A 123,295-nucleotide genomic window follows, 5' to 3' on the forward strand; every position below is an offset into this window, starting at 1 on the left:
AAAGATGCGCATAACATTTATAACATTCTTTCATGTAAAATACTCCTGATCGCACAGCAAATAGATAGCTTTTCACAGTTTTTAGCATCAAGAAAGAGCAATAAGATAGCGTTGTCATAACAACGATATGTTATCTGCCATGTTACCGCTGAATTGGCCCTATATTGTTATACATGGGTGAGGATAATATTCTAGTTCTTATACTCACGGGAAAACAAACCATAGTTCATAGATGATTTATTTTGATTGGGCGAGTTTCAGAATGCTTACTTCATCTGTAATTTCAGCTAATTGTATTTGGTTAAGCAAAATATAAAAATAGTTTTAAATGATGCAATAGAGCAATTGAATTATGACACTAAAAACGTGCCCATCTATATATAATATCGCCGTTTTATTTTTTGTCGCAATATTACGCAGTATGTATCTAATTTTATAAACACAACAGTCTATTCTTGTAGGATATTACATATCACCTCTCAACTGTCGTCGTCGGGCGTTGCAAACGTCGGCAATGGCGCGTGATGGATTACTAAGAAAATAGCTTGTTTGCTCTGTAACGTCTTCGTGTCGTTCGAAACTAAGAGATGTTCCCTTCAATTTTCAGGGTGCACGCGGTCAACGAACTGAAAAGTTCCAGAAACACCGATCGAAGGAGTGCGGGTCACCCGCACGCACGGCCGCGGTCTCATGACAGGCGCTGGACACTGCTCTCACCCGCCGGTGTGCTTGGAGTTGCATTCACGGGTGCAATCCCAGCTCTATTGTTGTTGCGACTGTGCGTTTTACATAATCGTGCTATAACTAGTGGTGCATGGCATCGTGCCAAGGCAAATTGCTGAAACTTCCCGTACCAAAAATTAAAATTTTTAACTAGCTGTAAGTGGAATTCTGTCTTAAGGCAATTAGGGCATCGTGCCTTAAGGCAAATTGCTGAAACTTCCCGTACCAAATATTATTATTTTTCTAAAAACAAATAACATTTTTGAAAAAAATTTACTTCGAAAAAATTAGATTTTTGAGAAACTAAGAATTTGACAGAAAATTACTTTTTTTGAAAAAAAAAAATTCTTTATTTTGACATATTTTGGAAAATCTGAACTTTTTTTCAAAGCAATCGTACTGCTTTAACTGCATAGAGACAAAATGTCAAAGCGCGTAAGCGCTGCGTTGCCGGCTAACGAATAAACATTGGTACGGAGCTCATAGGAATGCAAACAAAATTTATACTTATTGTTAAAATCTCTATAAAATATCTGATAATTTAATGTGCACATGTCTAATGATCATTTTTGACCGCCAAATGGCATTTTTTTTTTACTTTTTTTACTAGATCTCCGAAACTGCTAAACCTGCCTTTATGAAAATTTGATCAGTTCATCTTGTTCATACAAATAAAATGTTTTTTGAATTATTCAAATCGGACGCTCCGTTCTCTTAAAAACTGAGTTACCGTTTTTTGCACTTTTTGCCATATCTTCGGAACGGCTAGACCTGCCTTTGTCAAAAACTAATCAGCGTCTTATCAATACAAATCGAATGTTTTTTGAATAATTCAAATCGCTTCATCCGTGTTCCCGAAATCGTCGACGACACACACATGCACACACACACATACATCCATTTTTCCTGAGGTATGCCAAAATGTTCAGAATGTTTTGAAACGTAAAGATATATAAAACTTTTCATTTTCCATTTTTTGCGATTACTATAATTTGCCCTACGAGAAGTTAAAATTTTTTTTTACTTAAATATTTTGGAAATCTTGACCTTTTCTTAAAGCAATACCACTGTTTTAGACACTAGATATCAAAGCGCGTAAGCGGCGTGTCGCAGTCTAACGGATAAATCTTGGTACGGAACCCATAGAAATATAAACATAAAAAATTTGTACTTATTATTAGAACCTCCATAAAATATTTGATAATTTTCAACCGCACAATGACACTGCTTTTTACTTTTTTTATTGGATCTCCGGATACGCTGGACGTGCCTTCCCAAAAATTTCACCCCTTGTTCATTTTGTCAATGCAAGTTAAATGTTTTCTGAATCATTTAAATCAGACGCTCTGTTCTCTCAAAAACTAAAATACCATTTTTGGAACTTTTTGCTCCGTATCTTTGAAACGGCTAGACCTGCATTTGCCAAAAGCTAATCAGCACGTCTCCTTATCAATATTAATCGAATGCTTTTGTATCATTCAAATTGGTTGATCCATGTTTTCTAAATGGTCGACGAAAAATTGTACATGCACGCACATACATCCTTTTTTTTCTAAGGCATACCAAAATGTTCCGAAACCTCTGAAACGTACAGATATATAAATAATTTCATTTTTGACTTTCATGCGATTACTATAACTTACCCTACGGGAAATTAAAAATGCCATTTGGCGGTCAAACATTATCATTACGTATGCACATCAAATTATCAGAGGTTTCATAAAAAATTTAATAGTAAGTACAAATTTTCTTTGTATTAGGTTGTCAAATATCTCCCTTCCGCTTTTTTGCTCTTTATTCAAAAAGGCGGACGGGAGATATTTGACAACCTTATATTTTCATGGGTTTCGTACCAATGTTTGTCCGTTACAATGCGACGCGAAAACAAGTTCAAAATTTTCAAAAAATTTCAGAATAAAAAAAAAATCAAATTTTCTAAAAAAAAAGTCAAGTTCCCGATATCGTCGACGAAAATTTGTATCCGAACACACACACATACATCCATTTTTTCTAAGGTATGCCAAAATGTTCGGAAACCTTTGAAACGTAAAGATATATAAAAAATTTCATTTTCGATTTTTTTGCGATTACTATAGCTTGCCTTACGGGAAGTTAATTAAGTTAAAAAAAGCAATTACAATTTATCAGAGATCAGAACCAACGGGATGTGCTGAGAAGGCTTCATAGATGGCTCGCAATCGTTACGCGTAAGCTCGCGTTTCGTTGCATTCCGAGTGGTTTTAAGTATATATAACGATTAATCCGAAATTTCTTTTAGGGGTCTGGCGCTTCTTGGGAACAGAGTTAGGTAATGGTGGCAATGGAGCTCGATCTCGTAGAAACCCGTCCCGGGAGGGTTCTCGTAGAAAGAGTCGTTCATATGTCCGTCTGAGCCAATTCTAGAAATGACGCGTTTAGCGTCGCCCTTAGAGATATGTCAGAGCCGTCTTAACGTGCTTTCTGCATATAAGTCGGTGGCATTCGTTCTCAAAAATACCACAGAAGCAACGTTGACCCCTATATTTTTTTACTTTTTTTTCTATATTTTCAAGTAGAATTATTAGTAGAAATAACCACTGCTACAGACTTAGAGATATTCTTGTTAATTTTAAAGGGATTTACGACATAATAGCTAAAACTAGCAAACAATATAAATTTTATAGGTGCATTTTTTTCGAGATAATACTGTATATGACCATGATCTGGTATTCCGTCACAACTATTTATAAGCAAAGTTATAATGACTCAATAACTATTCATTGCATTTATTTTTTGCAAAATTTCTTTTTTTAAATATATTTTATTTGCCATATTTATTGTACGTAATTTAAAAATGACATTACATCTTATAAAACAATTAATAAACGATATATTAAGGTCTTGTAAACTAATATATATCTTTTTCCTCTACTTTCAAATATTGTTGTTAAAAAATTAATAACTTCACTAACTTCCCGTAGAGCAACTTATTGCAATTGTCCCAAAATCGAAAATGAAAATGTTTGCATCTTCACGTTTTGGAAGTTTCTGAACATTTTAGCATACCACAGAAAAAATGGATGTGTGTGTTTGTTTATGTGTGAATACAAACTTTTGTCGACGAATTCGGGCGTACGGATCAACCGATTTAAATGACTCAAAAAGTAATCGATTCCTATTACAGGAAGACGTACTGATTAGTTTTTAGCAAAGACAGGTCCAGTTACGGAGATATAGAACAGAAAATACAGAAAATAGAAAATAAGTTTTTGAGAAGAAAGAGCATGAAATTGGAATGATTCAAAAAACACTTCGAATATTTTATTACGGTACGGGAAGTTCCGGCAATTTGTCTATACCACAACTAGTTTGTTTTTGAGATATCAGAGGTGAACCTTTTTACCCACAGACCGTTAAGCCCCGTTCTACCCTAAGTAATTTCTGAAATTATTTTATAACTTGATCTCGCCCGTAGGTAAGCGGTTAAGAGCGACAGGACTTGTTAGGTCCCGGGTTCGATACCCACTTCGAGCAGCCTGTTGTCAGGCAGCAGTGACAACGATTTTCACTTGGAAATATAGATAGCAATATGTTTCCATGTGAAAATAGCACTTGCCCGGCATTGCTGCACTAATAAAAGGTCAGCCCTATTAGATTCTAATAACAAAAATTATCAAATATGGATGGATTAACCATTGGGTTACCATCTAAAAATACGAAGTGAGGAGAAGTTTCAGCCCAAACAACAAATAGGACGTAAGGTTCTGATTGCTGTTAAAAATATAATAACAAAAAAAAAATGTATATGACCGAAGCCTGCATTATATCGGCTACAGACTACAGTCGACCGAATGACCGGACAATTCAAATTTTTAAATCATTCACAAGCGAGTAACTCTTCCAACTGGCGTTTTTCTATTATGCATCGACAACAAATCGATGGACGCGACCTGCGTTCTCGATGTTGCTTTATGCATCGCCGCGATTTATTACCGACCGTATTGAGTTCGATGTTTTTATTTGCCGCTCGGTTGTTTTGCACCGTTCGCTTTATACGCTGTGACCGATCTTCTACAATGCTCTAAATGTTTACAAATAATTCCACTTCGAGTCAAATGTGTGAACATTCCTGTTTTGCATACATTGATTTACGTAAACATACACATACTCTTATATATAAAATTCTTCTGTACGGATGTATGAATATTTCTCATAAACGATTATTCGGATTTTGATCTTTTTTTGAAGTTTGTTAAGGAAAATTTTAAGGATTTAACCCTTTCGACTCGGATGCCGCCGCTCCGGCGGCATAGTCATTTTACCGTTGCGCTCGGATGCCGCCGCTCCGGCGGCATGATATGTTTTACCGTTAAGCTCGGATGCCGCCGCTCCGGCGGCAAATCGTGTCGGCGACGACTCGTCGCAAACTAAACTTACATTTAATTTTTTTTATTTTTTAAAAATTAATTTACTATTACATTCATTAATTGATTGATTTATTAATTTTATAAATAAATATATAACAAAATTAATTTATTAGCTCATGATCCCCATAATTCTAATAAAGATCTGTGAAGAAATGATTTTTTAAACAATATAGAGTGCAACATTTTCTATTTTATTATCATAATAACTATATAAAAGCAATATAACCACATTTTGAAAAAAATCCGATACAAAAAAAAATTCCGAGTTAAGAGATAAGTATAGCACTATAATATTCCGAGCGCAGCGTACCGACTGGCAGTCCGACTCCCGAGTCGAAAGTGTTAAATGATTATAAAACTATAGTAATATTGTAGAAATAAATGGAAAAAATTGCAAAAAAACAACATATCATTGTTTGACATTGAAAACATTTTGACAGAACTGACACCTGCCAGAAATGTCATTTTACTTGAAATTTAATTTAGTTTAGAGCCTAGACATTATTAAAATATAATATAATCATGATTATAAATAAGAGCAAGTGGGGCGCATGGCATCGTGCCTTAAGGCAAATTGCTGGAACTTTTCGTACCAAAAATTACTATTTTTTTTAAAAGGATTAACATTTTTGACAAAATTTCACTTTGAAAAAATTAGATTTTTGAGAAACTATAAATTTGACAAAAAATTACTTTTTTTTGAAAAAAAAAAGTTTTTAGATAAAGATGTTTTTTTTATTCTGACATATTTTGGAAATTCAGAACTTTTTTTCAAAGCAATCGTAAGCGCCGCGTCGCCGTCTAACGGATTAACATTGGTACGGAATCCATAGGAATGTAAACAAAATTAATACTTACTGTTAAAATCTCTATAAAATATCTGATAATTTGATGTGCATATGTCTAATGATCATTTTTCACCGTGGCAAATTTTTTTTTTTTTACTTTTTTCACTAGATCTTCAAACCGCTAGACCTGCCTTCATGAAAATTTGATCAATCCTTCATCTCGTTAATACAAGTAAAATGTTTTTTTAAATTATTCAAATCGGACGCTCCGTTCTCTTAAAAACTGAGTTACCGTTTTTGGCACTTTTTGCCCCATATCTTTGGAACGGCTAGACCTGCCTACGCCAAAAACTAATCAGAACGTCTCCTTATCAATACGAATCGAATGTTTTTTGAATTATTCAAATCGCTTAATCCGTGTTCCTGAAATCGTCGACGAAAATTTGTATCCGCACATACACATACCATTGTATTCTATGGGTTCCGTACCAACGCTTATCCGTTAAACGGCGGCGCGGCACTTACGCGCTTTGACATTTCGTCTCTATGCAGTTCAAGCAGTACGATTGCTTTGAAAAAAAGTTCAGAATTTCCAAAATATGTCAAAATAAAGAATTCATTTTTTTTTTTAAAAATTGTGTTTTCAAAAAAAAATTTTTATTTCACGGTTTCTCAAAAATCTAATTTTCTGAAGTAATTTTTTTTCAAAAACGTTAATCGTTTTTAAAAAAATAATAATTTTTAGTACGGGAAGTTCCAGCAATTTGCCTTAAGGCACGATGCCCTAATTGCCTTAAGACAGAATTCGACTTACAGCTAGTTCTTTTGACATTTATGCGTTTTCTAGGCTAGGATTTCTATCCAAAACGCCTGACTGCACAGCAACCACATAAGACTTTGACAGTTTTTAGTACCATTTCATATGAAAACTGCTAGATCTATTTTATGACAGAATCGGCTCCTACGTTTCCTTTTCTAGCTAGCCAACAGAAGATTTACAAACGTACCTGATTCAAAAGTGAAGTTTCGGACAGCCACGCGTTGCCAGAAGTATATTCTCCCGGGGCGACTACCACAACATCAACGGCCCTCGGCCTGAGCTCTCGGCGCAGACATGATGCCAACGCCTCCAGAGCGGCCATACCAGCACAGTGGACACCTCGTACAGGTGCGGATACACGTGCTAAGCCTGAAGTCACGAATACGACCCGGCCCCGTGCTTTGCGTATCAATGGTAGCATTGCTTGAGTCAAACGAGTGGTACCTGAAAAAAATAGTAATAAGATTCATCTGCAAGGAAGTTTCAGCAATGTGCCTTAAGGTTAAGGCACGATGCAATGATTCACAGTGAAGCAATTTGAAAATGGACTTACCTAGACTTTAATCCTACCTTCGCTTTATGTTATACAAATATCGCCAGATATCGGTGGCAAATTTTGAAAAAAAATACAAACTAGCTGTAATTGAAATTCTGTCTTAAGGCAATTAAGGCATCGTGCCTTAAGGCAAATTGCTGAAACTTCCCGTACCAAATATTATTATTTTTTTCAAAAACGATTAACATTTTTGAAAAAAATTTATTTCGAAAAAATTAGATTTTCGACAAACTAGGAATTTGACAAAAAATTACTTTTTTGAAAAAAAAAATTTTTTGAAAAAAAATGTTTTCTTTATTTTGACATATTTTGGAAATTCTGAACTTTTTTTCAAAGCAATCGTACTGCTTTAACTGCATACAGACGAAATATCAAAGCGCGTAAGCGCCGCGTCGCCGTCTAATGGATAAGCATTGGTACGGAATCCATAGGAATGCAAACAAAATTTATACTCATTGTTAAAATCTCTATAAAATATCTGATAATTTGATGTGCATATGTCTAATGATCATTTTTGATCACCAAATGGTTCATTTTTTGTTGCTTTTTACTCCATATCTATAAAGCCATTGAACCTGCCTTTCCAAAAATTTGAACGGTTCTTCATTTAGTCAAAACAAATAAAATATTTTTTGAATTATCGGCTCCGTTCTCTTAAAAACTGAGTTACCGTTTTTGGTACTTTTTGCCCCGTATCTTCGGAACCGCTAGACCTGCCTTCGCCAAAACTAATCAGCACGTCTCCTTATCAATACGAATCGAATGTTTTTTGAATTATTCAAATCGCTTCATCCGTGTTCCCGAAATCGTCGACGAAAATTTGTATCCGCACACACATACACACCCGCACACACATACACGCCCGCACACACATACACACACACACATACATCCATTTTTTCTAAGGTATGCCAAAATATTCAGAAACCTCTGAAACGTAAAGATATATAAAAATTTTCATTTTCGATTTATTTGCGATTACTATAACTTACCCTACGGAAAGTTAATTATATTAAATTTTAGTTCCTCGTTATTTATTAAAAAAATTAGCTTAAGATATTTTCAAAATAACATCTTCTCAAAACATTTACATTACAGCAAAACAATTCAACAAGTTTACTCAAAAAGAGGTTGGAAACCACTGATTTATAGTAATTCTAATGAAGGATAGTACGAAGTATATAATTAATGTATAATAATACCAATTACTATTTGTAATATATTTTGTCACAATAATATTTGTTATAGTTTTACCAATCACTTACTTCGTCGAAGTTAAATTTAAAAATAACTAGTGCATGGCATTGTGCCTTAAGGCAAATTGTTGTAGGTTAATTTTCTGAAAAACTTAAAAATAAAAAAAAAGTTATTTTGAGAATTTTGAAAATTTGAAGAATTTTTAGTTTTTTAAAATGTTTAAGAAATACGACATTTTTGAATCTTTTGAAACTCATTTAAATTGGTTGATCCCTACTGTCGGAAATGTCGAAGGCAATTGCTTGGAGTATATAAGTGAACTTTAAACATTATAAATCTTACGGTATGCAAATAAATAGAAGCAAAATCAGTTTTATTAAAATCTTTATAAAGTATCTGATAATTTGATGTGCATAAGTCTAATGATCATTTTTGGCCGCCAAATGGCATTTTTTCAAACATCTATGTTCTAAATCTCTAAAACCGCTGGATTTGAATTGCCAAAAATATAACTAATTCTTCTATCCGTCAATATGAGCAAAATGTTTTTTGAATTATAATATTCACAACAAAAGTATATTTTTATGTTGGTTGTTTTTATGTTTTAAGCCCTTTTATTTAGTTTATGATGCCTGAATATTTTTAAGTATACGTTATTAAATTGTTTCATAAGATGTATTATTATTTTTAACAGTTTTTTTATATAATCTCATAACTAAACCTTTATAATGGCAAATGTGTAAACAGAGAACTAATAAAAAAAGTAAAATTAGGTTAAAAAAAACAATTACCAATTATCAGAAATCAGAACCAACGGGTCCTATGTGCTGAGAAGGCTTCATAAATGGCTCCCAATCGTTACGGGTAAGCTCGCGTTTTGTTACATTCCGAGTGTTTTTAAGTATATATAACGATTAATCCGAATTTTATGTTAGGGGTCTGGCGCTTCTTGGGAAAGATGTCAGGTAATGGTGGCGATGGGTAACTCTTCCTTGTAGTAATCCTTCCCGGGGGGGTTCGCGTAGGAAGAGTCACCCTATGTCCGCCTGAACCGATTCTAACAATGACGCCGTTTCGCGAACGGCGTCGCCCTTAGAGATTTGCCGAAACTGGCTTAACCTGCAATTTGCATGTTAGTATAGTGGGGCGTTCTCACAAATACCACAGAAGCAACGTTGACCCTTTTTGGTGAACTTTGTACTATCAAAGCTTAGTAGTTCACTATTTTTTTTTCTATATTTTCATGTAGGATTGTTGTCTACTGCTACAGACTTTGAGATATTCTTGTTAATTTTAAAAGGATTTTACGAAATAATAGCTAAAACTAGCAACCAATATAAATATTATGGGCAATTTTTTCAGAGATAACACTGTATATGACCATGATCTAGCATTTTGTCACAAATATTTACCAGCAAAGTTAGTATGCATAAGTCTGATGATCATTTTTGGCCGCCAAGTGGCATTTTTTCAAACATCTATTTTCTTTAAAATCACTGGATTTGCCTTCCCAAAAATATAACAAATTCTTTCATCCGTCAATACGAGCAAAATGTTTTTTAAATTATTCAAAAACTAACTTGTCATTTTTTGCACTTTTTGTCCTTTACCTTTGAAATGGCCGGACCTGCATATGACAAAAACTAATGAGTACGTCTCCCTATCAAGACAAATCAAAAGTTTTTTGTATCATTCAAATAGGGTGATCGTTGCTCTCAAAATAGTGGACGAAAATTTGTGTATATACACACACACACCCACACACACACACTTACACATATACATCAATTTTTACTAATCGTAAGGTATGCCAAAATGTTCAGGAGATTCTGAAACGTGAAAATATTTTTAAAAAAATATTTTCAATCTTTGAGCGAATACTATAGCTTGCCCAACAGGAAGTTATTAATATATTGAAAAATTCTAAAACCAATTTTAGAATATCTAATCTGCAGAGAGTATCGTGTATTTGAAACAAAATTATATTAGTTAAAGGTATCCACTTAATTCATATATAACATGAAATAACATAAGTTTAAAACTAGTAAAAACAGGTATTGACGTTGTTGCAATAAAATATCTAGTTAGATGTTCTAGATCTTCTAGAAAACACATTCATAATGATGTTTCTACGTCTGCTATAAAAATTATAGTTATGTGTATCTGTAACAAAATAGCTATAAATTCAACTTTATTTTACATCCCTATGTAGGTATTAATGCAAAATCTTCTGAAATATATCATCGCCCACCGAGGTCACGCGGGCCTACGCAGACATAAATTATCCGCGGGTAGACATCGTCTCAAGGAGGATATTTTAACGTTGCCCTTTTAAAACTGCATTGATGTTGACATGCTATCAAACAATGTTTTTCTGCATAACGAACGCATCGCTCCTCGGAGCTACTTAATAAATCAAATAAATTTCAAACTACGATCATTTATCATGCAGGAAAAATGCAGTTTTCAAAACATTTGCGGAAAGGAATTATGGAGTCATCTCGGAACGATATGATGAAATAGGGAGTGAAAGATAACTCGGATTCGTACCTAAAAGGTTGACGTCCATGGACCGCCTGACAACCGAGAAAGGAACCCATTCGAGTTCGCCCATTGCGCACCAAGCGGCGGCATTCACCACGGCGTGGAGGCCACTCGCACCATCCGGTAGATGTTCCACTATGTATAAAGATGCGGACAGAATCTGACAAAAAAATAATATTATGTTCAAATATTTTATAATGTAATAATGTAATAATAATGTTAGGGGTGCCCATTAATCACGTGAGGTTTTTAGGGGGAGGGGGGGTCTAACAAAAAATCACGAAATATCACGTGGGGGAAGGAGGGGTATAGTAAGATATCACGTGTATTTATTTTTTAAATGATTTTTTTTTAAATTCAAACAGTTTAATTTTTTTTTAATTCTACAGTTTTATCACGTAACTAAAAACACACGTGATGTTTGGATGGGGGAGGGGGGGTAATTTTGAATATCGCCATGTATGACCAAGGGGAAAGGGGGGGTCCGAAAATCCTTAAAAACTCGCTCACGTGAATAATGGACGCCCCCTTAATATATTTTAATAATGTAAACTAATGGTGCATGGCATCGTGCCTTAAAGCAAATTGCTGGAACTTTCCATACCGAAAACTAAATTATTAAAAAAAACTTAGATTTTTGAGAAATTTTTGAAAATATTTGACTTTTTTGAAAAATTTTAATTTTTTTATAGTTTGATTTATTTAGTATTTTGATCTTTTTTCAAATTTTCAACTTTTTTTAGGCAAACGCGCTGCATAGCTGATTTGATGTCGAAATATGAAAGCGCGTAAGCGCCGCTTAGTCGTTTGATGTGTGAATATTGGTACGGAACCCATATAAATGTACACAAAACTTGTACTTATTATAATCTTTATAAAATATTTGATAATACGATGTACATATGTCTAATGTTCATTCTTGACCGCCAAATGGCATTATTTTTTACTTTTTTTATTGAATCTTCGGAGACGCTGGACCTGCTTTTACAAAAATTTTACCAGTTGTTCATTTTGTCAATTCAAGTAAAATGTTTTATTTAAATCGAACGCTCCGTTATCTTAAAAACTGATTTACCATTTAACCATAACCCTGCCTTTGCCAAAAACTAATCAGCACGTTTCCTTATCAGTAGGAATCGAATGTTTTTTGAATTATTCAAATCGGTTGATCCTAGTTTGCAAAATCGTCAAAAATTTGTATCCGCACATACACACATATATCAATTTTTTTAAAGGTATACCAAAATGTTCAGAAACCTTTCAAACATAAAATTATATAAAAATTTTCATTTTCGATTTTTGCGATTACTACAACTTGCCCTACGGGAAGTTAAAAAGTAGTTATTCCGACTCTGCTGATAAATATGACAAAATACCAGATCAAGGTTATTAACAATGATTTATCTGCAAAAAATGCCCCCATGAAATATATATTTTGCATTGGTTGAATAATGTTAGCTTTTATTTTGTAAAATTTCTTTAAAATTAAAATAAGACATTGAAACTGTTTGCCCCCTTGCCGTTCCAAATCACTCCGCCTATAGGGTAAAAAGGACCAGGTTACAAATTTTTTAAAAACAGCAAAAAAAATTTTACAATTCATTAGCTGGGAGTTTTACTTAATATAGTCAGATTGTTGTTTATTTGGTATGTGTTATTTTTGCAATATAATTAGTTTAGTTTTCAAAATATAATATTGGACCTTTGTGCCCCGCCCTACCCTATATATATATATATATATATATATATATATATTTATATATATTTATATATATACATGTCTGTGTGGAAGTAGATGTTAATGGTAATGTCTTTATAAAAACAAAGGGTTGAGGGCTAATGTGTTTTTGTCCATAGTTTGCCTCGAGATGTCTACTTTAATAACGATTTCAACGATCACGCTTGAACCTCATGCACCCTTCCGAGCATCTGAAAACTTTATATACACATTGTGTTTACTTAAACTTTTTGTAAGCCATAAAATAAATTCTTCCAGTTTATATAAACGCATCGCATATTTTTTACCGGATATAGGAAACTTCTGAAGAAATAAATTAAAAATGCCGCAAACACGTGTTCCTTTCAAAAACTGCTTACAGAACTTAAGGAAAATAAATATATACGTGACATTAACGTGTATATACTTGGCACCGCGATGGTGGAAATTGGCAAAACTGATATGACCTGATTTTTTGACGATTTTTTTGCTGTCGATTGGTGCAAACTAAAATTTTTTTGCTCTTTCCGTTCTCGAGATAAATGGGTGGGGCCAAATTCGGTGCTAACTATATATATAGTCAGCACCGACCCCTTTAAAAATGCAAAAAAATTAAAATTTCTTTTTCCTATCGTTATCAGTAATTTTTTTGCTGTCGAATGGTGCAATTAATTTTTGGAAAAGTTTTACCCATCATACATTTTCACGCATAGGAAAATTCCCATTTTTGCCAATTTCAAAAAATTGACAAATTTGAAAATGCCCAATTTTTTTGCTCGCTTACTTAAATATAAAACAAAAAAATTTTTTCCAAAAAATTCATTTTTTCACCCCCTTTTCAGGGGGGTTGCCAATTTTTTCGGGTGGCCACAGGTCACTTTTTCAAAAATTTAAAAATTGTTTCGGAATCTGTGATTTTTTTGCTCTGCGATACAAAAAAGAAAAATTAAAAAAAATAAGTTTTAATTTTGATTTTTTTCGTAGTATGAAAACAAATTGCAATCCGCTTTAAATATGCTTATTTTTTTCCAACAAAATCATCAACAATACCTTTACAAAAATGTGTTCGACAGGAATTAATAGTTTCATACAATTTTTATATAAATTTGTTAAAATGTAACAGGAATCGCGGTGCATATATATAGCCGTCTCACTCGCTCAATGGCGTATAGCTTTCTCACTCGCTCAGCTTCGAGAGACCCAGTGCGTAGACGTAGAGACTCTCTACGCCGTAGAGTCTCTCGGCGGCGGGTGGCCAAAGAGGCATTATTTATTTACTGAAATTACTGAAATATTGTTGACTAATTGATTCATTAAGTCTGTTTTGGGGGTAAGTAAATAAATTGAAAAGCATCGTATACTACGTAGTACTTATGGAAGCAAACTATTCGTTTTTATGCTACGAAAAAAATCAAAATTAAAATTTATTTTTTTGAATTTTTCTTTTTTGTATCGCAGAGCAGAAAACAATTTTTAAAATTTTGAAAAAGTGACCTGTGGACACCCAAAAAAATTGGCAACCTCTCTGAAAAGGGGTGAAAAAATGAATTTTTTGGAAATTTTTTGTTTGTTTTATATTTAAGTAAGCGAGCAAAAAAATTGGGCATTTTCAAATTTGTCAATTTTTTGAAATTGGCAAAAATGGGAATTTTCCTATGCGTGAAAATGTATGATGGGTAAAACTTTTCCAAAAATTAATTGCACCATTCGACAGCAAAAAAATTACTGATAACGATAGGAAAAAGAAATTTTAATTTTTTTGCATTTTTAAAGGGGTCGGTGCTGACTATATATATAGTTAGCACCGAATTTGGCCCCACCCATTTATCTCGAGAACGGAAAGAGCAAAAAAATTTTAGTTTGCACCAATCGACAGCAAAAAAATCGTCAAAAAATCAGGTCATATCAGTTTTGCCAATTTCCACCATCGCGGTGCCAAGTATATACACGTGTGACATTATCTGCTGTACAATAACAATATAAGTAATGCGATAAAAATTTTATCGGTTTCTCGAATATATAAATTTTTAAATCTATTGGAAGTTTTTTTTTTAATTTTGCATATTGGTTTAGTTACTGTTTTTGCACAGTATATTTTTAACAATTTTCAATATGTAATTTGTTTTTCAGTTTGTCCATTAGTAATACATTTGGCCATTTTAAGTAGCTTTTAATGGGTAAATTTAATAACTAACCGAGTGGTAAAACTACTTCCACCACTTACCTTTTCTGATACCTGGTTACCTAGTAAAAAAATACCTGATACATTTCGTTTTATAATTTATCGTTTAATGTAGTCTGGGGTTGAAATCATTGTTTGAATTCTATAAGATCTGCAGAGGTGAAAAGATTTATAAATTAGCCAGAAAAGATTATTTTTACTTGAATAGATACATCGTAATTATTTTTCTGCTCGTGTATTTATTCAAGATCTTTTTATAATTCTTTATAATAAATTTCAAATAAATGTGCAAAGTACTTAGTGGGAAATTGTCTGTGTGCAAGTATTGTTTAAATGTAAATTTTATATTCATTGTATATAATAGCTCTAAATATTTCACATACATGTCACGTTCACATTGCATATAAAGTAATAATTTATCATTGATGTATAATATAGGGTCAAACAAGGTTAAAAAAATCAACCAAATAATTAAACTGCATCGCATTGATTGAATGAAAAAATAAAATAGTGTTTTTTCCCCGTTTATAGGGTACAAAATATCAGTTTTTTTCTAATAGCAAAAAAATCAAATTTCTACAATGATGAAAGCAGGGTGTTATACTGAACATAGTCAGATAGTTGTTTGTTGGATATGTGTTATTTGTTACATGTTATACAATTGGACCTTTGTGCCCCGCCCTACCCTACATAGTCGGTGTAGGTTTACGTTATAATGAATATGAAATCTCATAACTTTAACTTAACACATAGAGTTGAAAGTTTAGTTATTGAGTAAGTTTAATTCCATCTGAGTAATTACTATCTGATGCCGAAATTATGCGAACGCAAAACATCTTAAATTAGCAATTTACGTTCTCTTTACCTTCCTTAATTAGCAATTATGCATAATCCGATTATGTAAAGCAATTTTCATCGATATAAAATATAATCTCAATTTAATTCTATATTCATTACTCATAATGAGTAATTAAAACTTTCATTAAAATATGACTGATGGCAATTACATTATAATTTAATAGTATATAATTAATTAGCTTATGATATTTGGTTTCAATATATTTGATGCTTTACTTTGATTTATATTAAACAAGTTAATAAAGTGTAAAATGTATACATAATCCTTAATTGAGATTTAGCTATTTAGATTAAATATTAAACTATTTCTTTCGAAAATATCATTTTTATGCTTTTACTAAAATTAATCTATACGAATTCCAATTGAATTCTTTATACCATATTTATAATATCTGTAATTGTATTAGTTAAGTAACTTGTTTAACACATTTATTTTATTTATTTCATAAATTTTTATTTTATTTAGGTGCAGACGTCAACTATAATCAGTAGCTGCCTATAAAACACCACGGAACGTATGTGCGCTCTTTATTTTAAAAATAAAGATATAGCTATCATTGAAAATGATTTTCAATTGATATTTTTGAAACACATTTATAATATTTGTAATTGTATAAATCAAATTAATTTGTTCAACATATTTCATTACTTATATTTCATGTTTTAAAAATGTATTTTATTTACGTGCAGACGTCAACTGTAATCAGTAGCTACCTACAAACACCACGGAACGTACATATGCTTCGGCTAAGATTTTGATTTTTTGATTGACAAAATTTCAAACTTTAATGCATTTTTATAATTCAACAGCTTATCGTAGGCCTATTACATTTTAATATAATATATAATTTCAAACAACAAACTCTATCGTTATACAAAGTTTCCTTAAAATCGTTCAATTTTTTTTTCAAAATCTAATTACGAAAAATATGTATATATATATATATATATATACATATATATCTATACATATTGGTACTTTGTGTGCATGTGGTTGTGAGTTCAAGCCCCCGCTTTGGCGACTGCATCGGGCAGCAGCGATGTCCACTTTCACCAAAATATGGAACAAAAATTTGTTTTCGATTGAAAATAAACCCATTTTTGGGCATTACGGTGTAAAATGGCAATGAAAAATCTCTAACACTATTCTTTCCTGAATTGAGTTGAAGTTTAACTCAACTCACGGATCTGCCCTAGGGCAGTGCCACCCATTAAATATGTATATATATATATATATATATATATATATATATATATATATATATCTTGACAAAAACTTTACGCAATTTCATTTAGATTATAAATAAGAACATGCAGCAGGTGAATTGAAAGTTTCGGTATATAAATTATAAGAACTCCATGGCAAGTTTCTAATTTGGCAAGTATTTCTTCGAATAAACAACATGGTCCTTTTCAGAATATATTTCTGTTTTTAATAGAATTTCTAAATATATTTAAAAGTTTTGCTCATTCTCTTCTGATTTCCAATATTTTTAACTTACTCTCAATAAAGTGAACTCGGTATCATTTGTTTTCTTACTGGTATATTATGAAAAATGTAGTGGTGGCTTATGTTTATATAAATACCTGTATACATGTGTTTTTAGCCCAGTTTCAATGGCATAATTCATAATAAATGAGAAGCGCAGGATTAATTAAAACTGCCTGATTAGTATCAATTTTATGAACAAAGTTGAAAGCTTTAAACAAATGCAATGCAAAAGCTAGATCAAAAGGATAATACAGACATTGCAGATCACAGAAAGTTTAATGTTTTACTGAGATAATTAAAATAGTTTGTCAAATCACGAGCATATTGTTCAAAAAAAAATTCTATATAGTTTTTCAAATGATTTAAAAATTGTTGTATTTTTTATCAAATATTTACATCAATAATAACTGTCATTTGGCAGCCTTGACCATGAACAATAAAAATAATTTAATATATTTTAATAATTCTTAATAAATAAATTTCCATATTGGTGACCTCGACTTGAAAGGGGAGTAATGTGGCAAAAAATCGATATCGAATTTAATTACTTATTTGATCGCAAAGTAAATAAGCAAAAATTTATTCAGGACATTTTCAGGACAGAATTATTATATTATAATGATCTACAATTGTGTGAGTTTGAAGGATTTTATCAACCCGAATACTGATTAAAATAATGCTAACATTTTTTTATTTAGTAAAGCTTTTCCCAAAAAAAAAATGTTAGCTTGAAACATTGATAAAATATTATAATAATAGGATAAATAATAATATGAATATATATATAAGAAATAAATATATTTACGTTTCCAAGTTTTCTCAAAATTTTGGCATACCTTAAAAGAAATTGATGTATCTATGTGTGTGTAGTATATATGTGAAGTGTATGTTTTGGTACAACTTTTCGTCGACGATTTCGAGAGCACGGATTAACCGATAAAAATGATTCAAAAAACATTCGATTCCTATTGGTTCGAAGACTGGCAGGTTCAGAAGTTTAGAAGATTAAGCGAGTGAAGAACGATTTAATAAGCATTTGACTTGCATTAATGGAGTCAAGAAATTTTTCGAAAAACATTTTTGAAAAGGCTGGTTCAGCAATTTCAGATGAATAATTGTTATTAATTCCATCATTAATAATTTTTTATTGATTATTGGCTATTTTTATTCCTCTAATGTAACGGTACGGAAAATTCCAATAATTTGCCTCAATGTACGATATATTAGTTTTTTTTTAATAACTAGATGAGTGCCTGTATAAAAACTTTTTTGTTTACTATTATATTACTTTTATCATCTGATACTAATGCATATATCTATGTGTGTGTGTGTGTTGAGTGGGTGGGTCTATAAGATCAATTATTATCTAGATTCTTCAAGGTTAAATTATCTTCCCACGCGGTCATCTACACACCAAATACTACGTAATCGGAGTTTTTGCCGGTCTACTTCTAGAGATAGAGACAATATATCGATAATAAATAGAACAAATTACCAGAGCGCCCATAAAAACGTATTTGGACAAATCTGATTGTACTGCGAATTTAAAAAAATAGACTTACAATCTTTTATTAATATTACCTATACTATTATTTTTAAAGTTTTTTCTTAATAATAGCAAGGAACACATTATAATATACTATACATACAGTTTAGGGGAACTAGAAGCTTATTGTAACAGGGGTAAGTAGTAGAAGGATTTTTTCAATAGAATCTTAAATAATATTAAAATATTTCTTTGTATAAATTGGACATGTAAACACCTCCCACCACCGCATCATATTGTCATAACTACTGTACCGTAGAACGACGCAGTATACAAGAGTGTGCAGCTACATCATTTATAAAATTAGCATACCATTTTCTTGGAAAATTCTTTTGATAATTTTTTTAATGTTTTATCAATTTGAGCATGCAGTTTGCTAACTTTAGTGTGGTACTATTGAATATTATTTCCCATTCCTTGTTACCATTATTATTTGCTCTGACGAACGTTTCGTCTGTGCGTAATATAATGTGGCTCTATAGCCACCGAATTCCCGATTGAATGCAAATTGCATACATTTGAATAGTTCAAACCATAATATTATCACCTATCAGTTACCAATTCGAGATGTCAACAACAGGCCTATTTGTGGTGGGTAAACCAAACTTATTGAAACAGGATAACATGAAACATTATTAGAGATAGAAACCAAAAATGATTAAAGAAAATGTTATTACGTACTTTTTTATAGTTCATTGGACCGCTAAAATTTGTCAAAACGCTTGTTTCAAAATAAATTTGCATAAAAATATTTTAAATTTTTAGCAAACCAAAATTGATGCCAAAAAAGCTTATCAAATATGTTCTTTTCATTACTTTGTAAAAACAGGCAAAAACTCATTTTCAAACTAGATTAAAATAATTTAAAACGCAGACGGCAATCAATATCAAGCGCATAAAACGGTTGAAAGGCACAATCATCTCAATGAGCTCACTCCAGAAGTAATTTTCAATTCCAATATCCTATGAAATTAAAATGTATTTTCATAACAATGTAGATGAAATGAGACATTTCAAACCAGCTTTGAAGAAGTTACTTTGTATAAAATTCATATAATCTAGAAATAGCACTAAAATCCCAAAATCGAAAATTTTTGAGATGTTGTAACTATTATTAGGCGTAATTAATATCTGATCATTCAAACTAGTTATCATCATTTTATTTGTTATATTTTTTTATTCAAATATAATAAGCAATGTCATTTACGCGTATAGTTAGCGATTTTGAGTTATAGCTCATAATTCCAAATTTTACGCTTCTTTTTAGAAAAGTAGCGAAAGGCAGCGCATAAAGGTCCAAATATCAAACTAACAAATATCTAACTATGGTCAGTAAAATTCTATGTTTCTTTGCTATGTTTCAAAAATTTGTGACCTGGTTGTTTTTACCCAATAGGTGGAATAAAAATAGCAACATATATTATAAAATAAAATATACTTACATAATAATTAATATTTCAAATTATATTCAGGTATTGTAAACTAAACAACCGTGATCAAAAACGAGAAAGACTAGCAACGAAATAAAATATTTTTGTTATAAAATTGATAATGAGGCCGTTTATCTCGTAATAGCGATGTCGCCTGATTTAAGGCGATGGCTGGTTACACGTCTTTTACCCTCTACTTTCAAATATTGTTGTTAAAAATTTTCTAAGTTTACTTGTTTTCAAGATAATGGACTTTTAAAACCTTCTATACCCTATACGAATAAGCAAAATATAAATCATAAAATTATATCATCATTGATTCATAAAGCAAGTTAGATTCAAGGTAACTTTGTTAACAAATATTTTTTACTTTGCTTATTATTCGATAATATTTAATTAGACAGTGTATAAGACTTGTTAAGTGAACAAATATTATGATTTTGATTATAAATCCAAAAACAAAGAAGTTTTGTTTAACTTGCCTATATCAATTAAATAATGGTGAAATAATAATAGACGTAAATTCTGAAACTGCGATAATTATTAACTTCCCGTAGGGTTATTATTGTATATATTGAAAACGCAAAAAAATCAAAAATCAAATTTCTTATAAATCATTACGTTTCAAAGCCTCCTGAACATTATGGAATAACTTATAAAAATGAATGTATGTGTCTATGTATGTGCGGATACAAATTTTCGTCGACGATTTCGAGGACACGGATCAAACGATTTGAATGATTCGAAAAACATTAATTCTATTAATGGGAAGATGAGCTGATTAGTGTTTTTGGCAAAGGCAGGTCCAGCCGTTTCGAAGATACTGAGCAAGAAGTGCAAAAAAATGGCAATTCAGTTTTTTGAGAGAATGAAGCGGCTAATATGAACGATTCAAAAAACTTTAGTGCATTGGCGGAATTGAAAATTGACTGAATTTTTGAGAAAAACAAAAAGTTTTTAAAAATGCCATTTGGCGGTGAAAATGATCATTAGACATATGCACATCAAATTATCAGATATTTTATAGAGATTTCAATAATAACTACAACATTTGTTTTCATTTATAAGGGTTTAGTACCAAGATTCATAATGTTTGAAGTACACCTAGTTCAAACAAATGTCCTCGACATTTTTGACAATATAAATCAACCGACTTGAATGGGTTTTAAAATTTCAAATTATGGTACGGGAACCATACCATAATTGGCTTTAAGGCACGATAGTACCAGCAATTGGCCTTAAGGCACGATGCCATCACTAGTTTAAAATGAATGGTTATATTGCAATTTTTAATTTATCTAATGATCACGATAATTTGTACGAATTTTAAATAAGCCGAAAATACCCGAAAAATATCGTAAAAATCTCATTTTATAATAAATGTTAAGATGTCTATATACATTCAAATGCTAAATTAGCGTTCAATAATTACTTGAGTTTCTGACGTCGTATCTAGCTGCAACGTGTGCAGGCGGCCTGAGCAGACTTCCTTTAGTAAATCAGCGTCTGCATTACCAGCACGACTGCGAAATCCGGCAAAAACCGTAAATCCAAGTTCATCCAGGCGCTGGGCCAGCGTCCAGCCTATAGCACCATCACAACCGGTCACCAGCACGGCTTTGCCGGCCGCGCTCACCTAGAAAGAAGATTAATATTGAAATGTTCTTTATAATAAAATTATATTTTTAAATATATATATATATATATATATATATATATATATATATATATGGCTGGTCTTTAATATGGTTGTTTTTGAATTTCCTTGTTACCAAAGGCTGAATTGCTTCCAAATTGTTCAAAAAAATTCTCTGAAAGTTTTAGATTTCAATATTAACTTCAAAATCACTTAAAAATCACTCTTATAAGGAAAAACCGTACTAAAAAAATATTATAAAAAGTCCTTTTTCTCAGATGTTAATATGATGAATTTCAAACACATTGAACAAAAAATAAATATTCATATATTTAATATCAAGCACATTTAATAAATTATGAGAATATGAATTTATTTCAATAATAAAACAAATTTAAAAAAACCTTAAATATTGCATTTTTTATAGATAAACATTAAAATTTGAAATTCATTCAAGTCGATTGCTATAAATAAGACTTGACATTCTATTTTTGTTTTGGTTTATCAAACAAACTAGCTTATACACACATAAAATTTAGTTTTGATCATAAAACCGGGAGTTCCCATTTTATGTACATATTTCCATCACAATCAAGCGCAATATCAAAAAGAAAATAAAGTATACAGTTAAGTAAAAAAAAAAAATCTAATAATAATTACAATTGAGTAAAAATAAATCTATAGAAAATAAGTAATTAAAGAAACTAATGTAGTAAAAAAAAGACAATTATTCAGATATTCAAAAAAATATATATTGAGTAAAGTCTATATAATGAAAGCATGTATTATTTCATAATTAATATTTTTAATGAAAAAATTATTTCATCTTACACAAGATTTTCTCAAATATACTGGATTTTAAGCAATTTGATAGCATTGTAAAGTTTACGATCACCTAGGGCCCAATTCTTGGATGAAATAGAATTTTTTTTTTTTTTTTTTTTTATTTATTGTTTGAACAGCAATCAGAACTCCTATATGTTCTATAAGCTGTTGGTTAACGACTTAATACTACTTTTTTATTTCATGAGAGGCAATCCATCGATTAACCATTCTCTTATGTGTGGGATATTTTTGATATTAGCTCTTACGTCTAATAGTTGCATATGATTGGATGTTGCAGCTATGTCCACGAAGGACGATTTCCACTTGGAATTATATTGTGATCTATAATCCCAAGTGGAAATTTGACATCAAGCTGCCTGATGTCGGGCTACGGCGGTAGCGGGAATCGATCCAGCGAGCCTGGAACTAGTGGCTGCTAGTCCACGCTCTAACCGATATCGCCACCGCCGGCCCAAATAGAAATGATAATGCAATGTTAATGAACCTGTAATCGTATGAGTTGGTAGTCACAAATTGTCTAAAAGCTATTTATTTGCTATGCGATCAGGAGTTTAAAACATAAAACCTAACTTCACGCATGTGTTATTCAAAACATCAGAAAGTTGCACTTTTGATAACATTGTTATTTGACAATTGTGACATACACCCGTAATATAGCATTACAATAACATTAACTATTTTATCCGAGAATTGGCTCCATATAATGAAAGCAAGTATTGACATCTATATGAAAAAAAAATTAAAAAAACTGTATTGGATTGAAAAATTTACGATCACTTAATTTGCAAATATGGAATGCTAGTAAATTGAAGAGTTATAGATCTAAAAAGTGAATAGTATAAAAAACTCATAAATATACTAGATTTTAAAAACCTGATAGATAGAAGAAAAATTGGTCACAGTAAAATTTACGATCACTTAATTTGCGAATATGAAATGGTAGTAAATTGTAGAGATCTACATCAAAAACGTCAATATTCTTTAACAAATATTTGAAGTATAAAAGTTTGATTGCTGAATTACTTGTTTTATAGTATGTATTAGTTACATGCCAAATATAAAATAATGTGTCCATAATCTCTATAAACAATCAAGTAATTAGCAAAAACATATATTATATTATTTTCAAAGTCTTTATTGCAATTTAAGAGCTTTCAGCATTATGGTAAGATTTAGGGACCGATTCTACCACATAACAGACAAATGTTATGGCAAGGCCATTTTACGCTCCAACTTCCATATTAAATTATACTGAATATTGTCAAAATGTCATGTATTTGCTATGCATTCAGGCGTTTTACACATAAACTGCAACGTCACTCGTATGTTATCAGAAACACACTGTTATCTAACATCGTTTTTTGACATTTGTGCGGTTTCTATCTGACAACCTGAGAAAATCGCCTAACTACACAGCAACCACATAACTTTTGTCAATATTTAGAACGAATTTGTATGGAAAGTTCTTCATAACATAGCCTTGCCATAACATTGGTCTGTTATGCGGCAGAATCGGTCCCTTAGGTAATTTAGGTACTTGCTGAAATCGTACTAACATAATTGGGCTGTAATTAATACAGTTTACTTGAAAAAAATATTTTTATATTACAATTTTTATTGTCAAGTTTATGATCACTTCATTTTTGAATGTGAAATAAAAACTTTCTTAAAAATCAGAAAATGCATTACTAGTTCATACAGTTCTATTTGATTTTGTTCAAATTATAACAGTGCAATTAAATTTATTTAGTTTCTTCATTTATTTATTCTATTTCATTAACGTTGTCAACATTAAAACCCTGAAGACTGAATCATTTACCAAAGTCCATTGTGCTTAAAAAATCAATTGAGCCCATAATCGTTGTAAATAACATATTAGTGAAAGAAAAGCTTTAAAAAACTTTTCTCCTTCAATTTACCAGATCTGTGTGGACTATTTTATAATTTACAACTCAAGAGACTCAAAATGCCCCAAGTGCGTGCGCAGTATTACGTAATTGTACGCCTGGGGATTTAAGATTCTCTAATCTCTGAGATCATAAATGCATGAGTTCAAAGTTCCTAAAACAATATTACCACGACTGCCGACTTCGAAATTCATATACGGCTTGTTAAATTTTTTCACTTGCTCTTATGTAATATTATTTTTAAGATTAGTGGATCACACAGATAAATTTAGATTAGACTACAGCGGGGCTTAAATGTTTGCAGTTAAAAAGGTTCACCATCAATATCTCTAACATAAGTGAAGTTACGAATTTTTTAACAACAATATTTGAAAGTAGAGAGAAAAAGATGTATAACCAGTCATCACCTTGATTTTCACGACGTTGTTAAAAAATGTTTGAAAATCCATAACAAAAGTCCATTTCCTTTCGCTGTTAGTTTTTTAGGTTGTGAGAACTGTTGTTTAGTTTTCAAAATCTTAATATAATTTTTATGTATACATTATTTAATCATTTAATAAGATGTAATGTTAATTTTAAGTTAGATTCAACGGTTTTTTTATATAACCTTTATAAAAGCATATACGTGCGTGGGGTAAAAAGGACCAACTGAAACTACACTTGTTTTAGAGATATCTAAAATAAGTGTAGTGTATCTAAATTTAAAATTAGTAAATAAGTTAAAAAACAATTTTGCAAGTGATAAATTAAATAAATAGTTATTCCAAATCTGCTCCTAAACATTTCTGACAAAATACCAGATCAAGGTTATATACAGCGTTATAAAGTTGCATTAGTTGAATAATGTAGCTATTATTTTATAAAATTCTTTTAAAATTAAAAATAGGACGACGGACCTGTTTGCCCCCAAGCCGTCTCATTTTATCCCGCCGCATATGGGGTCAAAAGGACCAGGTGACAATTTTTTGAAAAACAGCAAAAAAAACACATTTCGACAATATTTAACTGAGAGTTTAACTAAACCTAGTAAAATATTTGTTTTTTCAAAATGTGTGATGTGTGTTTCGATATATAAATGCTCAAAATCAAATTGGACTTTTGTGCCCCGCCCTACCCTATTCGTTTTGATTAATAATGATATATATAACTGTTTGAATTGTAGAGATGCCAGAGTAATTAACAATTTAATTAAACTATTACAAACCAATTAACAATTTAATTAAACAATCGAATCAGTTTGTACTATAGTGTCTTGTACATATAGAAAATGCAAAAATCATTTATAATTTATATCCTAAATCTACATCAAGCATCCGCATTTTCAATTAAACCAAAAAAAATAAATATATATATATATATATATATATATATATAAAATAAACGAATTATAATCCTTTTTTTCAATTCCAGTGATTCAATAATAAATGCATATTCCTTTATTAGATTACTATCGCGTTCTCATTAATTTTCGATTAATATTCATAATGAAACGAATTATTTATTGAAAATTGTGTTTTATGATAAAATATATAGGTAGATATCACATTGTAATTTATCCACAAAGGCGATCGTGCTTTATATTTTCCTATGAACGATTTACGTTTAATTGCATGCAATCACTACAATTTAACTGAATTAAATTGTAGGAAATGTAAATGTCTAGTAAAAAGCGTTTTGAACTTGTTCACTGAAGGTTATAACAAAGTAATATATTAATCCTAGATGGGCCAAATTTTTGTTTTAAAAAAAAAATTAGTTGAAACAGAAAATCAGCCAATATATGCAACTGGAAAACAAAAAAATCATTTTGAATCATTTTTTTGGTATAAATGAATTGAAGTCACAGCGACCCATAATATTCACACTTCTATGTATGAAAATGTTATTTCAGATTGAAAAGCCTAGCAAAAGTCATAGATATTGATATTGGTGGTCTTGACAACGTTAATGAAAGTTCACATTCCAAAAAATACTGTAAATACTGTACTACTATATATAATAGTATTTATACAATTAGTTCACTTAATGGTAGGTATTTAGAATTTTACGAAATTATTGAAATATTAGAATTGAAATTGAAATAGTACCTACCACCTGTCTCGATTTTATCAGGAAAAATCATTTGTTTTCCATATTTTGTAGAATGTATAATAATTCTATTAAGATCAAACAAATATAAAGTGCTAAATTGCATATCAATTTTAGTAAATTTCACAAAAATATAGCATGAAAATAAAAATTCCTAATTTTTTATGAACATAGAAAAACCTAATATCTGAAACGTATATACGTTGTCTTAAGTAATCCTCAAGATGTAATACTCCTATGTTGTTGGCATCTTGCAAGTATGTTGAACAACTAGGAATTTTAAAAGCAAATTAAAAGAACTTATATATAATTAAGGTCATATCATATTTTTTTATTTCAAATCTGGGACAAAGACTTGCAGCGTTGGTGGTAGTTAAGTTAGATTACTTTTTAATAATAATTATGCATAACAAATATTATTTAAACATATGATAACAATTAATTTTTTTAATTAATTCAAGTTTTTTAATAAGACTTTGTACTTAGTAATGTACAAAACTTCATAATTAGTTTTATTTATAATTATCTAATAAAAAGTAAGTCATATCGCTTTTTATACAATTTTAATACTGTTTTTTCAATTAAAATTTTATAAAAATATTTTTGTTGAAATATATATATATAATTTATATCGAAAATAAGGGGCCTTTTATTTATCACGTGGGCTTAAAAGGGGGAGAGGAGTTTGACAAAAAATTACAAAATATGACGTAAAGTCTAGTAAGATATCAATGTGTATTTATTTTTTACCTGAGTTTAATAGAAAATTTAATATTTAAGAAACAAACAAAAGTTTTACTATGTTTTTTATTAAGATGATCATATTTTTTAAAGTCCGAGACGCTAACCCGGAATGGGAAGAAAGGGTTAAATAAGTGCTGTGTATCTTAAATATGATATTTTATGACTGATTTAAATTTTTTGTTAACTATAATGTTTTATTTTGATCAGAATAAATGACTCTTAGTAGGACTTTATTATTCTATAATATGCTATATTATATCATATTTCTTTCTTCATAATTAACTAGTAAAAATTAGCACTTGTGCAAGGCATTCAAAAAGTTCGTTTTCATCATTTTTGATAATTTTTGTAAAATTGAAAATTAAAGTACAAAATTAATAATGAGTGAGGGACTATTTTCATCGGCTTTTGGAATTTTGCATTCGGCAATTTTCTCTTTTATAACGTATTGTTTCATATAAGCATACTCATTGTATATATCATTATCACATATTTGATGGATTGTTGTAACTTTATTATCAAGAAATCCGGGATAATCCGGAACAAAAGAACTAAATCCGGGACAAATATTGCTTTCAAAAAAATCCGGAACACAAAGTTAAAATTCGGGACTGTCCCGGCCATACCGGGACGTATGGTCATGTACTTAAAATACACGTTATATTGTCTGGGTGAGGAGGTGATTAATTTTAAACATCACCACCACCAAGGAGAAGGGAGGGGTTCAAAAATCCTTAAAAATTAAAAATCGATTATATAATTAATGAACGGCTACTAAGAACTTTTTTGAAATTACGGAACAAAAAACCTGAATCCGAGACGATAAATCTAAAACCTGAACAAATATGTTAGGTTTTTGAAACAATCCGATACGCAAGGTAGTAATCCGGGATCGTCCTGGTCAATCAGAAGCGTTAATATGATTTAAATATAAATTTTACAATTTGAGGACAGATATCTTAAATGGTGTTTTACACCGTAAATATTTTGATTACAATAATAAACTATAAAATATGGCCGAGATATGTAAGCGCAGCCTAAGTAATCTTAGAGATGTGAAATTTCCGTTCCGCGCTCTAAGCGCTGCGACTCGATCAAGCCGATACGGAAACTCGGAGCGTTTAATCTATGATAAGATTTATCGGCTAATAAATTTCCACATTACCTTAAGGTTGTGATAGAATAGTATGGCGCCCATGGTGCTCACGGTGAACCAAATGAACAGAGTGAATGTCGATACTTGAGAAATGCGAAGAACATTCAATATCGTAGACAGGAGCACGGCTGCTGCGTGACAGAAGATAATTGGCAACAGACATCTGTCGATCATGTCCCATGGCAACTCTTGCTGGGCCGGCTTGTCGCCCTTGGCGCCTTTGCTGATCGAACCCCGCTTCATGGACGGAATCCTCTGGGGAAAACAATATCGGATATAAAGATTAAGATAAAGATTATCGCAGACATGTTACATATTTACTTGACGGTTTACTTATTTCATTCCAATGCGGAGAAAATCGATGAGAAATGAACGAGAAAAAGTCAATGAACTAGCATCTCTTTTGAATGCATTCATATACATTTTGTGCAATCAAAAATATATATATATATATATATATATATATATATATATATATATTAGATGACCCAACAAACGTTGTCCTGTACCCACGTCTACAATTCAGAAGTTCCCAATATTTCAATATCCTATCCTATACTTTTTAATACCCTATTTGATGCCCTGTCTTTGTGATTGTCATTTATGGTCTCAGCATAAGCAGTATAACAAATTCAGAAAAAATATTATACAATTTGCGGTAAAAAAGAACAATATCAGACTTGATTTTACCACACTGCATAATTGGTTCAATAATTTAGTCTATAATTTTCATAATCTCGAACGATATATAAGTTGCTTTTTGGCAATTATAATTTCTAGAGTACATTTTTTTATTAATAAGTTAATAAACATTATTGCTAAAGTTCAAATCTTAGGTGAATTAATTTGTAAAATCTAGTTCATATGAGCACTCTTCAATCTAAGATGAACTCTCTAAATATTCCATATCCAATGCCTAACAAATGAATTTTTGGCACATGAAACAAAATTCTAAATTATTTTTTTAATAAGTAGAAATATTTTTTTGTATTGTTAAATAATTTAGTAAAGTAAACCAAAATGCGACATGCATAAGATTAAACAAATAATGTTTTATAAATTTTGGATTTATTGCCTTATTTATTAAAATGAATTATATAATTTCATTAGCCGAACATATACTGTTGACTGTATCTTATATTATTTGAATTTCTGGCGCATCTTAGCTGTTTTTTGGCAATAATAATGTAGACATTGCGTTGTTCTTGTATATTATATTCTAATATCATCTAGGCTCATGATTCCAGCTATATTCAAATTTCAAGAGAATTGACATTATAGCAGATGGCAGTTCAAATGTTTTCAATGTCAAACAATGATAAGTGGTTTTTCGTAATTTTTGCCATTTATTTCCATAATATTACTATAGTTTCATCGTTTATTAAATTTTAAAAATTTCCTTTGACAAATTCTAAAAAGAATTATCAAAATCCGAAAAACCGTTTAGGAGAAGTATCAAATCATACACCCGTACAGAAAAATTTTATATATAAGATATGTATTATTTAATGGATAGGTCCTGGACTTTTCAATAAATTGATATATGTGTAACAATAAGTTTTTTGTAATTACAGACAGTTATCAAATCGAACAAAGTCAAAAAATTGTCAAATATTTGTGAGCAAATATAGGGAACTGAAAGCCGAAGCACAGACCAAGATGTATAAAAGCAGAAGATTTAAAAGTGAAATACATAAAAAATATATGTAAAAATGATTTATGATAATAAAATGGAAATGGTAGAAATTAATAAGGGAGAGAAAGGGAATCATTGATTCATGGTGCTTTTGAGCAGACTACCATTTATTATTATTGTTATTATTATTATTATCATTATATATATATATATATATATATATATATATATATAGTTTTTTGCAGTGTGGACGGTTTCCTCATATAAAGCAAAATAACGTTGCAATCATTCTAACATTTCGTATGAGTTTGATTTATTGTATTTCGTCGTCAGTTGGATCCCTAAAAGAACAATTATATTGTGAAGACCAAAACAATTATATCATAACAAATATAACATATCAAACTAACAACTATCTGACTATGTCCAGTGAAAATCTCAGCTAATTCATCATTGTAGAAATGTGTTTTTTTTTTCGCTGTTTTACAAAAAAATGTAACCTGGTCCTTTTTACTTCATAGAGTAAATTGGAATAACCAGGAAAAAAAACAAGTCCAATGTTTTATTTTAATTTATTTATTTGAGGGTTTTTTGCAAAATAATATATTATTTAACAAATGCAAAATATAAATTTCATTAAATTATTATTCATAACATTCCTAAACAAAATAAAATAGTACATTTTAAATTCAAAATTGAATTAATTAAAAATCCCAAATTAGAGAGATTGGATAAGTACTTGTTGCTTGAAATTATAAATATTTATTTAACAATTGTAAGACTGGGAAAGTTCTTCACATAGACATATATTGATAGATCGCATATTTATATAAACATGTCATACTTTTGTAATCAAGTTCTATTTTGTTATGTTTTGTAAATTTGCTTATAGTAATATCTAATATATGTCTAAAGTTCCGTTATAGTGTAAACTGTGATATCATGCTAACAATTTCTCGAAGCTCGTGTTCGAGCTTAAAATTATACTCTAACCAACTTGTTATTATTCTACTGCAATATAGAGGAAATTTCAAGTAGAATTTTGTTAATAAGGGTTATTTACAAATAGCCCGCACTTACAATGTGCCCTGCATCATTATATAAAGTCACACTTTTTATCAATGACATTTTTTCGTATTATTATTAATAAAAATTATTCTGTTTTTACTAATTTTATCCACAAAAGTTATATGTATGTTTTCAGGATTCATGGTCATGTACTTTTACATTGTAAGTTAAAGTTTAGGAACGGTATCTTTTTGAGTTTAGGTGAAAAATGACTATCATAAAGTTTCTTCCTGGTACTCTGAATAAAGTCTGCTGAATGTATCATCCACAAGAATTATACTTTCTCTATGGCAATATGAAAGCAAAATTTCATAAAGTGAAAATACGAAAAATATAGTAGGTACACCTATTATGCATATATAGGATCGCGTTTGGGATTTGATAACTTTTCTTATTATTTATTCATTTATATAATAATTATTTTATTATTTATTCATTTATTATTTAATTTATTTACTATAAACTTATTTATATTTAGCAATTATTTTTGAATATAAGTATGTAGTTTGTTTCATGAAAATTTGTGTTTATATATATTGCATTTTTTTTTGTTTTACAAATTATTAAGTATAGATACTTTACAATACAAAGTCATAATGAAGGAGTTTATTCTGTTAAAAAAATTATTTAATTTTTATTCTGTTTAAAAAAAGAAATGATATTTTCGATCAACAACCCCTGTGTTCTCACATCATACAACAAAAATGAAGCCATAAAACGTAAAAGTAAGTTATAATAATTTTGATGTCTTTATAGGCCGTTTATGCGGTCATTTTATCGTGAATATGGTATCTATAAAATCTGATAAAATGATATTATGGGGGCCGCGTAATGTTCGAGAAGGTACATAAAACTTTTGCACGGAGAAAAGATTTTTTTACAGAAGACTTCAATATATAGAATACTAAAAGTATTTACAGATAAGCATACTTGATGTTATCTATAGAACTTCCGTTTATGAGGCCAATGATGTCCTATTATTATCATAATGAGTAACACAATTTTTTAGTGTTGAGTGCTACTTTAGATATTTGATTTAAGGAAAGAAATTTTAAAATGTATAAGTATGATGAGATAATTATTATGCACATTTAGATTCGATAAGTTAACAATAAATGCGCAATAATATTTACTCTAGGTAATTAATGTCGTCATTTTAAAGGATAGGGTAACTAGAGGCTTGTTGTAACAGTGCTTTTTCAATTAATATATATTGAGATCTAATGAATATATTTCTATGAAATGAAATATAAAATATTCCTCAATCAAATCAAGCAAAAATAATTCCATATCTATTGTTCATTATTTTACAATTAATTATTTTTTAGAAAAAGTACAGTGTTACAACTTACTTAAAATATATGTTTTTGAAATTAAAATTGAATAGATAAACAATTATCGGTTAATTTGCAAAATATTATTTTGTACTATGATTATTATTGTATTCGTCAAATATATAATCGTCATAGTCATATACTATTTGAATGTCAAAATAAATAGATTTATAGAGATAAAAAAAATATCTTTCTACAATCAAAAGTTCACCATTATGATCGACAAGCGATGTAAAGTAAATTAATATTAAATAAACAATGAATCGATCATAAAATGCATATTTAATCATTTTATTTCAGTAATAAATATTCGTAATATCGTAGAAACGTATATCAAATAAATATGAAAATAATATCAAAGCACGAACTGAAATACATTTGAAAATACAGAATAATGATTTTGCATTGTTATGAGATTCTTCCTATCTAGAAGAGATTCAAGGCAAATTAAATTTGCTTTTTATTATATGAAAACAAATATATAATTTCTTGAGTCTTTTATTGGATTTATATAAAAATATATTTAATATAAAAATTGTTTGTGAATGTTTTACGCGAACTGCACTAAAATGCTACATACATGCTTTTATGACTTAACATTTTATAATATAACGACCGACATAAATTGTCATACAATGTAGAACAAACTGATTTAATTTTTATTTATTCCGCAAATTTATATTTTAATATTTTATGTGATTAAAAAAAAAATTTAATTTTTATATTATGAAAAAATATTATGCGTTGAAATTAAGTTTGCCAGATGATAAAGGATGGTAATTGTTGGATATTTAAATTTAGAATCTTAAAAATTCAAATCAAACAAATATTAGTTACATTACTTTCACTTAACTGTAATATTTCATGTAACATAAGATCTTTACATTAAAAAATAGTTTAATATGGACTTGAATAAATAATGCATTATCTATGTTATTGTTACGTTTGTGAATTAAAAAACTAATTGAAATGCAGTTTTGTGGAATATCTAGATTCTAGAAGAACAATAAAATAAGCAAATATTTCAAAATAATTGGATGTTTTTGTAAAAGAGGTAAATATGTCTCGATGGAAAAGCTTTGATAATATAAAGAAAACGTGAAAAAATATTGTCGTTTCATATATTTTTACAGGGTGTCCCAGAACTCAACATCAAGCCGAAACGGGGTGATAGTGTTGACCTTAACTGTCCAGAAACAAATTAAGAAAAAAAATATCTCACGTTGTTTGGAAATTTTTAGCTTTTAAGTGCAACCTAGAGCTTTGATATAAATGTGATTATTTTGGTTAATTTTTATTACTTTTTTATTACTTTTTTATTTCAAAGAATATTGAGACAATTGCCCCCAGTTTCCAATAACTAAATCTTTTTGTTGATTTTGTTGAACTATGAATTTAAAATTTTTAAAATCACTTTGATAGTCTCTTCCTTAAAAAAAATATACTAAAGTGTGTTGGCAAGTTTCATCAAAGGTTGGCACATTTAATAAGGATTGTAAAATGGTAAAATATTTGATAAATTTATAATTGAAAACAAAAAACTAGTAAAAAAATAAAAACTGAAAAATGGTTCCTAATTGCTAAGGCGCTCAAATGTTTTTGTTTCGCATATGCTCTTGGTAGATTCCTAACTTTTCTACAATATGATGAGAAATAGATGGTGAATAAGGCAAAGCAAATACTGACGTCACTTTTACCAAAATCAACAAAAATTAGTAAAATTAATAAAATAACGAATAATCTTGACCTTGTGTAATTTAGGTTTATTGGAATAAATATCAGATAGAAAAATATCCCTTACCCCAAAGGGTCCCGGGTTAACTTGACCAATAATAATAAATGTTGAAATTGTTTCCCATCTGCACCAATACATGCCTTAGATCATCTTAATAAGATATATCCATATTGTCCATATCCCCAAGAGTTGATCTCTAGACTTGTCGTTGAGTTCTGGGACACCCTGTCCAATATTCGTTATATATCTGTCTGTACGCAAAAATAACAATGCATTGAAAACGAGACAAATTTTCTTTCATCACATGACTGAATCAACTGAGAATAAAAATTTAGACTTGAATCTCTAAATTTTTATTCTCAGGTGATTCATTTGATGAAAAAAATCGTCTCGTTTTCAATGCATTGTTATCTTTGCGTACAGACAGATTTATGACGAATATTGGACATGGTGTCCCAGAATTCAACGTCAAGTCTAGAGATGAGCACTTAGGGAAATGGATAATAAATAGATTAAGATGATTTATTAAGATAACTTATTGGTGCAGATGGGAAACAATTATAATAATTTTAAGTATTTTTCTAACTGACTTTTATTCCAATAAACATTGAAAGTTTTAATATAAAATGAATCCCGATTTATTGATTTTGAAACTAGAATTCATTTAATAATGATGTGCAGATTTACAGATATTATATTTGTAAACGTCAGTAATAAATGTTTAAAAGATAAATAATAGATTTTATTGCTTCTCACACGTGATAAATATTATCTTTAAAATTTCAAATAAAATTCTATCTTCGACTGCATAATAAATATGAAGACCTAAATACTATTGCAACAAAGTAAGCGCTTTTGTCGTTGTACCGCAGCATAATTTTACAATATCTCGAAACTGTACGATTGACAAGTTTTACAAACTAGTAACATTTGCATAATATACACTATTCTACATCACTTATTGGGTTATTAATTTTAAAAGTACGTGACTAGGTGGAACAAATGTTTTGCAAAGCTCTACGTTACTTTATATCAAAGTACTTTCGTTGCCTGGTCGATGCTAACGTGCCAATATGCATGGTAAAAATGGAACTTATGAGATGTAAAGGAATAAAATGAGGTAAAAATATAAGAAATAAAACTTGTATGTAATAACAAGTTAAAAGATTGAAACCCGAACTCCTTGTAATCTAATATCATGCTTTTTCACTTGAAAATAAATATCAAAAATACATTTCCGTTGAAAGGCAAGTATGAAGAATAAATTTTCAATAGGGCTCTCGCAATAAGCTTTCATGATTTTGTTGAAAGTTTAACTCATCAAGGAGGATCTTCTTTGGTTAAAGAGCACGTCATTTATTATTAAATAATAGACTCATTTTTAGGAAGGCAGGTCCAACGATTTCGGAGATACAAAAAAAGGTTAAAAAAAATTGCCATTTGGTGTTCAAAATTGACTATCTCTCGCAATAAGCTTTCATGATTCTAGTGAAAGTTTAACTCATCACGTGAACCTTCTTTCGTTAAAGAACAGGTCATTTGTTATTAATTAATTGACTGATTTTTAAGATGGCAATTTCAGCGGTTTCGGAGATTCAAAAAAAAGGTTAAAAAAATGCCATTTGGTGGTCAAAAATGGCAATCTCTCGCAATGAGCTTTCATAATTCTAGTGTAAGTTTAACTCAACACGAGGACCTTTCTTGATTAGAGAACACGTCATTTATTATTAAATAATTGACTAATTTTTAAAAAGGCAGGTCTAGCAGTTTTGAAGATACAAAAATAAATTCAAAAAAATGGCATTTGGCGGTCAAAATTGACTATCTCTCGCAATAAGCTTTCATGATTCTAGTGAAAGTTTAACTCATCCCATCCATCAGGAAGGCAGGTTTAGCAGTTTTGGAGATACAGAAGAAGAAGTTCAAGAACATGCCATTTGGCCGTCAAAAATTAACAACAAATTATCAAATATTTTAATAATAACTACAGATTTTATTTCCAATTTTATGGAATCCGTAGCAAAATTTATTATGTTCAAAGTTTACTTATTATATTGTTGAAACAAATGTCTTCGACATTTTCTACAGTATGGATCAACCGACTTGAATGATTCAAAAAACATTCGGTTCGTACTGACGGCGAGATGTACTGCTTAATTTTTTCAAAAGGCGTATCCAGTATTTTTGAAAAAAACGGACCAAAGATTGGATCATCCGATTGCATTGATTCAGTAATATTTTGATTTTAATTTCTATGAATTCCATTATAAGATTTATAATGTCCAAAGTTCACTTATATTGTTCAAATAAATGTCCATTTTTTACAGTATGAATGATTTTTTTACAGTATGACATGAATTTTTCAAGAAACATTCGCTTCGTACTGACGGCGAGATATACTGGTTAATTTCTGCTATAGGCAGGTTCAGTCTGTTTAAAATTATGGAGCAAAGACTGCAAAAATTGGTCATGCAGTTTATGAGAAAACGGCTCATCCGATTACATTGATTCAAAAAACATTTTACTTGTGTTGATGACGTGAAGAAATTTAATAAAAAATTGAATTTTGCAAAAAATCAAATTTTTACAAAACAAATCAAACAAATTCAAAATTTAAAAAATAAAATCGCAGGATTTGAAAGTTTTCAAAAATTAATAAGCACTTACAGTATTTATAATCATTTGAAATAATTGTTATTATTCATTGTTCAGTTCTTATTGATTACTGATTGAATTTATTCATTGAATATTTAATTACGATACGAGATGTTCCAACTATTTGCCTTAAGACACAATTCCATGCACTACTAGTTTAATACACAATTCTGAACAGAATATATCCATATGTACCTAGAGATGAGCAAATTTTAGCAGAAATCGGCAAGCCATACCTTTACCAAAACTTATTTTCAATAAGAAAAATCTTAAAATAAATACACCATGACTATGTATTCAAAACCTTTCATTTTTTTCAACGATATATGACCACGTTTTTCTTTTCGAAGGAAATTGATCACCGTAATAATACTCACTAGGTGCTACGCTAGATAAGAAATAGCGCAATGTATTCCAGAGAAAAGGGTTAACAAAACATCACAAATTCGTTTAGGTCACAGCACCTGTATTTGAACTAACTCAGAATTCGATTCGGAAAGCTGGCCGAGCGCACGGGGATTACGCAATTGCGAGATGCACTACACAAGTGCATTCGTGTTCTCGATCTGCATCACGCGGCCTCATATTTAACAAAGTGTTGCTAGTTTTGTTGTCTTGCAAGTCCGCTGACCCGGAAAAGTTATTACGATTCTCGTAATGCACGAACGGCGTAGAATCGATTCACAGCCCGATCATTACCTTAATAGGTCCACCGACGGGCATCGCGCTCCAATGGATTAATTCAATGCGGCCAATTAATCTAATGAATTCTGTCGATGGCGTTTAACTGGAAAGCATTCGACAGGAGGGCGCAGCAACACAAACTACATCGTCCAGAGTCGTCGGATCGGAATGAGAAGCGCGTTTCGAACAATTTTTATACTAGTCGACAAAATTCACGAATGTGAAACGCGGATTACACTGATCGGAGACACAGTTCCCGGCATCGGAGCCCGAATCCTCGGCCGGCGGCCAGCTAGGCGCGTTCGCTATATATAACACGCTTTTGGGTGAGTAATGCACGCATGCAGAACTCGAACGGGACGAAAATAAATCGCTTGACGGTTGACCCACTGACAAATGATCTGTCGATTTTTTTCAAGATCAAATTCTATCATCTGCACTTCATTAAGATTAAATTCGATTGAGTGTAATTTTTATAGCGATACTATTTTAAAATAGAGGAATAATTATGGTCTATCAGACATCACCTTAAATTGGACGTCATAGCAATTATAGGAGATAAACGGCTACATTGTCAAAATTTTAATGAAAGAATTTTTATTGTTGTTTGTTGTTTTTGTTTTTAAGCACGATTGTTAAGCTTACCTATGATATCTGAATATATTTTTTAAGTATACGTTATTTATTTATTTTATAAGATATATGGTTATTTTTAAGAAAAATTAGAATTTTTATATAACCTCTAGAATAGCTTACATGCAGTTGCTATAGAAAGGACCATCTAAACCATAATTTCCCAAACTTGTTTGTGCCGTGGACCCCATGCAATATTTTTTGTTTTGTTATGGACCCCCTATATTAAAGTGACCACACGTATCAGTGTCGCCGGAACAGTCACGGATTTCCATCTAGTGATCCGAGGATATATGTATGTTGGTACTAATTGGTATTAAAACAGATTGTAGGTTTACAAAAATGAATAATTCGATTTTGATGAAACTTGACATACATTATTACTACACTATACTAAATATTTGACAAAAAATTTAAGTTGGAACATTCAATAATTTTTGAGATATGCGAGGTTGATGGGTTGCAGGCTCCGCTCTCAATACTATTATTGAAACAGATTGTACGTTTTCCAAAATGAATAATTCGATTTTGATGAAACTTGACATACATTATTACTACACTATACTAAATATTTGACAAAAAATTTAAGTTGGAACATTCAATAGTTTTTGAGATATGCGAGGTTGATGGGTTGCAGGCTCCGCTCTCAATACTATTATTGAAACAGATTGTACGTTTTCAAAAATGAATAATTCGATTTTTATGAAACTTGACATACATTGTTACTACACTATAATAAATATTTGACAAAAACTTAAAGTTGGAACATTCAATAGTTTTTGAGATATGCGAGGTTGATGGGCGGCTGGCTCCGCTCTCAATACTAGTATTGAAACAGATTACACGTTTTCAAAAATACATATTTCGATTTTGATGAAACTTGACACACATTTTGACTACACTATACTAAATATTTGATAAAAATTTAAAGTTGAAACATTCAATAGTTTTTGAGATATGCGAGGTTGATGGGTGGCTGGCTCCGCTCTCAATACTAGTATTGAAACAGATTACACGTTTTCAAAAATGCATATATCGATTTTGATAAAACTTGATACACATTGTTATTATACTTTACCAAAAATGTGGTCAAGATTTAAAGTTGGAACATTCAATAGTTTCTGAGATATGCGAGGTTGATTAGTGGTAAGCTCCGCTCTCAATACTAGTATTGAAACAGATTACACGTTTTCAAAAATGCATAATTCAATTTTGATGAACTTGACATATATTGTTGAACACACTGATCTAAACCGTTTACACTGGCGAGGTATAAACAATAAGAAACTAGTGGTCTCAGAATGCTTTTTGATTCGCCATTTTTTACACTTTTTGATCCTTATCTCTAAAATGGCTAAATCGGTTTTGAACAAAATCTAATCACCATGTCTTCTCATCACTATGAATTGAATGTTTTGAATCATTCAAATCGGATGCTCTGTTCTCTCAAGAACTTAATTTCCATTTTCTGCACTCTTTGATCTGTATCTCGGAAACGGCTGGACCGACCTTCCCCAAATACTAATTAGCACTAATCCCCATGAGAAGAAATCGAATGATTTTTGAATAATTCAAATCGGTTGAGCGGTTTCCAAAAACTCCCGAAAACCGTCGACAAAAAATTGTCACATACATACATACACACGCACACACATCAATTTTTTCTAATGTAAGATATGCCACAATGCTCAGGAACCTTTGAAATGACAGTTATTCCAAGTCTGATGATGAATTCTTCTGGCAAATTTCCTTAGGAAAATTGTATCCAGTAAGATCTTTATAAAAAATGTTTCTCTAAAATATGTATTTAAAACAAATGTATTTATCACGTTTGTTGTGATTGTATATCAATAAACTATGAGTCTGATTACAAGAAATTAAATAGAAATAACTACCAAAGCAAAATTTATGAAGTAGTAAGTAGGAGTTGATTATTTGTTAATTATGTTTAAAAATATATATTTAGTTTGTGATTTTTGATTTTGTTGATAAAAGTAATGATTAAAGTGCATCGCATGATTAAATAATGTTACTATTATTCTATGAAACCTTTTTAAAATTGAAAACAAAATGGCAGTTTTTACCACGTTTATGTATGGGGATAAGGTGCCAAATTTTGTTATTTTTAAAAAAAAACAGCAAAAAACATATTTTTACAATGATGAATCAGCTGAAATTATAGCACATAGCCAGATAGTTGTATGTTTGTTGTGCAATATTTGTTATGACATAATTGGATTGGTTTTCACAATATATTTATCAAAGTCAAATTGGTCCTTTGTGCCATGCCCTACCCTATTTAAATTTTATATACATATTTACCAATTGAAAGTTGCAAACGCATCCACGCCAGCACTTTGATAGGAATAACAATATTGATCAAGTGAAAAAATTATTATTGAGAATATATCCATTTGTAAACTCATATAAATTAGACAGCCCCTAGAGTAAAATAAGGTATTCGACTTATACAACAATAAATAGACGTGAGAAACTTGACATATTTAACAAAGCCAAACTATTTTTCACGCAAAAAGGTAATAAAAGCTTTTGTACGGAGTCATGAAAAGGAACGCAACTAAATAATTTATATATACATATATATATATATATATATATATATATATATATATATATATATAAATATGAGTCAAAATCTTCAAGAAATACACCAAATAAAAATTGTAGAAATTTATAAAATCTATATTATTTCTATACGTTTCGACAGATTATCTTATCTGTCCCATTTTCAAGGACAGATTTGAAGAAAAACAGAATATAAAATAACTAAACTATCAAAAAGATTATAAATAATTTTATAATGAGTTTGTGTGTATTGCACATGTAAGTATGTATGAATGAACGTACAAGATTACTGCTAAATAATTCTACTTTTTATTTAGGACATTTATTATTTATTATTGTCGTAAATTAAGCATGTAGACGTGAGCAGATTTAGCTGCAAATCTGTGACAGTTACATCATAATCTATTAGTAAAATAATCATATGCGTACGAAACCTTGACGGTTAATTATAAATCAGATACAAAAATAACGCAAAAGAAATGCCGAATTTCAAAACACCGATGTTATGAAAAAGTTTATATGAAAATGATATATTGAAATCAAATAATTTTATAATAGTAGGTATATCAAAAACAAGTAAAGTTAAATATTGTTTAGCTAAAATATTTGAAAGTAGAGGGAAAATGATACATAACCAGCCATTACCCTGATTCCTACAATGACGCTATCGGGAGTATTTTCATTTTTTGGTTGTGAGCACTGTTGTTTAGTTTAAGAGACCTTAATATAATTTTTAAGTCTACTTTATTTAATTGTATTATGAAATTCATTGATATTTTTAAGTTAAATTTAACAGTTTCTTTCATATGACCTCTATACAAGCTTACAAGTGGGTGGGGTAAAAAGGACCTGCTAAACCTTTACCCCGGCAAGGAAGAAAACAAATAAAATAGTAAATAAAAAGTATATTAAGATAAAAAAAATAATTTTACTAGAGATTTATTAAATAAAAAGTTATTTAAACTCTGCTGATGAATATTTCTGACAAAATACCAGATCAATGTAATATGCGATGATATCTCTATAAAAAATTTACCCTTGAAATTTATATTCTGCATTGGTTGAATAATGCAGATAGTATTTCGTAAAATCCCTTTAAAATTAAAAATAATATGTTGGACCTGTTTGTCCCCTAGCCGTTCCATTTTATTTACCTATGGGGTGAAAAGGACCAGGTGACACATTTTCGAAGAAAGCAAAAAAAACACATTTCTACAATGAAAAATTAGCTGGAAATTTTACTGGTCATAGTCAGATAGTTGCTTGTTTGATATGTGTTATTTATTTTTATATAATTGAATTGGTTTTAACAATATAATTGCTCAAAGTCAAATTGAAACTTTGTGCTCTAATGCTAATTAAAACAGAAATGAATATACAAAAACTGATGTACTTAATATTAATTAATATATTAATTAATTATATATTCATTAACCTTAAAATTAAAATTATTTGTATGTATTATGAAATCAACTATTATATTATTAATTTATATTTTTATTAAAAATTACAAATATTGGTAAATTTTACACAAATAAAATTTAATACACGTTTCATATTTCAACTTCTTAAGTTTCATAGCATCACGCAATACAACAAATAATAATAGTAATTTTCAGTTTCGCAAAATGAATTTTATCCACTTTCTTGAAAATTTAATTTTAACAATGAATTTTATGTACGTGAGAAAACTATACATCGTATTTCCGATTAGAGAATTAAGTAATTTGTCGGTCGTATATTTCCCCCGGGCGTAAAGCTTTTCCTGCGTGCCGTGTTTCATAAAATATAAATATGTAAAAAAGTCACGTATTTCAGTTCGAAGCCCGTTCACAGGTAATAACGTTATAAACTATTCATATAGACGCTAAAGAGTAATAAAACGTTGAATTGTGACTTCAATCGTGAAAACCCTGCCAAAAACACGTACGTTGGGCCCTGTTCGCATAAAGAAATCGAAAAATGCAAGAAGTAGACTAATTGTAAATAACATTTTGCATTAAGGTAATTCGCATTAACTTCCTGAAATGTATACTTAATCAATTTAATCAATAAGAATTAAAATTTAGCTATTTATAATGAATATTTAACATTTTATTTTGAAAACCAAATTTTCGCTCTCGATAAAAAAATAATCGATTCGATATCCAGTCGATGTCTTTCAAACGCGCTTATAATATCTGTAAATGTATCTGTAAATGTACATTAAATTAATTTGTTGAACACATTTTATTTCATCCATATCGTATTTTATTTAAGTGTGGACGTCAACTGTAATCAGTAGATTCCTACGAAACACCAAACAACGTGCATATGCTTCGACACAGATTAGAATCACTCAAGCGCACATTAAATTCAGATTTTTTACTTTATAATAGTAATCAAAACTAATTTAATTTCACTGAAGTTGACTTATTAGTAACTTATTAGTGTTTTTTTCATTGATTTTATATACTTTGTATCCTATACAAAATATCGATGAAAACATGACTCTATATATATATATTATTAATCGGCCCAAAACTCCATGATTTCAAAAATATTGTATTTCCATTGTACCTGAGTATTTTAATTTGCTTGAAAAGTACATTTTATGCCCTTAACCCTGCTTAATGCCCTTAACGAGATAAATAAAAACCATAATCATTCAAGTTAATCCTTAACCATTTCAATACGCTCTAAAAAAAACGTGGCTCCATTTTAAAACGCTTCTATTCGAATTTTTGGATTTGATATTGTTCTAATAACTGTGTATATTTGTGTGATCATGTTTACAATTGGTGATTTGTATATTTGAGTTTTTATAACTGGTGATTAAATAAATTTGTTTATTAAAATTAGATTTTGAAATATCTTGTTTTTGAAAATATTTACGTCGTAGCGAAAAATGTGAGAGAAAATTGAAATTGAACAAAAAATTCAAACGCTATCTAAAATTAGTCAGTATTGGAAATTTTTGGCTTCATATATTTTATGTAGGATATATAACAAATTCATAATAATTATTATTTATTATAATATTTAACCAGATAGATGTAATAATAAAATTTAAAAAAATGTAACCCCAAGGTTCGAACTAGCGCATATCAGTCTTCGACTCCTACAGAAAATACGATAAGCGCTCGAATACCTTGACATACTATTAATTAAGCAGAGATATAGCGCATAGCGCATTTTTAGCAACTTTAATTAATTTTCATAATTAAACCACTTTCCATAGGCCTATAATATTTTATCGGGTTCGGTTTGACAATCAACTCTATCACCATGCAAAGTTTCATTGAAATCCCAGACGAGTAAACCTGAGGGTTCCCTTGTAAGTACGATTTTCACTGATACGGCCCCATCATAAGAAATTGCCAAAGACCACAAACGATATAGTGACGCCACTGCTTATGTATGAAAGCTAAACAAATTAAATATTTAATTGTTTTATATTTTTTGCAACTTTATTTAATTTTTATAATTAAACCACTTCCCATAGGCCTATAATATTTTATCGGATTCGGTTTGACTATCAACTTTATCACCATGCAAAGTTTCATTAAAATCCCAGACGAGTAAACCTGAGGTTTCCCTTGTAAGTACGATTTTCACTGATACGGCCCCATCGTAAGAAATGGCCAAAGGCCACGAACGATATAGTGACGCCACTGCTTATGTATGAAAGCTAAACCAATTAAATATTTAATTGTTTTTTTCTTGCAACTTTAATTATTTTTTATAATTAAACCACTTCCCATAGGCCTATAATATTTTATCGGGTTTGGTTTGACTATCAACTCTATCACCATGCAAAGTTTCATTAAAATCCCAGACGAGTAAACCTGAGGGTTCCCTTGTAAGTACGATTTTCACTGATAGGGATCATAAGAAATTGCCAAAGACTACGAACAATGTAGTGACGCCACTGCTTATGTATAAAAGCTAAACCAATTAAATATTTAATTGTTTTTTATTTTTTCCAACTTTAATTAATTTTTACAATTAAACCACTTTCCATAGGCCTATAATATTTTATCGGGTTTGGTTTGACTATCAACTCTATCACCATGCAAAGTTTCATTAAAATCCCAGACGAGTGAACCTGAGGGTTTCCTTGTAAGTACGATTTTCACTGATAGGGATTATAAGAAATTGCCAAAGACCACGAACGATGTAGTGACGCCACTGCTTATGTATGAAAGCTAAACCAATTAAATTTTTAATTGTTTTATATTTTTTTGCAACTTTAATTAATTTTTATAATTAAACCACTTTCCATAGGCCTATAATATTTTATCGGGTTTGGTTTGACTATCAACTCTATCATCATGCAAAGTTTCATTAAAATCCCAGACGAGTAAACCTGAGGTTTTTCTTGTAAGTGCGATTTTCACTGATACGGCCCCATCATAAGAAATGGCCAAAGGCCACGAACGATATAGTGACGCCACTGCTTATGTATGAAAGCTAAACCAATTAAATATTTAATTGTTTTATATTTTTTTCAACTTTAATTAATTTTTATAATGAAACCACTTCCCATGGGCCTATAATATTTTATCGGGTTCGGTTTGACTATCAACTCTATCGCAATGGAAAGTTTCATTAAAATCCCAAACGAGTAAACCTGAGGGTTCCCTTGTAAGTACGATTTTCACTGATAGGGATTATAAGAAATTGCCAAAGACCACGAACGATGTAGTGACGCCACTGCTTATGTATGAAAGCTAAACCAATTAAATATTTAACAGTGAATATAAATAACAATATTAAATTAAATCATTTTATTTAATAAATAATAAAATTTTGTATTTTATTTATTAACATTAATAATTAACTAGATAGACATTAGTTAAATAAAACAATACATATATATGTGTATATAATAGCAATCTTGGGGCTAGTTGTTACATACAAGATTTATATACAGATTCGAGTGAAGAAGATTGGGTGAAAAGTATATTTTGTAAGATAGAGACACATGTAAAATGTGTTTTAGTAGAGACTAAATTTTTTATTTATATTCTGTAGTTGATACACTATATATTTTATTTGTATTTTTTAGGAGTATAGCTAATTAGGATTAGGAGCATATTAATTTTCTTAAAAATAAGCAACGAATAAATTTTCAGAGGTTTTATTGCCATGTTTTGTCGTTACTACTTGCCCCGGTAGATGTTACAATTACCCCCAAATCTGGTGTAAGTTGTAAGATTGGACTTTCTAAAAAATAATTAATTGTAAAATTATGAAGAATAGTTATCAAATTGTTTTTACTTGACTTCTTAGAGTAATAGTTGAAGCATCTATATGGCTTTATTCTGTAAAAATATAATTAGTGGATCTCATAATATATTAATTCTTTAAAAAAAACTTTTAAAACAAGCTCCTGGTTTCCCTAATGAACGAAATAGAATAGAAAAAGCATAACAAATTTAGAAAAATGATTTTATAAGAAACAATTGTGATTTTTGAAACTTCAGCTTTGGCGTCACAACTTTGGACGAAAAATACTCAAGATTTTTATTTATTGTGGTCATTGGCGTTACTTTCTTTTATTTTATTTTATATAATTCATACATACTGTATCTCAGCCAGACAATCATTCTGATAGGAAAGATCACAGCAATCTTATAACAAAAACAAATTCTTCATTTTTTCTAACAAACTTACATTATGATCGTAGATAATATAAGGAAGAACCTAATAATTTTGGTTTCTGATTTAATTTTTCACTTTAGTTTTGAACTTACAAAGGCACTATGTACAAGATTTCAGGAACACAAAAAATATCATTAAATTACAAAGTCTTTGAAAATTTGGAAGACAATTGCTTAAATTTATCATTTAAACCAAATTCATCCATACGCCTTGGAAATGATGTGTACTTTTCAAAGTAGTAATACATATATAATGAAATAAATGATTCCTAAAATTCTAGCATACCGTAAAAATAATAAAATTGGAATAAATTATAATACATAATTATGTGACCCACAACTCGAACATTTGTTCGATGTGTATCTCGCGACAACCTCTTCCTGAGAACTTCTAACATTTGGCATGGCCAATAACATGGTATCACAAAATAAAATCTAGACCGATTTTGAAAATAATAACGTATTTACATTATAATTTTAATATGCTTTTAATTGTGAGATTAAATATTTAAATATTTAATGTTATGGACATAGATTTTAGAACATGATTCACATTTACCATTAGCATGCTAGTTATGCATAATATTAATTAATAATCCAATTGGTAAATAACAGAAATGAACATGCGAACAACAATATCAATAACGGATTAAATCAGAAATAAACACGTGAACTATTATTTCAACGGATTATTATAACATTTGTAACATTTGCAAGCGGTTCATGAATAAATATTTGAAAAATCATTGCAGTAATGTATTGTTTGAATAACAAATATGATATTTAAATTGAAACTAAAAGCGTTATTGATGTGCAAACAAATTATGCCAGGTGAAATATAAAATCGGATCAATTGTTATTCGAACCAAGTAAGGTAAGGCGGGGTACAAAGGACCAATTTGACTTTGAGCAATTATATTGTGAAAGGCAAACCAATTATATCACAACAAATAATACATATCAAACAAACAACTATTTGACAATGTTCAATGAAACTCCCAGCTGATTCATCACCGTAGAAATGTGTTTTTTGCTGTTTTTCAAAAATTTATCATCTGGTCCTTTTTACCTCAAAGGAGGGGTAAAATAAGGCAACCTGGGGGCAAACAGGTTCAATGTTTTATTTTTAAAATAAAAGGGTTTTTATGAAATAAAAAATAAAGGCTACATTATTTAACCCAACGGAAATATAAAATTCATGGGTACATTTTTTAAATAAATATCACTGTATATAACCTTGATCTAGAATTTTGTCAGTTGGAGTAACTATTTATTCAATTTATCTCTTGTAAAATTTCATTTTCAATTTAATTTATTTTTTTATTCACAATTTTTATTGTTCACACTTTTGTCAGTGTAAAGGTTTAGTTGGTCTTTTTTACCCCAACCACATGTACGCTATTATAGAGATTATATAAAATAATATGTTGAATCTAACTCAAAATTATAAAATAATTATATATACAATACATCTTATAAAACAATTGAATAAAATATACTTAAAAAGTTTCGTAAAGTAAACAACAGCGCTCACAACCAAAAAACTAACAACGAATGAAAATACTTTTGTTATAGATTTTTAAATATTGCCGTTTATGTCCTAATAGCGATGAATCATTACACAACTTTTTTCCTCTACTTTCAAATATTGTTGAAAAATTTCTAACTTTACTTTTTAACTTTCCGTAGGGTAAGTTACTGTAATAATCCAAAAATCAAAATTGAACATTTTTTGCATATCTTCACGTTTTGATGGTTTCTGAACATTTTGAAGGTGTGTGTGTGAGTGTGTGTATGTATGGATACAGTTTTTCGTCCACGTTTTCGGACGCAAGGATCAACCGATTTGAATGGTTAGAAAAAACATTCGATTCCTATTGATAGGGAGATGTGCTGATTAGTTTTTGTCAAAGGCAGGTCCAACCGTTTCGGAGATACAGGACAAAGAGTGCAAAAAATAGAAATCGAGTTCGTGAGAGAACGGAGTTTCCAATTTGAATGTAGTAAACATTCAATTTGTAATGGTGGGAAGAAGTGGTGATTAGTTTTTGGCAAAGGTAGGTTTAGCCGTTTCGGAGATATGAATGTAAATGTGCAAAAAATGGCAGTTTTTGAGAGAACTAAACATCCGATTTGAATGATTCAAAAAACTTTCTGCTTGTGTTGACGAAACAATTACTTTTGGGGATTTTTTTTTTAATTTCAAAATTGAAAGACAAAAATTTTCAAAAAAAATTTTGTTTGCATATCGAAAATAATTCGGATTTTAATTTTAATTCTGGCTAAAGTTCTAAAGCTCACTCATATACTCTAAACAAATTTAACTTTGCAATTCAGTTCATATGATTCTTATAATTATTGGACAATGTGTCAGTATTTATAAAAATTTATTTCAAAACATTTAATATTCCTTAAATATTGAGTTACGGTAAGGAAAGTTCCAGCAATTTGCCTTAAGGTACAATGCCATACACTACTAGTTTTTTGATATATTGGCGGTGGACCTTTTTACCCGCGAAACTTCAAGCCCCGCTCTACCCTACATAAAATTGAAAAAATGAGGATGCAAATGCAAGCGCAAATATACAGAACGTATTTAACGCTATATGGAATAAAAATTTATTAACGACGTAGGCAAATTAAAAATTGATATCGTGATGTTTTATTTATTTAATATAAGTAAATAATGATAAAACGAAAATCTATTTCTGTACTCTAATAAAAATAAAAAAAATATATTACCAATGTTAAAAACAGCTATTCATTTCTTATAGTTGCTGCTACAAATTAGTTTCTAACGAAATGGTACAATAAATAAAAATCGCAACAAAATGAGCAAGCCGAGGAGAGTTCGCCTTGTAGCAACTGGTGCTGTTGGTCCGTCACGATCTCACGGATAATGTGTTCGATGGCTTGGGAAGAGGCGGACGGACGTGAGATGCCCTAGGGCTATTTCACATATGTACGGCATTTGAGAGAAGATCTAGTGTTCTATTTATTGAAAAAATTGAGACAATAATAGATTGCTTTTGTAATCAGAATTCATATTATTGCTTATTACCGGTATGGGTAAAAAATTATATAACTATCACTGCTCTAAAACATCATAAAATTGCATATTTTAGAGCAATCTATCTTTTACAATTGTCATTTCATAAAAAAATATGAATTGTATATGTGGCGCGAAGCTTAATGATACTTAAAAAAGTCCACTACCATTTTCTCAAAACCAAGTAAATTTAAAAAAAAAATATTAACCAGCCATCGCCTTAAATGAATTTGACTACCACGAGATAAACGGCCAAGTATTTTTTTCCGGTGTTAGTCTTTTTCTCATTGAGCACGGTTGTTTAGTTAACGATGCCTGAATATAATTTTTAAGTATACTTTGTTTTTTTAAGTTAGTATTAACAGTTTTTTTTATAAAAGCTTATATGTAGTTGGGGTAAGAATAACCGTCTGAATCTTTACACTGGCGAGATGTAAACGGCAAGAAAATACTAAATAAAAATGTAAAATTAGATCAACTAAGAAATTTTACGAAATACATTTAAAATTAATAGTTATTCCAACTCTCATGATGAATTTCTCTGAAAAAGTTCCATACGAAGGTAGTATGCAGTGTGATGTTTATAAAAAAATGTCCCCCTGAAAATGTATTTCGAAGAAAAGATGCATTCACTTTGTTTGTAATTATTGTATTTCAGGAAACTGAGTCTGATATAATTAAACAACAAAATATCTACCAAAGCAAAATTTATGATAGTAGTAAGAGTTTTTTTTATTATCTCTTTTATTTACAACTGTCCAGTTAAGGACATTTAATAAATTTGAGGAATTTTCAATAGTCGTCAGTAGTAAGAGTTGACAAAGTTGTTTATTTATAATGTTTGAAAATATATATTTAGATTATGATCAACCAATTAAACTGTTTCCCATTAATTAAATAATGTAGCTATTATTCCATAAAACCCCTTCAAAATTTAAAATAAAATTGTTTTTATTTTTGCCCCCTGGCCGTCACTTTTTATTCTGTTTATGGAGTAAAAAGAACCAGGTGACAAATTTTATCAAAAAATTTAAAAAATATAGTTCCGATTTTGGGAACACGGATCAGTTAATTTGAATAATTCAAAAAACATTCGAAGCGTATTAATGGGGAGACGTGGGGATTAGTTCTTGGCAAAGGCAGGTTCAACAATTTCGGAGATTTATTACAAAAAGTAAAATAATGCCATTTGGCAGTGAAAAATAATCATTAGACATATGCACATCAAATTATAAGATATTTTATAGATATTTTATTGTTAAGTACAAATTTCTTTTATTTTTCTATGGGTTGAAAAATTTCAAAATTTTCAAAAAAATTCAAAATATAAAAAAATCCTAATTGTGTAATTAGTTTTTTTTTCAATAGTTTCGAAATTCTCAAAAATCTAATTTTTCATCCTAAATTTTAAAAAATTAAGTAAAAAGCATAGTTTCGATTTTTAGAACTCGGATCAATTGATTTGAATAATTCAAAAAACATTCGATTTGTATTAATGGGGAGACGTGGGGATTAGTTTGTGCAACGATTTTGGAGATTCATTAAAAAGAGTAAAAAAATGCCGTTTGGCAGTAAAAAATGATCATTAGACATATTTGATATTTTACCTCTAAAACAGCTATGCAGCGCAATTTATTGGAAAAGTTTTAAAAAATTTTAAAAGTTTTTTTTTCAACGTTTCGAAATTTTCAAACATCTATTTTTTTTCAAAGTTTTAAGCATTTTAAAGCTATTTTAAAAATTTAAATTTTTGGTTCGAAAAGTTCTAGCAATTTGCCTTAAGGCCATGCACCACTAGTTTAGGTCTGCACAAAACCGTCGTTCATGCATGAATATTTTATCCTAATTAAATTTAAATTCTAAAAAATGTATTTTAAAATAATAAAAACTGTGTAAAGCGTACTATATAAAATGTATTCAATCCGAACTCGTGTGCAAAACGCTAAATTCGGGACACAAAGCTCCCTGCATCCCAGGTAAAGAGTGCTGTTCTGTGCGTGTATTGTTCGCGCGACGAAGATAGAAGCAGAAGAGATTTCACTATACAAGATACATTGATCTTCTGGTCCCTCGAACGTACAATCGGCATTGGCTAAGATCTCTCACAACTATCCAATAGTCTCTTTGGGATGAGAGACCCGTAGCAGGTATCTTTCGTTCGTCAACAGGAAGAATTTCGGTTACCACCACTCGGAAGACTGCTTTGAAACCAAACCAACTTGTCGACTATCTCGAACTGGCGGTACGGACGCAGTCACGCGGCGTGCACACGCGTACGAGGTCCTGTCTCGGCCCAGACTCAAAAGATTTAATTTAGTGAGTGTATTTGACACAATTGAAAGTTTTTGAGTGATTTTTGAGGTATTATTGTGCTTTATATGCAAATTATAAGTACAGTTTAGTGTTATGTTTTGATCTTGGATGTTTGACAAAGTTGTAGGCGTACGCACATGTGCTATGTTATGAGAAAAATAGTTGCAACGAAGATCAGCTTCAGCGGTGTTTGTGCGGTATCACATGGACGATGATGAATCGATATTGGATTAAATTGTAAGATCAAAGGTTTTGTCTAGTTTGACAGATAAACTTAAGTTGTTAAATGTTACATGTTATTCAAAGCTATACGATGAACTTAAAAAGCTATTGATGAAATTTGTATTATTAAACACGAATATATTTCCTTACTCAAAAAACTTCATAAAAGTTTCATACTTTGTTTTAAGTAACATTCCATAAATCATCTTGAATTGTAGTAATAATAAATAATAATAAATGGTAGTCTGCCCGAAGGCAGGTCCATGGTCAGAGAGCCATCACAACAAATGATTTCCTTGCCCTTCATCCCATTACCACTATTCCCTTGAATTGTAGTATTAATTATTATGTATTAATATTTCGAATTACTCTAATGTTTTGCAATTTTTATCATAAAACTAGTGGCTAGTGGATTGGCATAGCGTCTTGGGGCAATTTGCTGGAGCATTCCGTACCTAATTTAAAATTTTTAAAAGCTTTGATTTTTTTGAAAATTTTCATTTCTAGAGACAAAATATCAAAGCGCGTAAGCGCCGCGTCGCAGTCTAATGATTACCATCATAAATCTTGGTACGAAACCAATAGAAACGTATACAAAATTTGTACTTATTATTGAAATCTCTATAAAATATCTGATAATTTGATATGAATATTGCTAACGACATTTTTGAACGCCAAAGGCCATTTTTCAACTTTTTTTATTGAATTCCTGAAACCGCTGGACCTGCTTTTCCAAAAACTTAATAAATTCTTCTTCCCGTCAATACAAGTGAAATGTTTTTTGAATCATTCAAATCGGATGCTGCGTTTTCTCAAAAACTAAATTGTTTTTTTTTTGCACCTGTCTCTATCGAAAACTAACCAGCATGTTTCTCTGTCAATAGGAATCGAGTGTTTTCTTGATTATTCATATCAGTTGGAACGTGCTCTCGAAATCGTCGACAAAAAATTGTATCCGCACATACACACACACAGACACATCAATTGTTTTAAGGTATACTGAAATGTTCAGGATATCTAAAAAATAAAGATATGCAAGAAAATTAATTTTATATTTTTTGCTATTACTATAACGTAAAGTAACATAAATCTTGGTACGGACCTTTAGAAACGCACACAAAATTTGTTCTTATTATTGAAATCTCTATAAAATATCTGATAATTTGATGTGCGCATTGCTATCGACATTTTTGAACGCCAAAGGCCATTTTTTTCAAACTTTTTTTTATTGGATCTACGAAACCTCTGAACTTGTTTTCCCAAAAATTTAATTATTATTCTTTCTGTTAAAACAAGTGAAATGTTTTTTGAATCATTCAAATCGGATGCTCCGTCCTCTCAAAAACTAAATTGCCTTTTTTGCACTTTTTGCTTACGCTACGTTACGTTAATTTCTACGCAATATGCACTTAAGTAATTTAAAATGATTTCTCCCAAATCTACCTGCTAGGTATCATCGTAACATTATTATTTATAGAAAAGGGTTTACAAGGGCAATCAACCCTCATCTATGCAAAGTCGATGGTACACAAAGCAACAACATTTTATAATCCTCACTCTGTATTAGTCACAACTATGATGTAGTATTTTACCACTTGTATCGTATTCCCGTTTCTTCTATAAACATCATAAAGTCCATGCATACATATAATATTTCCATAGGCAGCAAAATGCTTTCTGGCGCCTAGCAATAAATGCTATGATTCCGCCTATTTTGTATTCTAGCGGTTTTACACAAGCTCGATAGTTCACTCCGTAAAGATAATACGGAATAGTATTCTTAGATCACGTAGTGAGGGGTATATGGTACATTTTATTTTTTTGATAAATTAATTTAACACAATCAATAATGAAAATTTATGAGATATTGTATTTGCAAAGTTTAAGAAAGGTTAATTTTATTTAGATAGCAGACTTTTAGTTTTATTTATTACTTTAAATGCTTGTAGTTTTTTTTGTTCTAATTAATTTTTATAATTAAACCGTTTTTCATAGGCCTCTAATATTTTACCCCAGTCAGTTTGAAAATAAATCCACCTTTATGCCGAGTTTTGTCAAAATCACAGACAGCCAACGCGCGGGTTGTCTTTATTAGAGAAATAAAGCGCTTAAAAAAATTGTTGTAATTAAATGTAGTGCTCAATGTTTAACTAATTTTATTCTAAAGTACACATATTTAGTAAATTACTGGGTATGTGTTAATTGACCAACTCGATTGATGATCTATAGTAAATTCCTGATTAAAATCATTTACAATTTTTATTTTATGATAAATGTGGCTATGTAAAAATGTTCTCAGTTCAGTTCTGGTGAAGGCAGATACATTTTTTTTATTTCCGTGCAAATTTACCAGCTGTATACACGAAGGCATTTGTTATTTGATATTTTCGAATATGACATGCAAAACCTTTTCAAAATAAACTTGCATATTTCACAATTTAAGCTTGAACTTGTTGATCATTTTGGATTATCATTGTGTCGAAATTGATTGAGTAATTAGATTTAATTTTATTATTAGTTTAGATTTACTAAACGTATGTAAATCTGCACGTAAGATAATATTGTGTAATAATTTCTTTGGAGTGAGTTTAGAAGTAAAATAAAATTTATTTTACCTACAGCCTTAAATAAAACACTACACTTTTCTCTGTGGAGTAAACTTTACATTATTATTTTTTCTTCTATTCTACCATTTTTTTGTTTTTCATGTAACAATAACTTATAAGATTCTATTGTATCTTGATTGCTATTTTAAGGAAATAAAAAAATAACATACAGCGAGCAAAATGTTTAACCAAAACAGCAATTTTAACCAGAACTTTTGCGTTTATCAATCTACAGACCTATGGCATCTATTTATTGATTTTTATAATAAACAATTTGCAATCGTTAATAAAAAATCAGACTTTTGTCATCAATAATATTATGCCTGTAATATTAATTATTAAATAGTTACGGCTATTAGTGCAAGTCTTGAAAAATATGTTTAAAATAAGTTCAAGTACACATCGTTGTAATATTACAAACTGAAACTAAAATTTCATGGAACAACTTCAAGTAAACTATTAGGGAAATATAGTATTTCTAGAAGCTTATGGGCCAATTGTGCCGCACAACAGACCAATGTTATGGCAAGGCTATGTTATGAAGAACTTTCCATACTAAATATTGACAAAAGCCATATAGTTACTGTGCAGTCAGGCGTTTTTCTTAGGTTGTCAGATAGAAAACCTAACCTAAAAACCGCACAAATGTCGAAAAAACGATCTTAGATAACAGGGTCTTTCTGACCCGGCTTCATAACATACAAGTGACAGTTGCAGTTTATGTGTAAAACACCTGAATGCACAGCAAATACATGACATTTTGGCTATATTCAGTATAATTCAGTAGCATAATGCATGCAAGTTGGAGCATAACATGGCCTTGCCATAACATTGGTTTGTTATGACGCAGAAACGGCCTATTATTCTTATTTCCTAAAGCTGTTTTGAGTAATTGTGATAATATAATAAAATTTAAATTTATATTAATAATATAAATTATATAGTTATTATATTATAATAAAATAATGATGGGTAGTACTACCCTAGGACAGGTGCTTGAGCTGAGTTAAACTTCAACTCGATTTAGGAAAGAATAGTGTGAGAGATTTCTCATTGCCATTTTACTCTCAGATGCTTGAAAATGGGCTATCTCCTATTGGAAACATATTTTTGATCTATATTTTCCCGTGAAAATTGATATAAGTCGTACTCGATACCTTGTCTATACAAGGTAGTGCGCGTAACCGTTGCTCTGTGGAACACCTTATTATATAATAAATACTGGCCCTTCAGTGAACGGTGTTTGATTTAAATCTATTCTTGCAAGTATAGGTAAATTTAAAAAAGTATAAAAATAAATTTTCTATCGGTTGAACTAATTTTCCTTCAGCTATTACGCTAGATGTATTTCATGTAGTGAATGTAGTACCTAATGTAGTACGTGATTTGTTCGGATATAGACGGCGAACGATGTGCGCGCATATTTCATAAGGATCGTCGGTCCGAACAAAATAAATGAAACAAACTTTATATGCAAATTATAATACAATTCTTTGCACTCCGTGCATGCAGAATCGGCATCTGCTTTTCATTACAACTTTTGCTTCATGCTAACATAATGCATTACTGTTCCATATTACAAACTGACAATAAGAATACTTACATCTGATCAACGCGAAACATACTTGGTACTATATTTTGAAAACGTATCATATGAAGACAGATGTTTTAAATTTTGTTTAATCATCAACATTTTTTTTTCAAATATAAGCCAGAAGCATTCATGAAAAGTGTTTTTTCCATTTCCACGCTCGCATGAAAAAACATTATTTTTATTTAATTACAACTTTTAATTCAATTTAACTAAGTAAAACTTTTCTGTTATTATGTAGGGCAAGGCACAAAGGTCCAATTTGAATTCCAGTAATTACACTGTTAAATCAAAATGAACTACACCACAGCACATAGCATCAAACAAACTATCAAACTATGTTCAGTAAAACTCCCAGTTAACTCTTAATTATAGAAATATACTTTTTTACAATTTTTCTATAATTCGTCATCTGTTCCATGGGCGGGGTAAGAAGGGACAGCCAGGGGGCAAACAGATTTAATGTCTCTATTGAATTTTAAAGGGATTTTACAAAATAATAGCTACATTATTGAACCAATATGAAATACAAATCTTATGGAAACATTATTTTTAAAAGATTTCATTGTATATAACCTTGATCTGGTATTTCGAGAGAAAGATTCAACAGCAGAGTTCTAATAATCATTAAATTAACTTATCTCTTGCAAAATTGCTTTTTTAACTCAATTTACTTTTTTATTTACTATTTCTTATTGTTTGCACCTTTGCCAATGTAAAGGTGTAAACAATATAGTAAAGGTTTTTAGTTGGTCCTATTTACCCCAACAACATGTAAGATTTTATAGAGGTTATATAAAAAAAACTGTTGAATCTAATTTAAAATTAACAAATCTTATAAAACAATTAAATAAGGTATATTTAAAAATAATATTAAGGTTTTGTAAACTAAACAACAATGCTCACAAAAAAAATTGGAAATGAAGGAAAATATTTTTGTTTTGAAATTTTAAATATTTTCATTTTAATATTATAGCAACGCCGTCAGAATCAAGGTGAAAACAAAAGAAATCAAGGAACACAGATTTCGTTGCATATAACCTTGATCCGGTATTTCGAGAGAAATATTCATCAGCAATGATCGAATAATTATTTTTTTGAATAATTGATTTTTCTAACTTATTGTACTTTTTTATTTAATATTTCTTATCTTATTGTTTACATCTTACAAAAAAACTACAAATGAAAAAAATACTTTTGGTATGAATATTCATACATTTCTGTTTATTCCGTGATAGCAACGTTGTAAGAATAAAGGTGATGATTGGTTACACGTATTTCTCCTTCTACTTTAAAATAGTATCATTAAAAAATTCTGCACTTTGCTTGTTTTTAAGATAATGATGGTGGACCAGTTTACCAGGATACGATTTTATTGTCTTACCCCGTTTAAAAATGTAAATTGAATATTTACTATAGAGTTGAATTAAATTTTATCTCGGTTTAACTAATTTTTCTTCAGTTATTATGCTTGATGTAGTGAATGTAGAGAACCTAATTTAGCATCAAAAGATCTGCCGGTCTGAAAAGTTTATATGACCCAACATTTTATAGTTAAATTATAATATTTTTTAAGTTTGTCAGGTTTAGCTATCATTAATCGAAAATCAAAACAAAAATGACTTAAAAACTTTTTATGCGATCATATTAAATATGCTGCAGTTAGTAAGAACATTGATTTGTTAGAGCTATGAAGTTATTCACTTTGAATCTATTTATTCTTATTTTTACTGCATTTTGCATGCTTTACTTTGATTTTAATTATGTTTGTAATAATTTATTTGCTGAAAAATATTAATGCTAACTAATCTTTACTCTTTATATAAAATAAACAAAAAGTGTTGTACAATTGATTTACATTTATAAATTTTGTGAAAAAGATTAATATATTGTTTGAACTTTCAAACTATAGAATTTGCTTAGTGATGTTGATCGAAATATCATTATTCATTATCTTAAGCAAAATATTCAAAATAATCTGCTTTCCTCATAATTACTATGTCTAGTTTCAGAACTTAAAAAAAAAGTTTTAGAAAGCAACAAATAAAGTTTTGAAACTCCGAAAATAAGAATCTAATTAACGGCCTACTAAATTAATCTCAACATTGCCACTGGACAGTTTTTCACCCGAATTGCCTCCATACTTCTCGAGTGTCTATTTATATCTGAACTTTTCCCATGATTGTTAACTCTGAATAAATGTCTTTGCTCTTTATTACTGTGCCGAATAAGAAGTCGAACACGAATTTCGACACCGAGAAAATACTCCAGTATTTCGTATAACGAATCCTAATTGCCAGGCAGAACTTTTGACACGAGATGAATCTCTCGTCGGACAAAGTACGATTACTCACAGTCGGGTCGCGCTAAACGCAACCGTGACGCTGATCTCCTGGGACAATTACCTACCAAAGATTTCGTCATACGAAACACCAGAGTCGTTGTTCTTAGTAAATCACCGGATTCGAGTTATAATTGGACTGCACCAGAATAGTTCAAAGTAATGTTCCCACAAAAATCACTTCAATTAAAATCTTTTGGTATCCTTGTCCTAATTATCCTGGGTTATGAGATGATGAATCAGATTACACTTGTTCAAATGTTTGAACTTAAACTTTGTACGAACTTTATGAAATTTCTGAGTTGGAACGATTATCTAATTTCATCGTTACATGCATCATTAGTGCAACGGAAATCTTGTCTGAGACCGAAGTGCTAATGAAGTTATTTCAAATATAAATGAGATTGACTAAAGCAACTAAAGTAGTTATTCGAATGTTGAATTATATGGTGACTGTTTTTATTAAATTGGAATAGGATTAAATTGAGTTCGTAAACTCTTGTGTATATGGTATGCATATATTTAAGCAGATACGAAAGTTTCCGGACTTGTACTTTAGTTATTTATACATGTATTTATCTGTTATATTACACATACACTATGTTTAAAGTCTTCAAGGCAATACATAAAATAACTAGTGGTGTATAAATTCGTGCCTTAAGGCAAATTGCTGGAACTACTGGTACCGTAACGAAATCTCCGAGAAATATTAAAAGTTTTCAAATAGATTATTATAAATACTGTAACATTGTCTAATATTTATAAGAATTATATAAACGGAATTGCAAAGTTAAAATTATTTATTTGTAGTATATAAGTAACAAAAAAACTAGTGTGGCGCATGGCATCGTGCCTTAAGGCAAATTGCTGGAACCTCCCGTACCAAAAATTATTTTGTTTAAATATTAACATTTTTGAAAAAAAATTACTTTGAAAAAAATAGATTTTTGACAAACTATACATTTTTGAAACAAAATAAAATTAAAAAAAGACTTTTTGAAAAAGAATGTTTTCTTTATTTTGACATATTTTGGAAGTTCTGAACTTTTTTTCAAAGCAATCGTACTACTTTAAGTGCATAGAGTCTAAATATCGAAGCGCGTAAGCGCCGCGTCGCCGTCTAACGGATAAACATTGGTTAAAATGTCTATAAAATATCTGATAATTTTATGTGCATATGTCTAATGATCATTTTTGACCGCCAAATGACATCTTTTTTACTTTTTTTACTAGATCACCGAAACCGCTATACTTGTCTGCCCAAAATTTCAATCAGTTTTTCATCTTGTCAATACAAGTAAAATATTTTTTGAATTGTTAAAATCAGACACTCCGTTCTCTTAAAAACTGAGTTACCGTTTGTGGCACTTTTTGCCCCGTATCTTCGAAACAGCTAGACCTGCCTATGCCAGACACTAATCAGCATATCTCCTTATGAACAGCAATTGAATGTTTTTTGGATAATTGAAATCGGTTGAACCGTGTTCTCGAAATCGTCGACGAAAATTTGAAACACACACACACCTTGAGATTTTATGCCAAAAAAATTGGGAAAATAAAAATTCTCACCATTATTTGATGTTTTACTCTGAAGACAATATTAACAATTCTTATAATGAAATAATTCAATCATAATACTAATAATAAAAAAATCAATACATATATACATTATTTTGACAAATCACTGACTTGGTCATGATTCCATTACAGATACAGAAATGGAGTTAAGAAGAACAAATACAAGTTTTAAAATAGTGATTGTTACCAAAGAACTTATTGATCCAAATCTTGAATAGTGTACGCGAATCGGTGTGTGTTAATTCCCAGTGAACAGAGTATTATTTTCATATGAGACCTTCTACGGTTTCTATAGTGTATATAATCTCATTAACATATATTTGACTTGTATGATATCTAAACAAAATAAACTCCGATATGAGTCGATAACGCCGCCGATTACTTCGAAGTCATGTCGTCGAGTCCGGACATGTGCCCTGCGGTGCAGGGTTCGCCTTGCCGCCGCCTGATAGGAACAAGTTATGGTGACGGTTACGAAAGTTATCAAGAAGGTTACGGAAATGAATTCAACCGTTCTGGGCAACAGCTCGGAAGTCAACAGCTTCATCATGAGAATCATCAACATCAGCAAGCTCTGCTGGAGCAGACAAGTGTTAAAAATCTGCAAACTAGGAGAGTTAATTGTCCAAGTCCTGCTCCTTCGCAGAGGCCAAGTGCAACGCCTAGTAATAATGAACAAAAGACTGTGACGCACTATTCGGTTGCAGATAGCGACGATTATAGAAAAGCTAGCGGGAGATCCGACGAGGCTTCGGATGACGATAGGGGGCCACCGCTGCCTCCGAGGCCTCAACCGATCGCTCAACCTGGACGCTGTGCGATTCCATCAAATAATGGTAAGTTTAGTAAATTTATTCACTTCTTATATTATTATTGTTTAAATCGACTGATTGTCCGTTTTTATATTTTACTTTCTGTTTGTTTTTTGTGTTTTTTGTTCTGTTGAAGTGCATGTATTTTAATCTGTTAATCGGACAGGACGCATAAAGGCGTCTTCGAAAATTACGTGCGTATGAGTACATTTTTAATCGACTATTAAACTTGTATTTGTTTCAAAAATATTAATAATCAATATATGTATATTTTATAGTTTTTCATTCATTTGTTATCAATAAAATATAAACATATGAAATTATAGAAACAATACACGCCCGGTTAACAGGTTGAGTAAACTCATTACAGATTCATTACATACACACACATAGGGTAGGACGGGGCACAAAATTCCAATTTGACTTTTAGAAATTACACTGCCTAAACTAAATGAACTATATGACAAACCATAACGCCTATCGAACATCGAGCTATACAACTATGTTCAGTAAAAATTTCAGTTTAATCCTAATTATAGAGATATGATTTTTTACTATTTTACCCAAATTTGTCATCTGTCCCTTTTTTTCCCATAGGCGGCGTAAAAGTGTAAGCGAGAGGGCAAATAGTTCCAGTGCCTTACATTTAATTTTGAAGGATAAATGTAAAATAAAAGCTAACTAAGCTAACTGTTTTTCTAACATTTGTGATCTGTCCTTTTTTACTTCAAAGGCTGGGTAGAAAGGGACAGCCAGGGGGCAAACAGATTTAATGTCTTAATTTTAAATTTAAAACTCAGGATCTGCGTTAACTTGTCGATCGATATTATGCTATTAAAAAATAACAATAGCTACATTATTCAACCAATGCGAAATATAAATTTCATGGACGCATTTTTTTACAAAAATCACACTGTATATAAGCTTGATCTGATATTTCGTCAGAAATATTCATCAGCAGAGTTGGAATAAATTTAAATTATCTCTTGCTAAATTGTTTTTTTTTAACTTAATTTACTTTTTTATTTACTTTTTTTACTACTTACGCCTTTTTCAGGTTAAAGGTTTAGTTGATCTTTTTTACCTCACCCACATTTAAGCTTTTATAGAGTTGTGAGTTGCATCTAACTTAAAAATAATAATACATCTTATAAAACAATTAAATAATGTATACTTGAAAATTATATTAAGGCCTCGTAAACTAAACAATAGTGGCCACAACCAAAAAACGAACAACAAAATAAAATACTTTGTTATGGATTTTCAAACATTCCTGGTATCTCCCGATAGCAACGTCTTAAGAATCAAGGTGATGGCTGATTATACATCTTTTTCTTCTACTTTCAAATATTGTTGTTAAAAAATTCTTAACTTTACTAGTTTTTGAAATATCGATGGTGCCTTTAAGCCCCGCTCTACCATACATCTCATAAAACAATTAAAAACGAGTACTTAAAAATTATGTTCAAGTATCATAAACTAAACAAAAAAGCTCAAAACCAAAAAAACTACCAACAAAAAATACTTGGATTATAAATATTGATACATGGCCGTTTATCTCCTGATAGCGACTACGTAAGAATTAAGATGGTTGCTTAAATATATCATTTGCCTTCTACTTTAAAATACTATAGATAAATTTTTTTTTACTTATATTTGAGATAATGGTGGTGGACCATTTTACCCACGGACCTTAGAAACGCGCTCTACCCTATATATGCATTACATATATATTATTTTCTATATGCCTGCGTGTTTGTATGAAATACACATGCATTATTATTATATCACATAATGCTTAAAGTAGCATTCAAAGTGTTTTATACGTATTGAACATGTTGTACACGAAAAATCCTGCAATATAAGCGTCTTAAATAGAGCTTATGTGTTTGAATCTGTAATACTCACAATTCACTGTCTGCGAATCTGGTTGCCTTTGATTTACTTCAACTTACCTATTCAGAATACCACGCTCTTTTAACATTATATTTTATTATTCGCACGTGCACTTCGACATTTCATTTAGTAGGAAATCATTTCACAGAAATTAAATATCAAATAATCCCCATCTCAATGTAATCCTATCAAGCTTCATAATAATAATGAATCCTATTATAAGTTTATATAAATCCTATTACGGAAATGCTTATTTTTCATAACATACTATTTTATAGGAGCTACTTTTGTAAATAGTACTCATCCGGAATCATTAAAAACATAGTGCTCTAGCGCTTTTTAAAATCCGAAGAACAAGTCACAAAGTTTTATTAAATATACGGAAAAATATTTTGTAGTCGTAAATTAAAATTTTATATCATCATCAAATTTTATACATATATTTAATATAGTAGTGTAATAAATTCAAAAGTCTGATTTAACGATCATTAAAAATTTATTGACCCAAATGTTAATTAACGAATTAAATGTCTTATTTGCTAGATATCATTAGTTAAAATTGTTAATGAGTTCTTTTATATCTTATTTAAAATCGGCACAATAAACGCCGTGGGAAAATCAGGGAATCAGTGTTAGTAATTGAAAATTATACATATACATATACATATACACATACATATATATATATATATATATATATATATATGTTGGAGATGTAAATCCAACCAGTCTACAAATAACACACTATCCATTTGTGATTTTTTCAAATCAGTATTTTGTGAAAATATTGTGTAATTTCAAGTTAATGTTTATAATACATAGTGTAGTGCATTACCATATCCTAATACCATGGATTATTAAAATTTTCCAATTTAACACTAAGATCAACCAATTTTTCCACTGAATGAAAGCTAGGATTATAGCCGAAACGTATGGATTTAAAATAAATTTTTGAAAGAAATTCATGTTTTTTATTGATGTTATGCCCGATTATTAGACTTTGTTAATACATATGTCAACATCAAATTCAGAATCATACAATATATATATATATATATATATATATATATATATAATAAGATAGGGCGAGGCACAAAGGTCCCATTTGACTTTGAGCAATTTATATTGTGAAAACCATTAATACCAATTGTATCACTATAAAAATACATATCAAACGCACAAGAATCTGACTATGTTCAGTATAACTCTCAGCTAATACATCGTTGTAGAAATGTGTTTTTTTCTTGCTGTTTTTCAAAAATTTGTTAATTGGTCCTTTTTACCCCGGGGTAAAATGGGACAGCCAGAGGGAAACAGGTCTAATTTTCAATTTTGAAGGAATTTTATGGAATAATAGTTACATTATTCAACCAATGCAAAATATAAATCATTTTTTTACAAAGACAATTGTATATAACCTTGATCTGGTATTTAGTCAGAAATATTCACCAGCAGAGTTGGAATAGCTATTTTTTTAATTAATCTCTTTAAAATTGCTGTTTTAACTTAATTTTCTTTTTTAATTACTATTTTCTATTATTTACACCTATGCCAGGGTAAAGGTTCAGTTAGTCCTTTTTACCCCACCCATGTGTAAGCTCTCATAGAGGAATTTAAAAAACTGTTGATTCTAACTTAAAATTAACAATACATCTTTTAAAACAATTAAATAACTTTTACTTAAAATTTATATTAAGGTCTGGAAAACTAAACAATAGTGCTCACAAACGAAACAAATAACGCAAGAAAATGCTTAGGTTATGTATTTTCAAACATTGTTATTTTTCTCCCGAGAGCAACGTCATAAAAATCAAGGTGATGGCTGGTTATAAATCCTTTCCCTTCTACTTTCAAATATTGTTGTTATAAAATTTCTAACATTACTTGTTTTTGAGATATCGGTGATGGACCTTTTGACCCGTGGACCTTCAAACACCCAAAATTTCTAACCAAAGATAAAAAATCGAGTAAAAAATAAAAATTATTAGATATTTTTGTGCATTTAATGTAATTTACACTATTGAAAAAACATTTAACACGCAAAACATTGAAAACATATCACGAATTCACCGAATGAGAAAAGAATTATATATAGCTAATGCGCCTGGTGTGTGCAAATATTTACCTTCTCTCCGTTGTAAAAGCATCGAATTTAATAGGCGAAAAAACACATACCCACACGTATATGACACATTGAGATCAAATGTCAGGGGAAACGATCGTCACAGCCACAGATGATAATAGTATCAGTTGTACGAAATGTCGCCTCTCAAAGAACAGCCCGAAAGCAGTTTATTTTTTTATCGCAAATCGCTTCATTTCCGAAACATCAAACCGGTATGCGAACGAGGAACAAGGTTATCAGAGCCAAATGAGTTAATTGACCGGTATTAAATTACTTTTATTTATATTCAAACAGCGCAGCAATTATGAAAAATGCTTTCGTGCCGTAAACACGCGTAATTAGTAAACGAAACGAAATCAATACACAAATACATTGGATGTTAGCAAATTATTTACTAAAATACAATTGATGTAATTGATGTTTTTTTTTCCAAATTTTTATTATGAGGTTTTATCGTGATTTTTATTGCTATGGCATATTGGTAATATCTAATATATGATAAACACGTTCTCTGCTTGCCAAGGATATATCGAGCTTACAATGTTGTAGCAATGAGTAATTCACTAAATGCGTAGTTTGTATTCTGACCGTTATATTTATAATATTATTTAATTATATGAATGGGTGCACCTTGCAATATATATGGTAATTACAAATGTTTTTTTTTTAAATTATGACGCAATGTCTAAACGGTATTAGTAATAATATAATCAATAGTTATCAGTATTAATGATAATAATGTCAATAAAATATGTTAAGTATGAAGTTTTATTAATTTAAAATATAAAACCATATACTTCTCTTCATGAAGTAAAATCTAAATCCTTAACTTCCCGTAAGGTAAGGTACTCTATGGGGGGAGGATGTAGAATACTACGATTTTTTCTATTAATTATACTTTGCTAAGAAAAAAAATAAGTTTAAAAACTGCTATTTGGCGTTCAAAAATGATCATTAGGCATATGCACATCAGATTATCTGATATTTTATAGAGATTTTAATAATAAGTATTGTTTCAATTTCTCCAGGTTCCGTACCAAGATTTATAATATTTAAACTTAAGTCTGCTAGTCGGCGCTATCGCGCTTTGATATTTTGTCTCTGAAAGAGCTACGCAGCGTGGTCGAAAAAAATCTATTTTTATATGTTCAAATAAACAAAATGTTTAAAAAATTTACAATTATCAATAAAATATCTTTTTTTTTAATTTCAAAAATGTTGAACTTACGGTACGGTAACTACTACTATTTTTTTCTATTTTGATATACATTTTATTCACGTTACAATAACTTACAAGAATTACTGTATATGTATTGATATTCAAAGAAATGAAAAAATGATTTCAAATTTACCAGCATCTGGAGTTTCTTATTATTATTTTTTGAAGATCTGTTAATTTCTGACTATTCGGTTAAATAGTTTAGTATCCTTTTAGATACTTTGAGCGCCATAAAATGAGAAAAAATCTGATGTTAAATCACGTATATAGCCGTAAAGTCTTCTTACCATCCAAAACCCACAAAAAATATCAAGGCATTTACATTTTCCTCGAACATTCGCAAAAGTATACGCTCGTAATATAAATGCTTTGTCAGACATAAATGTCTGTTTAAGTATTGCTATCCTAGATATCCACTTAAATCATTGTTCAAAATGATTATTGTTAAATTTAATACAACATAATATAATACAGATATGAGAACTACTGACTGATATTGAAGTTTGTATATAGAATATTAATTTCACTATATTAGCATCAGTATGCACCAGAAGACTTATTTCGAAACAAACATGAACACGATATGATACATTGTGTGGCATGTGACGTATATGACAAAGTTAGCTAAGGAAAATCTATTCGAAGTCAGTGATACGATATATATCGGATATGCATATAACAAAGTTTTAATGAATTTTACTTAAAACAATATTTGATTGTATCCCGAATAGTTCGATAGTAGTTTTGATTCGAATTCCTTGACGAATCTTTCCGCGGGCAATCTGATAGACTGACAGAAGGGTTGATTGCAACACGCGATTCGGGAATTGAGAGATCTCACATCGATGAAAGAATTTTCTTCTTTTTTTCAATCCATGATTCCGTGATAAATACAATGTCATTTTATATTGCTATCAAGCAGTAGTGATATCAATTTTTGCTTAAAAATACAACATATTCTTTTCCGGCATTGCTGCAATAAATAAATAAATAATGAGTAGTACTACCCTATTCAAGTCTGAGTGAAATTCCAACTCGATTCAGGGAAGAATAGTGTTAGATATTTTCCACCGTATTACCCGAAATGGACTATTTTCAATTGGAAAAATATTTTGGACCTACATTTTCAAGTGAAAACAGTCATTGCTACTGCACGATATCAAGTTGTCCGGAGCGTGAGTTTAAACTCACGCGCGCCTAACCCTTAGGCCATGGGACACCCCATAACAGTAATGACTGTAATATGTTAAAATATATCGTCACAAATAAAAAGGAAAAGCCACGTTGTAGAGGAAAATCTCAGTATAACATCTTACGTATATTGTATGCATAACATGGCGCACGACCCGGGCGCTGAAAAACGCCCGGGTCATAATGCTGCGTAGCCGATAGGTGTTGAAGTAACCGGGAGAGTTTCAGTGAGATTCAGAGGTAAAGTAATTAATTATTATTGTGAGTTAATCATTGCATTTTTATGATCGAGTTTAAACAATAAATAACCATCGGAGGCAACTTGTGACAATGGTGCCATTACTCTAATGTGCCTCATCCACTAGGCGATCAGACGACCATACAGTTTATGAGAAAATGATCAATAAATGTTGAGTTGTAATATTTTCCATTTAATTTTTTGAACATTAGAGAACAAATTGTGTATATTATGAACATGTGATATTTTAAATGAAATAAAAACTATTCGTAGAACTTTTAGTTCTGATTGCTGTTCAACAAAAAAAACTTATAATTAAAGCAGAAGGTGTCAGATAAGTATCTATTTAACAAACTTTAGCATTCTTTGCACAAAAATTTTGTTTTTTTGATATGAGGATAGGATTGTGCATCTAAAAAGGAGATTGATACCTATATTAGTGTCAATGTAAAAAATGAATAATATGGAAATATGTTGATTGCGCTTCTTATTATGACTCTATAAAACGCAATTATATTTGTATGGATTAAATGTCTATGAATAATTACAAATAGATCGATCTATAAGCCTATCATTGATCATATTGTATGGTTAATGTATAAAATTTAATCGATTCATTCAAGGTCATTGTTCCATCCGACAGGATCATTAGTCATATAAACAGTCGAATACAGCATCCATGTCATGTACTTTGCAAACAAGCATCATTGTTTGCGAAATAAACTTGAATTAGATGAAGGAGTTATAACACAAGCGCTTATTATCAGACAATATAACAGAATGAAGTGCTGTTTGCACATGAAGAGCATACTCGACTCGACGAATACCATGGCATGCGCTTTCAAACAATACGCTCTATATATAAATATGACGGCGGCTACGTTTATCGACACACTTAATTCTGTTATTGCTGAGAGCACAATTAGCAGAGGCAAATGCTGGGAGGCAGGAGCGCATTATCCTAAATTAGATCGTACCAATCAAGGCGGATTAAATGTGTTTAATCGAGAAAACGAGGATTATTAATTACATAGGGGATGCTGCGGATATATAAAATCGCAATTGCAATCGAGGATATTCGCACGGTCTCCATTGCAGTAATTATAGCTAAAAAAATACATATATTCTTGTATCATTTGCAAGTAAAATTAGTGGTGTATGACATTGTGCCTTAAGACAAATTGCGGGAACTTTCCGTACCGTAATCAATCATTAGAGGAATGAACATAATCAATTATCAACAAAAATTGATCAATTTTGATCGATTTAACAATTGCTTTAACTGGATATTAGACCTTATTTCACATTTCTAAGAATTGATCAGAACCAAATACATGCATCTGAATTGCAAAGTTAAAATTATTTGTTTTAAGTATATAAGTGAGCTTTTAGAAGTTTTGAGAAACTTTTATACATTTTTGACACTTAACTTTCTATAGGATAAGTTACAGTAATTACGAAAAAATCAAATGAAAATTTTCATATATCTTTACGTTTCAAAGGTGTCCGAACATTTTGGCATACTTTAGAAAACAGGGTGTATGTGTGTGTGTGTGTGTGTATGAATATTTGTATGAGAGCGTGTGTGTAGGTATGTGCGGATACAATTTTTCGTCGACGATTTCGGGCGCACGGATGAACCGATTTGAATGATTAAAAAAACATTCGATTCCTATTGATAAGGAGACGTGCTGGTTAGTTTTTGGCAAAGGCAGGTCTAGTCGTTTCGAAGATACAGGGCAAAAAGTGCCAAAAATAGTATTTCAGTTTTAGAGATTCAAAAAACATTTTACTTGTATTGACGAAATGAAAATTTAGGAATAGCAGGTCCAAAGATCCAGTAAAAAACAAAAAAATATTGCCGCTTTGCGGTCAAAAATAATCATTAGACATATGCACATCATTTTGCTCCGTATCTTCTAAACGGCTGGACCTGCTTTTGGCAAAAACTAATCAACGCGTCTCCCAGTCAATACAAATCGAATGTTTTATTAATCATTCAAATTGGATGTGCAAATCGTGGACAAAAAATTGTAGCCGAATATACACACACACATCTAAGGTAATCGATTTTTTAAGGTAAGCCAAAAGGTTCAGAAGTTCTTAAAACGTAAAGATATGTAAAAATTTTCATTTTAGATTTTTTTGTGATTTCTATAACTTACCCTACGGGAAGTTAATAATAACACTTAGTCGCTTGAGCTATGTATTTATATGTTTTGAAATCTAGTTTTTTCAAACCGATTTTAGAATATCTATGAAATACTTTAACTGAAGTTATATTCGTTGAAATTCATCAACATCTCCCGGCGATAGCGAGTATAATATATATGCACCATGTTTATTTATATCTGTCGTTTACTCTACCAAAGTGAAATTATCCGCGGTGAAAGACGTAAACCCAAAAATGCATATGTTCTTGTAAAGGGTTTACTCTAAATTAAACGAAGATTAAACAAATCCATTACATTGATCCTAACCACGTGTGATTTACCTAAATGCTATAAATTTACACAGCGTCGGTATTTACGTCAAACACCGACAAGCATGCCAGTTTTCTGGATCGTGCCTTTTATTGTAAACACATTTATGGAGCACGATGGAATTAAGTGTTCAAACTGGGAATTTTAAGATGTTTTTTATTGATTCAAGAAAAATGCTTATTTTAACCGTAACATGATGAATAAAATTAATAAAGACTTTTATTGAGTTAGATTTAATATCATCGTAGAAAGGAAAATTCTCCACGTGGGGTAACATTACTGAGAGTTTTGTACAAACATTTGTATAACTTATGCAGTTTTAAGGTGCTCCCGTGGATGCGTGGTTACAGCTATTAAATTTCAGCTTGATATCCTATGGATATATAGATAGCAATATGTTTCCAAGCAAAAATATGCCTTTCCTCTATGGATATATAGCCTCAAATCAAGCAACTATAATAAGTGTCTTCGTTGTTAGTTTTTTTTTTGTTCAAAGAAATGTTGTTCAGTTTACAAGACCTTAAGCTATAAGAATGTTTTATAATGATGTATTGTTATTTTTAAGCCAAAGTGGGATAAAAAGGACCAACTGAATCTTTACCCTGTGATGTAACCAATAAAAATTAGTAATTTAGTTTTAAAAACAGGCAATTTTACAAATGATAAGTAAAATAAATAGTTATTACAACTCTGCTGATGATTATTTCTGTCGAAATACTATATCAAGGTTATATACAGTGTTATCTCTGTAAAAAATTTAGCAATGAAATTTATATTTTGAATTGGTTGAATAATGTAGCTATTATTCTGTATAATTCCTTTGAAATTAAAAATAAGCATTGGACCTGTTTGAACTTTGGCTGTCCTATGTTACTCCGCCTATGGGGTAAAAAAGACCAGGTGACAAATTTTTGAAAAACAACAAAAAAACACATTTCTACAATGATGGGAGTTTTACTGACCATAGTCAGATAGCTGTTTGTTTGATAAATTTGATTTATTTTGATATAATTGGCTTGGTTTTCACAATATAATGGTTCAAAGTCAATTTGGATCTTTATGCCCCGTCTTATCGTTGCGCTGAAATTATGTTATTAATTTATTTAACTATTACTTGTTTTATATATAGTAATCGTTAAAATCTCTTAAAAGTATTGTTTTAGTAATTCAGCATTCATTGTTAAAATTATTTTGAAATTATAAAGTTGTATCGCAAACAACACGAACCGCGTAACTCGTTTAAATCAGAAAATTTTCCGCGCTTTGTGAAACGAAATTCAAATCTTTTAAAGCAAATGCGATTCTATCTGAAGAACTGCATTTTATGAATACATAAAATATCAATAAAACAAATTCAACTCTCAATTCTTTTCAGTAAAGTTTAAAATACGATTTCTGAATTCATCGACTTACATCGTGCATGTCAAGTAAATGGCTAAAAAGATAAAAGTTGCTCGGTCAGATGGACAAAAGTAAAGTTTTATAACATAAATTATTAAGAATATACAGAGTCGCAAATTAAAAGAAAAACATGAAGTTTAAGTGATTTATATCTATTGAGAAATTAATTGATTTTATACGTGAATCGAATTTTAAGACTCCCCATCGGCATTTGAATTCCCTCTATGTGTTTCCGATAATAATTCATAATATTCACAAAAAAATGAAAATCATGGATATAAAATGGAGATAAATATAGAAATTCTTCTGTTCTTTACTACGGATTTTCCCTAACTTTATGTAACTGTGACTCTAAATCAAAACTTTTAATAATATGCGTCTCGAAGCAGAATTTAATGACAACGGTGCGATACATGCACGTGGGTACAGATATATATGTACATATATATCTGTATTATATTATATACCTATATATATACTATATATTATATAGTATATATAGGTATATAATATAATAGAAAATACAAATAATTGCAGAAGTGCAGTGTAGTATGAAAGTTCTGTACAAATTCATTAATATTAATAATTCAGCTTAATTGTCAAGATACTAACGAACCTAATGTATCATATTAGTTAGCGCGATGAATTTTTGTATATTTTGTCAATATATTGTTATAATTTAATTTAGCAAAAACAGTTCAATAATGTTAGTATTTGTTTTTAATACAGCGTTGAACATGTTTCATTACAAGTAATCAGTAAATGCATAATTATCCAAATTTAATTCTTTGATAATTCACAGGCCAACAAAGAAAATGGTGCCAACGATTTTAATGCTATTTTTAAGTATATTTGGGGCGCTGATTTCAAAAATTCTTTTTTTGAAATTGATTTTTTTCTATGAGCTTTAGTTTTCAAGATGTGATATATATGATATATAAGGAATGAAAGTACAAAATAGTAATACAATTCAGAATTTTATTTTAATGAGATATGCCTACTCGTACATACAATCTTACAAGACCCATTCGGCCTTAGTTGGGACATTAGTTGACACTGTGAAAAGTTCTTTTCCGTGACGACCTACAATGGACCTGGTTTCGGCAACTTCTTTCCAAGTTCAAAACTAGAGCTGATACAAAAAAAATGGTTTACAGATTTGAAATCAGCGCAAAAAATACTATATGAATCAGCTCTAACATTTGATGCACCAAACAAAACAAAAAATTTGTAGGCCTATAATCACTGAATTGTTTACCATTCAAGGAGTTTGGTAAAAATTGAAACAAAAAGTTAGCAGAAGGTGAAAGGTCAATGCCATATGCTAAATGCGGTAAAACATCCCAACCAAGCTCCAATAATTTTTGGTGAGTGGCCAAAGATATGTGATGTCAAATTGACATCAATAATAGAGGCAATAATGGAATAGATTTGTCAATTCAGGTCGCTTTTCTTTAACTGCGTTGTTTAATTTTGTTACTTGTACAATATAGACATCAGAATTGATTTGGATGGTAAAAGTCAAAGTAGAAAATTCCTTTGTAATCAACTTCAACTGGGTGACCAGAGCAAAGATTTTCTTTGAGTAAAAAATCACCAGAACGAAATTTGGTAAACCAATTTTGACACTGCCGTTTTTTAAGACTTTGTCACCATAAACAGCTCATAACTTTTTGTGAGCTTAAGGTGCCTTTATACCTTTGTAGAAATAAAACAGCAAAATATGACAAGAAATTTCGAATTGATTTTCCATCTTTTAACCAACGTCAAACGAAAACTAAGCAATCGATGAAAAAAATATTTTTTACTGATGAACTTTAAATTGTCTACTATCCATGAACAAAAGGTATTTTACTACGTCAGCAAACCTAAAAATTCAATTGAAACCATCTAAGTTGATAACCGCGCCAATCTGATATAGTTGACAACAATGATTTCTTTTATTGGCCCCTGGTGAACATTCAGCCATATACATAATATACAATATATAAGTCACATACATAAAATATTATTCATTTATATCTTTACTTTACTTTCTTTAATAAAACTAATTATGTAAGGATAACAATTTAAATTATGTGATAATGATAACAAATTGAAGGGTTTGATCAACGTTTTCATGGGGTGCAGTTCCTATTTTGTCCTGTTTTCCTCAAACAACTCGATTTTGCAATATATAGAGCAATTTGTATACAAATGTATGATTTTTACCTCTCCTGCCAATTTATTAATTTAAATCGAATTTTGTTAAATAAATGCCTATTTTTTTCTTTAAAAGTTACTCTATAGTTCCCATATAGTTGTACCGTAAAATGTGTATAGTGTATAGAAATCTTCAATTAGCGACATGAAATTGTTGAGATTATGAATTTAAAACCACGTTTAAATTCTCAACAACTTTTCCTAATTTATTACTGACTGCTACGCTAGACGAGTTAATGTTTCGCAGTCGCATTAGCATTTTTTTTGTTCGGAAGTTTTGCGCCAACTATGATATTATATAATCATGCAGTTTCCTTTCAAAACCGGAGATTTTTAAAGTTTTGTAAACTGTTCACTGTAAACCGACTTATTATTTTTCTTGCATTGCTTTCTGTACGTCTGTCTACAACAGGCAACTGTATTTAATTATAAACTTTTTTAACTATGAATAATTTTCATTTACTCGTAATTAAATTCGCGATAAACGTCAGTTGGAAGGACTAAACTAGCTGTAAGTGAAATTCTGTCTTAAGGCAATTAAGGCATCGTGCCTTAAGGCAAATTGCTGGAACTTCCCGTACCAAAAATTATTATTTTTTTAAAAACGATTAACATTTTTGAAAAAATATACTTTGAAAAAATAAGATTTTTGAGAAACTATATATATATGGGCAAAAAATTCCTATTTTTTTGAAAAAAAAAAATTAAAAAAAAAAAAAAATTTTTTTTCTTTATTTTGACATATTGTGGAAGATCTGAACTCTTTTTTCAAAGCAATCGTACTGATTTAACTGCATAGGGACAAAATATAAAGCGCGTAAGCGCCGTGTCGCTGTCTAACGCATGAGCATTGGTACGGAACCCATAGGAATGTGAACAAAATTTATACTTTTTGTTAAAATCTCTATAAAATATCTGATAATTTGATGTGCATATGTCTAATGATCATTTTTGACCGCCAAATGGCTCATTTTTTTACTTTTTCCTCCATATCTCCGAAACCGCTAGACCTACTTTCATAAAAATTTTATCGATTCTTCATTCTGTCAATACAAGTGAAATGTTTTTTGAATTATTTAAATCGGTTACCGACTGAGTTACCGTTTTCGGCACTTTTTGCCCCGTATCTTCGGAACGGCTGGACCTGCCTTCGCCAAAAACTAATCAGCACGTCTCCTTATCAATACGAATCGAATGTTTTTTGAATTATAAAAATCGGTTGATCCGTGTTCCCGAAATCGTCGACGAAAATTTGTATCCGCACATACATACACACACGTACATACATACACACACACACACACACACACACACACATACATCCATTTTTTCTAAGGTATGCCAAAATGTTCAGAAACCTTTGAAACGTAAAGATATATAAAAATTTTCATTTTCGATTTTTTTGCGATTACTATAACTTACCCTACGGGAAGTTAATAATTCATAATACATATATTTAACTTCGTAGGGCAAGTTATAGTATCGCAAAAAAATCGAAAATGAAAAATTTTTATAATCTTTACGTTCAGAGGTTTTTGAACATTTTGGCATACCTTAGAAAAAATGGATGTTAGTGTGTGTGTGTGTATGGGTGTGTGTGTGTATGTATGTAGGTATGTATGTATGTATGTATGTATGTATGTATGTAGTGTGTGTATGTATGTGCGGATACAAATTTTCGTCGACGATTTCGGGAACACGGATCAACCGATTGAGTAATTCAAAAAACATTCGATTCGTATTGACAGGAGACGTGCTGACTAGTTTTTGGCGAAGGCAGGTCTAGCCGTCCGAAGATACGGGGCAAAAGTGCCAAAAACGGTACCTCCGTTTTAAGAGAACGGAACGTCCGATTTGAATAATTCAAAAAAAAACGTTTTACTTGTATGACAAGATGTAGAATTGATCAAATTTCATGAAGGCAGGTCTAGTTGGTTTCGGAGATCTAATGAAAAAAGTAAAAAAAAATGCCATTCGGCGGTTTAAATTTTTTTTTAAAAAGGATCATTAGACATATGGCACACAAATTATCAGATATTTTATAGAGATTTTAACAATAAGTATAATTTTTTTTACATTTCTATGGGTTCCGTACCATTGCTTATGCGTTAGACGGCTTGAAAGCTTTGACATTTCGTCTCTAATGCAGTTCAAGCAGGGCGATTGCCTAAAAAAAAAGTTCAAGGTGTTTCAAAATATGTCAAAATGAAGAAAAACATTTTTTTCAAAAAAATTTTGGGTGTTCAAAAAAAAAATTTTTTTCTCAAAAAAAATTTTTTTTTTACAAGTAAAAAAAATTTTTTTTTTCAAAAAAAAGTAATTTTTGTCAAATTTATAGTTTCTCAAAAATCAATTTTTTCGAAGTAAAATTTTTTCAAAGGTTAATCGTTTTTAAAAAATAATAATTTGGTACGGGAAGTTCCAGCAATTTGCCTTAAGGAACGATGCCCTAATTGCCTTAAGACGAATTCCACTTACATATTTATTTTAAAATGAGATTTGCACAATTAGAGAAATAATTAAAAATATAAACATTTTCTGAAGATAATTTATATTTCTTCATATTATTAACAACTGATTTTATTCATTAATAAAAAAAAGTCATATGTCATTTATTAATCTATTTTTTGTTAAACGTTGTGGTCTAACCTATAATTGAAAAATCTATTTACTCTTTAACCACAAAACCAAATGTGATTACATTTGAAATGTGATACATTTGAAAGTCAATTCTACTGCTGTCTCGAAAATATATGTATTCCTAAATATCTAAATCCTTTCTACGTGCTTCTTTGATGGTTGCCCTACGGGTTAAAATTAACAAGCTTCATGTTTATTGAAAAAAAAAAGGTCTAAATCCCAAGACAAACATTCTTATAGTCAGCAATTAAATTGACTAATTTGTGAAATATATTATGTATATATATATACATATACATAATATAATCCTACAATGTTCGCATTAATAATAATAATTATGATAATATATATATAAAGCATTAGGAAATAAAGAAGAAATCAATAATAAACTAACTAGTGGTGCATGGCATGGCATCCATGCAAATTGCTGGATTTGAAAATTCTTAATAGCTCTTTTTTGAAAATTTTGCAATATTTTTTGTGAATTCTGAATTTTTCTGAAAATTTTGATTTTTTTCTGCAATTATAAAGCGCGTAAGCGTCGCGTCGCAGTTTTACAGTTAAACATTACAAATCTTGGTACGGAATTCATAGAAATATAAATAATTTGTCCTGTATATTCGAAAGGACTACTCTTGCCTTTGCCGAAAACTAATCAGCACATCTCTTCATCAATAAGAATCGAATGTTTTTTGAGTCATTCAAATCGGTTGATCCGAGCTTTCGAAATCGTGAATGAACAATTGTATCCAAACATATATACATAAATACACATTTATAAATATATACATATACATCATTTTTTCCATTGTAAGATATGCCAAAATATTCAGAAATCTTTGAAACTTAAAAAATTATTTTCGATTTTTTTTCAATTACTATAAACTTATCTTACGGAAAATCAATAAATATTATTTTAATTTTTTTATTATAATATAAATTATGAAATTCAATAATTATTTTTTCAAAACTGAAGAATAAGGCATTTTAATAAAAGCAATAAAAAAATATATTATTAATTTGTCGAATGTATATGAAAATGTAAATATATTAATACGAACAAAAAATAAAATACCTATGTAGCGCCAAAATGATGGGTAGTCGACAAACGTTTTCAAATGAATAAAATATAATATAATTCAATAATATATGCATGAATTGAGTTTTGATTATTATCCTATAAAATTCGAATTCACAATTATTACCGTGTCGCTATCATGATCAAAATTGCGTCAATACCGATTTTATTATATAATCTCAGCGCAGCTTCCGCAAATGCATAAAACGCCGGCACGGATATGCAAATTTGAATTTTACACAGTAATTGGCCTATTAAAATCGGGGCGACCAATAGCCAAATCGGTATAAAATCTGTTTAGCCCCTGGCTTGTTCGAGTATTGTTTTCTTGCACGTGCTCTACGCGGATTCTCAAAACATTCTTATTGCTAGTAAAATGATAATAGACAAATAGTATTAACTATTATCATTATAAACGAATTAATATAAATTTTTTAATGCTATTCTATAGTCAAATTGATAAATTTAGCAAGAAAACATTTTTGATCAACAAATTTTATTATTATAATTTGTAGAGTTACTAATGATAAAATATTAACGCGAATTACTAAAGATCTCAAAATTTACTATCGTTTAAGTTCGTAATTTAAGAAGAGTACAATTGTTTTACAGTTGTCAGTTCTTTTTATGATCAGTTTAGCATTATTCTTATGACTAATAGTTTTTTCTTTCAAGATCTTTGTTGAGCATTTTGAAACAAGCAGTCGAATTTTAAGTTTTTTTTAGATGTTTGTGAGGAAACGAATATGAAAATTAAAATATCTAATGTTATTAATATATACAAATAATTCATTTTCATAGAGTGTAATAAAAGAGAATTCAATTCTAAATCAATTTCATGCTTATTTTTAGCTTTCCATAGGGTAAGGGTAAGTTATAGTTATCGCCAAAACATCGAAAATAAAAATGTTTGCATATCTTTACGTTTCACAACCTTCTGGACATTTTGGCATTTCTTAGAAAAATGGACGTACGTGTGTGTATGTGTGTGCGTATATATGTATGCGCGGATACAAATTTTTATCCACGATTTTGCGAGAACCGATTTGATTTCTATTGATGGGGCGACGTACCGATTAGTACGTATTACAGTAGAACTCCAATTATCCGAATTAATGGGGACCGGGACCGATTCGGATAATCAAATATTCGGAGTTTTTTTTAAAAAAATTGCCATTGGAGAGAAAAAAAGTTACGTTTTGATATTGCACTATTTTTTATTGAATTAAATGAAAGAAACATGACATTTTCACATGTTTTAAATATAAATAAAATGTACTTATGTACGAGTTTAGAAATAAAAATCATTGTTTTGTAAACATCTCCGTCAAATCAAAACAATGTGCCTACACTGGCTTTGCTGGTGGAAGAATAATAGCGCACTTAGACTTTTTTTGGACGATTTTTTTTTTGAAAGTGATTCGGATAATCGGCGATTCGGATAGTTGGAGTTCGGATAATTGGAGTTCGGATGATTGGAGTTCGAATAATTGGAGTTCTATTGTAGTATATTGTTGGCAAAGACAGATCAAGCAGAAGATCCGGGGCAAGAAGTGCAAATCATGGCAATTCAGTTTTTGAGAGAATGGAGCGGCCGATTTGAATGATGATTAAATAAACATTTCACTTGTATTGACGGAATGAAGAAGTGATTAAATTTTTGGGAAGGGTGGTCTAGCGGTTTAGGAGTACTATTATAAAATTTAAAAAAAATGCTATTGGGCGGTCAAGAAATATCATTAAACATAAAGATTTTAATAATAAGGACAAACTTATTTACGCGACACGCTTCGATATTTCATCTCTAAAACCGCTACGCGGCGCGATTTCTTTAGGAAAAAAGTTAAAATTTAAAAGATAAAAAAGTTTTTTTTTTCAAAATGTTCAAAATTCTCGAAAATTCTATTTTTTTTCGAAATTTTCTCAAATTTTAAAACTTTTTTAGAAATTTTAATTTTTGGTACGAGAAGTTCCAACAATTTTCCTTAAAGCACGTTGCCAAGCACAGCTAGTTTTTCTGAAAGTTTTCAAAATTATTTAATTTACGGTATGGTAAGTTCCAGTCATTTGCTTTAGAGCACGATTGCATTTTGGTTTCAACTTGAGTAAAATTTAAAATGTAAAATATAGCAGACGAATCTGCAAGAGATGTTCATTCTATATCTAAGTTTATAAGAAAGCGTCACGTTCGGTCAGTTGTGCGTTGTGCGACCGTGTCCGTAGTTTCGAAAGCAGAGAAACATCGTGGCACGGCGTGCAGTGCGAGATATATGTGATGCCGTACGGGGGATGTGATCGATCCGCGCCCCAAGAGAGAGAGCGAACGCGGCGCGGTGGCTAGTGTTAACACGAAATATCGAGTACTGAGTAAATATCGATACTTTGCGGTAGATAGTGAGTACTTTTGCAATCGATTTTTTTAGCTCGATCTATTTGCCAATATCGATTCTTTTCGTCGATAGTACTCAAAAAGAATCGACAGCGTAATCTATAAACCACTCATCGACCAATTATTAACCCCACTCATTGCCAAATGCAAAGCAATAGCCTCCTTAGGTGGTCATAATTGTTCAAAGAAGTGTCAAAAAATGATCCCGAAGGGTCATTAGTCTCAGAATTTATTGCTCAAAAACCCAAAATGAATATGACCACACTAATAACTAAAGATGTTTATTTATTACGCTTATGTAAAATGAAAAAATAAAATGATTTAAAGTACCTTAAATGTTTTATAAAAACATATTCAACAATCGATGTATGATTATTTCAAATAATAATACTTACCAATTTCAATATATTAGTATTTTACGTAAAAAAGAATCGAAATATAATTATTTCAAATAATAATATTCATCAATTTCAATATACATATTAGTATTTTGTGTTTATTATATTTTAAAATATAAATATATATTTTTTATATATATTGAAATGGTTGAGTATTATTATTCGAAATAATATATTTCGATTCTTTTTTACGCAAAATACTTATGTATTGAAATTTTTGAATATCAACATGCAAACATATGAGTTTGAGTTTCTCGGAACCATTTAAACTTTAAATCCCATCGCTCCGAAGGGATGTTTTTCAATTGCCGAAATATTATTTTGACCGTCATTAAACTGAATGTTTATTGCTTTTCAAAGAGGTTCATATTGCACTTTTATGTAAACATGTAACGGCTTTTAAAGTTGCATGCTCGCTAAAATTATTCATATAAAATTATTCAACAATTATAAAATATTATTTTACTTAAAAATATTAAAAATATTATTGTACTTAAAAATACTTAAAAATGAATAAAATTGCATTTTGAATATAGTATCAGACTATTATATTGTTTTAATCAAAAATACTCAACTATTATAACTTGTATTTTTTTGAAGAAGTATAGAATTTGAAATTAGTATTGAAAAATTACTGTTAACATTTTACAATATTGAAAATGATTCTGATTTAACACATCAGATACAAGCAATAGAATTCATTCTAATATTGTGATATGATATTTAATGAGTTTTAGATCTTTCTTGTACTTATGTTTGATTTTTATGAAAAGTACTCAAAATTCGATATTGAGTACTATCGATACTTTCGCCACGATATTTTTTTGGCATTGATATTTTGATTAGATACTAAAAGTTAAAGTACTCAATATCGATCTTTTGCCTCGATACTTCTAACACTAGCGGTGGCGTGGTGCATGCGCGAGTACGGTGTGGCGGTGAGAGGACTCCGACTGAAAACTACTCCGGATCCATCCGGCGATGACATGCGGCGGGTGGCGGTGCGCGAAAACCGATTCGGACACACGAAACACGCGGCATTCGGACGAACGCCTTATTGTCATACGTGTCAACGCGTCACGACGGCGTGCTAAGAGTGAACGCGATGTGCGAGTGACGTTTTTGTTGGGATTTAATACCGACCCCGGTGTGTGGCGATATTATCGCCGAATAACATTCAGCATCGTCAAGATGCACGGTTATCCAGTTATGCAGGTCGTAGAATACCGCATGCCGCCGTGCCTGACTCCGCACGGACACTGTCCTCATACGCCGCCCTGGGATCTACTGCAATCTGGGATAGTCGGTACGTCAAAATCAGAAACGTGTTTTTTTACTGTCAATTTCGTAAGGCACATGTACACGTAATTACAGATTTGTTATTGTGAATAAACAACGTGCTCTCGCAACCCTTTGCGTGCGCATGTCATGCTAATTAGAAATACCAATATATGCTGAACACTAATATATAAATAGAATTTAGAATTTAGGATATAGTGTCCAACAAAACGACTTTATATGTTATAAATTAAAATAAAATTTTAAAGTATCAATTATAAATTTATATAAGTGTACAATATATTAAAAGTGTAAAAATAATATAACTCTGATCAGTTATTCCCAAAAAAGTCTTAAATCATACGTTATTGAAACACTGAAAACACCCTCTACACGCGCGCTTTGATCCTTTCACATGTTATCCTCTTTTCTTATTTATGTCTGGTATTCTATGCATTGACACATGTGACACATGTGTTCTTAGAAAAAGTAATCATGTAATATATTCTGTATAATGTACATAAACATACAACATTTTATATAAAAAATGATTGAAATACCACATTCGAACAAAAACGTTTTTAAAATACCAAACAAAAATATTAAACAACGTCATGATCAAATTCATTATTATATAATAGTAATTAATACTAATTACTTCAAATAATTTAAATTTTATATTAAAGTTAATCAATTTAAAACATGCACGTAGAATAATTTTATATTTATCATGAATTTGCGAAACCCTCTCATTATTAACTTACTTGATACAATTTAGTAAGTCGAATGAACGCTCCAACTCATAAATCATATTACTTGATTATTGTATTCATCGAATACCCCAAGCCAATCATCGTGATAGCTGATAGGGGTAGCAAATGCACCTATAAAATGTTTCCTCTTCCATAAACTGCCAATATCAATCAAGCGATCATGGTCGAGAAATATATTCATACACAAAAAGTCGTTGCACTAATTTTGTATCAAAATGTTTCATAAATATTTATACGGAGCTTTGTTTTCTCTCTCGAGCGGCGAGTTATTAAATTATGGTAATGAAACGTTGGCGCAAAGAGTAGTAAAAATTTTGTCGCAAAAATTGCAATAAATCACTTTTTGTTCGCATCGCTTGACATTTATTGGCGTAAAGTATCGATATGAATTTTCTTCAATAAGTCATTAATTTTGTGCGTTCGAAACAAGTTTGGGTCTACGGCAGACGTGCATATATGCATTAGGAAGTCGTATTTTCGCGAAGCTTCCCGGTTCATAAAACGGAGCCGTAGGAATAGAAATTGGGTCACTACCTTGAAATTCAATCCGTATTAATGACAATGGTACCGGGACTGTCCGCCGACCTGATCACACCCCACTTTTTGCAGTTAAACTCATATTACGATCGTAATAAATTGTTATTGGTCCACTTTGATGATGATAAATATAGTAATGTATTTGCACATATACACATGTGTCTAATATATTGTGTTTGATCTAGACCACGGGTCGCCAAAGGGATAGTTATCGATTCCCTGGGGTCAATATACCAACATTGAGAGAGATGACATAAGTTTGAGACATCAAGAGAATAACTAATTGGAAATGAACGGTTTATGTACCTTACACACACATACATACACACACATATTTATATATAATTCTCGTGTTATGATGTTAGTGGCAATACTTCTCCGAAACGGTTTGACCGATTTTTATTAAATTTTATAATCATGTTCAATATGACTGAGAATCAAGCAACATCTATTTTTCATACCCCTAAGTAGTAAGGGTTAGCGACCTTTAAGATTTGTGAGCAAATATTTTTCCTTTTTTTTATAATTTGTAATTACAAAACACAAACAGCCCTAAATTTTCACTCTCCTAACATAAACCCCAACTTTGTTAAAGTCATTTTAGTAACCGAATATTTTTTTACTCTGCTTTCTGCACTTATGAGATTCAGATATCTCACAACAAAAACTATAAACTTCAAATCCGACCCTTACAAAACAAGATATATGTAATTTTATATAACTTCTTTCTATATTATAACTTTAAATATTTTATATTTATTAAACATTATTATTATTTTTATTATAAATATTTCATAAGATTTAATATATCTCAATGATCAAAGAATTTGTTATTTTTTCATATTAATAATTTTTAATATTTTATCGTTTCTCTTTTTTTGCACGCCAGGATCATATACAAAATATATGTGGCAGAGTTTATCTTCACATTCAGATCTGTTTTTTGTTGCATTTTTATGATAATTTATTGCAATTGCAAGCGTTTGGTCATTTATATTTATGAGAATTATGGAATTAATTATTACTCATAGTTTTGAAATTTTGAAAAAAAATGTGATATTCAATTTGAATATCGCTCTGCATAAATATATTTACAAATAGAGCATGATAAATTATCAGGAAAGTTTTCCTCTGATTTTACTATCTCAGATGAAGAAACGTCGATTTCATTTATAATGGAAATGAAAGGCGTAAGAAATTCGAACTGGTTAAACTTTGCGTTTAACTTGAAAAAGACGAACTAATTGTAAATTTCTAAGAATGTTAATTAAGATATCAAAGAAACGTCAGAAACTTAAGTAAATATTGAGAAATTGCAAAAACAGAGCAAGAAGTTTCATGATAAGTTTAATTTAACGAATTGGTCTATTCCGATTGTGCGATGGTGATGCTTCATACAAAGTAATTACGAGTAATACCTCTAACTTTAATTACTGCGTCTTTAATTAAAATTATCAAACCTTTGCCAATCTTCAATCTCGGATGCAATTCCTCAATCAACGCCTGCAGAATTATTATTGATCGAAAAATGTGAACGTGTTTAAGTGTTTGTTTGAAAACCTACATTTTTCTATGTATACAATACATGGCAAAATACAAAAAAGCCGCGCTGTCGAATAAAACCTTTGTAGGCCATTCTTATTTTAATATAAATAGAAACCGTTGTGTGTTCAGTTGAGAAAACCTATTAATTCATGAATTTATTTATGGAGCATAATGAATACAGAAAATCATTTTTAGCGTTTGTAAGCTTTCCTGTGCAATATACACATAATTTATTTTTATACATTGTCAGTATTCTTGTTTTGTTTGTCTGATATAAATTGAAAATTGAAAACGTTTGAGTTAAATTGTAAGAACCAACTAAAAGTTGTGTTTTCCAAAGCATTGTAATCTCGTTACAGATTTCAATATCGTATGTTTGATTTCCATTACCTATAAGAGCAATAATAGATTTTCATTTTAGTAGGATTTTGTAAACAAAATATTTGATTTATAAAAAATAGATTCTGATTGTAAAATTGTGATGTTTTCTGCTATCGAAGTATGTATATATAGTAGTCAGAAACAATATTTATTAACTTCCCGTAGGGTAAGTCATAGTAATTGCAACAAGATCGAAAATGAAATTTTTTATATATTTTTACGTTTCAGAGGTTTTTGTTAATTTTGGCATACCTTAGAAAAAATGGATGTATGTGTGTGTGTGTGTGTGTGTGCGGATACAAATTAGTGTCGACGATTTCGAGAACGGGTCCAAGCAAATTCAATTATTTAAAAAACATTCTAAAAAATCTATTTTTTTTTTCAAAGTTTAAAAAAAACAATCATTTTTAAAAAAAATAATTTTTGCTACGGGAAGTTCCAGCTAGTTCAAAGTGTTTTTAACTTATATATAACTAGGATGCACCTTTCGTATTGCACTTTGCGCTCCAAAAATAATATTCAACAATTATGATGTACTACGAGGCTACATCATAACAAGATAATAATGACTAAAGTTTTCCAAGTTACTAAAGATCTTGAGGTTCATAGAGAGTCCATAAATTATAAACAATTTGTTTTAACAATTATTCTAATCCTTTAGCATTCTCTTAAAATTATGTCATTAGTGTTTTGTTAGTTAAACTATCAAACACCATTACATATTTAAGGTAATAATACTACCTTTGTTAGATAATAAAATATGTACTACTGTAATCAGAATCATTATCATTAGATTTAACAGTTTTTATATATAACCTTTATAAATGCGGGTGAGGTAAAAAGCAACAACTAAACTTTTACATTGGTAAAGGTGTAAACATTAAAAAATAGAAATTAAAAAAGCAATTTTTAACATATAAATTAATTTAATAGTTAAATTATTTGTGATGAAGTATCAGATCAAGGTTATATACAGTATTATTATTGTAGAAAATGTGCCCATTAAATTTATATTTTGCATTGGTTGAATATTGTTAAATGAATTAAAAATAAAATATTTGATCTGTTTGTCCCCTATCTGCCCGATTTTACCCTGCCTATGGGGTAAAAAGGGGCAGATGACAAACTTTAGAAAAATTATAAAACAACACAATTTCGTAATTAAGAATTAATTGGGAAGTTTGCTGAACATAGTATCATAGTTGTTTGTTTGATACGTGTTATGTGTTGTGATATAGTTTATTTAGTTTAAACAGTATAATTACTTGAAGTCAAATAGAACCTTTGTGCCCCGCCTTACCCTATATGATTTATTTTTTATATGACCGGTATGAGTGAAATATGTCCCAAATTAAATAATTTGCACTAAAAGTAAACAACTCTATACCAACTCGCTCTACTCATACATTGCGGTAGAAAATAAGTAGTATTTTAGAACATTTCTAAGTCTTGCAATTGTATGAGTTAATTAAAAATATTAATACTGCGATCGCAAACAATTTTCATTTTCCATTTTTCATTTTTCAATCGCGTTCGTAGAGCAGCGCACCAACGCTTTCGTGCTAGATACCCATTAATATTACAATTACATGCATTAAAAGCTCACATTACAACAAAAGAAAATGAACTTTTGAACTCGTGGTACATAGAAAACAATGGTCGAACCAATCGAGCAATAACCGACGATCATATGCCAAACTCGTTTATCGAAGGGCTTTGTGAGCGAATATGTAAATTATTTATAATAGCCACGCACGTCCGCGGAGTGATTCAAAAGACGCATTATTACGGAGGTAGTGCTGACGATGAGAAGGAAAATAATTCATTGTTATTTTATTGATATTGATATTGATACATTTCTTGTAATTTATGTATTGTACACTTATACACTTATACTGCTGGTGCATGGCATCGTACCTTAAGGCAAATTGCTGCAACTGCCCGCAATATTGCGCAGTTTGAAATTTTGAATTTATTTAAAAAAAATCGATTTTGTATAATTTGGAATTTTTTGAAAATTTTAAAACCGGTTGTCGGTTCATAGTTCAACCGGAGGTCAGCCATTTTTTTCACCACATCTTCGAAATTGACCTGCCTTTTAACTTATTTGTATAAAAATGGAGAGCTATGCAGATTACTCGTATGTCATATATAACTAGGTTGGACATTTTATGTTGCACTTTGCACTCCAAAAATAATATTTAACAATTATGATGTACTACGAGGCTTTATATATAATTTGGAATTTCTTGAATATTTTGAAACCGGTTGTCGGTTCATGGTTCAACCAAAGGTCGTCCATTTTTGCACTTTTCCCCCATATCTTCGAAATTGACCTGCTTTTACCAAAAACTAATCAACAAGTTTTCCCATCATAAGAAGCCGAATTTTTTTTTCATTCAAATCGGTTGCTCTCGAAATCGTCGACAAAAATTGTATCTACACATACACACATACATCAATTTTTTAAGGTATGCCAAAATTTTCGGAAACTTTTAAAACGTAAAGAATTTTTATATTCGTTTTTTTGCAATTACTACAACTTTATTTTCGGATATATATTTAGTGTTTCTATGTAAAAGGATCCTTTCTCTGGCATTGCTGCATCAATTTAAAAATCATCACTATTAGAAAATTTCTAACAATAAAATATATCAATTTGCGATAGTCCAACCGTTGGATCGCTTTCTGGGAAAAAAAGAAAGCTGAGAAAAATTATAACAACAGTTAGGCCCTTTAAGTTATGTTCGCTGTTAACTCATAAAATTATGTTTTTAGATTTATCCGCATACTTAATAAAAAAATGTTCTGATAGTTAAAATAAATTATGATTTATAGAAAGTCTTATATATTACCCATGTCTCATCTTTTTGTGAATATTGATTTTGAATTTATTTTTTTATTTATTCAATATTTTTAAAGCAATATTTTTTATTGCACGACTAGATTGAATTAAATAAAGTATTATTTTATATTAAGAGTCAAAATCCCTGCCCACTCCAAAACTATACAAAGACAACTTGAACTCATGAAACTCAAACTTTCTCAAAAATAGCTCTACATTTCTGCGCTGCCTTATATGAACAGGGCCACAAATTCGAACTTCAATCTGTTATCATGTAGTAGTGATATCAATTTTCTCTTGAAAATATAGATAAAAATATGTTTCCAATTAAAAATAGCCCATTTTGGGCACTGCGGTGTGAAATGGCAATGGAAAATGTCTCACACTATTAAATGTTAAACACTAATGAATCACTGAATAAAAGTTTCATAATTTGGCTGTTGCTTCATTAAATTTTATATAACATATATGTATGTGCATAAGCTATGTATTATCAGATTTATATTCATTTTTTTTATTCAATTTCTTTTTATTTTTCGATACTATCGAAATTCGTATAGTGCTTCCAGCACTAAACTGGGTAGTACGTCCTAGAATGCATTCTGCACGGTAAGATACATGATTACAGTTCATTATTTTGCGTTATTAGTTGTGTATATGCACAATGACCAATCAGTGTTTACAACCGGCTATCGATGACGCCAATAAAAAATATTATTTTTAAATTCACTGCATTTTTCTGACAGAGAATCACAACATCGCCAGAGTACTAGATTATTCTTGACAGTAAGATCTGGTCGAATGTTAATGATCAAAGATGCAAGATTTTTGATGATTTTTGAAACAATCAGAAATCAGAAATCAGAAATGGCAAATTATTTGTTTTGACACAAACACAAATAGTATTTATGAATATGATTCTTTGGATTTACAGTTCTACACAATAGTGCACAATCAACTTAATGAATTTAATTTACTATGTGAAATATGCTGTGCTATTTTGCACCGTAATTTAAAAGTGCTATTAATAAATATATAACACAATTTTATATTTTAAATATTTTTTGATGAAATATTTTGCTAGATTTATAATAAATAATAATTATACAACACCTTTATAATCAGCATCCATCAGCGCCAGGTATTTGGGTACCTTCAGTAGTTATCCAAAATAACATTTAATTATTAGGTATTAAATTAAAATATTACAGTATCCTTCACTGGTATCCAAAACAACAATAAATTCTAAATCTACCAATTTTTTTCGACAACTGGACATGATGACAACTATTTACCATAACCTTTACAAATTATCACATGGTACAAGAGTATCCTCAACTTCAACATAGAGGGTGCACCATATTATACGATTAAATTATAATTTCTAATTGGTATTTTAATTACTACGATTTCCAACATTAAAATCAAGCTGGTTTTCAATGAAACCATAATAATTTAATTTCACAACTATTTGAATACAACAAACTATATGAATAAAGGTGCCAACATAGTTCATTATTAAATGCAGAATATTGTATGGTGAAAATATGCTAGTAGTAGAAAAATTAATTAAATTCCCTAGAATATTCAAGCAAGCAAAAATTAAAAAAAATATATATATATTTTAAAAACCTCTTTATATGTCCATAGCTTTCCTTATGTGCCCAAGTAGTTCTTACATGTTATATTTAATTTTAAAAGCTTTATTTGATTTAGTAACAAAAAAAACTAATTAAATATATCGCACAAACTTCTCATGGTAATTTTTTCACATTATTAAATGTTTAAAATAATGCAATGGATTTCATCATCATGTAATATTCAGAAGGTTTTACCATGCATAATTTTGAACCAGGAAATAAGCAAAAAAATTGGGATAACATTATAAAATTGTGACGCATTTTAAAAATACCCCATGACTTATTTTAGTAGGTATGGTATATTTATAAAAATAAAGTTTTATAAATATTGAAATAATTTTTTTTGCAATAACTTTCTTAGATAATTTTAAGGTTATAAACGTTTTGAGACTATGGTTCGGCTCATTATTAATGTAAATTTAAATTTGCGTTATTAGTTCAAAAATATAATTTAACTATTATATATGGAAGGTGAGCCAAAATGTTCTAATTACAAGAGATGAAATGATACAGTGTAAATTCTAATAAACTTCTTGTTACTACAAAAACACACTTCAGTACATTTTTTATAGGAGGGCCTCTCAACCAATAGACCAATTTTGAAAATTTTAAATTTAAAGTTTAACAAAAAGTCTTAATTCTTGAAAACTTGAAGCAATTGTGTCAATATTTTTGACTAGGGTGCTAAAAATGTTATCTACGTTTATGGATCCAAAGTTTAAATGAACAAAATTAATAAAAAACACAATAACAGTTTCATCAATTGGAGCGTTCATTAATCACGTGATCGGTTTCTTAAGAATTTTTGAACACCCCTTGGTTATATGTGGTGATATTCAAAATTACCAAATTGCCCCACCAAACATCTCGTGTAATTTTAGTTACGAAAAAAGTTGTAACATTTTTGATTTTTTTTATAAAAAAATCAGGTAAAATTAAATACACGTGATATCTTACTATACCCCTCTCTCCACCACGTCATATTTTGTGATTTTTTGTCAAACTCCCCCCCTTCCCATAAAAACCTCACGTGATTAATCACCCATTCCACTCGGATGCCGCCGCTCCGGCGGCAAAATACATGTACATCTCGCAATTAGCTAATGGAAAGGGTTAAAAGCTCATAGTTTTCAAACTACATGAAATATTTTTTTATATTTTTTTTCATGACTACTTGACGATGAGTTCTGGGACACCCTGTATATACATATATGCATGGATGCTTAAATTTGTTATGTTACACAACACCTCGCAATTTTGTTTGATGAGTAAAAATAATTCAATTACGACTTTATTATCTTTCTTGTAATCTATTGACAGTATTAACTCTGCAGATTATTTTGTCGTCTAGTCAATTTATGACTAAATGTCTACCAGCAGAAAAAAAACACAATCGACGATATAAAAATCGAAATCAATAATTATCATTTGGACATTGGACTAGTTAGTAATATATTTTGCACATCTGTATCTGATGCCTTATATGTGTATGCTAATTAAATACAGATAAATGTAAAAGGTTTTATCATTATTTTGGTCGTTGATAAGCGGGCATCTGCTCTGCCAAATTAAACTGGTTTTTATGATCAATAAAAGAAGAGTATCGAAAAGATGAGCGGTAAAATTGAGAAAAGATATAAAATGGAATCTGTCACATAAAATATATTTTTAAATCATATCTGGAAAGATAAATCCGAATAATCAAATCAGAATAATGAATTATTAAAGACAATATTCATACCTTTTATTTTATATATAAATTTGCTCATTTCGCTTTGATTTTTATTACCAATAATTACATAATTCCATAATTCCTAATATTTTTATTATTTTTTTTATTATTATGCTATCTAGATTTCACTAATAATAAATTTATTACGCCTGAATTATCTGATAAGTTTAATCGCCTTTAGACGAGCTCATATAATGTCGTGATGTGAAAATTGAATATTAGGCGCTTTTAGAAATCTGTCACATGAAAAATGTGCATGGGTAATCTATCTAGACATCATGATACATGTTTCGAAGAAAAATTGTGAAGAAAGTTAAATATTCTATATAATATAAAATATAGTGATAAATAACAATGGATATGTGATCGAAGTATAGATAAGTCACATGTATAAATAAATAATGAGGTTATTTATAAAATTTACTTTTTTCATAAAAATCTATTTTTAACACGTCAACCGCCACGATAATATCAGAAAAATGCACAAGGACCATGGCAATTTTATTAGTTAAAATAGTTATAAATATATAAAGGAAACTAAATGTATCAAAAAAATTCTTTTTTGACAAAATTTCTGGAAAAATGCTATTTTTAATGCTATATTGAAATTTTTGTTCGAAAGCCAAAAAATTTTCAGGTTTTACTACTTAGAGTGATATACATATGACTGACACAATTTTATGCAATATTTTGTTTACTTCGAAAATTGATTTCGAATGTTCTGAGCAAGCATTCTTTTTGAGAAAAACATTCGTAAGCAAGATTAAGATTTGATTTACTTTCCAAAGGTTATTAGACAGGTTTTGTATGTTCATCCACAATTGAATAAAAAATAACTAGAGGGATTTTGCCATAAGTTTCATGAACTTACATAATACTAATGTAAGACTTAATTTTGTCTTAGTGTTATATTTTACTGCAATTAATTTAATTAAGATAATTTATTATCTGTATATTTCTGTATCTGTAGTGAGTATTTCATCCTGTATCCAAAATATATAAGAAATATAAGAATTTCCGATATGTGTAACAAACCGACTTAATCAATAAAATTGAGATTAATGATCTTCTAAAATTGTTACGATAGTATTTTGAAATTTTGACACGATCCGTTATAACTACATAATAAATTTTTAAATTTTATTTGAACAGCCTAATGAATTTTTATAATAAACCTCTTTGCGCAGGCCTATAATGATTTAGGATGTTCATTAAGATTATACACTCTATCATCACACAAAATTTGATCAAAATCGCCAAAAAAAAATTTAACAGTTAATTGCGTTCTATACCAAAAACTAATCAGCATGATTCTCAACTGATATCTTCTCAAATTTTCAAAATTGAATTTCAGCTTTTTTGCCACAACGAAGATGATTTTTTTTGCACTTTTCTGCTAATTCAAAAAAAAAAAAAATACTGCTGCTTAGTTTACAAGACCTTAATATAATTTTCTAGTATAGATGTTTTAATAAGATGTTTTAATAACTGTTTTATAAGATGCTATGTAAATTTTAAGTTAGATTCAACATTTTATTTTAAATAACCTTTATAAATGCATACATCTGGATGAGATAAAAGGGACCAACTGAACATTCACCCTGGCAAAGGTGTAAATAATAAAAAATAGCAAATAAAAAAGTTAATTAAGTTAAAAAAGCAATTTTACAAGAGATAAATTAAATAAATAGTTATCCCAACTTTGCTGATAAATATTTCTGACAAAATACTAGATCCAGGTTATTTACAGTGTCATCTCCGTAAAAAATGCATTCAAGTAATTTATATTTTCCTATGATTGAATGGTTGAACAATGTAGCCATTAATATGTAAAATCTATTTAAAATTAAATTAAGACATTGGAACTGTTTACTCGCAGGCCGTCCCAATGTACCCCGCATATGGGGTAAAAAGGACTAGGTTACGAATTTTTGAAAACAGAAAAAAAAAACACATTTTTACATTGAAGAATTAACTGAGACATAATCAGATAGTTGTTTGTTTGTTATGTGTTATTTGTTGTGAAATAATTGGTTTGGTTTTCAAAATGTAATTGCTCAAAGTCAAATTGGAGCTTTGTTGCCATGTCAAAATTTGACTCACATGCACCCTCAAACATATTTTTCAATATTGATGTCAAACTAGTGGTGTACGGCATCGTGCCTTGAGGCAAATTGTTGGAAATTCCCGTAACGAATTAAAATTTTGTAAATCCGAATTACTTACGATATTCAAAATTTTTTTTTAGAATTTAAAAAAAAAACTAGATATATTTTTTTTCTTTTCTCAAAAATAATCGTTTCGTCGACACAAGCAGTTAGTTTTTTGAATCATCCAAATCGGATGCTTATTTTTCTCAAAAACTCGATTTTTATTTTCTGCACTTTTGCTCCGTAACTCCAAAATGGCTGGACAGACTTTTGGCAAAAACTAATCAGCACACCTCCCTATCAATAAAAATCGAATGTTTTTTAACCATTCAAATCGATTGATCTGTGAACGAAAAATTGTATCCATACATGCACACACACATCCATTTTTTCACCATCAAAACGTGAGGATATGCAAAAAAATTTAATTTCGATTTTTGGACGATTACAAAAACTTTATGGGAACCTTATGGGAAAACCTTATGGGAAGTGAATATTTCAGAATGATTTGAAATGACGAAAAAAATAATATTAATTAATCGGATTTTCTGGCGAAAACATAAACTTTTCCTTCGGGAATGTAAAAAACGGATCTACGAAACAACAGGCATCTTTTAATTACGGTTCTATTCTTCAAAGTAATACACAAATTGCTTTAAAATTACATTTTACAGAGTGGGTGTTATTTAATAAAGTCGTTATAAACGCATTTTTTGAGCGCAACAAGAATTTGTTTGAAAATATTTGGGCGCTTCCTGCGTGTTGTTCCGGAATGCCTTAGCCGTAGCATGTTGTGCCGTCTCTCGTTCGTTTATATTACGCGAAGAATGATACTGGCATGGCATCATATCATAATGTATTATAATGCATAAAACACGTTATGAAACCTCAATGAAATCATTTTTGAATACGCGAGCTGTTTGCATTTGCATCATTATCTGACCGTTTGCGACATCAGCGGCCGTGCAAGCGAAATTTAGCAATAAGGTCCCGAAACTTTGATCCTGATACTATCGCATGATTTTTTAAAATTGTCAACGAAAGCAAATAGTTGGTGACAGTTGGCCGCATTCGATACGTGCCGAAAAAGTTCCACGCTCGCCATCGTATTGCGACTTATTGAATTATTCAATATGTTCAGAAGTATTTTATTTACTTCGACGATACTATTGCAGCAGTATATAAAATGTGCAAAATTAATGGTCACTATTTCATTTATCCTACAGTCGCTAAAGTTAATGAAAACGGTTTTAATTGAATTGAAACACTCACTGATAGTGTTTCAAAATAAAAACACGGAAGTTCTTTCAATATAAAATAGATAAATGAAATATATGGATAGTAAAAAACAATGCAATTTGTTACGTTTAGTTTGCACACCCACACACGCAATGTGTTATAATATATATGTATATAATAACGGTTTTTAAACTTTTTTAACTTCCCGTAGGGTAAGTTATAGTAATCGCAAAAAAATCGAAAATGAAAATTTTTGTATATCTTTACGTTTCAGAGGTTTCTGAATATTTTGGCATACCTTAGAAATAATGGATGTATGTGTGTGTGTATGTATGTCTGTGTATGTGTATGTGTGTGCGTGTGTGTAAGTGAGTTCAGATACAAATTTTCGTCGACGATTTCGTGAACACGGATGAAGTGATTTGAATAATTCAAAAAACATTCGATTCGTATTGATAAGGAGACGTGCTGATTAGTTTTTGGCGAAGGCAGGTCTAGCCGTTCCAAAGATATGGGGCAAAAAGTGACAAAAACGGTAACTCAGTTTTTAAGAGAACGGAGCATCCGATTTGAATAATTCAAAAAACATTTTACTTGTATGAAGAACTGATCAAATTTTCATGAAGGCAAGTCTAGCGGTTTCGGAGATCTAGTAAAAAAAGTAAAAAAAAATGCCATCTGGCGGTCAAAAATGATCATTAGACATATGCACATCAAATTATCAAATATTTTATAGAGATTTTCACAATAAGTATAAATTTTGTTTACATTCCTATGGGTTCCGTACCAATGCTTATCCCTTAGACGGCGGCGCGGCGCTTACGCGCTTCGATATTTCGTCTCTATGCAGTTAAAGCAGTACGATTGCTTTGAAAAAAAGTTTAGAATTTCCAAAATATTTCAAAATACACTTTTCTTCAAAAAGTCTTTTTTTTAAAAAAAAGTAAATTTTTGTCAAAAATTTATAGTTTCTCAAAAATCTAATTTTTCAGAGTAATTTTTTTTTCAAAAATGTTAATCTTTAAAAAAAAAAGAATTTTTGGTACGGGAAGTTCCAGCAATTTGCCTTGAGGCACGATCCCATGCGCCCCACCAGATTAGCTTTTCTTTGATGAAGTTTCTTCGAAAATTTTCACCACATATTTTAACCTCATTGATAGAAAACAATATTTCAAACTTCCGTGAGGTAAGTTATTGTAATCGTCCAAAAATCAAAATTGAAAATTTTTGTATATCTTCACGTTATAAAGGTTTCTGAACATTTTGGCATACATTAGAAAAAATGGATGTGTGTGTGTATGTATGGATACAAAATTTTTTCTCCACGTTTTCGGTGCAAGAATCAACCGATTTGAATAGTTTAAAAAAACATTCGATTCCTATTGAGAGGGAGATGTGCTGATTAGTTTTTGGCAGCCGTTTTGGGAATTCGGAGCAAAGAGTGCAAAAAATAGAAATAGAGTTTTTGAGAGAACAAAGCATACGATTTAAATGATCTAAAAAACATTCAATTTGTAATGATGGCAAGAGGTGGTGATTAGTTTTTGACAAAGGGAGGCCTAACCGTTTCGATGTTATGGAGCTAAATGTACAAAAAAGCAGTTTTAAAAAAACTAAGCATCCGATTTAAATTATTTTAAAAAAAAAATTCAATTTTTTCATAACATATTTTTCTATCGAGCTGGTCGACTTCAGGACTCCCAGGAATCTGGAACCGGGTGGTAATAGTCCAAGTTTTTCCAAACATCACATCACGACGAGCATTTAGTGACGAATAAAGAATATACATATATTAGCTAAGGTTAATTATAAAATATACATTATAATAAATATTATAATATACATTATAATAAATATATAATTCCGTATGCGTACTCTTTTACTCCCTTATATAAGTCTGCATTCATAAGTGGGTATGTTCATGCTCTTACGTTTTCCTCATTTCTCCTTTATAATCACTTTTTGTTTACTCTGTAAATATAGCGTTTAGAATATTATGAATTCATTATGACATCTATTTTTTCAACAAATTATATTAGAATTGACTTTTATAAATTGGTTTACTTTTCATATTAAAATGCCGTAGCTAATTTAGAATCTCGACCAAGCTAAATAAATATTTAAGAATTTTCTTGATGGAAGCGATTGTAACAAAAAAAAATGTGTTTTTGATATAAATGTTGTTACATTTTTCTTTATCTCCTGATATCGACGTCGTCAGAATGAAGGTGATGGCATGTTACACGTCTTTTGCTTTCCACTTTAAAATAGTATCACTAAAACTAAAAATACTATCACTATACTTGTTCTTGAGATAATAATGATGGACCTTTCTACCCGCGAGCCTTTAAGTTCTGCTCTATCCTATATTGTACAATCTAACCTAGTATTTTTATCGAGATCGCAACTCAGTGGTCAAACACTTGTTTTCATATGTAGACTAGTCTATTTAAGTTCCGCTCTATCCTATATTGTACAATCTAACCTAGTAGTTTTATTGAGATGGCAACTCAGTGGTCAACCAGTTTACATATGAAATCTAGGTTAGATTGTACAATAGCAAACGCAGCTCATAGAAAACGTAGTTCTGATAGCTGTCACCAAACAACAATTGACACTGAACTTTGAATCTTTTACGTCCAAATTTTAATTAGCATATTTCGTTATATGATTATATTACATTATCAGTAACAATAACTTATTGCATATTGAAAGTAACGTATTTGCTTGAATATATTTATCTGTATTAACCATTATTGGAACAGCAAGTGAACAAAGAATATATGATGATAACAAAACACTGGATAATATCTGGGTTACGGGTACGCGGAGCCCGAAACCAAAGCACTCGGATGGGACAGAGTATTATATATATTATATGGCAGGGATGGCAAATAGAAGTTTTGCCAAAACAAACCATGATAACTAAAATTAATGTAACTTCATAATTGATTATAAACTATCTCGATAAAGGAAGAAGAAGCCTGACGACTCTATCAAGTATTGACGTCTCCCCGTCAATACGATCCAATGCTCTCTGAAATATTCTAATCGGTTAATCCGAGCTCCCAAAATCGTGAACGAAAAATTGTATCTGAACATACACACAGATACATCCATTTTTTCTGGGTTGTGCCAAAGTGTCCAGAAGCCTTTTAAACGTATAGCGAAAAATTTCATTTTTATTTTTTTGCGATTACTATAACTTACCGCACGTGAAGTTAATAATTGCCAATCTGTTTATTTGAATGACAAATACCACAAAAAAATGACGTAAAAGTATTTATCTGGGCAGACAACATGAAGAGTACATATCAAGTTAAGTTTTCAACACATAAAACTGAAAATGCGAGAATTGCAGTGGCTTATAGGAAAAATCTCAAACCTCATATTAGAAAACAAACTTTTGATATATAAATCCTTTCTGAAACCTGTGTGAACTTTTGAGTTAAGGGGATGTGCAAGTAAGTCCAATATTATTTATGCAGAAAATACAATCAAAGATTTTAAGAAATATTACAGACGCATCTTGGTACGTTTCCAATTTCACATTCCTTATGGACTTAAGGTAGAGAACCTAATTAAAGACAGAAGTAGAATTTGTATGTCGATAATTGAGAATCAACCGACCAAGTCCAATATTGTTAATATGCAGAAAATACAAACAAAATTTCAAGAAATTTTTACAATTCGTGAAGTAATTGAAGACAGAAGTAAAACTTATATATAAAAAATTGAGGATTATCTATGTGTTGCTAAGACCAGTTCTCAATGTACCAACTATAAGAAGACTCTCAAAATGTTGGCCAATGTACCTTCCTTAGCCTTAATAAGAAATTCACTCACTTCAGGTTATTTCTATACTTGAAAATAATATTAACTTTATTTTAATCTTATTAATATAGCTTATAAAATTGTATTGTTTTAATTGCTATTTATAATATCAATAAAAAAATCTTGATGATCGAGATGAATGCATAATTGGAAATCTTTAATCTTTTTTTTTATGGAGCAAGAACTATTGGAGGAAGCATATACGTGTGCGACAAAACCTGATGACTATTATTTTGTAAACATAAAACATTAAATTCTTTTTTGCAATAATTTAGCTCATTATCCATATAAATTTAAATTTTGTGTACTGGCATCACTGCTCCGTACTCGATTTCTATTTTCTGCACTCTTTGCTTTATATCTTGGCCAAAAACTAATCAGCACGTCTCCTTATCATTAGGAATCGAATGGTTTTTAAATAATTCAAATCGGTTGACCGGTGCTCCCGAAAATCGAGGAAAAATTAATAAAATACATACATACATACTACATACACACACGCATACACACACATCCATTTTTTTCTAAGGTATGCCAAAATGTTCAGAAACCTCTGAAACGTGAATGTGAAGATATGCAAAAAATTTTATTTTTGATTTTTGGCCCTTTACTATAACTTACCCTACTGAAATTGAAAATATAAATAAATAATAAACTGAAAAATATGAGAATATCTAATATGTGTAGCGAATAAAATTTCATAAACGCTTTATTGTATTGTGTGACCATGTAATATCGGTAGCTTTTCTATGTATGAAAAGCTGGTGGTTTTATTGGTCTGAAATTCCTTTGCAAGTGCATGGTCCAATATAGCGTATTAGATAAAATAATATAAAATAAATTTAATATCGGAGCAGAATTTTCCGCAATGACTATGTTAACCAATTCGGTTGATGCAATCTTTGCTGTAATTTCGATCTGAATTTTGTTATCCTTGGTTATATGTAATAATAATATCTGTTATCTCTTCGTTCCAGGACTCCACTCCGGTAACAATAATGGCGTTCGGAAATATGTCATGTGTTGCCTTCTCTGCGGCGGCATGTCAGCTATCTTAGGAGTGCTCTTCCTCGGCGTTTATTTCCTTTTGAGGTCTTACACGTCTACTGTTGGTTATTTCGAAACAGTCCCCACCTTCGTACCTGCCACACTGGTGAGTCCAAAAGAAGAATTCCTTTGAACTCGCGAAAGCTGCCAAGCGCACGACCGGAGATGGAATGAATTTTTAAACCGAAATGTGAATCGCGTTATCTTCTCCAACTTATAGAACATATAACATTCTGTGCAAATTGTCACAGCTTTCAGTCGACGCGAGATGCATGCTTTTGACGTGAAAAATTATTGCAGAAGCCATATCTCACAATCAGACATAACTGGATTGATGATTAAATAAATTTCAGATGATTAATAATTGAATTAGTAAAGATATTTTCATTTTTTAGCATCTGTGCATTTCGGTCATACTTATTCATTTCCGTTTTTTTTCTGCTTATAAGTTAATCATATTGTAGTAACACGGTTTAAGATTTCACCATTTGGGTCGGAAGCAAAATGCAGACTATACACTTTATTGTAAATTATGAAGTCTACTTACTACTAACGCTAACATAATTATTTATGGCGCACTTGATAACTACTTTTTTCAATATAGCAATAATTGTTGTAAAATATCACCTACTGATTGAATCTTTCTTATAAAACATGCTAAAACGCTACGATATACGTTCAATTCATAAAATATTTTTTTCATTAAATATAATATTATTTGTAGCTTACAAAATCATTTACCATTAATTTATAGAGTACAATAGAGTGGTGTTTAAAGGTCTCAAAACCAAGAAAAATATTAAGGATGCTATTTTAAAGTAGAAGACAAAAAATGTATAACAAGCCATTATCTTAATTCTTACCATGTCGCTTTCAGGAGATAAACGACCATTTTGGTTTTTACAATATAATTGCTCAAAGTCAAATTGAACCTTTGTGCCCCGCCATTTGGCATACCCTACACATATATATATATATATATATATATATATATATATACACACACATATATATAATATATATTATATATATAAGATAAATACAGATTCAGCAAATTTTCTGATTGTGAGGTCGCCATTCTTTTCCTTATGTAAAATAATAGGATTTTTAAACTAATGACATGTTCCGAAAACATAGTCTTATATTGATTTGGATTTTTTGAATTACAAATATGTTGATTCATTCTCTTGTAAATATATTTGGAACTTTCTCCAATGTAACAACAATTACAATTATTACTATCTACTTTGTAAACAATATCAGTAATACGTTCAACAGAAGTTTTATACTTTAAGTAAGTGAAAAGGGAATTAAAAGTATTGTCAAAATTAAAAAATAACGAAAAACCTTCATTTAAAAACAATTATTTTAGAAAAAGTGAGAAACTACCTAATTGATTGTCGTTAATGTTATATAAATTTCCCATTAATTGAATATATAAAAATATTAACAAATTCACTGGTACCAAAATAGATTTTGTAACAAAGTTTAAACGAGCCCATACATTAAATGCCCAAAGCCTTCTACAAATGACAAAGTCATTATATAATTTTAATTACATTCTTATAAAACTAAAGATTACATAACATGATAAACTTAATAATTTTCAATGTCACAAACAATAAATTGCATAATAACATTATTCTGTACTAAACGATAACAGTGAACAAATATAGGTCACTGGTTTTTTATACACTGCGCTTGTATTTTAGTTGATAAAGTTGTTTTTTCACATTTGCGTAATGGGTGTGAATAGGATAAATAGTAGATAGAGAACTTTTAAAAGCGGATTAATATGCAGAATTCAGTTTAACTACTGCATAGAGATACTTTAACGATTTTGTGGTGCGCGGTATCCAGTTTCAGTTAAATTACTCGAAGTTAAATATGAAACATGCATTAAACATTATTCATCATATTTGTATACCGGATTAAATAAATTTCGTTAGAGACTGAAAATATTTGAATATTATACGTAAATATCATACTGGAATAAATTTCGCGCTTGGCGATAGTGATAATAATTCAAGATTGTAGGTAAAAATTTAGAGTTTTTTATAGAGTTTATTTTTGCATATTGATAATAATCATATCGATGAAACTTTTGGATAAAAATAACAATCTGATTATTGACTTAGGGTTTGCGTCTTGGCACCAGTTAATACATACAAAAGAGTGTGCGATTTACTTCCAATAATTTAAGAGAAAATATAATAGCTTTTGGACGCATACAGAAAACGAAATAAGAACAATTAAATATAAGAAATATAATATATAATAATGAGAGTAGTTAAAGAGATTGAAATATATTATAATGAAAGTAGTTAAAGAGAAAAATAATAAGGATTGGTTTTACTACTAATGATTTCTTAAAATGTATCAAAATGCTACATTATTCCACGAACTAATTTAATTAAACTTACTTACTTACGTACTTCTTTTATTTAAAAATATAGGCTACTCTTTAACTCCTCTTCTGATTTTATTATTAATTAGAAATAATTAAAAAATTGTATATCTCAAAATATTTTTTTTTTATTATCAGGGCCAAGGTCCAATTTGACTTTAGTAACTATACTGTTCAAACCGAATGTTCAGTAAAATTTCCAGTTAATTATAGAAATATGTTTTTTACTTACTTTTTTCTAAATTTTTCATCTGTCGCTTTTTACCTCGTAGGCTGGGTAAGAAGGAACAGCTATCGGACAAATAGATATAATGTTTTATTTTAGCTAAAATATTTAACCAATGTGAAAAAAATTTTAAGGGCACTTTTTTTACAAAGATTACACAGTAAATAACCTTAATCCGGCATTTCTTCAAAAACATTCGTTAACAGAGTTGGAATAACTATTAAATCATTTTATCTTTTGTAAAATAGCTTTTATTAACCTAATTTACTTTTTTATTTACTATTTTTTATTGTTCACACATTTGTCAGGGTAAAGGGTTAAGTTGATCCCTTTTACCCCACCCACATGTGAGCTTTTATAAAAGTTATATATAAAAATCTATTGAATCTAATTTAAAAACAATAATACATGTTATAAAACATTTAGGCAACGTATACCTAAAAATTATATTAAGGCCTCGTAAACTAAACAACAGTGCTCACAACCACAAAAACTAACAATGAAAGAAAATACTTTTGTTATGGCTTTTCAAATATTGCCATTTATCTCTCGATAGCAACACCGTAAAAATTAAAGTAATCTTTGGTTTTACATTTTTTCTCTCTAATTTCAATTTTTTTTTCTTTTTTATTTCTCTTTTTGAATTACAATCTGTCTTTACAAAAAGGAAGACATTCAGTAATTTTGCTGATATATGAAATAATTTCATATAGTTGTTAAAAAATTCTTAACTTTATTTGTTTTTGAGGTATCGCTGGTGAACCTCTTCACCTTTAAGCCCTTTTTCCTATATTGCACACTTTTTTTTGTGACAATTTAATGTCAGTACAATTGTGAAATATTGTTATATCTGCAAGTTTAATGTAAAAAATGTTATATAAAACTAGCATGCTCATTATTGATATTTTATTTTATATTTTCAGCTCATACTAACAGGAGTGTGCGTAATGAGTTTGGCGAGAAGAAGAAATCGTTATAGTTATTTAGTAAGTATTAAAATGCTAATAAAATTTTATACAAAGTACGTAGTGTCTAGGTCTTTTGCCGATATGAAGCGTAATTGAATTTTTAAAAAGATATGAATATGTATGAGAACATTAGCGCAGTGCATATTTTAATGATCGTAGAGCTCAATATGCTGTAATAAGATTTTCTGTCCTCAACTATTATTTGTTCTATTTATACAAGGGACGTACTATCGTACATTGTAGATTCGTTAAATAAAATCTTGGACATTGTCTAAAAATAGTTGATTGCATTTTTAACTACATTGAAGTAAATGGTCGTTCTTAGGTTCTTAAGAATCCCGATGCCATTCTTTCTGACCGATCCGACTTGAAGCGGCAAAATCTAAGCTCTTCGTATTATTTAATCACGATAATGATCTCACAGTCACGGTAATCCTACAAAATGACTTCTACTATAAAACTTTAATGCAATAATCTTGGCGTAGCAAAATGCTGAATGGCTATGAATTATCTTTAAACTTATTTAATCATATATTTCTGCTTATTAGAAAACTTGACTCACAATGCAAATGAATCTTGCTTTGTAGATTGTTTATTTGAACTGCAGAGCTTCGGATTGTAATTAAATATGAAATACAAAATATCGATTGTAATTAATTATGGTTGGTATACTTAATACAGATGTTTAAAATAGGACAGGTGATATCTGTTTTATTTCAAGACTTAACAGTAACAACCATATATAATTATTGATCAAAATGGACCATGTAATACAGAATATATTTATTTAGTTTCATGAAAAAAATGTCATTAATTTTCTTACAAAAATCCTTACTTACTTAGTTGCCAATCTGATAAATCATCCTATCACCTATCTATAGTATATATAAGCATATTTACAAATTATTAATTATTGCATCTATAACAACATTTCATATTTGACTAAGTACTTTTCTCTGACATAAATGCAAATAAATTTGCAAACAATAACACCCATAATTTTGCAAAAACACTAATGGTATCTAGAATAAGTAAGAGTAATATATAGTAGAGAAACATCTCTTGCATTAGCAATTATCTACAAGCATATTAAATTATAAAAAAATGAAACAAATATTGAACTAAGGCAATTAAAATGTTTACCCACTCAATTATCTATAAGCCTTTGGAAATTATTCATTATTCCACCTACAACCTCACTTCGTACTTGACTACTTTCTTCTCCTCTGACGCAATGCATTTATTTGTATTTATTTATATTGTGAAAAGAATGAATATGTAAATTACACCGTATTAAAGAAAATAGTTTCTGTAGAGACATAACGACCAATGATGTCATTTGTTGTGAACCATTACTAGTCGGAGACATTTAAAGTAATTGCACTTCTGCTGCTATGTGCAGCGTCATCGCGAGTTTGCAGAGTTGAGAATTCATTGTGATATAATAAAAAACATACAAAGTTCGATAATTTAAAAACATTTTTAATTAAAAAATGTATTACATTTTACAACGTATATTAAAAAACATCACACATATTTCAAAAAATGTGTAAAAATATCAAAAGTTGTATACCAAAAATTCTGATACTAAAAAATATATTTTCTAAAATAATTTGAGTTACGAATTTGAAGACAATTTACCTATTTTCTATTTATTATGCACTCATAATTTCTAGGTATAGTAGAAATTTTACCTATGCTTGAAATCTAAAAACAAACATAAAAACGTTTTTTTAACTTCCCGCAGAGTAAGTTATAGTCCAAAAATCGAAAATGAAAACTTTTACATATCTTTACGTTTCAGACGTTTCTGAACATTTTGAAATACCTTAGAAAAATGAATGTTTGTGTATGTATGTGTGTGTGGGTACAACATTTCGTCGACGTTTTCGGAAGCACCGCTCAGCCGATTTGAATTATTCATATATCAAAGCATTTGCTTCCTATTGATAAGGAGATGAGCTGATTTGGCAAAAGTTGGTGCAGCCGTTTCGAAGATACGGAGTAAACAATGCAGAAAATGGCAATTCAGTTTGTGAGAGAACGGAGCGTCCGATTTTTTAAATTTGTTCAATATTAAAAATGTTCAAATGTTTTCAAAATTTTTGAACATGTTCAAATGAATTGTAAAATCTCAAAAAAAATCAAATTTATTTTTGAGCTTTTAAAATTTTTAAGTTACGATATGAGAAATACCAGCAATTGCTCAGCAAGAATTTTGTTTTATTACTCTATATATTGCGATCTGTCTCTGCACTCGTATAATTTATATACAATAAAAGTTTTAATTTTTAACAAATAACAACATTTTTTTATCTATGCAGATCTAGATCGTTTTTTTTTGTAAGATCACTAAAAAAAGTACAAAATTCGCTTAGAAGATTAACAGCCTTGCTTAAGAACTTTGCCAGAACACTTCCAGGGCCAAGTTTTAGAAGAAATGCATTTTTCATTAAGCTCTGTCAATTTTAAAATCTTTGACAATAATCAGATAATTTAGTATTTTTAAAACGATTTTTAATCCTATAATAATAAGAAAAAATGAAGCAAAATCGAGAAACCAAGATTGTCATTGAAAACCTACCTAAAGAGATTTTTGGTATTCTTGCCTGCATTATTACTATTATATAAAACAAAGTATATTCGAGCGTTAACAAAACAACAAAATATTCTTTTTCACTTATTAAAATAAATCGAATGTAAATTATTTCCAATATATGCTATATATTGATGATATTGATAACTCATATTTTCGATAAATTCTATAATAATGTGGAGTACTTCAATTAATTATAAATATCTAAACTGGCAAGTCAAATATTCAATTACATTTGTGAAGTTACGGGAAATAAACTTTGTAAAGAATGGAATTTTCTACAAAGCAATAGCTTGTTTTGTTTTTTCAACGTGAGTATTGTGTTAAGAGCGATACTACTTCTTACAACTTTACTTCGAATCACTACCAGACCGATACAGGCAATCGTAAAAGAGCTTTCGAAGTTATTCAATAAATGGACTAGAAACTTTTTACAAATGATATATTAATAATTTAGGAAACAATTATATTGGATTTTCAGTTTCGGTTTTGGGTTTAATTATATTGTGTTTAATTAGTATGCGGTTTGAATTTGCAGATCAAAGTAAGCGGTGCATGCGGCATGGTCTGCGGGCTGACGTGCGTGCTGGTCACGGTGACCACAACTGTCCTGCACATGGGACGTCTCCAAACGCTCAGGGAATGCGAGTACACTCAGAAAACGCGGACGTGCACTTGCTATTCGGTGCTGATCGAATCTCACATGGAAGCTGAAGAAGGTAAGTTGGAAATCGATGTCACATGGAAGATTATTATCTTTCGTTTCAGCAAAAAATAATTTAAAGATAATATTTAGTTTCGAAAAAAGTAACTTGTATGGTCTGGTCAGAATTTGACCAGATTTTTTTCCATTTTACATGGGACGCATCGGATTAGGGTGTAAACGGAGAGACTAGCAAAAGTAACCTGAGAAAAAGGTTGTTAAGTAAAGACCCATATATATCGTAAACCAAATCATTGTTTTACTCACCTTTCTTATGGTGACGGGATATTTATAATTTACAGTCCGCTTAATATCTAGTCAATCATAGTGATTCCCACCAGGGTCAATACAGTAATTGGGATAACTCTGAATCAGAAATTATCCGCCGACTACCTATCACAATTGGATGCCTAAACTAATAACAATAAGTTCCCAAATATAAACTTCACAATATCCCCAACCCCAAAATAAAATACAGCGAAATCACACACACATATATATATATATATATATATATATATATATATATATATATATATATATATATATATATATATATATATATATATATATATATTTTGTATGATTCTGAATTTGATATTGACATATGTATTAACAAAGTCTAATAATCGGGCATAACATCAATAAAAAACATGAATTTCTTTCAAAAATTTATTTTAAATCCATACGTTTCGGCTATAATCCTAGCCTTCATTCAGTGGAAACTAAAAATAAAATTAAAAACTAAAACAATTGAATTGGAGTGAAAAGAAAAAATAAAATAGTAAATAGTACTTACAATTAGTTGATCTTAGTGTTAAATTGGAAAATTTTAATAATCCATGGTATTAGGATATGGTAATGCACTACACTATGTATTATAAACATTAACTTGAAATTACAACAATATTTTCACAAAATACTGATTTGAAAAATCACAAATCTGTATTTTTGTTTGTTTCTGTATGAACTTTTTTTCATAGCAATCGTACTGCTTTAACTGCATAGAGACGAAATAATAATGGATAAACCTGCCTTCATCAAAATTTGATCAGTTTTTTATCTTGTTAGTACAAGTAAAATGTTTCTGAATTATTCAAATCGCTTTATCCGTATTCTGAAACTGAGTTACCGTTTTTGGCACTTTTTGCCCTGTATCTTCGGAACGGCTAGACCTGCCTTCGCCAAAAACTAATCAGCACGTCTCCTTGTCAATACGAATCGAATGTTTTTTGAATTATTTAAATCGCTTTATCCGTATTCCGTAAGTCGTCACGAAAATTTGTATCCGCACACACACATACATCCATTTTTTCTAAGGTATGCCAAAATGTTCAGAAGCTTTTGAAACGTAAAGATATATAAAAATTTTCAATTTCGATTTTTTTGCGATTACTATAACTTGCCCTATGGGAAGTTAATAAGATACTCTGCCGAAGAAACTATATCTTCAAAATAAATTCTGATGTCCCATGCATTGACCCAAAGATTGGGTCCACCCTTTAGAGGTCCCCAATACAAAAATCGCAACAAATCATCGCTTTTTGGTATTTTACTTTGGTATGTTTTTTTTAAACCTTTTTTCGGATATTAATTCATACAACTAATACAATATTTTCACTACTATATATCATACTATAATCTTTCAATTTGGAAATAGTAACTCTCTATCAAATATTAAATTTTCTTCGATAATATTGTGAAATGCATGAAAATGCATATTGTGCTCCGATAGCACTTACATAAATTATGAATATATATGTATATATATATATAAAGCTTGAAAATTTATAAGAAAATTGGATAATAAATTTTATTATTTATTGACTAATAATATTCTTAGTTGGTATAATGTAAATTTAGTGAATATAATATAACATTGACTGGTTATAATACATTAACTGCAATTTAGCATAAAATTGATAATTGTAGGGAACATTTATTATTATATAATTGATTGAATTAGATTAATTTAAATGCCCGTTGAATTAGTGGTTAGAGCTATGGAATTTCAATCAGTTTCAGGTTCGATACCCGCCTCACGGGTAGCCTTCAAGTCAAGCATTAATTACATCGATTTTCAACTGAAAATTTATATACCAATATGTTTCCAAAAGATGATAATTTTTCGGGATATTGCTAAACCAATCAAAAAACATCAGTATTACAAAAATTTTAATAATAAATTTATCAAGTACAGATAGGCCAACTATTGGGTTGCGACGTAAAGTCAAATCATTGCAGCAGCTTATACCACCTATAAGTTCTGATCGCAATTTAAAATCAAACAACAAAAATTAAATTAATATATATAGAAAATAGTATAAAGTGTCTTAAAATGTCTCTATACATTAAGAAAGAAATTCATGATAGCATTTCGTTGTTTTATTAAAAAAAACTGTCTGTCAGATGTCTGTTTTTTGGAAGACCGTTGTTTATGACTTCATTCATATATTATCATCATCTGATATCACTGCATAGATTTTCATATATTGAATTTCTGAATTGCGAAACGATTTCGTTTTTGATGATATCTCATCCAGAATTTACAAGACGTCACAGTTGCTAATGTCATATTATATATCAATTTTAGATTCGGGAATGTTTTGTAAATACAACAGTTGCCGGTCAAGATTTGCGCAAAGAAATGAAATTGATAAGCTTTTTTGCAAAGAATAGTATAACAAAAAATATTGTGCAATTTGGGTGGCGTGATATTGATGATATTATATAATAATTTGATTGATGTTTGTTATGCTACGATTTTTGCGGCTAGAAATGGTAGAGGTTTTTAGTGATCAATGTAATATTTCTGTGGTTAACGGTTTTGGAATTTCGAATTTAATTAAAAATATATGTGAGAAATGTGTTTCAATTTCAATTAAATTTTTAATAATTTTAATGTATTATTCGCTAATATTGACTGTTACATAATTATGTAATAAATAAGTTTACGAAAGTTACGAAAGCATCATCCATCATCGATATGTCGTTGAGAGTTATAATTAGGGATAATAAATCAACAAAATGATAATATTCGTGTAGGTCAAGCATGTGACGTACGAATACTTTTAGTACATAAGTAATTTATATGTGATTACAATACCATATCGTTTGTGTGATAAAAATATTTCGACAAGATAAAAATAAATTTTGATAATTTTATCAAGAATTAATTTTGATAATTCTGTGGTTATTAATAATATTAAGTTGCATAATAATTTGGGTTTTATGTTACACATAATTAATTAATTGATTAATTATTTTCACTTACAATTAGAACTAGTAATGCATGGCATTGTGTCTTGAAACAAATTGCTGAAACTTCCCGTACTGTAATTTTTAAAAGCTTTTGCATTTTGCATTTCTTTACGTTTTGAAGGTTTCCTAACATTTTGGCATATCTCAGAAATAAAGGATGTGTGTGTATGTATGTGTGGATACAATTTTTTGTCCACATTTTTTTGGGCGTACAGATCAACCGATTTAAATGTTTAAAAAAATCCAATTCTAGTGATAGGGAGATGTGCTCGTTAGTTTTTGGCAAAGGCAGGTCCAGCCGTTTCGAAGTTACGGAGCAAAGATTGCAGAAAATAGAAATCGAGGTTTTGAGAGGTCAGAGCATCCGATTTGAATGATCTAAAAAACATTCAATTCATAATGATGGAACGTTTGGAGATACCGAGCTAAATGTGCAAAATAGCAGGTTTACAGAGAACTAAGCATAGGTTTTGAATGATTCAAAATACTTTCTACTTGTGTTGACAAAACGATGGCTTTTCGGAAAAGATTTTTTTTTAATTTCAAAAAAATATTTAATTTTAATTCTAGCTGAAGTTCTAAAGCTCACGTATATACTGTAAATAAATAATGTTAACTTTGCAATTCAGTTTATATAATTCTCATAAATATTAGACAATGACCTTTATTTTAAATTCGATTGATTAAAATGTGTTTATTTACTTTTCTGTAAACATATATAAGTTACAGTATTTATAATAATCTATTTGAAAACATTTAATTTTTCTCTAATATTTTATTAAGGTACGGAAAGTCCCAGCAATTTTCCTTAAGGCACGACGCCATACACCACTAGTTTAACTTTTTTATAGGATCTCTAAAATCGCTCTGAAACCCAAAAATTCAAAACAATTATTCATTTTGTCAGTACAAGTGAAATGTTTTTCGAATCATTCAAATCAGGCGCCCCGTTCCCTCAAAAACTGAATTTCTATTTTTACACTTTTTGCCCCGTATCCTTGAACTAGCCTTGAACTAACCAGCACGTCTCCTTATCAATAGAAATCAAATGCTTTTTGAATCATTCAAATCGGTTAATCCGTGCTTTCGAAATCGTGATCGAAAATTTGTATCCAAATAAACATACATACATACTACATACACATACATCAATTTTTTTTAAGGCATGCCAAAATGTTCAGAAGACCTTAAAACGTAAATATTTGCAAAAACTTTCATTTTCGATTCTTTTTCAATTACTATAACTCACCGTACAAGAAGTTAAAAAAATGCTACGTCTACGAGGTCTGTTCAAAAAGTACCCGGAATTTTCGTTTTTTCAAAAAAATATTTATTTATTCGTCTACATTAATGTGGTCCCCTTCAAAGTAGTCCCCCCCAGATATAATACACTTATGCCAGCGTTTTTTCCAATTTTCGAAGCACCCTTGATATTCACTTTTTGATATGTCCTTGAGCACTCTCAGCGATTTTCTTCAATCGAGGAAAACCGCCGTCCTTTCATGGGTCTCTTCAACTTTGGGAATAGGAAAAAGTCACACGGAGCCATATCTGGTGAATTTTTGCACTTTGCAACACTTTATTTCATTTTTTACGCAAAATTTAATACAAATTCTTTGACTTTTCAATTCTTCCATTGTAAAAATCGCCGAGCTCAGAAAAACACGTCGAACCTTAGCGACTACCACAGACAAAGTAAACAGTGAATATAGCTGAAAATTTCATCATACTTTAGGGGCATGTATACCAACACAATAAAAAAAAAATTTTGACAATCAGACACTCCAGACCCGCGAAATTTAATTATTAGTAATTCCGGGTACTTTTTGAACACACCTCGTATACTAGTCAATGAAATAATTGAAAACAATTTTCTTCACACTGTCTATCTACAGTGCATATTATTGCAACGTATATGTTAATTATAAAATCAATTCTAGGAGTACGTTTTGTATTCGATTCAACCCCCGACTGTGGAGTTGTTCACGGGGCCATTTACTCTTGCTTGCGGGGAGTATTCGGACTTTCTGTCGCCGGCATACTGGTTTGCGTATTCTGCTGCATGCTGGTTTATCAATTACTCAGGTAAATATACGGTATTTATATTGCTAATATAATTAGTACTATTGACAACGTTACTTGTAATTTGATTAAATTATTGCAAGTTTATTAAGTACATTTCTTCAATTTATCAGGGGGCGTCCATTAATCACGTGAGGTTTTTAGGGGGAGGGGGGTTTGACAAAAAATCACGAAATATCACGTGGGGGAGGGAGAGGTATAGTAAGATATCACGTGTATTTATTTTTTACTTGAATTTTTGAAAAAATCCAAACTATTTTTAAAAAATCAAAAATTTTATAAATTTTTCACGTAACTAAAAATACACGTGATGTTTGATGGGAAAGGGGGGGAGTAATTTTGAATATCACCACGTATCACCAAGGGGGAGGGAAGGTTCAAAAATTCTTAAAAAGTCGATCACGTGATTAATGGACGCCCCCTCACGAGATCAATTTTTTTATATTTGTCTTTTTTATATATTTTTTATTTTTTAGGTGACTTAATCGCATTTCTCTAAAATTTGTTTTAATAATGATCAGTATTCACAAACATTTATTGAACATTGTTATAACTTTTACAAATTACTGTATAAGTGAAAAATCTCGGAGGCACATACCTGATAACAAAGGAAGAGATTTTAGAGAATTTTTATTTTTTCATACGTTCAAACAAATTGGAGAATAAGCATTGTAAAAATCACATACCTATATTGGCTTTGTCTCGGATAAGTCGAATAAGTGTATCCATTTAGAAAATGGCTGAAAAACATTACAATTACAATTACTAAAATTCACGATTACTGAAAGTTTTTGTATTAGTGACTAGACTAGTGTCAATTTATATTCATGAATTTTACATTGCTTATTTTTAAATTTGTTCTCTCCATATCCGCTGGTGATGACATAAAATTATATGTCGAAAGGTCGAAACGTATGAAAAAATTAAGACCCTCTTGAATCTTCCCATTTTTTTAAGTGGTAAATTACTTCTAAGATTTTTACATATATTTTCTCATCAAAATCAAGGTTACGAAATATATATATTTATGTGAGTGTGTGTATGTGTATGTGAAGATGAAGTTGGGTCGCATCGAAACTCGAAACGTATGCATTTTCAATAAAGACATGTTTTTTCATTAAATATTAGACTACTAACATTCAGTTATTATTACAGTTATTAACTAATTTCGTTTTGAAAATTTCGACTTTATATAGTACGGGGGCGTCCATTAATCACGTGAGGCTTTTAGGAATAGGGGGTTAGATAAAAAATCACAAAATATCACGTGGGGGAGGAAGGGGTCTAGTACAATATCACGTGTATTTAAATTTACCTACTTTTTCAAAAAAAAAAATACGATTTTTTCGTGAATTCGAAAAATTCGTTCAAAAAAGTTTGCATAACTAAAAACACACGTGATGTTTGACGAGGGGGGCTAGTTTTAAATATTACGACGTATCACCAAGGAGGAGAGGGGGTCCCAAAATCTCTAAAAAATCGATCACGTGATTAATGAACGTCCCCTGTATTATAATTACTTAGTGTTTCTTATGTTAAGTGTTTCAATCGATAAACATAACAACAAATGAACCCTTAACTTCATTTAAGACAAAAAAAGAAACAAATAAATATTTGAAAATTTATGGCAGTTTTAATACTAACTAAAATATATCATGTATAAATAAAAATAAACTTATACTTATAAAATACTTTCATGTTCTGAATTTTTTTTCTTGAATATATGTGAGTACATTTACGTATGCGGGTATAACACTAATATATGTATTAGAGAAAGCATTCCTATGAAGCTTAATTTATAAAACGCGCAAATAATTTCCCATGTCAACTAATATACAAGGCAAGGTTTGCAATCCATCAACGTGAATAACTATGCTTACATCATTAGCAAGACATCAGGATGAAACCCGATCACCTCATAAAAATGCATTTGTAATTTACTTGACGTAATAACTAATTAATGATGTTTGTTATCATTCCGATTATTAGTAATCGAAATAAATCATCATCTGTCAATTTTGATTTATACATATCTTGATATATTATATGGAAGGTAATGTAACATTTGCAACTGTAAACAACTTTCTTTTAATCTCATAATTTATAACTATTGATAATAATTTTCATTAAAACATGACTCATTTTATCCAATACACAATTAAATTAAATACGCAATGCACTCTGCATTTTTGTTAAAATTTTGTCTGCGTCAGATGATAAATAATAATTGCATTTCTAGCAATTGGATTAATTATATTCTTATCATGAAATATTCGTGTATTTCGAAATTGAAATGCTTTCATTAAAAAGTAAAAAAATTGAATTGTTATTGAAGTTTAAATATTTGATAAGGAACAATGATGACTGTCCTAACTAAACAGAAAAATATGTAAATAGAATGAATGAATAGGAACACACACACATACACACACACTAATATTTGTGTGTGTATATGTATATAAATATTTAAATATTTATTTGCAACCAAATTGTCGATAAAAAACAATTTATTTAACTATTATGTGCGTTTCGGTACTGTATGTGTGTCATCATTTAGCAAGTTAGCAAATTAATAAAAAAGTTTCTAACAGATATAAAATAAATAAATTTTATATATCAAATTTTATATAATAAATATATTATAATAGGTTTTTATTTTTATACTCGATTTTTTTTTCAATAATAAAATTATCAATTATTTTACTATTTTACAAATGCGCCAACTTTTGTTGAAACTTGCCAGCACACATTTTTCTAATTTTCTTTTGAAGGAATGCATCTCAAAGTAGACCCTCAAAGTAGATTTTTGGAAATTTTAAATTCGTAGTTTTCATAAATTCATGATTCTAGAAAACCTGGGGCAATTGTGTCATTGTTTTTTACTGAAGTCCTAGAAATATTTAGATTACGGGTCCAAAGTTTGAATGAACAAAAATAATAAAAAATAACCATAGTAACTGAAAAATGGTCACAGTTTCACCAAAGCTCTAGTTGCAATTAAAAGCTCATATTTTTTAAACTACATGGAAAAACTATATTTTTTTGATGATAATTAAATTCAACACTATCACCCCGTTTCGGCTTGACGTTGAGTTTTGGAACTCCCTGTATATACACATTAAGGTGGTCCTTAATATGGACATTTACGAATTTCCTTGCTCCCAAGGGCTTAAATGGTTTCAAATTGATAAAAAACAATTCTCTGAAAGTTTTAGCTCTTAGCTTCATATGGAAATACCATGGAAAAAATTTTGAAAATTAAAAAAAAAACATTTTTAGGTATAACTTAGCGACAAATGAATTAAAAGTGAAAATTTGTGTCATTTTTTATTGAAAATTCGACGCTCTGCAAAATTTTTGAGAATTTTTTCATGCTATTTTCATACAAAACTTTGATTGAATTGCGCTCTATCTAAAAGGCAATATTAAGAGTTAAAACTTTCAGAGATTTTTTTTATCAATTTAGAACCATTTGAGCCCTTGGGAGCCATGAAATTCGAAAATGTCCATATTAATGACCACCCTAATACACATATGTATATATAAAAAAATAAAATAAGAATAGCGATAAAAAACTATAAAATATTAAGTATTTTATAGTTTTTAGTATTTATTTTTAGTACAGGGTTGTTGTTTGTCAAGTTCATGTCATATTTTGTTTTTTGTTTTTAATTATAGTTTAGATTTTGTATATTTATTTTTTATAACTAGCTTTATATCCAATGTTCTATTATAATTGTTGTTTGTCACAGTATTTTTTATATTGAATTCTTTGTATATGATTATACTGAAGAATATAAGTTGATTTTGTTATACTATAGTATTAGAGTATTTTTTTGAAAATTGTTTATAAATATTGCTATTTGATAGCAAGCAGTATTAACCTTTGTATAGCTATTCATGTCTTTCCTCTACAATTAGTTTCATTTCATTTGTATCCTTTTCCAGTCATGAACGAAAGAAGATGTACTGGGAACAATTAGCTCTCCGCTGCCGGTCTCTATATCAGCCGCCACGAGTTGGCGAAAACGGAATCCAGGAAGCACCAGGCGTGTCCAACGCGAGCCGAACAGCCAGGACTCCAGTACACCAGTACTGCAGGTACTGTGAGCAATGCCGCTACCCTACAGCGCTTGGCGTTTATCCTTGGGACGCGATTGAGAATAGGTACGATCGGAGTTTCGGAAAAAAAAATCACATTGACCAGCGCGATTTTGTTATGGAATGCAGTTCTTATATAGATTGAGAAACATCAATAGTAGATACTTACATCAATAGTATTTGAGATCTGTTCTAAATTAAACATAGTAATACAATATTGCGACGGGTTGCTTGAGATTTTCAATTCTATTGGCATTACCCATGTTTCTTCATTTTCAATGAGATAATAATAAGTATAGCACATATCGAATTTCTGAATTTAAAACACAAGCATTTATTAAATGCGCAGTAAAGTAGAGAAAAGATTTACATATTCATATGTAAATATTAGCATATTTCTATGATTCATCAAAATAAAATAAGTAGAAAGATAAAACAAGATAAAAATTGCCCTTGAATACGGTTCGTTGATAAGGTAATTGATAATTTAATGCACAACATATGATATAAGAAAAACAAACTGACATATATTTTCCATTTCATTTGATTGAATTTGATGCTGTTAATATGATAACATATGCTTGGCATGATTTTACGAATACGCTAACCATAAACACTCTATAATTTCACTACTCACGCGTGCTACAAGAATTTGTAGTATTTCACTTTGGCTATGTGAATTTTCGGTTGGCGAACCGCCAGCACTATGAATTTTCCGTGCATGACTTTCCGTAAGAAACGGGATGAATTTTTAAATAAAACTGTACGTCATAAAATGTTTATTTGGCACAGGTTCTGGATGCCGGGTCAATCCGGTAACTTCTACTCGCCAAATCCAGGAGATGAGGTAGTTGGTTCTACCGCCCCGCAGAATAGTGGCAGAACGCGTCCTGCCTGCGGATGGAGTTGGCCAAGAATGCCCTGGTCACGTACTGATCAACGGTGTGTACTTGTTTATTTTGCAGTAGTTTTATTCCGATATTATTGTTACAATTTTAATGAATAAAAAACAACATGTTATCTTTAATCTCCAAATAATGTATTTTATTGTCTGGTATTAAAAACCGCACGTGATAAATCTCTGGATTTGGATAATTATGTACCTATAATTTACAATTTGACACACGTTTATTCATTTTCAAGATTAAATCATTTGCGTGGAAATATTGCGTTAAACTGAAAATTTCAATCAGTTGCTTCTAAAGCAAGATGCATTATTATTATCGTACTTGAATGAATAAAAAATTTAGCAATATGTATAATCCGAAATTTAGTTGTGAATTATGAATATATAATACTTTAAATAAAAATATTTAAAATAAGCAATTTAAATTTGTCTTGTTTTAATAGATATCGCCAAACGCCAAGCAGTCCAGATAGTCAATATGGCTTCAGCAATTCTCAAAGCGACGAGTCAGCTGGCGGAGCAGTATCACAAGCGATAAATGCACCCAATACTGGTTACAGCGTCGTTGGTGGACCACCATATGGGCCCTGGGGGCCACCGCCGCCGTACTCGGATCCAAACAGTCCTGCGCGACGCGGAATGATGTTCCCACACGTTCATTGCACTGCCTTACCTGAATCACACATACATCATCAACAACAACCGACAATGGAACAAATGCAGCACACTTCCCAAAGAACAGCACCGGTGCCGATTGCTCCAACACAAGAACGTCTTCGTCAACCAAAGTTTGGAGGCAAAGACGACTATGAGAATACTCACTACGAATCGGCAACAGTTTCCGACTCGCAGGCAAGCGAGTGCAACGAGCAGCGAAGAAATACATTGCCAGCAAGAAAGACAAAAAAACGAACAGAAATGGGATCGGCCAATTCAAATTTGAAATGTAAACCAACGATGCCTCCTTCTAATCCAGGACCAAGTACAAGCATGGATCAACCAAGCACATCGGATCATCAGAATCAACACAAACAGCATAAAAATAATATGATGGAACCCTCAGAATCAGAAGTATATTTTGCAGATGTAAGCAGTTGTTGTAACCTTTCTGTAGATAATTATCGTTTTTACGACGAGGAGCATGAACAAAAACGACATATGGTGCAGACAAACGATGAATCACTACGAAATGCAAATAGTTCAACAGATAATGAGGATTACTTAGCGAAACGGTTTGGCAAAAGAAAACCTTCCACGAGAAGTCGACTGCCGTTTCCACAGATGAATGTAGAAGATGTCAATTTCAATCGGAGACAACCAACTGAGTTAGGAGAAGCGGGGCCATACGCACAGCACGGATACCAGTCTTCCTCAAGTAACGAGTTCGCCTGCCAACAATACTCGTCGTCACATTTTCTAGCGCAGGAGGCAAATTGCAATGAGCTTCTTGGGTCAGATCGAACAGAAGGAGGATTCCTTGCGCCCGACGCGCAGTACGAGGTTATCAAAGAAGCTGGGCAGCACTATGGTCTACGAAGTGATAATAGGGTTGCATATGAACCAGCAGATACGTTGTTTTCACAATCATATTTACATAAGAAAGATCTAAATCTATCACAACTGTAGTTGGAACTGAAATAATTTTATTACCAATTAGTTATTGTTAAAATAGTAATATTTGTGTATACACGTGTTATAAGCATGTGGTAACGACATGTGTATAATATGTTTATACGTTTGTATTATGTATGTAAATGTATGTATAAGATATGTTAAGTCGAAGTCTGTATAATAATGTATTTAGTAAAAATAAATATATATGTATAAAAATATCTTTGACGATTACAAAAATGCAATTTTAAAACTAATGGGCCGATTCTGTCGCACAACAGGCCCATATTATGGCAAGGCCATGTTACGCTCCAACTTCCATACATTATGCTACTGAATTATACTGAATACTGGCAAAATGTCATGTGTCTGCTGTGCATTCAGGCGTTTTACACATAAACTGCAATGTCACTTGTATGTTATAAAGCTGGGTCTGAAAGACCCTGCTATCCAAGATAGTTTTTCTGACATTTGTGCGGTTTCTAGGTTAGGTTTTCTATCTGACAACCTGAGTAAAACGCCTGACTGCAAAGCAACCACATGGCTTTGGTCAATATTTAGAACGGGTTAGTATGGAAAGTTCTTAATAACATAGTCTTGCCATAACATTGGTTTGTTATGCAGCAGAATCGGTCCATAAGGCTTAAAGATGATACTCATCATTGAATTACAGATATTTCAGAACTTTTAAAAATAAAGTTGGAATTTTATGAATTAGGAGCCTTATTTAAATTTTGTTCACGTTTAGTACGTTTTGTAATAACACCATTTAAACAGCATTTAAAATATGCCCGCAAAAAATTAATAATATTCAATTACATTATTATAAAACATAATAGTTATAATTTATATTGATGGTCAAGGTCTTGGAATCGCATCATGACAAAGCGTGTTATTCGTCCTTGTACTTTGATTCTGCTGCTAATGCAACGACTATGACTAACAATCATATAAAGAAATCTATAGATAAAAACAATACATAAAGATAATAAAACATTAGCAATATTTTTTGTTCGAGACATCGCAGGAAACTGGAAGACGGCGGAGAAAATCGTTTGTGATGGAACCGAGTGCGTCGCACTTGAATGCGGCAGTTATTGATGTAAAAACTCTTCTCTGGCACGATAATAAATCGTCACATGTCAAAGCACTAAGGATTGATTGACATGAATCAAAACATGCCAAATTAAATAACATGATCTCCAACAAACCAGTAGCAATTATACCACACAACGTCTACAGTGTGGGTCTCGTAGATATAGGCAATTTAATATTTTTATCAAAAGCATGGAATTTTGTTCTTCAAAAATGAATTATTAATGCATTATTTATATTTCTTAACCTTGACATATTTGACGGCTTAAGTCATAAAAGATATGTAGAATTTTTACAAAAAAAATTGGCAATATATTACCCCTCACCGCACTTCTATAACACTAATTATTTAAGTAATGTCAATGAAAATGACATTTTTCTGATACACCAATTTAGGATAATAAGATTTGTCTTTTAATATTTTATAAGTAGAATAACCAAAAGCCATCAAACATTGGTTTGATGTTTCTTGTCGAACTATTAATATATCGTCCACAGTTTTGGTCTAATGGATAGAGATTATCATAACTTGCTCTTCAAAAACTAAATTATTAATAATAGAAATATTAACGATTTGTGTCTCTAAACCCGTTAAAAAATTTAGATTTTTGAGAAATTTTGAAATTTAAAAAAAAAATGACTTTTTGAAAAATTTGATTTTTTTTATATTTTGATTTTTTTAGTATTTTGATTTTTTTTGAAAATTTGAACATTTTGTTTTAGCATAGCTGATTTGGAGTCGAAATATCAAAGCGCATAAGCGCCGCGTAGTAGACCGCTAAATAGCATTATTTTTTACTTTTTTTATTGGACCTCCGGAGACGCTAGACCTGCCTTTACAAAAATTTAACCAGTGGTTCATTTCGTCAATACAAGAAAAATGTTTTTTGGATTATTTAATTCGAACGCTTCGTTATCTCAAAAATTGGAATACTATTTTTGGCACTTTTTGCCCCGTATTTCGAAACCGTTGTCACTACTGCTTGACATCAGGCTACTCAAACCAGGAACCTTTCATTCAAATCCCATAGCTCTAACCACCAACCTCCGGATAAGCACATGCAAAGTGCAATAGCAAACTATTTTGTTCAAATTGGAGCCTCCAATGAAATTTTACCTTCAATTTTGGAAAAATTTATTACTATTTCAAAGATAATGCGTCACTGACTATTATAATAATAGGAAAAGTTGATCAAAGCAGTAAATTTTTGCATTTAGATAACATTCTATGTACAAGAAGCGCGTTTTAGTACAGCTGCATATAATATTTACAATATTATCAGTTTGACCTCCATCAATATTCTTTGCTCCATTTCAAGTCAATGTTTTACTAACTACTTGACATAGTGCCACTGACGTCATTGCAAATGTATCTCTATAATAGAGATAATAATAATAATAATAATAATAATAATAATAATGATAATTCATTTATAACTATATAGCGGTAAAAGATTTGATAGTAGTCTTTTTATATCTTAAACATTTCACAAAGATACATATTTGTAAAAAATGAGATCATGCATATTGGTGATCTCAACAAAGGCAAAAAAAGTTAAATGGGCGATAAAAAATTGACCTAGGTTATATTTGAATTTTCATTCTGGAAAACTAACGTGACGTTCATTTCATATTACCATATTTATAAATCATATATTTTTATATATGTGCATATGTGAATATTCCAACAAATATTTTTGTGTACAAATTCTATTCAAAAATATTTGCGCTACATTTTTATCAGATAATGGAAAATTCGATGCACAAAACAACTTGTTTTGTTACAGATAATTTATTCCACAAATTCTTGTAATTTACTTATATATAACATTCCATTATATATCGTAAAAAACGAGGTCTCTATAAAATGACAAAAATGACAAAAATGAGTGATTGTATCATCAAATAATTTGTTCAAGTTCATTTTATTCGGATTACAATAACGTCACGTGTATCTAAACTAAATACTGACTAATGCATAAAATGTTTATTTTGATATCATGAACAAATATGATAGGGCATGATGCCTCTCAATGATAATTAGTTGATTGATTAATACATAAAATAAATTTTAAGGACTTTTTAAAAAAATATGATGAACTATCTATTGCTTGTATTTATTTTTTTAGTTTTTTAGATGCACATAACGTTAAATTCAAATTTGGAAACAAAATCTCAGTTGAAATTTTCTACACTTTAAAAATATTCATTTATATATAAAATGTTGGAAAGTAAAAGAAAAATAATTTTAATGATTAGAAAGATCTTTACTACTTATATACACTGTTTGACTACTAATATAAAGTGATTGTATTACAGAATAAAAAAGAAATATTAAAAAAAAAAATTAAATTTAAAAAAGACGTTATTTAACAAGTTTTCTCTATTTTATTTAATATTGTTCTTTTATTATTCTTTATTTAGTTGCTAGTTTTGCACATTTTTTAATTATTCATCTTCAACTTTTTAACATTGATTTGTCAGATTGTATCATATTTTTTACTAATTATTTATAAATTTTAAATATTTATTACAATATTTGAATATTCTGTTTTGTAGTTATTTCAATTGGGGAAGTGACAAAATCGAAACGTATGAAAGTTTACTAAAAAATTGCTAAAAACATAATTTTATTATGGTATTTTGCTATTGTGTGTCATATTGTGTTATGTCTCTTTATTAAAACAATTATTGTTTGTCCTATTCCAAAAGATTTTTTATATTTTTTTATAAACACATGGCAGAATATTTATCACAGAAAAGTAATCAATATAATTATCAGAAAAAAAAGGATTTAGGTTAATGCACACAAATATCGTTTCAAACAATGATCAACTCAGATATAAATTCAATTGGATATTCTTCATAATGCCGTAATGTAGAATATGAGAAAATCAAATAATGGAAACGAATAAAAACCATTGTTCTTAGATATATTGTTATATATATTATTTAAATAACAATTAGATATTTGGTTTGATTCATAATCAAATTATCTTAACAAATCGTTTGGATCTGTTGTGAGTTTGTAACATGTTTAACAATTGCTTATTAAGCGAACTTTTATTTATTTCCTACCAACTTGCTGTTTTTTTTATATATATATATATATGTATATGTATTGTATATATATATAAATAAATAAATATATATATATATATATATGTATATAAATATATTATATATAATATATTGTTTTTTCGAAATTGAAACAAATTTGATATAATTAGCAGCCAATTCGTCGAATCTGGCGTAACATCTACACTTTTTTATTTAAACTTTTTGATACTTGATCACTGCTATCATTTAGCAAATCCTACTAAGAAAAAAACACAAAATTAGGACAATTTTTTAAATTGAAATTTTAATTAACAATGAACACCGCAACATAACACCAATTATAAAAAAACTATATTGAAAATTTCATATCCGAATCTGTGTTGAGCCAGATTCAAAAAGAAGAACTGACCCTGATTATTACTTAATTTCATATTTTAAGTGAATTTATTTTTCAAATCCTGTTCATATGTGTATCATTCAATCTGCCATACATATACTGTATCTCATATTATTTTAATTTCTGGCACATCTCAGCTGCTTTTTGGCAATAATAATGTAGACATTACAATTATCTTATTCATAATCATGAACTTAATATACATATTCTAATATTGTCTAGGCTCATAAGTTAATTGAAATTTTTGGCGGATGACAGTTTTCATTTGTTTTCAATGCCAAACAATGTCTCAAATATTTTCAATTTCATACAATGACGGGTCGTTTTCCGCATATTTTTCCATTTATTTCTACAATATTAGGTACTATATTTCTACAATCACATACAGACTAAAAAATTTCTTTGACAAACTTCAGAAAGATTTATCAAAATCCGAATTATCGTTTAGGAGGAGTATATATACAGAAGAATACATCATTACAGAAGATTTTTTGTT

At 30.0% G+C, this 123,295-nt stretch overlaps 2 protein-coding genes across 2 annotated transcripts in view; one reads left to right on the forward strand and one right to left on the reverse strand.

The window, feature by feature from the left end:
- LOC113377296 (D-beta-hydroxybutyrate dehydrogenase, mitochondrial) overlaps nt 1–37,962 on the reverse strand; it is an 87,284-nt gene extending 49,322 nt beyond the window's left edge. The window contains exons 1-5 of the mRNA XM_026617556.1: nt 37,764–37,962; nt 28,646–28,891; nt 21,692–21,895; nt 11,041–11,194; nt 6,925–7,181 (exon numbers count right to left, since the gene is read on the reverse strand). Coding sequence (XP_026473341.1) covers nt 6,925–7,181; nt 11,041–11,194; nt 21,692–21,895; nt 28,646–28,891; nt 37,764–37,787 — 885 coding nt within the window. The 5' untranslated portion in view covers nt 37,788–37,962. The remainder of the gene's footprint in view (nt 1–6,924; nt 7,182–11,040; nt 11,195–21,691; nt 21,896–28,645; nt 28,892–37,763) is intronic.
- A 22,741-nt stretch (nt 37,963–60,703) lies between these two features.
- Nucleotides 60,704–118,262, forward strand: LOC113376232. The gene is made up of 8 exons (XM_026616142.1): nt 60,704–61,148; nt 99,316–99,491; nt 102,942–103,004; nt 106,121–106,301; nt 111,487–111,631; nt 115,577–115,795; nt 116,522–116,671; nt 117,080–118,262. Exons 1-8 carry the CDS (start codon nt 60,704–60,706, stop codon nt 118,260–118,262), a joined length of 2,562 nt encoding a protein of 853 aa, XP_026471927.1.
- Nucleotides 118,263–123,295: the final 5,033 nt, after the last annotated feature.

The sequence above is a fragment of the Ctenocephalides felis genome, unplaced genomic scaffold (assembly GCF_003426905.1).
Source record: "Ctenocephalides felis isolate EL2017-DRISC unplaced genomic scaffold, ASM342690v1 CF-g0.4_SCAFFOLD_01886, whole genome shotgun sequence".
In the NCBI taxonomy this organism is placed as follows: Eukaryota; Metazoa; Arthropoda; class Insecta; order Siphonaptera; family Pulicidae; genus Ctenocephalides; species Ctenocephalides felis.

Coding starts and splice junctions, on each gene's coding strand:
- LOC113376232 (XM_026616142.1), top strand. CDS start 60,704: ATGTCGTCGAGTCCGGACATGTGCCCTGCGGTGCAGGGTTCGCCTTGC. Junction 106,302..111,486: donor TCACATGGAAGCTGAAGAAG/GTAAGTTGGAAA, acceptor AATCAATTCTAG/GAGTACGTTTTGTATTCGAT. Junction 116,672..117,079: donor TGGTCACGTACTGATCAACG/GTGTGTACTTGT, acceptor TTGTTTTAATAG/ATATCGCCAAACGCCAAGCA.